Source organism: Callospermophilus lateralis, chromosome 2, assembly GCF_048772815.1.
Source record: "Callospermophilus lateralis isolate mCalLat2 chromosome 2, mCalLat2.hap1, whole genome shotgun sequence".
Taxonomy (NCBI): Eukaryota; Metazoa; Chordata; class Mammalia; order Rodentia; family Sciuridae; genus Callospermophilus; species Callospermophilus lateralis.
In genome coordinates this window covers 158,868,375-159,012,553 of record NC_135306.1, presented here as the reverse complement: position 1 = coordinate 159,012,553, position 144,179 = coordinate 158,868,375, and the positions used below count along the sequence as shown (strand labels likewise).

Sequence of the window (144,179 nt, the reverse complement as noted above, 5' to 3'; positions counted from 1 at the left end):
CACTGTTATGTATTATTATAATACACTAATAAAAATATGAAAAAAGACTACTTTCTGGTCATTGTTTTTTACCAATTTACTATGCTTTTTCTAAATGTAATGTGTTCATTATGCTTGGAGTTCCCTGTGTGCTTTAAATCTGGGGCTTTATCCTTGGTGAATTTTGTAAATTTTTCTTACATTATCTCTTTAGATACTGCTTTTTCACATTTTCTCTCCTATCCTTCCAGCATTATACACACACACACACACACACACACACACACTATATATATATATATATATATATATATATATATATATATGGAATTAAATATATATATGGAGTCCTAGAAAGATTATATATATTATAGATATATAAATATATATTATAATATATATTATGTTTATTATATATATTGTTAGACCCTTAAACTGTTTCATGTATGTCTTTTATGTTCATTTCTGTGTTCAGTCCTTTTGTCTGTCCATGTATCTGTCTCTCCATGTATGTGGATATTTTCTTTTGACCTGTTTTCTAATTCATTTCAGCTGCCATAAACCCATTCATCAATTTCTTTCTACTGTATTTTCCAGAGGTATGTTAGAATTCAGGTTTGGTTTGGTCAGAGTCTGATTCTGTTTCTCTGAGATATCCTAGACTCTTTGCTCCTCTCTGCATGGGATTTATCCTCAGGTTGGTTTCATTCATGGTAACAAGATGGAAGTAGGGACTACTCGTTCCCTTGATCACATCAAGCAGGAGAAACAGTGTTTTTGCTCCAATAGTCCAAGCAAGGTTCCTCTTGATTCTTCTGGCTTTGTCAACATACTAATTCATCTGATTAGGGCTCACTTCTGCAGCTGGAATTGGGGTCAGTTTTCCAAAGCACATATGTATCTTAGAGGAGAAATGAATACCTGAATGAGATGAATAAATGAATCTCTGCACTGTTAGGAAGAGATAAGGAGTGATGTAGAGTTAGTTGCAAGGCAACCAGAAAAATGTCTACCACACCCTCCAGTGAGCACAATGAACTTAAAGCCCTAAGTACCCTGGAGCCCATACAGCACAGATACTGTCAAGGTTACTGATGACTTTTGTCATGGATTTGTTTGGTTGGTACTCGGCACTGGCTTTCAAGTCTTTCTCATATACCTTTCTGCACATCAGAGCTTGCAAAATTTGAAAAACAAAAACAGCTCTTCTAGGCTCCCTGGATTTGATTTACTTTCTGCCAGTGAAATTTCGCACGTGGGGCTGGGGTTGTGGCTCAGCAGTAGGGCCCTCAAACCTAGCATGTGCAAGGCACTGGGTTTGATCCTCAGCACCACATTAAAAAAATAAATAATATAAAGGTATTGTGTCCAACTACAATCAAAGAAAAATATTTAAAAAACATAAGCAAGTGAGATTTGAGAAGTGGGGGTGAGGCACAGGTTATTTTCCAACTGCTTTTGGCTTTGTTTATTTATAAGAAAAGTTAAGGAGATGAGTCTGTTAATAGGTGCTGAGAAGCAGCTGCTGTGAGGTCAACTTCCTTGTCTTCATACTGGTAGGGTTAAGTAATGTGTCCAAGGTTACATGGATAGCAAGTGTCTGGATTCACAGTGCTCAGTGACTTCTTGAGTTCTGACCCTTGGCTGCTTTCAGTGGCTTCCCTGGTGGGTACAGTTCTGGTATCTTCTGGGAATCCTTCCAGAAGGCCTAGCCTAGAGCTCATCCCTCTAGTTCTTCCACTCATTTTTCAAGCTGTTTTCTCTACTATATGCCTATCTGCTGAAAATATCTAGAGCCATTTTGGTTTCCTGCACTGAGATCTTCCCACTAGCATAATGAAGGAGATACCCTTCTGGGATCTGGATAGAGCTAGCTTATCTCCAAAACTTCTTGGTTTCCTAGCTATTATCATACCATGGGTATAAATTAATAACCCTTTTCTCTCAATAAACGGGGCAAGTGCCTATTCTTTGACACAGCCATAGAATAGCCTGAGTGGAGGAACATGGCCCAGGCTGGGCTTGGCTTCTATGGGTCCTGCCTCCACCAGTGGGTGGGAGACAGAAATTCCTTTTTAAAAAATTATTTATTTTTTAGTTGTATTAGACACAATATCTTTATTTTATTTTTATGTGGTGCTGAGGATTGAACCCAGGGTCTTGCACATGCTAGGCAAGCGCTCTACCACTGAGTCACAACCACAGCCCCAGAAATTCCTTTTGTTATGTGGCTATTCTGTGCCAAAGCCTGCACTCAGAGCTTCACAAATATCATCTCAGTCACAATGCACTGCCACCCTGCAAACCATATATGATCGTCCTCAATGTACATATGGGGAAACTAAGACTCAGAGAAGTTAAAATGATCTGCCCAATATCCCCCAATCTCACCCACGTCCCACCCTGGTTTCTCTGCCTGAAATGGGAGGTTGCAGAACAAAAGCTAAAAGGCAAAAAAAAAAAAAAAAAAAAAAAAAAAAAACACAGTACGTGGGAATTAATTTTGAAAAGTGGGGGCGAGTCAGCTCCTTGATCTTAGGGATCAGCTTCCACACTGGAAAAGAGGGGAAGCTGGAGCCCGCAGTTACTTTATTTATATGGGGGGAACATCAAAGGTTTTTGATGGAATGTTCTTTACCAAATAAGGTAGAGGGTAGGCTTTCCAGTTCCCAATGGGTTACACCCAACTCTGGAGCTGTCCCACTAGTAGGGGAGGGCAGAGATCTCATGCACTGGGCAGCTGGGATCTTCCCAAGGGGAGACCTAAGTCCCCCTGGCTCAGTACTGAGTAAAGACCCTTCAAGTAGCTTCACAGGAGGCTTCCCACACCCCAGATAGTAAATGACAGAATCATAGTTAACATCCAGGTCTGTCTGAATGTTCAGCCTAGGCTCGTTTACATTTTTAAAATCTCCTCTCCTTTCCCAATTGTAAAGTTAATGCCAATTCATTGTAGAGGTGTTGGCATCCCTCCTTTGGTGTCACATAGCAAAATGGAAGCAGAGGCAACTTTTTCTACAAATGTATTTACATGATTGTAAAGTCCCTTCTACTTCTATCACATGCATTGCCCAGTTTTTTATATAAGATATATGAATTCTCTTTTCTTTTTCCCTGTACACTGGTATGAACAGTATTTCAGGGAGAAATAACTGACAAAGTGGCATTCCATTGCTATATTAACAAATGAAAGGGCATTGCCAGTTACCAGCAATAACATTGCAAAATGGATCAACAGATAATTACAAAGAATCACTGGTTACATCTTAACTTGACATCTTATTAATGGGCTCTCTGTGCTAATTTTAAAGGATTATGTCATTTCTATTATCAGTTATCTTATATGATGATTTTTACCATATAATCACACTGACCTCTGTGTGTGTGTGTGTGTGTGTGTTTTAGTTGCCTATTATCTTCCCACAGGCTGCAGGCAGTAGCTACCAGTGTTGCCACAAGAATTTAAAAGGTGTTATCTCTTGCTTATTTAGCCTAATTTGGTCCAGGAGGATAATTCACCATGGTCATGTCACACTCTGTGGCTGAACATGAATCATGAACAAATTGCTCATCGAAAAATTCCATGTGAGGAATATTGTGATTCTGGGTTCAATCTACAGTACCAAAAAACATAAAAATAAAAACAAACAAAAAACCCACTAAAATATATATCACAGTAAAAAAAAATGGTTGGGATCTGAACTTTATTCAATTCTAAGTTACTTTCATGGTCATGACAATGAAAACTACCTCTACTCCAGTTTTCCTCCTCCTCCTTCTTTTATGACAATATAGTCACATCGTCAACAGCCAAAAAATTCCATAGAGAGGGCTGAGGTTGTGGCTCAATGGTAGAGTGCTCGTGTAGCATGCATGGGGCACTGGGTTCAATCCTCAGTACTACATAAAAATAAAATAAAGATATTGTGTCCACCTAAAACTGAAAATAAATATTAAAAAATCCATAGAGAGAACTGATGAGTCTCCCTGCTATTTACTTATTTATTTTTTTGATACTGGGGATTGAACTCAGGGGCACTCTACCACTGAGCCACATCCCCAGCCCTATTTTGTATTTTATTTAGGGTCTCACTAAATTGCTTAGTGCCTTGCCATTGCGAGGCTGGCTTTGAACTTGCAATCCTCCTGTTTCAGCCTCCTGAGCCAGTAGAATTACAGGCATGTGCCACCATGCCTGGCCCTCCTTGCTATTTTTGACCCTCACCTACCCAGTTCCCATCCCTGCCAGTGGTAACTGTTTTCTTCATTCCTTATATATCTTTCTCCAGATTCTTTATGTATATACAGGCAAATGCAAATATAGATTCTTTTTTTTTCCTTCTTTACACAAAAGGTAGCAAAACATAAATATTTTTCTGTATTCTTCCATTCAAAAGTATATCTTGGTAATCTTTCCATATTAGAATACAGAGCCTCTCCATTCATTTTTACAGCTGCATATAATGTCCCGTTTTATGAATGTCATTTAATTTATATTTCTAGTTTCCTATTGATGGCCATTTGAGTTGTTTGTAATCTTTTTCTACTACAAACAATGCTTGGATGAATAACTTAGTAAACATGTCATTTTGCATGTGAATTTATGTGTAGAATAAGCTGTCAAAGAGGAGTTGTTGATTTTGAATGTTCCCAATACAAAGAAATGATACATACTCAAGTTGGATTTGCCAGTTTCTCTGATCTGATCACTATATGTTGTATACATGTATTGAAATATCACACTGTACTCTCTATGTACAATTATTGTGTGTCATGTTTTAAAAAGTAGAATTGTTGGGTTAAAAAATATACATAAAACACTTTTTTTGTTTGATACTGGGGATTGGATCCTGGTGTGCTTTACCACTGAGTTGCATACCCTGTCCCTTTTATTTTTTATTTTGAGACAGGGTTTCTCCAAGTTGTCCAGCCTGGTCTTGAACTTGTGATCCTCCTGTCTCAGCCTGGGATTTCAGGTGTATGCCACTGTGCTCAGCTATGTATAAGAATTAAACTAGATATCTTAAGACTTCTCTTTGTAGAATTTATGTCAATATAGGATCTCACCACCATTATTCCAAATAAATGTTTTCTTAGACTTGCCACAAGAATGTGTTCTCAAAATTTGGATTTTATTTATGAATTAAGTGAACATTTCTATCTCAGTGTTTTATTTTGTACCATATTCATTCTAAATTAAGTTAATAATATTTGCATATTTTTAAGATTCAGTTATATTTCTTGTCTATTCATTTTCTTTGCATATTCCCTATTGGGAATATTTTCTTTATTTACTGACTTCTAGTGACTTTTTATATATGAGGGAGATTACTCTTCTGACTATGATCAGATATGAAGGCATTTTCCCTAGTTTATTATTTATTCTTTGACTTGCAGTTTTCTAAACATGTAGAATATTTTTTTTTAATTTTTGTATAGTTGAACTTACTGATCTTTAATGGCTTCTGAATTTGGGATGGTAGAAAGCTTTTCTTGCTACAATTTTTTTTTAGTATGTTTTAGCTTTTCTTTTAAAGTTAATTCTTTATCCATTTGAAGAACCTGATGAGGCATGAAGAATGCTCTCAGCTTTATTTTTGTCTTGGTGGTAATCTATTTGTCCTGATACCATTTATTTAGTGGCCCATATTTTCTCCAATGACTTAAGAATTTGGTCTTGTAGCCATGTATGATTTTTTTTAAAGAATTTTAATATTTATTTTTTAGTTATCGGCAGACACAACATCTTTGTTTGTATGTGGTGCTGAGGATCAAACCCGGGCCGCACGCATGCCAGGCGAGCGGGCTACCGCTTGAGCCACATCCCCAGCCCAGCCATGTATGATTTTGAGACTATTTCTGGTTATGATATTCTACTCCATTCGTCTGTTTGTCTATTTATATGCCTGTATTTGTTTTTATTACCATGGCTTCATAATATCTTTTAATACCTAGGAGTGTTGATCCCCCAATAATGCTCTTCTTTTTCACATTTTTATTGCAATCATTTGCTCTTTTCTTTTTCTATATGTACTTTAAAATAAGTTTTTCTAGTAAAAACCCTCATTTTTTAATTTAGTGGGTCAAATTAAGACTTAAATTATGGAGAATCAACATCTTTTTAAAAAAATTTAATTTGTTTTAATTAGTTATACATGACATAGAATGCGCTTTGTTACATTATGTATAATGGACTATAATTTCTCATTCTTCTGGTTGTAAATGATGTAGAATCACACCAGTCATATAGTTATATATGTACATAGGATAATAATGTCTGATTCATTCTACTATCCTTCCTACCCCATTCCTCCTCCCCTCCCTTCATTACCCTCTACCTAATCTAAATAACTCTATTCTTTCCTAGCCCCACCCTCTCCCCTCCCCTTGTGAATTAGCATCCATATATCAGAGAAAACATCCAGCTTTTGTTTTGGGGGGGTTGGCTTATTTCACTTAGCATGATACTCTCCAGCTCCATGCATTTACCAGCAAATGTCATAATTTCATTCTTTTTAAAGTAATATTCCATAATATATATAAAAATTATATATATATCATTTTTTTCCATTCAAATATTGAAGGACACCTAGGTTGGTTCTTAGTTTAGCTATTGTGAATTGAGCTGCTATAAACATTGATGCAGCTGCGTCACTGTAATGTGCTGATTTTAAGTCCTTTGGGTATAAACCAAGAATCAGCATAGCTGGGTCAAATGGTTGTTCCATTCCAAGGTTTCTGAGGCATCTCTATACCACTTTCCATAATGGTCGCACCAATTTTTATTCCCACCGGCAATGTATGAGTGTACCTTTTCCCCCATATCCTTGCCAACATTTATTGATGTTTATATTCTTGATAATTGCCATTCTAACTGGAATGAGATGAAATCATAGAATAGTTTTGATTTGCATTTCTCTAATTGCTAAAGATGTTGAACATTTTTTGATATATTTATTGATCAATTGTATTTCTCCTTCTGTGAAGTGTCTGTTCAGTTCCTTATCCCATTTTTAAATTGGATTATTAGTTAAAAATTTTTTTATTTTTAAGTTATAGATGGATACAGTATCTTTATTTTGTTTGTTTATTTTTATGTGGTGCTGAGTATCAAACCCAGTACCTCATATGTGCGAGGCAAGTGCTCTGCCACTGAGCCACAACCCCAGCCCCTGGGTTATTAGTTTTCTGAGTTCTTTATACATCCTGGAGATTAATGATCTATCTGAGATGCATGTGGTAAAGATTTTATCCTTTTCTGCAGGCTTTTTCTTCACATTATTGATTGTTTCCTTTGCTGAGAAGATTTCTAATTTGAATCCATCCCATTTATTGATTCTTGATTTTTGCTTCTGGCACTTTAGAAGTCTTGTTAAGGAAGTCAAATCCTAAGCTGACATTGTGAAGATCTGGGACTATGAATAGGAAAAAAGAACTCAAACTATCACTATTTGCCAATGACATGATTTTATATTTAGAAAAGTCAAAAAAATTCTACCAGAAAACTTCTAAAACTCACAAATGAATTTAGCTAGTAAAGTAGCAGGTTATAAAATCAACACCCATAAATCAAACATGTTCCTATACATCAGTGATGAATCTACTGAAAGAGAAATTAGGAAAATTACTCCATCACAATAGCCTCAAAAAAACCACAACAAAACCCACACACAAACAAAAAAACTTGGCAATCAGTCTCACAAACGAGGTGAAAGACCTCTACAGTGAAAACTACAGAACTTAAATAAAGAAATAAAAGAAGACCTTAGAAGATGGGAAGACCTCCCATGCTCCTGGATAGGCAGAATTAATATTGTAAAAATGGCCGTACTACCATTTTTATACAAATTTAAAAATTGTGTTATACAAATTTAATGCAATTCTATTTAAAATCCCAATGACATTCTTTATAGAACTAGGAAAAGCAATCATGAAATTCATTTGGAAAAATAAAAATCCCAGAATAGCAAAGCAATCTTTAGCAAGAAGAGTGAAGCAGGAGGCATCACAATACCAGAACTTAAACTATACTACAGAGCCATAGTAACAAAAACAGCATGGTATTGGCACCAAAACAGACACGTAGACCAATGGTACAAAATAGAAGACCCAGAGTCAAATCCACATAAACACAGTTATCTCACACTAGACAAAGTCACCAAAAATACTGAAGAAAAGATAGTCTATTCAACAAATGGTGCTGGGAAAACTGGAAATCCATATGTAACAAAATGAAATTAAACCCCTGTCTCTCACCTTGCATGAAACTCAACTCAAAGTGGATCAAAGACTTAAGCACTAGACCAGAGACCCTGCACCTAATAGAAGAGAACTGACCTCTTTACGGTGTTTGAGTATTTCTATTTAGACAAGAGACATTTCCACTTGTTAAAGTTTTCTTTTGGGGTTGTGTTTAACAGTGTTTTAGAAAAGTTTCTTCACATAAGCCTTTATTATTTTTGCTAAATTTACTGAGTAACATTTAACTTTTTTGTTGCTACTATAAATAGGGTCTTCCCTTTGAACACATTTATACTGAAAAATCTTGATTTTTTTTAAATACTAATTTTGCTCTCTACCATTTTATTGTATTTCCTTCTAGCTGATAGTAGTTTTTTAGTTGATTTTCTTGGATTTTCCAGATATGCAATTAGATCCTGTGCAATCTTTTCTCCAATTTTTATACCTCTAAATCTATTTATTTATTTATTTATTTACTTACTTACTTACTTAGTTTTGGGTATCAGGGATTGAACCCAGGGGTGCTCCATCACTGAGCTACATTCCTAGGCTATTTTATTTTTTATTTTGAGACAGGGTTTTGCTAAGTTGTTAAGCCTGTCCTTGAACTTGTGGTCTTCCTGCCTCAACCTCTCAGGTTTCTGGGATTATAAGCATGCGCCACCACACTACGCCCTCTAATTTATTTTTTTCTAATTGATTTGACTAATAATATATCCATTAAGGTGTTGAACACTGTTTAAGTGATAATCTTTGTTTTATTCAAAGGCTAATGCAAATGCTTCTAGTGTTTCCTCTTAAGTTTGATGTTGGCTTTGGGTGGATGGATTTTTTTTTTTTTTCATGTTTAGGAAGTATCTCTCCCTATCTTCCTGAATTTTTTTAAAAATCAATAATTGTTTATTTCAAATGCCCTTTAGTGTTTATAGATGACTGAGTGATTTCCCTCCTCAAATCTATTTATTATGATGTCTTATGTAAATCGACTTCATAATATCAAATCATCCTTGTACCCTGAAATATGTCCCAATTAAATGATGCTGAATTCTGATTGCTAGCTTTTATTTAAGGTTTTTAATTGATGGTCATAAATAATATCAATATAATTTGGTTTTGTTTGTGTACAGTTTTATCAAATTTTGGTATCAATGGTATACCTTCATAGGAAGAATTTGAAGCTTTTTTCCCCCTATGCTCTGGAACAACTTTAAAGACACTTAAATTATCTACTTGTTAAAAGCTTCAGCATCTTTCCTCTGGAACTCTCCCGGCTTTCTGTTTTCTCAGCAGGGCAGGTAGCTAGCTCTTTGACAACTCTCCCTATTTCTTCCATACGAAGTGGTTTCCATTGTTTTTCTCTTCTAACACCAGTTTTTTTGTGTATGGCTCTTCTGCTATTTAGAAATCTTGGATTTTTCTTCTTGTCATTGCCTTTATAATTATAACTTCATATTTCCTTCATTCTTATGCATTAGGCAGTATCTGTGACTTCCGTAGAAAGAAAATAATGAAACTAGCTCATATATTACTACTTCATTTTTTAAAAAATATTTGTTAGTTGTAGATGGACACAATACTTTTATTTTATTTATTTATTTTTTAAATGTTGGCTGAGGATTGAACCCAGTGCGTCACATGTGCTAGGCAAGTGCTCCACCACCCAGCTACAACCCCAGCTTACTACATCATTTTTGGGAACCTGTATTTACTGACTATCTGCTATGTTCCTGACACCTGAGCCTGGGGAGTGCAGGCTTGGAACCAACATCACCAGCCTATAGGGACCTCAAAGCCAAGGTGGGGAGGCAGATAACACTGTGTGGTGGATGTTATGGTTCGGATAAGGGTGGTAAGCTCTGGGGACACAGAGAGAAGAACTTAACTCAGCCTGTGAGGCAGTTTGTTAAGAAAGACCTGGGAAAAGGACACTGGAGCAGGCCGCAAAGGATAAACAGTACCAGGCAGAGCATTTGAAGTAAAGGGATTCAAGATGTGGTGCTTTCAGAGACTGTTATGGTTCAAGAGGGCTGGAAATGGGATGTACCCAAAAGGAGATGGTATCTCCTGAGGCAAAAATCAGACAATTGTCAAATTATAAAGGTTGACTGCCATACTCATGAGTATGGCTGGCTTTGAGGGTGTACAACCTGTGTAGTCAGATGGATAGGACCCCATTCTTAGAAGAGTCCCAGAGTTAGTGCTATGCCCTGCTGCTGCCATCCTGAAATTCCTATTCATTTAATAAACGTACTTGTGTTTTATAAATGAAGTTTGGTGGTATGATAGAGCAGGCAACTATGTAGTGGAGATACACTGGATGACCATGCAGTCACACATAGGCATGTGCATAGGCCTTGGATGAATCCCCAGCAGGCAGGGCCCCAAGGCAGCCGGGCTGGGCCCTGGGCCCATACTGTCAGCTGAGATAGTGGCAGCAGCAGCAGTGGCCACAGAAAAAAAGGGAGTCTCTCCATGGGGACAGTGTCAAGACCCTCAGTGGGAACCTGGCTCACCTGTCTATCACCAGGCCCTGCCACAGTCTAACTGGGCACAAAATCACGAGCCACTCACAGCCTTGTAGATTCAAACAGCAATTTGTTATTCCCAAACTCACACCGCCACTCTACAAGTACGTTCTGGGGAAAATCCACACTTCCACTGGGCTCTGCATCCCAAAATACTCTCTGAATCTCGCGAGAACTCAACGGAAACTCAAGGAGTGGGCGGGCGCCTGAGGCAGCAGGATATGCCCTATTCCCAGCAGGAATCACCTTAAACCCCCATCCGCCCTAAACCCTGATCCACCCTAAACCCGGATCCGCCCTGGTCCTTGAGCAAGGTCACCTTTCATGCAATGTCATTGCAAATGACCTGGGTCTAAGGCAAGCCCATTTCCACAATGGAGAGTCCTCCCTCTAAGCAACATGGGGTAGGCTGACAAGGAAATTGCCATGTGTCATTCTTACTTAGCTATGGCTCTCAGCATCTCCCCCCTTCTGATTAATTAAAAAACAAGCAATGTGGCTTAGGGACCGTGCCTGGTAGGTTGTCCAATTCAACATATGGTTCTTACCCGTCATGGGATGAACTTACCTCTAGGTGTCAGCCTCCTGTTTTAGGTTGATACCACTGCAATTGGATCATACCCATCACTGACTATCGGTCCAGCATACAGCCATACTTGTGGATAGGCCTATGCACCAGTGGGGGCGGTGAGGTTCTTTGCCGCACCTCTGTTGGCCCCCAAATTTGGCCTTGGTGCCAGTGGGGGGGGTGAGGTTCTTTGCCTCACCTCTGTTGGCCCCCAAATTTTAGACCATCACTAGCAGAAGGGAGGAGGATACAGAAATGCCATGACATCAAGCCAATTGATGGCTCCTTTGGAAAAATTGCATCACTGGTGACACCATCAGCAAAGATATGCCAGCACTACCACAATTCGCTGCACCAAATGATAGTTCACAATGTATACAAGTGATACATCGTCCAGGCAAGTTCTGCAAACAGTTCAAAGCGGAGGAGTCTATCAATATGTCCATTTCTTCCCAAAGTAAATCAACTCCTTGATTGAGCATTACTTGTTGATTTATATTCATTGATGCATCAGTTTATACAGTTTATTGTGATAGCTCTCATAGAAGCTGTAGTTTGGTTTTATCTTTGTCTTCACCGGCACTGGGATGAAGATAGGAATTCTGGCAATGATGCTAAAGAGACATTATCCTGAAAAGAATTATTAAGTATAATGAAAAGGAAAGGTGAAAGTAAACAAACAGATCTGTTAACCTCTTTTAAAAACAATCCTTAACAGCTGTTTACCTAATTTAAATTAAACCATTTAAATCACGTGAATAAAAAAAAATTCGAATCCATTTTTTCATGAGCACTCCTCATATATGAAATATGGACATATGCACATACAGACATACAACACAAAACAGAAGTGTGCACACATAACATACAACACATAAGACAATAGTAAAGGCCTTGTAGCTTTACCTAGGTGAAATCTCCATTGCAATGTTTAAAAACTCCACAGTCAAAAAATAAAACTGATCAGAAAAACATTAACCTAGGTTTGTATGAGCTCAAAAATAAATAGAACTTTATGATGTGGAAAAAGGCAATAATAAAATAGATATTGATAAAAGCATCCTGGTTAATCACTGTCGCAGATGTAAGAATAGCCAAGCTGGAGCTCTGGATATCAGCTGTTATGGATTTGAGTCAAATCATCTTCTTTTTGGTCTGTAGAAATTGCTTTGGTTAGTCTCTCTGGAATCCAAATCGGCTGCTGTTCTCCCTGTGGAAACACACAAACAGAACCCCGACTCCAGACAATCACTGGGTCAGGACCTTTCCATTGTCCTGTCAGAATATCTTTCCAAAGTACCTTAGGCTTATGTACATTTTTTTGGATACATATGCCTTTCCACAGCACTAAGTCCTGATGAATCCAAATTTAAAAAGTTTAGAAAGGGTTATTTTAAGTTTATCTTTGGGGGATATATACCCCTTACCAATTCCCTCTTTTTGCTTTAATAAGTACATTTTAATCTTTTATTTTATCCAATATTTGACTTTAAACTTCTCTCTTTTTTCTTTTTCTATCTTGAATGTCTGTATCTAATAGTTGTCTTAGCCTTTTGTATTTTTTTCTGAAATACCTTATTTTGACACTTTTATCCATTTTTTATCTTGTTTCTATCTTCTAAGGTTTGTATATTTATATTTGCTTTTTTTCCTCCTATTTTTTTCTTCCTATTTTGTGGGTTTAAAATTCTTGTCTTTCTACATCTTCTCTATCTTCCTACATCTTTTCTATCTTTTTTTCACCTTCCTGTACTTCTGTCTTCAAAGTTTTTCACTTCAAATTTCTAATATTCTTTCTCCAAATTGCTTTTATCCTATTATCTTCCCATTTTCATGTTTTTTTTTTTCAAGTAATGCTTTTAAGATTAACTAGGCTTCCAATGGTGCAATCTTTCCTCCGTCATGAAGGTATCTCGACCACCTTCAATTTAACCTTTTAAAGCCTTCCAATTATCATCTATACTGTACTTTTAAATGTACTTTTTCACCACCTACAGCTTCACTTCTTTTAAACGAGGCTTAGATTCTGTTTAAATCACTTAATGTTAGTTTACATGGCTGCCCTTCAACTAAAGGCTCTTTTTTACTCCATTAAGAAGCTTTGTCTCAATCTGCCATGTACAAATAACTTTTTCTTCTTTCTTCCTTTCTCAAGCTTTTAAAGTAAGTCTAGTTTCCTCAAAATCTTTTTAAATGGCATTTTACAACTTTCCTCCATCATGAAGGCATCTTAACCACCTTCAATTTAACCTTTTAACACCTTTTGCAACTTACTTAGACATTTTACAACTTTTTACTTTATCACACAAAGATTATCTCATCTAAAAACATTTCTTTTTCTTCAGCTTTCATATTAAAACATATTTCCACATCTTGAATCTTTTTATATCTCTTTTGTAGCCATTAACCCTTTTTAAAAAATTTACATTGTGAAACAACCCTTATAAAATTTCTGAATTTAGATAAATTACTCTAAATATTTTCATTGTTTTATGGTACTATAATACTATTTGAGACTATGTTCTTAAGGAATGCATTATTTTCATGTTAGCCTTTTTTTTTTTAAAGAGAGAGTGAGAGAGGAGAGAGAGAGAGAGAATTTTTTTTTTTAAATATTTATTTTTTAGTTATCGGCGGACACAACATCTTTGTTTGTATGTGGTGCTGAGGATCGAACTCGGGCCGCACGCATGGCAGGCGAGCGCGCTACTGCTTGAGCCACATCCCCAGCCCCATGTACTATAATACTATAATTGAAACCCAACTGAAATTTCTTATACTCTTTGTATATAAATTACACCTGATAGAATCTTAACTCTTAGTAACCTTGTTTCAGCAAAGACACAGACACAAAGCAATATTAAACTTTTTTTTTCATTTACCAATTTATGAAAACACACATAATGTTTAAATATATTACCTTATGTAACTTAATAAGTAAAGAGTACTTGATTTTATATTTAGTGGTTGATATTTTAACACTTTAGCTTTGTAAATTAATCAGATGTCTGTAAAAACCAAGATCTTAGACAAATGTAGTAAACAGAACTAGCCATCTCTTTCTTGTTGAAGAAAAATCCTTCTACAGGATACCATGATGGTCCCATTGATATACTTAATAACTCGTCTTTAAAAAGCCATGGCTACATTTTTGTATTGTATCAACATATGTCCTAACTGTTCTTGGTCTTACTGGGGTGCTTCCTTCCTCTAACAATTTCTCTTCCTCGGGGGCGAACAACTTCAAACCTTGAGTCAACCATTTTCCCCAGTTTGCCTGAGAAAGTTCTAGGAACAGGCAACTTGAAATAAAAACAAAATAAATCAAAACAAGAACACATTATTTTTTGAAATGGTCACCCATTCTTTCGCTCTTCCTCAGGGGTGAGCAATTTCACTTACCTTCTCTTCAGATGTTCCCTGTACAGGCCACCAATTGCCGCAGTCTAGCTGGGCACAAAATCACAAGCCACTCACAGCCTTGTAGATTCAAACAGCAATTCTTTATTCCCGAACTCACACCGCCACTCTACAAGCACGTTCTGGGGAAAATCCACACTTCCACTGGGCTCTGCATCTCAAAATACTCTCTGAATCCCGCGAGAACTCAACGGGAACTCAAGGAGCGGGCGGGCGCCTGAGGAAGCAGGATACGCCCTATTCCCAGCAGGAATCACCTTAAACCTGGAACCGCCCTCACCGCCCTAAACCCCCGATCTGCCCTAAACCCTGATCCACCCTAAACCCAGATCTGCCCTGGTTTTTGAGCAAGGTCACCTTTCATGCGATGTCACTGCAAATGACCTGGGTCCAAGGCTAACCCATTTCCACAGTGGAGAGTCCTCCCTCTAAGCAACATGGGGTAGGCTGACAAGGAAATTGCCATGCGTCATTCTTACTTAGCTATGGCTCTCAGAAAGGCCCTGTTCCTATGATGCCTGCACAAATATTAACCCTCTGGTCTGAGAACTGAGACAGGAATTGCTGGCACTCGAGCAGTAAACCCTGTCAGTAAATTATTACAAAATAAAGCAAACACATGGACATTGTGATAAAGCATAGAGTGAAGTATTAGAATTCCTTGAAGAGTTTAGAATCCCTGGTGTTTAAAACTGCTGTAACATTGCAAAGCAAATATCTGTAGACATAGAAATAGAGTCAAATATAAAAATTATTGCACTAGATGGAAAACGACTCTATTTTCATATGAAGCTTCAGATTAACCAAATATTAACAAGGAAGACAATTTTAAAATTAATTTTTCCTTGTAGTTGAAGTTACAGCAATAATACATGAACAGTCATTCTAAATTATAGAGAAATCATGAAGGTACGTTCAGTTTCTTATTTTTGACCTTCACAGATTATAGGAACTGTCAAACATTGAAGTGACATGTATAAGTTTAGATTAAAATTTAAATTCAGACTTACACTAACCTAATTTATTTGAAGAATTACATCTTTTTATCTTTTTTTTTTTTTTTTTTGGTACTGGGGATTGAACCCAGGGGTGCTTTTCCACTGAGCTACATGCTACATCCCTAGTCCTTTTTATGTTGTTTTTAAATTTTGAGACAGGGTCTCACTGAGTTTCTTAGGGCCTCCCTAAGTTGCTGAGGTTGGCCTTGAACTTGGAATCCTCCTATCTCAGCCTCCTGAGCTGCTGGGATTACAGAAGTGTGTAACCACACCCCTGGCTAAATCTTTTTAGATAAGTTGTTTTATAAGAATCACCTGTTCTACACGTACTAAAATCTATATTTCAAAATAAATTTTCAAAAAATTTTTTCATTGTGATGTCTATAAATACTTCTAACAGATACATTATCAGTTGGGGACAGTGTGAAAAATCCTTCTGAAAATTAAAAAATTATCAGCCAGGTGCAGTGACACATAATTATACCCGTGACTTGGGAGTACGAGGCAAGAAGACTGCGAGTTTAAGATCAGCTTGGGCAACCTTTTTTTTTTTTTTTTTTTTTAAGTATTTTTTGTTTGTTTGTTTTGTTTTTTAGTTGTAGTTGGACCAATACCCTTATTTTATTTATTTTTTATGTGGTGCTAAGGATCAAACCCTGTGCATGCTAGGTGAGTGCTCTACCTCTGAGCCCCAGCTCCAGCCCCAGCCCCAGCTTGGGCAACTTAATGAGACCCTCAGCAGTTTAGCAAAACCAGATCTCAAAATAAAATTAAAGAGGGCTGGCTGGGGATGTAGCTCAGTGGTAGAGCACATGCCTAGCATGTGTAAGGTCCTGAGTTTACCAATACACCAAAAAAGTACAACCCAATACCATCCACACAAAAAATTATTTGTGCTCTTTCATTGCCAAAAATGACTCATGTCCCTTTGGTTATGTTGACTGAAATTGAAAATCCTAAAAATATAAATTTTGATGACCTAAAAATAATTTTGCACAAAAATGATAAACATTATGATCCTTGAAGATATAATATTAATATTCTTAGTAATTTCTATTATATAAAATAATGACAAAATATTATATTTTTGCCATTTGAAAGTTTACATTTTTACTCATGTTTTCTTATTATGTTTTACAAATAATAAAAAATTTTAAAGGAAAAATCTAGTTTCATACCTTTAATAGCACCTTTTGCAAGGCACTGTAATCCATGCTTGTAATCCCAGTGACTCGAAAGGTTAAAGTTGTAGGATTGTAAGTTTAAGGCCTGTGTGAACAATTTAGTGAGCTGCTGAGCAATTTAGCAAGACCCTGTCTCAAAATAAAAAGTAAAAAGGGCAAGGAATCTAGCTGGGTGCCCTGGCACTTGCCTGTAATCTTGGCGGCTCAGGAGGCGAGACAGGAAGATCTTGAATTTAAAGCCAGCTTCAGCAATGGCAAGGCACTAAGCAACTCAGTGAGACCCTGTCTCTAAATAAAATAAAAAAATAGGGCTGGGGATGTGGTTCAGTGGTTGAGTGCCCCTGAGTTCAATCCCTAGTACCCTCCACAAAAAGTGGGAAATATAGCTGGATTCCATGCCCAGTATCAAATCAACTAACAAAACTCAGCACCTTTTTTTTTTTTTAAATGCTTTTTGGTTAAGAGGACTTGCATTTTAATTTTCTACGGAACCCTGTAAATTACATAACTGGTGTTGCCTGTGAGATATGGTACATGTAATGTAGGGGAAGGAGCCATACAGGGTTTTAAACAGGAATTATCATATTTGAAGAGGTGTTAAGAATAAGTACTGTTATGTCGCACCCATTCTGCTAGACTTTAAGCTCCTTGAGGGCAGGGTTTGCCTCTAATTCATCTTTGTGTCTCCCAGAGCGCCTTGCATGATGGCTGGCACACATATGAGCTCTATAGAGCAGTGGTTTAAAAGGGGATCTGAAGCCAGACTTCTGGCACTACCACCTACTGGCAAATTACCCCTCTTTACTTCAGTTTCCCTTTCTGTAAAATAGGCATTGACTTCACAGAGTTTTTATGAGGATTGCATATGAAGTGCTTAGAACAGTGTCTGACATTTATTATTCACTCAAAGTTAATTATTATCACTTAAAAATAAATATTTGCTGGAAGTTTCTTTTTTCTTTCTTTCTTTTCTTTTCTTTTTTTTTTTTTTCAGCTCTGGGGATCAATCCCAGGGCCACGCTCATGATAAACAAGTGGTCTGACAATGAGCTATACCACCAACCCTGGATAAACAAAAGAAAATGTTGGTGCAGTTTTAGAACTATTGAAGAAATAAATGGAGTCTTAACTGTATGTCAAGAGAGCACCAAATCTATGCATCAGATAATCATTTATTATTTCAGGTGCTGAAAGGATTGGACCTTCCCAATGATCTTCCACCTTACTCAGTGGGTCACCTGCTACTCAGCAAAGTAACCTAATGGAAGTTTATATGAAACTGAATAGGAATTTTTTTGGGGGGGCTGTAGATAACAGAAAACTCATTCAAAATCCACCATGACACTTCACATATACTAGGGTGGCTATTATTTAAAAAGGAATATAATATGAGTTGGTAAGGATGTAGAAGAATAGGAAATATTGCTGGTGGGACTGTGAAATGGAACAGTTGCTAAGGTAAATAGTATAGCAGTTTCTCAAAAAATTATAAATAGAATTGCCATATGATCCAGCAATTTCACTTCTGGGCATATACTAAATAATTGAAAGCAGGGACATGAATAGATAATTGTACATTTACAGTCATTGCAGACCAACAGTAGAAGCAATCCCAGTGTCCATTGACAGATGAATGTGTAAAAAAATGTGGTATTTTTATATACATACAATGGAATATTATTCAGCTTTAAAAAGGAAGGAAATTGTGATACATATTATGACATGGATGAACCCTGAGGACATTATGCTAAGTGAAATAAGCCAATCACAAATACTGTATGATTCCATTCAGATGAGATACTTAGTCAAATTCATAAAAACAGAAAGTAGAATGGTAGATTCCAAGATCTGAGATGGGTGGCAGAATAAGAAATTATTGTTTAGCTGGGCATGGTAGCACACAGCTTTAATCCCAATGAATTAGGAGGCTGAGGCAGGAGGATCACAGTTCAAAATGAGCCTCAGCAACTTAGCAAGGTCCTAAGCAACTTAGTGAGACCCTATCTCAAAATAAAACACATAAAAGGGTAGGGGATGTGGCTTAGTGGTTAAGTGCCCCTGCGTTCAATCCCCAGTACACAAACACACACACACACACAAAAAAAAAAAAAAAAAAAGGAAGAGATGTGTGAGGATAAAATGACAAGCCACTAGTACAAGGACACGGTTTTATGTCCCTGGAGCATAGTACAGGTGAGGGAGTGGTAGGAGAGAAGACTGGAAAAACAGAATGGAATCAAATCATCAAGGTCTTTGCCTAGGCTGTTCTTGTTTCAAGTTATTGAGGTTAAACATACATACAATAAAGTACATTAAACATAAGGCAACATTCCAACAAATTTTTCATATGTATAATCAACTCATATAATCATCATGGAGATCAAGATCTAGAACATTTCCAGCATTCCAGAAATTTCCTTCATGCTTTTACCCAGAATATCCATCCCCAGAGGGAACTACTGTTCTGGCCTCTATCAATATTAATTAATTCTGCTTGCTCTTAAACTTCATAGAAGTGGAATTATACAAATGTACCCTTTTATATTTAGCTTCTTTTACTCACGTAATGACTGTGACATGCCTCTGTGTTGTTGCATATATCAGAGTTTGTTCATTTTCTTTTTCTCAAGTATTCCATTGAATAAATATCTCACAATTTGTTCATTTTCTCGTTGATGTGCATCTGGGTCATTTACAGTTCTGTGATGATAAATACAGTTATTATAAACCTTCCTATGCCTGTCTTTTGGTGAATGGATGCACTCTTTTCTTTTGGGCATAGACCTAGAAGTGGGCAGGCACATTCTTCTCCATAGATACTGCCCAACACTCTCAAGTAGCTATACTAAGGGAGTTTTTACTTTGGCCTGAGGAAGTCAGGAAGTTATATGATGAAATTTACATCTGCCAGGCACAGTGGCACATGCCTATAATCCCAGTCACTCTGGAGGCTGAGGCAGAAGGATTTCAAGTTTAAAGCCAGCCTCAGCAACTTAGTGAGACCCTGTCTCTAAATAAAAAATAAAAATGGCTGGGGATGTGGCGCAGAGATTAAGCACCTCTGGGTTCAATCCCAAGTATTAAAAAAAAAAAAAGAAGAAGAAAAGAAAAATAAATTTACATCTTACTCTCTCAGTCCCTGAATTAGATGTACTGAAAAGAGATGAGATTCTAGGGAGGGACACCTGTAGGGAATCACAAAGGAGGAACAATAGACCAGGTGAGGGATGATGAGGCCGAGTTTGGGCAAAGGGCATGGAGGAAGAGGATGGTTTAGAGAGATGGTAAGAAGGTAGAAATTATGATTGGAAGTGTGGGAAGAGAAAGATTGAAGTCCAGGATGACTGCCAGGCCTCTGACTTGGTTGCAGCAGAATGTTGGCACTCTTCCCTGAAAGAGAGGGCACCAAGAAAGAACTGGATTGAGGAAGAAGATGAGCTCTGTTTGGAACATGATTAATCAGAGGGACCTATAGGAAATCAAGGTAGTATCCAGTAGGCAGTAGAGGACACCACAGACTGGTGATTTATATTACGGAATCAAGGGAATGACTGAATCATCTAGAGCTTTTGGAAAGAGGATCCCAAGGTGATGATGAAGGCATTTCCTGAGAGGTGGGAGGAAAACCAGGAGTTTTCCTGCTGCGATGAAAACCTGAAGAGGGAGTGTTTCCACAAGGAGGAAGTAGTCAACCTCTCAGAGGCTGCTCAAGATGTCAGGAAAGACAGGCATTGAAAGGTATCCAGTGATACTGGGCTGGCTAGGCCTCCTGCCCCTTCAGGCCTGGTTCATGGCCTCTCAGCCTGCTGCGAGGGGACAGAGAATCAGCCTCAGTCCAGGGAAAGTGTTGTGGCCTTCTGAGAAGTTTTGTGGGGACTTCAGCTGGACAATAGAGGGCAGACAGCAGCTACCACAGGGGCTAACCAAGTCCCTCCTGACATTGAAAGCAGTGACATTTCCCCTATGGAAATTCCCTGTTGTAAACCATATTGACTTTAATCTCAAGTGTCAGAAGGTTGCCCAGGAGTCTGAGAGCTAACCAACTGAAAGCACATTTGTATGGAAGTCAGGGTAAACAAAAATAGGGTTCAGAACATTTTTTGAGATTCACACCAATGCTGAACTTTTCCAGGAAATATGACAAAAACTTCCCTCTTAGGCAGAGAAGCACTGGGGTTTATCATTATTAATTTGTATTCCAACTGATACTTAAACTTGGGGAAACAGAGAGGGAAAGAATAGCACATGTCCTTTTTCTTTGCCAGGCCCAAGGGGATTGGAGGAGGCTCCCTAGAGTTTAATAGGTAGCTTTATGTATTTATATGCTTTGACTGGAGCTAAAGAGCTCTGTGTCACACAATGGGCAGTTTCTAGTTGGATTTTAAAAGAAATAACTTTGATCATTTCAAAAGCAATGAAGCCTGATGCAGTGGAGAGAAAAGAAGGCGGTAATTTATGGCTACCATTAAGAACACAAAGACAAAGGCGGAGAGAACGTTTCACTAAGTGAAGATTTACAAATGTGTAAAAACCATCCTATGACTAGAAATAGCTGAATGTCTCTCTCAGCACCAAACACAAAAGGGGAGGGAGGGAGGAGCAGAAGACAGAAAAAGGGATGCAACCTGTCTGCCTTTGCTGCGAATGAAAAGGTCAATCTGAAAACAACTACAGAAAACTTATTTTCTCAAATTCTCCATCAAGCAGCAGCACTAGTAACACCTGAGGCAGGCTCAGCAGGGGCCCTGGGCAGCAGATAGAGGTGCTGAGGGTGCAGAGGGTGGGAGTTCAGGGTAGCAGATGTGCCCCCTCCCCCCAAAAAAAATTTGTGTTTGTGTGCATGACCTAAGTGGGGTTTTCTGTGACATTTGTTTTCTGTTCACCAAAGGAATTAACATGTGTGTTTTCATAGGAGAGAGTAGAATAAATGCTGGGCAGAGAAACTCAATGGAGAACACTCATATACCTAAGTATGGCATTTCTTGCATCTAGGACTTGTTACTGCGTTTGTTCCTGAAGTGATGCTTAGTGTACAGCTCCAACCATCTCATCTGTGCCTAGGGTGATGTAGGAAGACTTGGTGCCTGTGTTCCCTTGTAAGGACTGTTAAGCTTGGAGAACCGAATGGCAGGCTGGCCAGACCTGATGTTTATGAGTTTAGATGGTCATCAATGCCACCTGCATTCCAGGAAAAGTTGGAGCCGTTTATTTTTGTTGCTGGCCCACTCTTGATCTCTAGACACGTTTCCCTTCAAGAAAATAACATTACCTGGTTTGCAGTGAAAGGAACATTTTTTTTTTTTTTTTTTGCAGTGATTCTAAGTCCAGAAGTGTGTTTCTTTCTGTGACATCCTGACCCACAGTGGGACAAGTGTGCCGGTGCCTTCAAAGGGTTGTGGGATGGGAAATCAGAGGGTGTGGGTTGAGCAGCATGGAGAACGTTGCGGGTATGTGCAGGTGTCAACAGAGACGCTGCCACTCTCTCCATTTGCATTGCTGTTTTCTTGAGTGCTACTCACAGGGTCAAGAGTATGTGTAGCCCCAAGACGGCTTTGGAGTTTGGGAACCATACTGGACACTTTCGGGGTGCCCTGTAACCGAACTTTTCAGGCTAGTAAGACTCTTCGTCCTCACAAGAGGTAGTGGGTCAAGTTGTAGGACACTGAGAACCGGGGGAGCACCGACAAGGTTCTTGGAGCCCTGGAGCCAAGCGGGTGCGGTAGCAGCGGTTGGTGCCGGGGGCTGCGCGGGACCCGGGCACCGCCAGGCCCGCCCCGGCAGGCTGACAGCCGCCCTCGGGCCACCGCGGCCGCGCCCCCTCCGCCCGGGGCCGGGGAGGGGCGAGGGCGGGCGGGGAGGCACTGCCCCCCGCGCCGCCCGCCCCGGCCTGGGGAGGACCATGTGAAAATGAGGCCGGGGCTCGGGGAGCGGGCGGGGCCCGGCCGCGGGTGTCTGAGCGCGGCGGGCAGGGCGCCCGCACACACCTCCCGGAGCTGCCGCCGCCGCGCTCGCCGCCTGCGTTGCGTCGCCTTTGCCCGCAGCCGCCGCGCCTTCCATGGGGGCCGCGAGCCGCGGCCGTCCCGGGGCGGCCCGGACGCTGCTGCTGCTGCTGCCGCCGCTGCTATTGACGGCGACGGTCCCGCCGAGCCGGGGCCGCTCCACCGGGCAGCCAGAAGGTGAGTGTCCGTCCGCTAGGGTGCACCTGGCACAGCGCGGCGGCTCAGACGAGCAGGCGGGCGGTGGGAAGAGTGTCCTGGGAGCCCTATGGGGTCCTTCGAGCTGGCAGCGCGGGACCAGGGGCTTGGCGGCTGGAGTTCGCGTGGCCCTTGCTCTCCTGGGGCCCTCACCCGCTGACCAGGCCAAGGCGCCACTATCGCTTGGACTAGAGGCCCAGGGCCTGATTTCCCTGACCCAGCCTCGGACCCTGGGTTATTGACAGTTTACATCCCATAACCCAGGGACTCCCCCAAAAGTGCCTGCTGGTCAGATTGTAGCAGTTGAGCAGGGAGGAGAGTATTGGGGCCTCCAGGCCAGGTCCCCATTGTGTAGATGGGGAAACTGAGGGCCAAGCCTGGGGTACATCCACCAGGCCAGAGCAGCCTTTCCCTGTCTTTTTCTTTTGTATGGGAAGTTCTCCTAGTGGTCCTAGGGGTCAACTTGTATCTGCGGAGTGATCGCGGTTTGAAAACTTGGAAATGTCTTTAAGCAGCAACCAGCCTAGATTTTGGGCAGCCAGCGGTAAGAACTCTGGAAATTCTGCACTAACTGGACTTGTAATACTTTCAAAACTCTCGTTTTACATTAACATCCTGGAGAGGGGTCAACCCAGGAAATACTTTTGCGAAGGCCAGTTCCCAGGTGAAGAGCATGGGCAGGGGTGCGGGTGGGGCAGTTGGGCACTATACTGGGTTTGCTCCATCTGAGAGCTCTGGATAGTTTTTGCTCAGAGCCCAGGGTAAACCTCTGGGTGACAGACAACTGCTCTCCTTTCAGAGCTGTTTTGCCAATTTGGTTCTTCCCTCCGAAGGCATTTTACTGTTGTTTCCTTATGTGCCAGGCACTGTGCTGGCTTGATATCAAGGCCATGACTCAGTCAGGACATTGTCTAGTGAAGATGCAGCCAGGAAATAATGACAACCCTACATGATATGTGCTGTGAAAGGAGAGCACAGGATAGCATATAACTCCCCTATGGTGAGAGTCATGGCAGGCTTCTAGAAGGAGGTGAATCTGAACCAAGTCTTGAAGGCCAGTTGGTGATGGTGGAGTAATTCCAATTAGAGGAAACCAGATGGACCTAGCAATAGGAACCTGGACATGGTATGGCTCATCCCAGGGCTCCCAAGCACTTTCGGTTTTGAGGAGTCAAGAGGGGTGGGCTGGTGGAAGGTGATGTTAAAGAGGGCCAAGCCAGATCACACATGGCTTGGACACCAAATCAGGTACTTGCTGTGCTCTTTTACAGATGTGGATGAGTGTGCCCAAGGGCTAGATGACTGCCATACAGATGCCCTGTGTCAGAACACACCCACCTCTTACAAGTGCTCCTGCAAACCTGGCTACCAAGGGCAGGGCAGGCAGTGTGAAGGTAAGTGACTTGGGGACCATTGTAGGTGGGCTAGCAGGGCAACTTCCACCTCCTTACCTCTCATAGTGGACACTCATGTTGGTAAAAGTGCTGCCTCCATCTTGAATCACACCACCTGCTGTCTGAAATGTATTGCAGATCCTTAAAGCTTTGACTGTAAACATCAGGTCTTTCCCAGAGCTGATCATAGTTTTAACTGGCTTTGAAATGTCCTTTTGTTGAGCTTGTAGAAATGATAAGAGGTGTTTTAGTATCTTTTGGTCCCACTCAGCTATGCTCATGGGAGAGCTGTGCCTGCCAGAGCAGGGCTGATCCTGTCTCCCTGGCACAATATGCACCCCCTTACTGGAGATCGAGTGCTGGAATCTTGCCCTCTCCTGCTGGCTCTGGAGGCTCCGTCCTGTCCATGGCTTTGAGCTGTTTGGCATTGGGACCTGCCAAACTTTAGAGCTACACCTCATCTGAGCTGAAATTTCACCCTTGAAAGATGTGTGTAAAGGAATATTTTAACCATTAGTGCTCCAGATCTGGGAATGCAAAGTCCGGACTCTGCCCACTGGGGATTAGTTCAGTGTCATGAACTTTAAAGTTCAGAATTCGATGGAGACTGGGCACTCACAGGAGAAGGCTGTTCTTAGGGATGGAAATCATCATATAGTGGAGCTGGCAGCCTCTTCATGGATCTCTGGTCCAATCTATCACTCAAATGGGGACATCGAGGCTCAGGGGACTTGTGGCAATGATCACACAAGTCTGCTGGTGAAAAAAGGTCATGTCTCTACCCCAGTTCTGTCCCAGCTCCACCTCTCTCATATATTCACTCAGCTTGTTTCTGTCCCCCTTTGGTTGGGTAAGAAATCATACTATTTATTTATTTAGCAGCACTGGAGTTGGAACTCAGGGTCTATCTACCATAGAGCAACATTCCTAGTCATTTTATTTTTTTTTAAATTTTGAAGCAGGGTTTCTAAATTGTCCAAGCTGGCCTTCAACTTGCGATCCTATAGCCTTAGCCTCCTGCCTTCACCTCCTGATTAGCTGGGATTTCAGGCTTGCACTACTGAACCTGGCCAGAAATCCTACTATTTATATTACTTATAGTCTTCCTATGCAGGAAGAAGTTTAAAATTGATGAGGTGCATTGAATTCATTCCTGCAACTCCCTCCTGCCTCTGGACCCAATCCCTTCAGTCTGAGAGGTTTTATACTCTTTACAACTTGGGCTTAACCCTGGCAGGAACTGACCTGAATACTTGCAGGATCTAAACCTGCATAGTGAGTAGTCAAAGTCTCTGCTAAGCACTTTGAAAAATACCTCATTAGACAGGAGGAAAACTTTTAATACATACCTATTCTAGTGCCTTTTAATGACCTCGTGTTCAAACCCTAATGTTTCAAACCAATCTGTTTCATCTTGTGGCCTCTGAGTAATGAAGGTTCTTGGTGTTGGAACAGTGTGTAATATCTAGTACTGCCTGGTATGTGGTAAACACTCGTTCTTGTTCTTTTTTTTTTTTTTTTTGGTACTGAATTGGAACCAGGGAGGCTCTACCACTGAGCTACATCCCTAGTTCTTTTTTTTTTTTTTTTTAATTTTGAGACAGAATCTCACAATAAGTTGCACAGGCTAGACTTGAACTTGCAATCCTCCTTCCTCAGCCTCCTAAATAGCTAGGATTACAGGCATGCACCATCGTGCCTGGCACTAGTTTTTAAATAACTGTGCAAGATGAGCTCAATCATTGACACCTTGACACAAAGTATTTTCCAAAAATACACACCTGTGAATGAAATATCTAGGTACAGAATATTTAGATGATTAAAGAGGTGACTGTCAAGTGCATTTGTAGTGTTGTAGCAATGACTTAATCTCTCCCAGCCCCCACTTCCTGGTTTTACCTGATATAATGGGAAAATTTGGGGTTTGTGGTAGGTAAAGACACTCCTTGGGAAATCATTTGGGAAACTCTCTTTTATGCCAGAGGAGCGCAGATCTGAGTCAGGTTCACAGTCAGGGGTGGGGTTGGTGGTCCCTCTTAAAACCCTTGTGTTTCTGAAGCCAAGTTTGTATTTTCCCAGAGGCAGGCAGCCACAGCCATCTCTGACAGCCATCTCTGTCTCTGTCTCTCTCTTGCTCTGCCCTGTGTCTTGGGAGGTCAAAAGACTTCCAGAAACAAACATCTCTATGCCATTTCCTCCATATCACACCCTCTCTGTATTAAATATTCTAATTGCAGTATCAGAATTCACATGTTGCTTCTCTGCTTGGGGGAAACAAATTCACATTTTTACCATATGTATATAACATATACTCTAGTCACTGTATATTCTCCAGGGGCACAAAACTGTGTCATTGGTTTCTTTTAGATAAAATATGTCTTTAGTAAATGATGTCTCAAGTGACACCTGGCAAGAGTTTCCTTACTCTGAGCTCTTGTTTGACATATTACAAGTGAAATTGAATTGCTAGCAGAGTACAATAGAAAAGGCTACTATTTAGTTTAAAATAACTAATAATTGGCATTGTTGCTTTTATATATTTCGATTTGCTTTAAAATAATCTATGATTATTGTTATAAAAAATCAAAATGCAAAAATGTTGGGAAAATTAAAGCACTTCTCATCCCTTTACCCACAAGTAATCACTGTTAACAACAAATACATATTCTTTGTACTATCATGTTAAACTAAAATCTGAGGGCTGGGGTTGTGGCTCAGTGGTAGAGCTCACTTCACATGTGCGAGGCTCTGGATCGCCTCAGCACCACATAAAAATAAATAAATAAAACAAAGATATTGTGTAGAACTAAAAAATAAAATATTTTTTAAAAAAACCTAAAACCTGAAATTATTTGGTCTTTTGAATACTTGTAGTATTAATGTTGTGAGTCAGAATACCCCTGTTTAGTTTGGATTTCTTGCTCCAAGAGTTCAGAAATGGAACTTTTCTTTTAAGAAAGAAAAGGAGAGAAATAAAGATTGTAAGGATTCAAAGATGTAGATATTCAAAGGTATAACTCCTTTATCTGTGTTGCTTTGTTTACTAATTTTTTAGTCTCTGGGGCCCAACCCAAGGTATCATTTGTGCTGTGATTCTCACCAGCCTCACTGCTCATATAATTACTCTCACGAATGGGAACTGGGTTTGCCTGGTGTGACTGGAATTATCTTCCATAAAGTTTCTTCTACAATATATTAGAGGAATGGAAGTATGGGCCTGAAATAAGTAGTTTTTTAAATAATGTGATTCAGAAGTGGCTTTAGATAAGTGATTGAGCCACTGAGCTACATCCCTGGCCCTTTATATTTTTTATTTCGAGTGCAGAACAGTAAAGAATTCATCTATGTCCTTTGCTCATCTTACTCTGATTTTACTAGCTTACAAAACCAGAAAATTAACACGGGCATAATGTTATTCACTAAATTGTAAATGTTATTCGGATTTCACCAATTTCTCCCTGATATTATTTTTTTTCTGTTCCAGAATTGAATTCAAGGTCCCATATTATATTTAGCCGGTGCTTCTCTTTTGCCTCACCCTATCTGTAACACTTCTTCAGTCTTTCCTGGTGTTTCATGACATTGACATTCTTTTTTTTTTTTTTTTTTTTTGATGAATACTGCTGCTGGCTTTGTTTGTCTTATGTTTTCTCAAGATAAGAATTGATATAAGGGGCTGGGGTTGTAGCTCAGTGGTAGGGAGCTTGCCTAGCACATGTGAGGCACTGAGTTAGATCCTCAGCCACCACATAAAAATAAATAAATAAAGTTATAAAGAAAAAAAGAATTGATATAAGAGAATGTCTTGTGATTTCCAATGGTAAGATTGAGATTATTTATTTTGGGCAGTTCCACCATGGAAATGCTGTGTATTCTTTTCAGTGGATCACATCAGGGAGACAGATGTCATCATATTCCATTTCTAGCTTTTTTTAACCTTGGTCACCTGGTTAAGACAGTGTCTGCTGGGTTTCTCCACTTCAAAGTTACTACTGATTTCCCTTTATAATAGAAACATATTTGGGGAAGATACTTTGAGCCCAGGGTCAATATTGTTTCTTCTTAAATGTTTATCTAAGGATGTTGGGATCCAACTCTGGATCTTCCCTGCAACAATTATTACTGTGATATGTGCCTACATTTTTTTTGTACTTTCCTCATTCCTTATACATCTATTAATTGAGATTCTTCTTAAGAAAAAACTGCTTTTTCTTTCCTATTTATTTATGCATTTATTTATGTATGTACTTATACAACACTGTGGACTTATGGGAGTTGATTTTATTATATGTATAATAATTTATTTTTGGCTCAAATCATTCCAGCTTCAGCCATTGGGAGTTCCTTCCCATTGTTTCCTGTGTCATTTTGACATCTGTTTTTTGAGAAATTCCTGATTTTCTGGTATTTTAAGATGCTTGGGTTAAATCTTATTTTTTCTTATCTTCAACTCTGGAATCATCCACTTCTCTAATACAATCTGACCCCTTTAATTGGAAAATGGTACACTGACACTTTGGATTCCATATCAATATCAAAAATTCATTATTCCTCTTTAGTTGTTGTTGTTGTTGTTGTTGTTATTATTATTATTATTATTATTATTATTATTATTTTGGTACCAGGGATTGAACTCAGGGGCACCTAACCACTGAGCTACATCCCCAGCCTATTTTGTATTTTATTTAGAGACAGCGCCTCACTGAGTTGCTTAGTGCCTCACTTTTGTTGAGGCTGGTTTTGAACTCCCGATCCTCGTGCCTCTGCCTCCTGAGCTGTGGGGATTACAGGCATGTGCCACTGCATCCAGCTGCTCTTTGTTTATTTATAACTTCTTTCTCCAACAGTGAGAAGTCTGGCTCTCATTATCTGCAATGTGTTTACCTCTTTGTTTAATCCTAATATAGACACAAAGTATTTATAGAGTTACTGAGCCATAACCCTGTGAGTAAACCAGATTTACTAACTAGAATGTAGCATACAACTATTTTTTAATTTTAGCTTTAAGACATCCAGTTAGACATCCATTTCTTTTCTATTCCCATTCCTTTCAGTGTGGTACTTTTCTTTCCTATTTCTTTCCCGTATGTTTATGTTATTAATTTATAATACATTAGGCTCATTTGTTCCTTTTTGTGTTTCGTTTTTATCACCCTACCTCTCACCCCATCTCCTGGTTGATTGTATATATGTGTGTATACATCTATGTATAAGAATCATCATTATGGGGCTGGGGATGTGGCTCAAGCGGTAGCACGCTCGCCTGGCATGCGTGCGGCCTGGGTCGATCCTCAGCACCACATACAAACAAAGATGTTGTGTCCACCGAAAACTAAAAAATAAATATTAAAAAAAATTCTCTCTCTCTCTCTCACTCTCTCTTTAAAAAAAAATCATCATTATGGTTCTAAGAATCAAAGCTATACAAAAATGTGCCTCAGAGAAGTGTGGCTCCCTCCTTATTTCTGTTACCCTGTTCCTCTCTCTCCATCTTTCCACTCCTTTCCTCATTCCTTGTAGGTCACCGGTCTCTGTAGTTTCTGGTTTATGCTTTCTTTATTTCTTTTGGAAAAGTAAACAGATAAATTCATGTTTGTTTTTTTTTTAGCAACTTTACTGATGTATAACTTACCAATCATAACATCATCATTTGCCTTTTTTTTTTTTTTTTGGTAGTACTGAAGATTGAACTCAGGGGTGCTCTATTTCTAAGTTATACCATCAGCTCTTTTCTTTTTGGGGGGTGGTACCAGGAGTTGAACTCAGGGATACTTGAGCACTGAACCACATCCCTAGCCCTATTTTGTATTTTATTTAGAGACAGGGTCTCACTGAGTTGCTTAGTGCCTTGCTTTTCCTGTAGCTGGCTTTGAACTGGTGATCCTCCTGCCTCAGCCTCCCTAGCCACTGGGATTACAGGCATGCACCACCGTGCCTGACACCATCAGCTCTTTTTATTTTATTTTTAATTTTTTGGTACTGGGGAATAACTCAGTGGCACTTTATCACTAAGCTACATTCCCAGATCTTTTTATTTTTAATTTTGAGACAGGGTCTTGCTAAGTTGGTTAGGGCCTTGCTAAGTCATTGAGGATGACCTTGAACTTGGGATCTTCCTGCTTCAACCTTCCAAGTTGCTGAGATCACTGGTATGTACCACCTATACCTGGCTTTTTAATTTTATTTATTTATTTATTCTTTTGGTACTGGGTATTGAACTCAGGGGCACTCAACCACTGAACCACATCCCCAGCACTGTTTTGTATTTTATTTAGAGACAGGGTCTCAATGAGTTGCTTAATGTCTCTCTTTTGCTGAAGCCTCAGCAAAAAAGGCTGACTTTGAACTCTTGATCCTCCTGCCTCAGCCTCCTGAGCTGCTGGGATTACAGGTGTGTGCTACCGCACTCAGCTTTTTATTTTGTTTTTGAGACAGGTTCTCCCTAAGTTGCTGAGACTGGCCTTAAACTTGCAATCCTCTTGCCTCACCCCTCCAAATTGCTGGGATTATAGGTTAGTGTTACCATGCTTAGCTGATAGGAGAATTTTGAAGAGATTTTTATACATCTATGTTCATAGCATCATTTACAATAGCCAAAAGGTATAAACAATCAAAATGTTCACTTGACATTGGATGAATGGATAAGCAAAATGTGTTACATACATACAATAGAACTATTGTTCATCCTTACAAAAGAAGGAAATATAAACTAGGCAAAGTGGTGCACGGCTGCAATCCCAGCAACCTCATAATGTCCCCGTAATCCCTTGTCCTTACAAGTTCAAGGCCAGCCTCACCAATTTAGTGAGCCTCTGAGCAATTTAGTGAGATTCTTTCTCAAAATAAAAAAACTGAGGATGCAGCCCTGTGGTAGAGCAGGCCCTAGGTTCAGTTATTGGTATCAAAAAAATAAAATCTTGTCACATACTTCATTGGGTTAAACTTTGAGAACATTATACTAACTGAAATAAGTCAGTTATCAAGAGACAAATAGTTTGAATCTATGTATCTGAGATACTTAGAATAGTCCAAATCAAAAAGATTGAAAGTAGATGGTGATTGCCAGAGGCTGGGGTGGAGATTAGGAGTTAATTGTTTAATGGGTAAAAAATTTTAATTTTACAGGATGAAAAGATGTAATGGAGATGAATGGAGGTGATGATTGCACAACATTATGAATGATTTAATAATACTGAACCATACACTTAAAAAAAGGAAAAGAAACTACTAAACTGTTTTCCAAAGTGCCATTTTATGTTTTTATCAGCAATGTATGGCAAAAGGATCCCCATTTTTCCACATCTTTGTCAACATTATTGTCTGTCATTGTTATTATTCAAGTGAGTGTGAAATGGTAGTCTTTTTTTTTTTTTAAAGAGAGAGAGAGAATTTTTTAATATTTATTTATTTTTTTAGTTTTCGGCAGACACATCTTTGGTTTTTTTTTGTATGTGGTGCTGAGGATCGAACCTGGGCCTCACGCATGCCAGGCGAGCGAGCTACCGCTTGAGCCACATCCCCAGCCCCGTGTATTTTCCATTATTCATCACCATTTAATGAAAAGACTACGATTTCTCCCAATGAATGCCTTAACACTTTTGTCTAAAATCAAGTGACCATAAATCAAAGGTTTATTTCTGAATTCTCAGTTCTGTTCCATTGATCCATATGTCTCTTTATGCCTATACACACTGTCTTGGTTAAGTATAGCTTTGTGGTAAGTTAAATTTCCCCAAATGTGTTCTCTTCTTTCAAAATTGTTTTGACTCTTCTGAAACTTTTGCATTTTCAAAAAAATTTTAGGACAAGCTTGTCAAGTTCTACAAAAGCGTGCTAGAATTGTGTGTGTATGTGTGTTTTTTTATTGTCTTATTTTTTATGTGAAAACATACTACATATACTTTTTTGCATTTTGATTTTTTTCCACTAAATAGTGTATTCTAAAAATTACTTCAAGTCAGTTCATAGAAAACATCTTTACTTTTTTATAGCTGTATAATACTACCATCAAGTAGATTTACCATATTCAATAAACCTGTCTCCTGTATATGGACTTTTAGGTTGTTTTCAGTATTTCATAATTTCAAACAATGCTTCCATGAATAATTTGGTGTATTTTTTATTTTTCTGCTGTTGGGTGAATTCTGAGATGTGGGATGGCTAGCTACAAGTCATAGGTCAAAGACATAGCACCTGTTTGATTTACTTCTGTTTTATTCCTTAGACATTGATGAATGTGAAGATGAACTCAATGGAGGCTGTGTCCATGACTGTTTGAATATTCCAGGCAATTATCGCTGCACTTGTTTTGATGGCTTCATGTTGGCTCATGATGGTCATAATTGTCTTGGTAAGGAGAAACTTTAGAAATGGCAGTTCTCATATCCCCACCCCTTTCTTTCCTTTGGTGAAAACCTAGTTATTAAGACAAAAATGGGATCAGAGACTTGTGTTTTCCTGTCCCATGGAAATAGACTCCCCGCCGGGCATTATGTGGAACACATAGCTAACTCCAGCTAGCTACTAAGGAGGCTGAGGCAGAAGGTCTGTGAGTTAGAGACAGCCTGAGCAATTTAGTGAGACCCTGTCTCAAAATAAAAAATAAAAAGGTCTGGGAATGGTGTTCAGTGGTACAGCTTCCCTGGGTTCAATCCCCAGTACTGTCCCCTGCACTCTGCCCCCACCAAAAAAAATTCAGACTCCCTAAGAGAAAATCAGGTACATGATTTATCTATAACATAGACCCACCAGTCCAAGGAGATGGGTAGACATTGTCATTATTATTTACTGATTATCTATCATTGATTTGTCACCTTTAAGATCTTTGATTTTGTGTTGAAAAGATCCTGACTTATAGCCATTTCTTTAATGTTTTAAGTGTCATTATTCTGAAATTAGCCCTGAAGACTTTAATGTTGGCTTGGGTCACAGCCAGATAGACCCCCTTCTTTTTTTTTTTTTGAAAGAGAAAGAAAAATCAAACAGAAACTTTCCAGGAACATCCTCTTAGTAGTCCACAAAACAGAAACATCTGTTGGAGTTTCAGTCCTTGAATTAGAGACTGCAGAGTGTTGTTTACATCAATTCCTTATACCAGAAATAAAATGGAACTTAGAAATAGTGAGCAGTTGGATGGGGCTAAGTGCTGGAAAGTCTTTGGGGACTCAGCACACCTGCCAGGTAGGTGTTTGTGCTTTGCTTTTTGCGGGGTGGGGGGTACCAGGGATTGACTCAGGGGCACTCGAACACTGAGTCACATCTCCAGCCCTATTTTGAATTTTATTTAGAGATAGGGTCTCCCTGAGTTGCTTAGTGTCTCACTTTTGCTGCTTTGAACTCGAGATACTCTTACCTCAGGCTCCAGAGCCTCTGGGATTACAGGCATGCACCACCACGCCCAGCTGTGGTTTGCTTTTTTCTTTAATTTATTTTTTTAGTTGTAGTTTGACACAATACCTTTATTTTATATATTTATTTATTTATTTTTATGTGGTGCTGAGGATCGAACCCAGGGTCTTGCACATTTGAGGCAAGTGCTCTATCACTGAGCCACAACCCAACTCTGTGGTTTGCTTTTTAAGGCTGGCATTGTACAGGAGGTCATTATGGGAGACAAATGTACAGGAGGTCATTATGGGAGACAAATGGCATCAGGGTCCTTTGACACTGATGACCCTTCATGTGTTTGACCTTCTTATTTCTATAAAGTCAACCAAGAAGTAACTTGAGCCAGGCTCTGACTCTGGGAACAGCTATTTAGATGTCCCTTAGTGGTTTTTAGGGAATGGTCACTTGATCAAATGCTTTGAGATCAGCATTAAAGGGCCTAGGAAAGCTGGGTGTAGTGGCCCATGCCTGTAATCCCAGCACCTTGGGAAGCTGAAGCGGGAGGATCATGAGTTCAAAGCCAGCCTCGGCAATATAGTGAGACCCTAAGCAACTCAGAGAGACCCTATCTCTAAATAAAATATAAAAAAGGGATGAGGATATAGCTCAGTGGTTAAGTGCCTCTGGTTCTTCTTCAGTATCAAAAAAAAAAAAAAAAAAAAGAAAGAAAGAAAGAAAGAGGAAAAAAAGGCCTTAGGCAGAAGTTGTGTTTTGAGTGGTGAAGTTCTGCAGTCGGGTGGAGAGTATTTCCATTTGGGATGCAACCCAGATGTGACCTTTATCCCATTTCAGTATCTTCTGTAGCTCCATTCTCACTTAGATTCTGTCCTTTGCTATCTGTGCCCTATGGGAGAGGCCAGGCTTTGGGTGCTCAGCCTTGCAAGCCTGAAGTGTCAGTAAGATTTGATTGAAGACCAGGGAAGCAACCACCTCTCTGCAAACTTTCTAGGCAGTCAGTGTCAAAAAAGACACATTAAAGAGACAGTCCTGAGACAGGAATGAATTGCAATGAATTAAAAACTCTGAAAAGGGAAGTTCTTTTTCTGTTGGGAGGCTTACAGTGTGGGTTTTTTGTTTGCTTTGTTTTCCATTTTCAGCGGGGAGATTTCCCTTTGATTTGCCAACAGTGGCATTCTGAGGATTCATATCTGATGGCAGACCCAGTCATTATGGTTATGCCTTCGGGAAAATGTGAGCTTCCTAAGAGCAAAAAGCTGACCCATCCAAGGCTTCAGGACCTGGGCCAGGGCAGGTGGGATGGTTCTAAGTATAGGCCTGCTCAGAAATCCTGAGGCCTGGATTCTTGCTTTGCCTTGGCCAGTAACATAGTAGGGTATTTCATCAGGGTATCTCCATTTCTCCTCCTCGGGTCTCTTTTGTGAACTTGGTGACAAACATCTGCTTACAGAGAGACCCTGAACATCCACTGAGCATGTCTGCAGGGGCTAACGATTCTTTAAAAGGAAGGCATGAGAAGATGAAGTCCATTTGGAAGAGTGGGACCAGTATACATAGTGACTGCCCTTTCAGACCAGAAAGGGTCAGTGCAGTTTGTGGCAGGAAAAGAAGGTCAGGACCCAAACTCTTCAGGAATGGCAGGTTCCTGTGATGACCCCTTCCTTCTCATCAGCCCCCTAGCCATACATTAGCCACAAATGTATTAGCCAGAGTATAGAGTACTGGCACCAAACCCAGGGTGCTCTGAGATCCTGAAAGCCCATAAGCCTGAGAAATGAATGCAGCCCACCCTGCCTGAGTTCTGAGTTGATAGAGCGTCTTGGGAGCTCATCGTAGCCGTTTGGCTTCATAGCAGCAGTTCTCAGTCCTCGCTTCACTTGAAAAATCACCTTTAACCATTGCTATTGCCTTGGCCTCACCCAAACCCAGTTCTATGTGTGTCTCTGGAGGAGGAGTACAGCAATCTGGGTGCTAACATGCGGGCAAGGCTTAGAACCCCTGTCCCATAGTCTGGAGAAGCTCACAGGCCTGATGATATTTATTTGTGCATGTGAAAACACATCGTTGTGTTTATCTAATCATGGTGTGACACTCAATGACACAGTTCTGATTGCTTTGGAGAAAAGACAGTGGGTTAAATGTGAGGTAGGCACATTTAATCTTGGATGTGGTGCTGAGGGAAACAGTTCTCCTGCTCACCTTGAGTCCTCCATGTGGAACACCAAGGCCAGGTGTGTCTCAGCTTGGCTCATCCTCTGGAATGTGCTTCCTTCACCCTTTGGCATAGACAAGGGTGAGTTTGTTAGGCTTTAGGGGATGGCTCAAGTCCCATCAGTTTAGTCAGGCATCCGCTTCGTAGTGTGGGAGGACAGATGCCTGTAAGATCTGAGGCTTGAAACCAGATAACAGACATTTAAATGTGAATTTTCTGGTTACAGATATGCCCAGGAGCTAGTGATAGGCATATGAGGAATTAGACTGAAGAAAATAAACTGTTTCCCCCCCCCCGCCCCCCCGTATTGGAGCTCTTTCTGCAGCTCTTTTCATTTTTATTTTGACACAGGATTCTGCCTCCCTAGTAGCTAGGATTAAATTGCTTTCTAATCAGCCTTCTCCTAGAGTCTTTGTGGCATCTGAGACTCTTCTTGAAGTTTTTTCTTCTTTGGTTCTGATGCTCCTGTTTTGGACAGTTAACTACTACCTGCTGTGTTCCAGAGCTGAGTTAATTAAAACAAAAATCTCGTCCTCAAGGAGTTTGCAGTCTAGTGGCGATGGATAGGTAAAAGGTCTTAAAGATGCACCTGGGTAAATGTTTCAGTGAGGGGTGCACAGGGTGCTGTGGCCACAGTGGGAAGAAAGGCCTCTAAGCCTACCCTGGGTATGAATACAGGAGCAGGTTGGGGAGGCCTCCTTTCTCCCTGCATTCCTGGCCTTTCCTCTGAAGCTACTTGTCCCTCCTCTTACCTGCTTCTTGCCCTTGATGCTGTCCAGAATTCGACTGCTGCTGTCTCCTTTTTGCCTGTTTCTCTGCTTTCATATTCCTGCCCTTGGCTTTCTTGTGTACAGCCACTACTTTGTCTGGCAACCTCAAGTAAGTGGTTTCCAAGGCTGTACGGCCCTGGATTCTCTTTCCATTTACCCTCCAGGTTTCCCCCATCTGCTGGATCTAGACCTGATGTCACATGTCAGGCACATCCTCTCCCTGTCTAGGGATGAAGGGGGCAACTATGTCACTATCCCCATTTCAGTCCCCAGCACTGGTCTTGCCTATGTTTGTGTTCTAGAAGGCCCCAGCATCAACTTCCCATCCTCTAACAATGCCCCACTCACAGCCTGCAAGTCTTCCAGCCCTGTGGGCACCTTATTCACCCACAATAATCTACACCTGCCTTGCTAGCAAACCAAGGTCAGGCCCAGTTTGCTGTCTGTCCCAATTAGGACAGTACTGGCCATGGCTGCCCGGTGTGTGTGTGCAGGTGGATTCCCAGCTATCAGTTCTTTCCCTTCTCTGCATCTGACCCTCAATTGCTGCCTTATTTTTCCCAAAGTGCCCATCCCCGCCAGTGGTTCCCAACTGCCTTCCTTTGCCTGGTATTCAAAATCCTGCAGTGTGACCTCAATCTATCTTCCCAGCTGTATCTCCTGTGACTTCCTCCACATTCCCTGTGCTCCAGCCAAATCAAATGACTCACTGTATCTGAGTTATTCCATGCTTCCCAGCCTCTGGGCCAGGACTTACATTCGTTCTTCTGCCTGCAGTCTCTTTTCCTCCTAATTTATAATGCAAGGAATTCTAAGGCCCTCTTTTTATCAGTTTCTCCTTAAAAACTATGCTGATCCCACACGATCAGATGTGACCTGTCTTTCCTCTGTACCACCTTTTGCCTTATCTCAGATGTCTATTTGTCTTTCTTCCTCTCCTGAAGGACATGCTCCTAGAGGAAGAAATTTTATCTTACTCATCTAGCACCATGCTTTGGAAAGTGAAGGTGTTCAGTAAATGAACTGATTATCTAAGCAGAGATGAATAAATGAACTGATTTATTCATCAGCCAGGGTCCTGGCTAAGTGAGTCCCAGACACATGAGGCTGGGTAATCATCTGCAGTCCTGTTGTTTTGATTCTGAGAGCTTCTGTGATGCAGGGACAAGGAAAAAAGCCCTCATCTCTGCTTAGCAGGAGTCCTTGAGCTGCTGGGCTGGGTTGGGTATTTGAAACAGCCATAAAAGCAAAGGCAAATCCCTCCCTCCCTCCAGATGTGGATGAGTGCCTGGAGAACAATGGTGGCTGCCAGCACACCTGTGTCAACGTCATGGGGAGCTACGAGTGCCGCTGCAAGGAGGGCTTTTTCCTGAGTGACAATCAGCACACGTGCATTCACCGTTTAGAAGGTACCGCTGCCCTGTTGGGGTTGGGGAATGGTCACAGGGGAGGGTCCTCGCCCCCATGCGCACACAGTACTTCTGAGGGTAAGTGCAGCATATTGAAAGTCTGGATGCCTGGGATCAAGTCCAGACTGCAGCTGGGAAGCCATGGATAGTTATTTCCCCTTCGCTTTCCTTACCCAGAAAACTCAGTACAGACACTGGGGAAGCTCCAAGGTCTTCACAAACCCTCATCTCCTCTACTTCTAATCTTTAAATAGAGTGTATTTCAAACAAAACTAGATATCTCTGGAGAAATAAGATGGATGATCTACCAAGTTTTTCACAAGTGTGCTGAAAACCACAATACCAGTGCCAGCCTGCCCCTTGTTCTGGGTGGATTCAGAGGGGACTGTACCTTTCTATGCAGACTGGCCATGAATTGCCCTGCTTCAGCCCTAAACTAGTTTAGGTCATTCCCTGTCTTTTGCTTTTTTTTTTTTTTTTCCCTTTGACTGGGATCAAACCCAGGGCCTCATATATGCTTGGCAAGCACACTGCCACTGAGCTATATTTCCAGTTTTTTTTTAAATTTTACTTCACTAAGTTGTCCAAGCTGGCCTTGATCTTGAATCTTCCTTCCTCAGCCTCCCCAGTAGCTGGGATTATAGGCATGGGACATGCCCAGCATGTTTTGCATTTCTTTCTTTCTTTGTTTTTTGTTTTAATGGTTTGCATTTCTAACTCCAAGCCTCTAGGATTTTGAGAGGCAGGAGGATCCCTTTCTACATTGGGGCTTTATATGCTGCAGTTTCTTTATCCGGGGTCTCTATTATTCTTCCATAAATGTACAGGAAACCCATCTCTTCTGATGGCCTCACTTTCATTCATTCTCTTTGATTTGAATTTATACCTTTTTAAAAAAATTATTTATTTATTTATTTATTTATTTATTTATTTATTTATTTATTTATATTCCTGGTGGTGGAGTGTTGGGAGAGAGAAGCATTAAGGACATGTAGCCAATCAGTTATTTTTAACTAACTGTCGTCCTTTTAATTCTTCACTGCTCTTTTAAAAGAGCAACATTGTGGTGGCTGTATTTCTCTTGCAGTTACATCTGCCTGTTTTTTAAGGGAAGTGCCCTAAATATTAAACTATTAATTTCTTTTGGCATATTCTGCAAATTCACTCTCATAACTTAAGAGTGAGGTCATTTTAAGTTCTGTTTAATCACACATTTGAAGATTTATTGTTTATCATATTTTTGTTGACTTTTCAAGGGTTTCTTTGTGAAAGATGATTTTGACTCATTTTTCAAAGATGTAAACTCATACTTTATGCCTAATGAGAATACTAAGAAGAGTCCTCAGAGAAATCACCAGGGGCCAGTGACTTTGGTGATTGTGATCACTCCAATCTGCCTATTCTAGTGTTTGTGGTGGGGGAGTCACACTTGCTGACTCTAATTGTTTTTTTTTTTTTTTTAATGAAGTTTTATTTTTTTTAAAGAGAGAGTGAGAGAGGGAGGGAGAGAGAGAATTTTTTAATATTTATTTTTTAGTTATCGGCGGACACAACATCTTTGTTTGTATGTGGTGCTGAGGATCAAACCCGGGCCGCACGCATGCCAGGCGAGCGCGCTACCGCTTGAGCCACATCCCCAGCCCCGCTGACTCTAATTGTAACACAGAGTGTGGCTGTCAAGTGGGTTCTTGGTCTCATGAATTTGAAGAATGAAATCCACGGACACAAAGATGAGAGATAGGTGACAGGATTTATTACAGTAACAGAAAGAAATCAGAGCTTCCAAGGAGGGAGGGATCCCAAGAGAGGGATGCCAGTTGTCCAGGGGTTTGTATGGATCTATAGGTTTAAGGAAGTCAGCCTCCTGCCCAATCCTGGGTAAGGCTGTTTATGAGGCATTCATGAAGCTTTTAGTCCAATCAAAATATTGATCAGGCATTTTTCCTTCTTTGGAGAGTTTACGAACTCCAAGTCACATGACTTATTTAAAAATAACCTTTTTGCAAGTTTCTCAGCAAAAACCTGCAGCTGCTATTTGTACTTTGCTATCCGGGAAGTCACCCAGGGGCCCATTTCCCTAGCTAGACTTTTCTCTTCCTCCTGACTTTATAACCATGCAAATTACTTATCCTATGGTAGGTGTGGCCCTTGATAGAGTAGTAGTTGGGTTTTATTTTCCTGCCAGGTTCTCTGGTGTGCACTGAAGTCTTGTCCAAAGTAGGTAGAACTGGAGGTGGGGGTGAATTAAGTTGCCAGGGACAGAGAGTGATCCGAACCTCAGAGCAGCACCCTCATTGGTAGTTCAAAGCTGTTTCATGAAGTCATGCTGGCTCTTCTTCTGGTGGTTGGGACAGGAGGAAGGGACCTGTGGTGAAGCCATTCCTGGAAACCCTGCTATAAGTCCCACCACTCAGGGCAGCTTGTAGGGATTCAGATGGTCTCTCTCTCTCTCTTTTTTTTTTTTTTTTTTTAAGAGAGAGAATTTTTTAATATTTATTTATTTATTTTAGTTTTTTTCAGCGGACACAACATCTTTGTTTGTATGTGGTGCTGAGGATCGAACCCGGGCTGCACGCATGCCAGGCGTGCGCTACCGCTTGAGCCACATCCGCAGCCCTCAGATGGTCTCTTAACTTGTACTTCCTGGGCCCTGGCTCAACCTTTCTCTCCTTGCAAGCCCCTAGATTGAGTAGAGACAGAGGATCCTCATAACAGAAGTAAATACAAATGCAGTTCCTTCCTGCAAGCTGTTTTCTAAATTTCCTCCAATTCAGACATTCTTAGATCCCCCGAAGAGTATTTAAAATGAACATATTTGTCTGGAACTAAAACCAAAATCCAAGAATTTGGGTTGTGGTCTGGAAGTGCTCTCTGTGATTTTCTGTTGCGTTTCAACCTGATAACTTGGTAAATACACACCAGTGGGAGCCAGCTGATCACAGCAATTTGTGACCCCATCCAGCCTAGGGTCTTAGTTCTTTAAACTGAATAACCTCTGAACAATATTCCTGTAGGACCTCCTCCCTGGGCTCTTAGAAATTGTATTAAAACAGACTTAAAAACCCACAGTTGGTATTTTAAAGGCTGTCAAAGGAGGTAACACCAGCAGGTTAGTATTTTCCAGTGCTACTATTGTTTTTAATAATTGTTTACTAAGTACTCTTCAGTATAGGGGATCAAAACAGCTGATTCTGAGGGAAAGCTCAAGCTATTTATCTTTTTTTTTTTTTTTTTAATCCTTAGAGACCCTAAGCTCTGATAAAGAGACTGTGTGTTTTCACCCATGTAATGGGGGTAGGCTGGAGAGACACACATCACCCCTGCCTGCCATTGTTCCCATTCATGGGCGCTCAGGCTCTTAAAATGAGCATTCCTCTTTGGTTTTGTCTGCTCTGAGAACATTTAGATGGTGCAGGTAATGGGGAGCATTGGGGTGAGGAAGGCGCTGCTTTCTCAGTCCTGTATTATGTGATTTTTTTCGCCTCATTCTCAAGACGTGCTCTTATTTTATTATCTGTTCCTAGAAATATCCTTCATTGCCTGGGGAGCATCAAAACAGGGAATTTCTGGTGTTTCTTAACTGTCTCCCTTCTGGTGAATGAAGGGTCTCAGATATTCCTGAAGAGCTGGGACCCTCTTTGGGCCTCCTGATTTGTACCAGATCCATCTGCCTCCCCCAGCAGTGATTTTGTTTTGAGTCAGGGTACTATGAAAGGCTTGGGGGGTTGCCTCTTGAAAAATGGTCTAAGCCTCCATTACTTCTTGGTAACTGCCAATCTAGCTTGATATGATAGAATATCAGGGGGCAGCTTCTCTATGTACTGGATAGTGTCTGGCACCTAATCATTCTTATGAAATATTTTTTCTAAATGAACTGCTCAAAGACAGTAAAGATCACTTTGCAAACATCTTGACAGACCTGTAAATAAAGTGAAAAAGGCAAAAAAAAAAAAAAAAAAAAGCGAAGATGAAGGAAATATTCTCTTCAAGTGTTCTGCCACCTTTTCTTGGGCACTGTTACATTTACCCTCCAGTGTTCCTGGTGTGGTTATTTCAAGTGCTTCACTGACCCAAATACAAACTGCTTACTGGTCCTTCTCAGGAGGACAGGACACTGCTTCTTTTGGGAGACAGCTTTCACCTCCAGTACCATCTTGATACTGAGGAATGAATGACATCTTCAGAAATTACCAGCCAGAGCAGAGAGAACTATGCACCCATCCAGAAAATCTCTGTGTTACTTGACAGCAGTCCTTGCTTGGCAGGGGCAAATGAACCCCAGCAACATGCACAGATTGGGCACCAGGGTGCAGACCATTCAGAAATGTCAGATAAAAAGCAAGGTTGTTCTAGGAGAGACACAAGAGAGTAGAGGATGTCTTAAAGCTGTGCTGTCTTTTGGAATAGGAATGGTACCTGTTTATGTTGAAAAAGCTATTCTTATGACACATTGGTGGATGGAGGAGACTTGTGATTTCATTAGAGCCTATTGGCTAAGGTTTTAGAGACACAATAAGAAACAGTGTTAGATCCTAGAGATGTTGAATGAAACCTGTTGTACTTGTGTTTAAACAGTGCTACTTCTAATATTAGGAAGTGTCTTGTTAATAGAGAGCCAATGAGAACCAAGTCCCTACTTAGAGATATTTTAGAGTTGTATTGCATAGAGGCCAAGAAACAGCATATGAACAGGTCTTTAGTGCAGTACTCAAAGTTCCTTCAAAGTGATGGCAAATAGCAAGATCTCAATAAATTGGTTTCAAGATGAGGCAGGATCTGGTAACCCACACAGGTGTTTACTGTACTGTTTCTATGCTATCTAAATGATGCACAATAAGCCATCCAGGAACATAGCCACCTGTCCCCATTCCTACCATAATTAGTACAAGATTGGCTCTAATAGAAATTTGTAGTATACCTAAAAAATTGTACAGTAGCTAAAGGAAACCACATGTATGAGACTCTCTCTCTCTCTCTCTCCTTCTGTGTTCTCTTGTCATAGTGCCATTGTATGATGCTGTCTGTCAGAGGCTTATGATATGAAGTTGCAGAGGGCAGGGCCTAGGAACCAGCATAAAAGAGGTCCCTGGCAGGTGTCCATGTGATGATGCCAAAACGTAGTTGTCACCCTCACCTCCACACCTGTGGATGTGGTAGACGTGGAGAGGAGGGTTGACATTTTTTGAAAAAGATCTTCAAGAATATGTGAAAAAGTTGAGACTTTTACCATCTCACCACCCCATCTGCAAATTTGCTTAGAGAGATTCTCCTTTTCTCTTTCTGTTCTTGACCAATGAATGAATAAAGTTATGGCAGAGATAAAAGTTTGGGTCCTAGTTCCTGGGGTAAGCAGGCTCAGATACCACACCCAGAAGAGTATTCCAGGTTATTGAGGAGGGCTCCCACCTCTAAGAGAGTTGAGACATCATGTCTCTTGGGTGATTAAAAAAAATTGTGTTTCTGTTAATTTACCTAGCTTATTTTGAAATATTCTTTTAAAATGTGGAGCAGATAGAGACCCAGGAGGGCAGGTTTATGGCCTAGTTTCCTACCTCCCATTCCATCAGTCTCTTGGAGCTCCTCTGCAGAATCCTCAGGATCCTGACTACTACTGGATCACCTGCTGCATGCTGCTGTTTTGCAGAGGGCCTGAGCTGCATGAATAAGGATCATGGCTGTAGTCACATCTGCAAGGAGGCACCGAAGGGCAGTGTTGCCTGCGAGTGTAGGCCTGGTTTTGAGCTGGCCAAGAACCAGAGAGACTGCATTTGTAAGTATGGTCTGGAACTCAGCTGTATGAGGGACATCACACCCCAGAGGCTGCCTTCCATAGCTCAGCATGAATATCTCCTGGCACTGGGAAGGCAGTTGGCACAAGTGCTGTCCTCTATCCAGTGCTTGGTTCACTGCATGAGGGTAGTCTCTGTAGGAAAGGGGAATGCTATTTAATTAATTAACTAACTAACTAATTAATTAGTACTGGGGATTTAATCTAGGAGCACTTAATACTGAGCTACATCCCCAGCCCTTTTTATTTTTTTATTTTGAGACAGGTCTTGCTAAGTGACTCTGGGCCTTGTTAAGTTGCTGAGGCTTGCCTTGAACTTGCAGTCCTCCTGCTTCAGCATCCCAGGTCACTGGGGAATGCTATTTTAAAAAGAACTACTCAGAAGGAAATGAAATTGGGGAGTAAAGAGTGTGAATGTTGGGCTGGGGTTATAGCTCAGTGGTAGAGCGCTTACCTAGCACATGTTAGGTACTGAGTTCAATCCTCAGCACCATATAAAAATAAATAAATAAAATAAAGATATTGTGTCCATCTGCAACTGAAAAAAAAAAGAAAAGAAAGAAAGAGTGTGAATTCGGGGGGTCAGCTCTTCTTCTTCCCACAGTATAAAATAAAATTTTCTTATCTGGCAGTTACAGCTCCTGGCTACCTCATCCCTGCTTTCTTTATAAGTCTCATCTGCCTCTTTTTCCCAAACTCTAAACTCATTGCCTTTTGGGGGGGTGCCTCATCTTCTTTGATGCCTGTCAACCTTTTCAAGCCCTCCTCCAGTCCTAGTGTGGTGAACTTTGGTTCAATCTTCAACATCCCACCTAATTTCTAATAATGACAAAGAACACACCTACAGTTTTTGGAGCATTTATTATGTGTAAAGTCTTTTCTCAAGGTATTCCACATCAACAACAACAACAACAACAACAATTATTATTATTATTATTTTGGCAGTATTGGGGATATAACCTGGCTTGCTCTATCATTGAACTGTATCCCCAGCCCTTTTTATTTTTTATTTTGAGACAGGATCTTGCTAGGTTACCAGGCTGCCCTCAAACTTGTAATTCTCCTGCCTCAGTCTCCTGGGAGCTGGGATTGCGGATGTGTGCCTCCCCATTAATTTTTATAAGCATCACTCTATGACCTAAGTATTATTACTCCCAATTTTAGTTGAGAAAACTGTAGCGGAGATAAAGCAACAAGATCCCCTTGTGAGTAAGTGGGAAATTAGTTTCAAACTTAGGTCCTCCTGACTCTAAGGCTGTGCTCTTAACCTCCATACTTCAGTGCCTCAGAGAAGCCTTCCTAGTGGCAGCTGTTTTGTATTTTGGTTCCCATAGCACTTTGTTTCTTTCTCATAGTGTGTGACATTTTGGTTTGAATTGTGTTTTCAAATATCTGTCTCCCCAGTTATAAGCCATTCCAATCCAGGACTTTATCTCCCTTTTTGCTTTTCAGTCTTCTCTGGTGTCTACTGCAGGATGTATTAAATATGCACTGGTTTAACGAATAAGTGAATGGTGGTTGTACAAATGCAGACACAGCTGCTGCACAATGGTTGTGGTAGCAAAACCCCAATGGGTAACAGGAAACGAATGGCAATTAATGGTGTTCCTAACTACTGTTTATGCAGAGAGAATACTGCTACGGATAGTCATTTGCAGTGAGAAGACCTTAGTGGTTAAGAAATGAGGAGATGGGTTTACCTCAAAGCTTGCCAAACCATGGCTGGTGCCACCATCACCCTCAAATAACAGGCTTTGACAGACTCTTACAGCCTCCTAAAGTGAGGCTGTCTTTGAGGGCTTTCAGGGGCAGAGCAGAGACCACTTCTCCCTCCAAAGCTTCAAAGGAGGGCCCAGACCCCCCAAGACGCACCCATGGAATGAGACTCTCAGCATTTCAGTTTTCCAGGGGCCAATTGCTAGAGGTAGAGTACCTATTAACTTGTTTTTAAAATTTTTAAATGCTTTTAAGTTGTCACTGTTTAAAGATTCAATATTCTTTAACATTCAAATAATCAAACAAAAACATTTGGAGAATTAAAAAAAAAAAAAAAAGCAAGGTCCAGAATCCTACTATATAACTAGTTATTTTGATTTTTTCATATTCCTGTTTTGTTGTCATTCATATGCATAAACAATTTTCACATAGCTATAATCACAGAACAGCTGCTTTCTCACATCTCAAATATGTAATTAGTTCTTTTAAATTAGAAAAATTGCAAAGGCTGATGTAAAAATTCAAACACTCTAAAGTAATCTCCCTTTCCCATTTCCTTTGCCAGAGGTGACTCTGTTAATAGTTTGATGAGCAGATAGCCTGGTAGTTGACATTTTTAAATTATTTTTTGTCCTGTCATCAATGCGTTCATACACAGTCTTCATAATTATTGGTTAATGCTGCATTAACTATGTGCAAAGAGTCATCATCTCCTCTGATTATCTTCCATTTTAACAAATCCAGATGGAGTCTGAGAGTAATCCTAACATATATGTACAAATTAAATATTGTCAGTTTACTCCAGATATGAAGTGCTATGGCATTTCGCAAAGCCTCATACAGGCAAATTTCATTAGTTAGAGCAGAGCAATAGCCTAGAATCTCTTAGTATAATTCCTCCTAACTCTGCCATCTTCATCCTCCCATATGACTTTGTTCAAACTTATGTTTCAGCATTTATTTCTATGATTTGTTCTATGACTATCTGCTTAGGCAGCCATGGACAAGGCCTGAATGGGAATTCTCTCTTTTATGCACAGAGCCTGGCATGCACTAGGCCCTCAAATACTTGCAGAGTAAAAATCAGAGTTCCTCCAAAGCAAACAACCCTGGTTGTGGAAACCTCAGTGCTTTATGTATTGATGCATTTTGCTCTCAGTGACCTGTAACCATGGAAATGGTGGGTGTCAGCACTCCTGCGAAGACACGGCTGAAGGGCCCGAGTGTAGCTGCCATCCACAGTACAAGTTGCACACAGATGGGAGGAGCTGCCTTGGTGAGTGGTAGTCCCCACACTGGGTGAGAGTCTGCCCCAGCCTACCCACCGCTAACCTTCACCTTACCTTCATTGGAGTTTAGTGCTAGATGCAGGGTATTTCTGGTGCATCTGGCCCCAAACAGGCACTGCTGCTTCAATGGTGCAGTGGGAATGGTCTAGTTCTGGGCTGGAGGTCCCCCTCTCTCCCTGTGAGACATTGGAAAGCCCTTCCTCCTTCACCTGGAAAACACATCCCAAAGGGCCAGGACAACACAAAGTTACAGCTAGCTGTTTGTGATAATGCAGCAAGCTTTACAGTCAGCAGGAGCCAGGGATGCATATTTCTGGTGGGTTGTCTGTCCTTTGCTAGTTCTATTTTAGAGGTTTCCAGGATCAAGTTCTTTTTTGTTCTGAACTAAGGTTACTGGAGTGAGCTGAAGCTTGCATTCCCTAGTGTCTCTTTGGTCAGTGCAATATACTTCCAAAACCTTTTCTACATTTAACATTTATAAGGATCTGCGGCCATTTAACACACAGTGTTTCTCTCAGAGCCTCATTATAGCACATTTTTATTGAGTGAACAGAGTCACACATTTTACATTGTTCTTGTGTCTGGGATTTCAGCAGAAATAGTTGTTGAAGGAATGAATAATGTGACTCATTCAGCCTAAGAACTGTGGTCTTTTGCTTCTCTTGTAGAGCGAGAGGACACTGCCCTGGAGGTGACAGAGAACAATGCCACATCAGTGGCAGATGGGGATAAGCGTGTGAAACGGAGGCTGCTCATGGGTAGGCACCTTCTCTCCCCTCCCCTGGCCACTGCCATTGTCCCTTTTCCTCCCCAGCTCACTGCATCAGGCCTGAGGTTGGGGGCCACGTGCCCTCAACCAGCTGGACTAGGGTGAGCTGCAAAGCCGGGTGTGTCTGTTCTTCTCCCACTGCTGTTGCTTAGTCACCATCCAAGGTCAGGGGACTGTGGGAAGAGTGCTGGCCAATCCTTCAGAATAATCAAGTCAATGTCCTAGCATTGCCCCAACTAGCTGTGACACTTGGCAAACTGCCCTGAGACTCTGACTCTAGGTCTTTCTTTAAAATGGATGTAATAGAATCTACCTCTTAGGCTTATCAGGAAGCTCAGTTAAGATAATAATATGCAAAGGGGCCCAGAGTCCAGGGCCTGGGACTTAGTGGGTGGCCAGGGGATGCCAGTTCCCTGCCTTCTGAGTTGCTATAATGAGAGAGGCGCTTTGGACAGCCTCCAGCTTAGCATGGTTATTTGTCAGTTTTTGTGTCCACTGAGTCTTCCATTTCTGACTCAGCCAGTGTTAGTGGTAGGGGAGATGAATGGAGAAGAGTGGCACTTGGCTGTGGGATGTGGGATGGTTTGCCAGTAGGCCTGACAGTCGAGCTGGAGATGAAAGAGAAGTCGAGGCAGTGACTGTAGGGATGGGGACCAGACAGTTCCTTTGACATTATTCTGGGGAGTTTGGCTCTGTCTAAGCAAAACTGATCTTTTGACAGCTTCTGGATTATAATAGGTATGACAATGAACAGTCATCGGTTACCAAGCAGGTAACTTTTCTGCTCTTTAAAATTAATTTAAATTTGTCTTAAAATTAAAATAGTATACATTAATACTATAAAACCTTAATTATCACTTAGCTTATAATGAACTATATAATTTCCTTATCTCAGACCTTCTCATTTCCTCAGCCCTTTTTCCAGAGACCATAATTCTCAATTCTCTTAGTGTTTTCTTTTTGCTCATCCTTACCCAAGGTCTGAAAAAATGAAGTGTGCACTTTTTGCTATTTTTTTCTTTCTTTTCTTTTTCTTCTTCTTTTTTTTTTTTTTGTTGTAGTTGGATACAATACCTTTATTTTATTTATTTTTATGTGGTGCTGAGGAGCAAACCCAGGGCCTCACACTTGCTAGGCCAGTGCTCTCCCGCTGAGCCACAGCCCCAGCCCACTTTTTGCTATTTCTTGATGTGTCAGTTTCAGGTGTAGCTTTTGACTTCCTATTGTGGAAGATTAGGTTTTAGCCTTCTCTGCTTCCCCTCCTCCAGCACACTTGCACATCTATCCTCTCACCCATGCCCTTAATAGTGTTCTATCACAATTTAAGTCAATATTACGTGTTTATGTTATTGTGATGACCCATAGCTACATAGGATTTACCCTGAGTCACACAATGAGATATGGTTATATTTTCTTTGGTTAATTTTCTAAATACCTCCTTCCAATTCTTTGGCAAATCTCTTGCACAGCTTTCTAAAACCCTTTGCAGTGTGTTCACATACAGCAGGATGCTTCCCAACTGGGTTCCCTTCTCTGGCCAGCCTAGCCTGAGGCTTCCTTGCTCTAGGAGGCCCAGCTCCTGCCCACAGCTCCTCTCTCAGCAAGTCCTTTCCCAGCAGCCTAGGAATTCCCTCTGCTGCTCTGTTTTAGAGGATCCCAAGTCTTGTCCTTGTCAGTACAACAAATGAAATTTCACAGTATATCCCTCAACTGTGAATTTTCCCACATGCTGAGTACTTAGTAGGCCTCTTCAAGATGGGCATTCAGGTTCCTTGGTTCTGAGAAATTTTCTTCCATATTTTCTTTACTCTATTTTCTCTGTTCTTTGTCTCTGGAACTCCTACTGGTTGACTGCTTTAACTCCCAAATTGATCATTTACTTTTCTTCTCTTTTTCCTTCTTTGTATTTTTTTTCTACTTTCTAGAAATGTTTTTCACTTTTTTCTTTTAATCTTTCTACAGGATATATATATATTTTAAACTTCTGATTTCATATTTTAATTTTTCAGGAATTTTATTTGGTCTTTTGTTGTAGAAACTTATTTTCACTTCATGAATGCTTCTCTTATCTCTCTGAGGAAATGAGAAGATTTTAACTTCTCTTTTTCCTCCAAATTTCTTTTTCCCTGTTTGACTTGGTATATGTATTTCACATGTAGAGGCTTTCCTAAAATATGGGGTGTTTTTTGTTTGTTTGTTTGTTTTTGTTTTTTAACCTAGGGGGTTGAACCCAGAGGTACTTTACCACTGAGCTATATCCCCAGACCATTTTTAAAATTTTTTTAAAAATTTGAAACAGAGTGTGGCTTAGTTGCCCAGGCTAGTCTAGAAGTTGAGATTCTCCTGCCTCAACTTTCCAAGTCACTGGGATTACAGGTATATGACATTATGCCCAGCAGTCTAGTGATTCTTGACTGATTTTTTCACATTTAATTGTGAATCTAAAAAGCCAGTTGGAGGGGCTGGGGTTGTGGCTCATGGTGGAGTGCTTGCCTAGCACATGTGAGCTGCTGGGTTCGATCCTCAGCACCACATAAAAAATAAATGAATAAATAAAATAAAGGTATTGTGTCCAGCTACAACTAAAAAAATATTTATTTATTTATTTTATTTTTTAAAATATTTTTTTAAGAGAGAGAGAGAGAGAATTTTAATATTTCTTTTTTTTTAGTTTTTCGGCGGATACAACATCTTTATTTGTATGTGGTGCTGAGGATCGAACCCAGGCCGCACGCATGCCAGGCGAGCACGTACTGCTTGAGCCACATACCCAGCCCTAAAAAAATATTTTTAAAAAAGCCAATTGAATATTCTGTTGGCCAGTGGAATTCATGTTTAGGTGATTAGAAGTGACTTCACTGTTTCATTTAAAGATCCTCGAATACCAGTACTTATAAATCTTTTTACTTAGGCAGGTCAATTTAGCTAGACAGGATTCCTTCCATCTCCTGCCTAGAGAATATAAACTTAGCTGCCAGCCTTCTAGGAGCTGGTATGGGAGGCTGTGGGCTAAAGATCTCTCTTCTCAGGGAATAGACTTTTACCCGAGCCTTCCTCCCTTTCCTCCTCTGCTATTCCTGGCACTTCTCTGGTCCAGCTTCTCCAAAGCATAAACTCCTCTTGCTGTAGCCAGATTAGGAAAGAGGTAGTCACATGACTGTTCAGAATTAAGAAGGAGCTCTGGGGGTTTGTCTGCCTCTTATACAGACTCTCAATTATCCTTCTATTTTAACTCCATCTTCACCTCTGCTTCTAGAGTAACTTGACACCTCCAATTCCTCCAATTTGGACCATTCTTTGATTCTGTTATTCAAGTGAGCTTTGCTACTTATAGGTAGCCCTTCTGCAGATTCCTAGAATTTAGTTTTCTGTTGTGCCAGTTACTGTTGCTCCATTGACATGCCACTTCCAAATATTTGATATCTTTCATCTGTTGTCTCTTCTTCCTTTCTTGTCCTTAAGGATTTATACTATAAAAAATTGATTTACTCCCATTTTAGTGAGGTTTTTGAGAGGAAACAGAGAAAAATATATATGTTACAGATGTCATTTTAATTAGAACTCAGCTTGTTTCCCCAGGGTTTCAAATTCTGTAGTCATGGAATAAAATGATGTTCTCTGTGATTAGATGCCAACAATGGAATGAATGTCGAGTCTCACTTTCCTGTTACTTGGAATAACTGTTGTGAAATGCAGAACTAGCAGGCCCTTTGCTTATTGTTCCTCCTCTACATAGTTGCAATATAACTAATATGGCTTATTTTTCATTTACTTGACAATTTAAGTCATTAGTTTTAAAAATGGGATGGCTGGGGTAGGCAGTGCTTATTTACCCTCTCTTGCTGTGTCCATTACTAAGACTGAAAAAAGATTTGGGATTCAGAAAAGAACATTCCCCTTTGCACTGCACTCTTATCTCGCCTGCCAGAGGTGATCATTCTTAGCAGTTTGCTGGTTGTGGATCATCAGGAACTTTTTTTTTTTTTTTTTGTATTGGGTATTGAACTCAGGGACGTTTTTTACCAGTGAGTTAAATCCCCAGTTCCCTTTATTTTTTTTTAAATTTTTTTCTTGCCAAGTGTCTCCAGCTGGCCTTGAACTTGCAATCCTACCTCAGCCTCCTAGTTGCTGGGATTACAGGCACGTGCCACCGTACCCAGACATCAGGAATTGTTAATGACTTTAAGTCTACCTGGAGTGGGGAATGGTTCTGTAGGTTAGGAGACATCTTTACCCCTCTGGTCATCCTGACACTCTTCCTTCAGAAATATACCCCATTTAGATGGGTGGAAGCTGCACCTGCTTTCCCTCTATCTTAACTGCGGAGACTTAAGGTGTGACTAACCATTCCACCATGCTTTCTGGCTTTCACAAGCTTTGTCAAATATTAACAACCATATCAGCACTTCTTTGGGAAGCTAACTGCCTTTTCTACGTCCTTGTCAGAAACATGTGCTGTCAACAATGGAGGCTGTGATCGAACCTGCAAGGATACTTCAACAGGTGTTCACTGCAGTTGTCCAGTGGGATTCACTCTCCAGTTGGATGGGAAGACATGTAAAGGTAGTCCTTCACCTATGGGGGTGGAGGGTCTGGACACCCTCTTCTGGAGAGGGTCCCATACTGCTGATGTGTGCAATGGAACCAGTGCTTTCCCTCCATGACCTTCGAATGACTCCAGATTTGCTTATGATTCATATTGATGTAAGCTTTTCTTCTCTGGGCTAGTGGACGGTTATAATTGAGTAAGCTTAATTAAAATCAACTTAATTATACTAACTGTTGAGAAGGTCAGCCTCTGCAAGGATCAAATAATCCATTGCAGGCATGGCCTTAATAGAAAAAGTCAGTTCAAGGAAACATTCATTGGCAGGAGATAATATCAACCTATCATAAATAATAGCCTCAAGATTATTATGTAAATAACAGTCAAGATTATTATCCAGAGAACTTAATGAATAACTGTACCATTAACTTATACTGATGAAGACAGATTCCATTAACTTGCTAGTATTTCACAGACAAGAGTACAAAGGATTAGTTCTTTAGCATGATAAAAAATAGATATGAGATGAAACTGAGAACAGATAAGATTGAGTATCAGGAATCATTTAAAAACGTTGGGGCCATTTGATCATTGTGTAATTTGCCAAAACAAATGCTCTAGTCCCTTATAACTTTAATCATTAATCTAGAATAGAATGTTTACTAACGGGAGCTATATCTTATCTTGAGAGAGTACTACAAGCATGGAAATAGAATGGGGCATCACTACTCGTTCCCACTGTTTGTTTCCTTAATACTTGTTAAGGGCATCAGAAGTCAGTTTGAAAGACCCTGTCTTTCAAAACTGATTCAGCCAGACAAGAAAACATATAAGATTAAAAACATTAGCAAACATTTTTAAATGCTTTTCAGGGTCTATTTTTATTTCATAGAATAATGAGCACACACAATAGCACTTGGGGGATTTGTGGGAAGCAAGGCAATTTTGCTCTCTGATTTGCTGTTGCTTGTCTGTTACAGATATTGATGAGTGCCAGATCCGAAATGGAGGTTGTGATCACTTCTGCAAAAATACTGTGGGCAGTTTTGATTGTAGCTGCACAAAAGGATTTAAATTATTAACAGATGAGAAGTCTTGCCAAGGTATGTGCTGAAAATGTAGCGGTGCTTTGCAATGGTCCTCTGGTTGGAACAGAGAAGATGTTGCCCACCCCTCCGTCCCCCACCCCACATTTCCCAGTAGACACTGGCTCAACTGGTTTCCTGACAAGAGTCACTAATCCAACTTCTAACTTGGGCTTCACTTATATTTCATCTGTTAGGTAGAATAAAAGCAGGAATGTAGCTCACAGGTATATTTTGGAAATTAAGTTATTAATTATTAGAACATCTCAGCTGGGCATGGTGGCACACGCCTGTAATCCCAGCAGCTCTGGAGGCTGAGGCAGGAGAATCTCAGGTTCAAAGTCAGCCTCAGCAACTTGGCAAGGCTGTAAGCAACCTAGTGAGACCCTGTCTCAAAATAAAAAGTAAAAAGGACTGGGGATGTGGCTAAGTGGTTAAGCACCCTTGGATTCAATCCCTGGTATGAATAAAAATCAAAGAATCCACCTGATGTGACTACAGCAGTACTCACTGCTTGAAATGGAATGAAATGCAATGCAGACAGGGTTGCATCAGGGTGTTGAGATATGGATAATTTTTTTTTTAAGAATTATTTTCATGTTATTGACCTGATGACAAAAAAGGTTTTTAGCAAAAATCTGTAGAATTAGAGAACACACCTTCCTAGCCAAAAGATGGGTTTATAACCAAGACCATGAACCGGCTGGTCTCTTCCTATAGTTCTTGTTTGAATAACCAGCCTTTGATGCTTAGAAGAAGGTTAGAAATGGAGGGAGGGGGTTGTGTGGTAGAGACACTTGTTGGTTCTTAAGCAGTATTACAGACCCCTTTTCAAATACATCCTTCCCACATAAGGTGGACAGCAAGGAAACTTCCTTTGGCAGCAGTCATTGGTATTAATAATTGTTTTGGGTGGTGGGAAGCTGTCTTGGGGCATGTTATCATGAACAGTTTCAGATAAACAGGGCTGGGGATGTGGCTCAAGCGGTAGCACGCTCACCTGGTATGCGTACGGCCCGGGTTCGATCCTCAGCACCTCATACAAAGATGTTGTGTCCGCCGAAAACTAAAAAAAAATAATAAATATTAAAAAAAATTCCCTCACTCTCTCTCTCAAAAAAAATAGTTTCAGATAAGCACTTTTATGTCCTATTAATATACAGGAAAACTCTCAGAAAAGATCTGCTGTCATTTGTTCTTGCTGTGTTTCTGGGAATAAAGACTGCCTTATTTGGCTTGTTAGAAATCTCAGCATTAAATCAGAGTCAGGCCAGGTGTGGTGGCGCAGGTTTGTAATCCCAGCTTCTCAAGAGCCTGAGGCAAGAGGATTGCCAGGTTCAAGGACAGCCTCAATAATGTAGCAAGCCCATCTCAAAACAAAAAATAGAAAAGACTAGGACTGTAGCTCAGTGGTAAAGATCTGATTTCACTTTGTATAACAAAGTTGTAACATTATCTTTTTAAAAAACTGTATGGTGTGAATTAGGTTTTATTAATACATAATTTGCCGGGCAGTTCAAATATATTCTCCTTTAAATTCAGTGAGTTAGTGCTAGATGATCATTGTGTGATTTGACTTGGAAAGCAAATTTGCTGTTCCACATAATGTTTTATAATGTATAGACCAAGCAATACTGTTTAAGCTGTGTAAACACATTAAAAAGGAATTAGGAAAGTGATCTCATTATTTTTGGCAAAGAGAAAGCCTAGAGTGAGCTGCCAAAGTCAGCTACTGAACAAGTCCACTTTCTCAGTAACTGGCTGATATTAATAACAGATTTCATAGAATGGCATCAATTACTAGGGAAGAAACTGACTTTTTCTCATTTTTCACTGATCAATCTTACTAGAATAAATATTTGCACAGAACAAATTTGCTGGAGAAATTGCCAGGATTTCTGGGAAAAGCTAGGAATGAAGATATTTTGCAAGAATTTGCCCTTTTTTATTTCACTTTTTCATTCCTCCTGATCCATCCAAATGTTTGTTTTTTATTAATGTAGTTTCTTATGGCACATTCAGTGTTGAAAAAGTGGTGTAGCAATGGTCTAGTTAGCTTCCACCAAGTGCTGCACTCATCCTGGTTTATCCATTTGGAGACATAAGTTGTAACTTTAAAACCCTCTAAAGATTTGAGGGAGTGAAGCACTGAAATTCTAGTCTACAGGAAAGACGTGGGGGCCAGACCATGCAAGAAGAGATGATTAGAGAGACACATGCAGTTTCCTGAGGCTAGTGTGCATGACCCCATCCGTAGCCAAGGATGCATTCACACTGAACCAGGAAGATAGGGGACACATGGTGCTGGACTATGGGGGAGGAACAAAACCAAGGGACTGGTCAAGCAGATCCAGTTTAGAGTTTAACCACCTAATTTCCATGTCTGCCATAGAAAACTATTGAGGTTATTAATGTTGATACATTCTTTTAGTGCAGAGGGCTTTAAAACCCAGGATTAACTGGCTTTTTGGTTAATCTGAAGACTAATTCTGGGTAGATCAGAAAGAGAAGAGAACCAGATTTACTTCCAACACAAGGGTTTCCTTTGTTTATTTCACCATAGCTTATAAAGTTACTGGTGCTATTTTACCAATAGTAATATAACAATAATAATGTACAGCTAGTATCATTGTTTATAATATAGTTTACAAAAATCTTTTTTAGGTATGTTATTTCATGTGACTTCATTTACATAATTTTAATTACTTATCCCTGCAAATAAGTATAGGTGAAAGAGACAAATTAAACTTAAAAGGTATGTGCAGTTTGCAACAGAATTTGGAAATAAGGATCCTGGCAGTGAGCAGACCTATGGTGGGCTGCTCAATTCTTTCTTTGACACAAATGAGAGAGGAGGATGAATAGGAAATCTCCCCCACTGCCATGTGTTGTTTGGGTTCTTGCTCAGCAACTGGTGTTTATTATAAACCTCTCCCCTCATTTGTCAGAGCTGGTTTCATCAACCCTCTCCCTTTGGCAATTACAGATGTGGATGAGTGCTCTTTGGATAGGACCTGTGACCACAGCTGTATCAACCACCCTGGCACATTTGCTTGTGCTTGCAACAAAGGGTACACTCTCTATGGCTTCACCCACTGTGGAGGTGAGTGGACTGGTCCTCTAGGCTTGGGAGATGGGGTGAGGTTGGGCCTGAGGGTGGGGAGCAGGGTTCATTTCCAAGATTTATTTTCCTACAGTAGGGGTAAAAGGTACATCACAGTCCCTGCACAATTGCAACAGGTCCATCATCTTAAGGGAAGCATTTGCTGAAAGAGAACCTGTCCACATTTATCCTTTTAACATGTCTGATGTGAAGTGAGGCAGAGAGAGAAACTGAGCTCTTTCAGCCGTGGATTGATTCTTCCTTGACTTTATTGACTTGTGGTTGTATTCAGAGAATAGGAGGGTCTCTCAGGCGCTGAGACCCTGTCCACTGGAACTTCACATCAGACAGTAAAGTTGCAGTCCTCAGAGAGGCTTGGCAGGGCACCAACCAATTCCTGCTGTGCAAAGCACTGGCTGCAAAACCTTAGTCTGAGCCCCATAGTTAGATCTTTGAACTGCAAGTGGAATCATTGTATTTCTTTCTCCATTCTGTTCACATTTAGCAATGTAGTCTCATAACTTTGAAGTCAAGCAGGTTATAGTCTAAATCAGATTCAGCACCAACTGACTCCCATTCCATTCTCCTGGCCATCAGATTCACCTAGCAATCTTTGAGAACACAGATTCAGATTTCAAGGTGATTCTGAGAATCTGCAGGACTTGGGAACCACTGCCCTGAATACTTGCTGCCTAGTCTTTCTTTCCTGTGCTTAAGAAGAATGGATCATGTTGTGTCCTTTCTCCTCAACACATCCTTAACTTGCCTAACTGTATAGCTACTGAGTTTGCCAAGAAACACTAACAAAATGTACCCTAAATATGGAAGTGAATCTGGGGCCTCCTTCTGATGGGACTTAGTCTCGTGTTGACACGAGTCAGTGTATGCCACTTCTGTTTTCTGTACCTCAACTGAGGCAACAGTCAAATAGGAGTCTGAATTCTGACTCCCTTGATGTTCAACACAGAATATGATGGAGTTTTAAATTAGAAGCCTGTGGGGTGTCCAAGTTTGAACATCTGAAAGCAGAGTGTGGTCCCTTCTGAGGTTTCCTAACTGGGCAATGTTCAGTGAACAGAGGGACTTGAGACCTCCCCTAGTGAGGCCATGCCAAGGGGAAATTTGGGGCATGTGGTCAGTGGGTGCCAAGCTTGAAGGCAGTCAGCATCTTTCCTTTGTTTGGTGACTTTCAACCATGTGACATTGCTGCTGCTCCTTCCTCAAGGGAAGGATAGTGTCAGCCCATTCAGTGACATGCTACTGTGACAGGGGAGCATCTTGTTCCACAGACACCAACGAGTGCAGCATCAACAACGGAGGCTGTCAGCAGGTCTGTGCAAATACAGTGGGCAGCTATGAATGCCAGTGCCATCCCGGGTACAAGCTCCACTGGAATAAAAAGGACTGTGTGGGTAAGGGGCACCGGCCACAGAGCAGACATAGCCAGTGGGGCTCACTGCTGGCCCAGAGGTGGGAGGCTCTGCGTGCTCCATGTCCTCTGGACCCAGAGCACCCTGACCTTCTCCATAAGATTTTCTCCCCTTTGCAGCAGCAGCCAGTCTTTAAATAGTCCAAAAACAGGAGATACTTTTCAGGCTCTTTGGTGTTTCCTTCTGTGCTTCTGCGTAGGTTGGAACTTACTTCTGTTTCCTTGGTTGCTCTTCTGCATGAAAAAAATTGCACACCAGGGAAGGACTCCTTGACCTTGGTGGGAAGTGGGGCCTGTGTCTGTGTTCTGTGTGGGCATCAGCTTGACTTTCTTTACTTGGGGCCTTTGGTGCATGGGATTCAGCTATCCTTGTCACACTTAGAAATGTCCTTCTCTTCCTGTAAGTGTCTGTGTTTTGTCCTGTTTAGAAGTGAAGGGGTTCCTGTCCACTAGTGTGTCACCCCATGTGTCCCTGCATTGTGGGAAGAGTGGTGGAGGAGACAGGTGCTTCCTAAGATGTCACTCTGGCATTCACCTCTCTTCAGGTGAGTGGGTTTGGTCTCCAGGGGCAGATCCTTATACCAGGGCCAGGTCTTCCTGGCCTGTAGGTGCTGGAAGCCCTCAAAGGCCTTTCAGGTCCTTGACTATATACTTTTGACCACCAGAGGCCCATGCTTTCAGGCCCCATAGGCTGGGTGTTTTTCTAGTGATACAAATAAGAGTGGGGTGGGGGTGATTTTAGCTGCCATCAGGATAGCCCATAGTAACCTTGCTTATGCATTTGACAATTCACATTCTGTCTGTCAGGACTACAAGAGGCCTATTCTGTCACCTGCGGCTCTTCTTCTCTTCTCAGGAGCAAACAGCAAAAATCAAATGACTCTGCTTTTGGGGGTAATTACCAAATCTACGTATTTTCTTGGGGCTTGTGTTCAGTGGCCTTTATGCAAGGGTGCTGTTCGTGGGCATTGGATTTGTTTTTTTCTTTCTTAATCTGGAGGCTTGAGCATTTGTAGGATGTTCTTGTCTGCAGCCTTAGTGCCTCGAATCTGACTCACCCATGTACCAGATACTTATTGAACATTCACCGTGTACTCAGCGGCACTGTGTTCAACCATGGTGGGTCAACATATTGGACAGAGACCCACAGAGCTCTGGAACTAGGAAACTGAGGTCTCCCAAATTCCCTCTGTGTCTCAGAGGGCCTGCAAGAAATGTGCCTGGATACCTGGCATTAATGGAGATAGTCCTGGGCAGAACAGATGGAGCAAGGATTCTGTCCCCAAAAGGGCAAATCCTTTCCAGTTTGTCAAATGACTAAGAATGAGATCCAGAGTTTTCATTAGGCCTCATCTGCTCAGATGTATGCACATTTGTCACTCTGTCACAAGAACATCTGAATGAGGCCCATATGACATCTTGATGTCCATATTACCTTTATGGGTAAAGATAGATACCCAAACTGTGCAGTAATCAAATAGTTAAAATGTGCTGCCCACTAAATTATATGTATTAACTGATTTAATCTATATCACAATCCTCTGAGTCAATTTTATTAGTATCCTCATTAACCAGACAAGGCACTGAAGCTCAGATAGATAAAATTCCAGTAAGAAATAGAAGAACCAGGATTTGAACCTAGGCAATCTGAGTTCAGAATCTTAAGCACTACCATTCACTGCCATCCATCCATATATATATATATATATATATATATATATATATATATATATATATATAAAGTTGTCAATGGGCCTTTCTTTATTTATTTATACATGGTGCTGAGAATCAAAACCTTTTGGGGGTTGTACTTCTGAGCTTCTTCCATAAAGTAGTTGATGAAGCTCAGGAAAAACCTGTGAGTTTTTGCCTCACGCATGCTAGGCAAGCCCTCTACCACTGAGCCATTACTCCAGCCCCATTCACTGCCCTTTTTGTTGGATGTTTGGGACCCAGTCAGAGTGGACATCATGGTATGTTTCATCAAATTCCTCAGTGATGATTCCTTGGTGATTTACGCTACCCAAGGGTGGGAAAGCAAATAGCCAACAGCTACTCAGTTTTTACTGTGTAGCAGTCAGCCAGCTAAACAACTTCTTCTTTTTTTTCTTTTTTTTTTTGGCATTATTACACTTAATCCTTACAACAGCCCCGTAACGTAGGTACTTAAATGTGTCTATTTTACAGACGAAGAAACTGAGGCTTAGGGAGATTAAAAACATGCTCAATGTGTAATAGAATTGTGATACATTCTGCTGTCATGTATTTAAAAAATAAAAGCAATTAAAAAATAAATAAAAAACTTGCTCAAGTTCTTATCACAAGTCAAGGATTTAGAATCCGAATGTAGGTCGTGGATTCCAGAGCCTAATGTGTGGTGAAGACTGATTCTGGGACTGCCCCCAGAATTCTGCACAAAGCCCCTTATAGTGGGACCTGTGTTCCCTGCCAGGCTCTGGAAATCTAATAATGTCTGGTTTGGCAGCTGCCTCAGCCCTATCCTCTCAGGGCAGGCATACATGGGAGAGTCTTCCCTTCACTCTCTCCTTAGATGGTCTTATCCAGATTTGAGCCTGAGAAATTGAACTTCATTATCAGCAGGAACAAAATTGGCCTCATCTTTTTTTAAAAAAATTTTTCTATAGTTGTAGATGGACATCATGCCTTTATTTTATTTGTTTATTTTTTTATGCAGTGCTAAGGATCAAATCCTGTGCCTCACATGTGCTAGGCAAGCGCTCTGCCACTGAGCTACAGCCCCCACCCTGGCCTCATCTTTTATCTCACCGTGGAGGCTGATTTTGGCTCGCTCTTTGTTATATTTGAACATTGGATTCATTCATCTCTCCCCTGAGGGGATTAGTGTAACACCAAGGAAGCTCCAGGTGTCCCCAGTCCAGGGTAATGAGCATTCCATGATCCAAACCTTTCTTGGTCTCAGGTGAGAGAGGGGGCTCAGGGTGTGCCATGCAGTGGGACCCAGCCAATGGATAGCTCGCCAACATCCACCTGGTGTTTCCGTTCCTTTGCCTTTGAAGGTAACTTCTCTCACTTGTTTCTTTCTGAAGATGTCACCACCATCAGGACAAGTGTAACCTTTAAGTTAAATGAAGGCAAGTGTAGTTTGAAAAAGGCTGAGCTGTTTCCCGAGGGTCTGCGACCAGCACTACCAGGTATGGAACCAGATGGCTGGTGTGTTGGGAAAGGGGCCTGTGATGCCTGAGCCGGAGGTCTGAGGGGCAGACAGCTGCCCAGCTGACTCAAGCGCACTTCAGATGGGATTGAACTTCAGCATCTCCAGGGACTTTTGTCACCAGAGGGAGCAGAGCCTAGTTTAGCACCCCTATTCCCTTTTGGGATTGTACTTCTGAGCTTCCTCCATAGAGTAGTTGATGAAGCTCAGGAAAAACCTGTGAGTTCAAAGGAGTCAATAAGGGCTTAAGATGAATTAGCAATGTGTGTTTGCATTGGGTTAAATTTTCTGGATCTTAGAGTTTGCTTGAAGACCAAGCCAAAGAAATTTGAAAAAAAAAAAGGGTTGGCTTAGAAATGATAGCTTTGATGAACAAAGATGTAATATCCAGCATTCCTGCTGCTTTGTTTTTTGGAAACTGTGACTCCATTGGCTTCAACAGAACAAATACCATCTAAGTATAATTGGCCTTACTGAAACAAGCAACATCTCTCTCTTCTTTCTTCCTCAGCTCACATTTTCTGTATTATTTCAGAGAATACTTTTGGAGATAAAAAAAAATCAGGATTTATGTATTAAGAGGTTTCTTTCCCCAGTCTACCCTCAAAAAAAAAAAAATCACAAACATAAAGCTTACTCTAGTTACTTTGACTACCTGCTGGTAACTAACCAACATCAATTTTGGTACCTCTATTTTATGGGATATTAGGCAGCTGTTAACTATATGTATTAAAAGAATGTTTAATGGCAGGAAAATGTCCTTGTTATAATGCTAAGATGGAAAAGGGGACAGAAACATCTATATATCTAATACAATCTAAATTGTATGAAAAAGTGAAGTGGAAGGAAAACAGAAAGATCACTGTGTGAGTAATGGTTATATCTGGGTAGAGGATGACAAGTGATTTTAATTTTTTCTACATTTTTTATATGCTCCTTAGTGAGCATTCACACTTTTAACCAGAAGGAAGCATTATTGAAAAAATACTTATTTGGTCTGGAGTCTACTTAATGGATTATACCAATATGCTAATTTCTTAGTTTTGATAAATATGATGTTAGGGTAAGTAAGATGTTAGCAGGGTAAACTGAGTAGAGGTTATGTGGGAACTCTCAATACTATCTTAGCACTTTTCTAGGAATCTGAACTTCAAAATAAAAAGCTTTTAAAAAGTAGATATTCGAAAATTGAAAGGAAAAAGTTTCAAGATGAATATCTTTTTAGTTTACAATTTTAAGTTAACTTTATGAAAAGGTAAAACATCTTTTAGGGGAAAATATAGAGAAGAAATAAATTTATCTCTTTCTTTTGGCTCTCGATGAGCTGTTGTTTTGAATATACTTGTAATGTTAAAGAAGAATACAAAGATAATTCTTCAGTTCAATAAAATAACATTTTAAAATAGAGCCAAATTAATCATGTGGATATGTGGACCTGCTTGCTCTTTGATTCCGGTTAGCAATCATTAATCACCAGATTCACTGGAAGTCGCTGGGATGGGAGACTGCCAAAGTCAGGAACAGAGATATGCAAATCCTGGTGACATACAAAAATTCCACTGTCATCCTAGATGCCTTCATGATATTGTTTGGTTCTGTTGATTCTCTGTGCCATTTATTTTCCCTGGTTATTTAAACATGAGACATCAAGCTGGGTGTGGTGGCATATACCTGTGAACTCAGCAACTCAGGAGGCTGGGGCAGGGAGGATGGCAAGTTCCAGGCCAGCCAAAGCAGCAATAAGAAACAAAAAGGGCTGGGATGCAGCTCAATAGTAGAGCACCCCTCCTCCCCTGCCCTGGGGTTCAATCCCCAGTACCACAAAAAGAAAAAGAAAACAGAAAAAAAAAAAATGAGACATCACTGTTGATGTGCTTTCCAGCTCTCTCTTCTGGTTGGAATTATGTCAGGGTCAGTTTGCCTGAAAGCAGAAGTTGGTTTCTCTTCTGCTTCTGCACTCATTCCCTCTGCTGGGGCCTTCACAGTCCAGTTTTAAGAAAACCAACTGTAAAGCCAGGCATGGTGGCACCTACCTGTAATCCCAGGAATTCAGAAGATTGAGGCAGGAGGCTCACCAAGTTCGAAGCCAGCCTGGGCAATTTAGCAAGGCCCTAAGCAATTTAGCAAGACCCTGTGTCAAAAAGTAAAATGGACTGGGGATGTGGCTCAGTGGTTAAGCATCTCTGGTTCCATCCCCAGTACCAAAAAACAAAAACAACAACCACAAAAAACAACTATGAGAATGTGGGCACATCTCAGCAAACTATCAGCAGGGTTTTGATATGAAACGACCCCTGGTTCTCTTCCACTCATATGGCTGGCTAGTTGGACACACCCAGCATTTGTCCATGAAAAGAATTTTCAAGAGCTAGATTGTAAAGTTATATAGGAGGCGATACTGGCTCTTCAAGATGAAAATGTCATCATGCTCCAAGCTGGGGACTTTCAGCGACTCGCCATGTGGAGTTAATCACGTAGTCCCTGGAGAGTTGTTTTAATGAAATGTTTACTGAGCTTTAGCGAATGTTCAACTGAGTGCTTTGCCAGGATTTGGCTCCCGATAATTTTGTTTCTTCATACAGAGAAGCACAGCTCAGTAAAAGAGAGCTTTCGCTACGCAAACCTTACATGCAGCCCTGGCAAGCAAGTCCCAGGACCCCCTGGCCGATCAAGCACCCCTAAGGAAATGTTTATCACTGTTGAGTTTGAGCGTGAAACTTACCAAAAGGAGGTGACAGGTTGGTCTGAAAGCCGTCTGTGGTGCCAGGCTTCTCACAGCTTGCTCCTTCTTTCTTTACCTTTTACCTTTCATCATTCCTGGGGGGGAAAATAGTGCAAACACTGAAGTATCTCCTGTTTTATTTTCACCTCCAAACTACACAAATTGGTTTAGAACCTGATGATTTTCTCTGCTTCAAAAGACCCAAAGCTATTGTTTTGGTTAATAAATTTCTGTTTGAATTGAATGCTGCCCAGCCTGCTAGGTGCCTACCTCCAGGTCTCGCCCTTTCTGGTCCACAGGGAACTCAGGGTGTTGGTGGGCCCTGCAGTTGGTCTGGACATCCTCACACACTGCAGCCTGACTTCCCCCCATGTTGCTGTCCTTGTTTCTGCAGCTTCTTGTGATCTGAACTGTATTGTGAAGCGAACAGAGAAGCGGCTGCGGAAGGCCATCCGCACGCTCAGGAAGGCTGCCCACAGGGAGCAGTTTCACCTTCAGCTCTCAGGCATGGACCTTGATGTGACTAAAAAGTCTCCCAGAACATCCGAACAGCAGGCAGAGTCCTGTGGAGCGGGTCAGGGCCATGTAGAAAACCAATGCGGTGAGTAGCCCAGGACATGCTTGCCTACAGAACTGCATTGAGCTCTGTGAACACTAAAGATAACCAGTGGGGAGTCTGGGCCATCCTTCCTTCTCTGGGCTCATAGAACGTTCTGGAAGCCCTTTCTCATCTGGTACCTGTCATGCTGGTGCTGTCATGCCTAGGAGACCTGGGGCTCCCTGGGGGCTGAGTGTTGCTCACCTCTTTCCCTGGCACCATGTCTGGCTTGTGGTGGGGACTGAAGTCACTGTTGAACTGAGGGACAAAAAGAAAGAATCAGGATTTATAGGAAGGATTCTGCCCTTTAAATCCCCAAGGGATCTTCTTTGTGCTTTTTATTTTTATTTTTTAGAGCCCTGTTCCCTGGCTGGGGCAGGACTGGGGTGTGAGGCACCCCAGATCCTTTTTCATACTCCATTCTGTCATCACTTCCTGAAGGCACTTCTCTCTGGTTTGATTGCTCATAGAAGGGATCAAACTCCTGTCCATAGTCTTGTGCAGAGGCAAAGCTAGGGCCACCCTGCTGCCTTGTGAGAGTCCTGAGCTTCTGCACAAGGCTCCTAGGAGTGTCAGTTCTGTGGTATGTTGTTGTTCTGTTTATATGTTTGAGGATTAACTTTGACAAACTTTCAGTTCTTCTGATAAATCTAGCAAAAGGTTCCAGGGTGATCAGTTTTAAAATGTTTTTGTTGTCAGAGACTGTTCCAGCCAGTCTCCAGGGGAGACTACTTGAAAAGTCTTAAATAGGGAAAAATGGAGTCTCACTTTATTACGGCAATTTATTGAGTTCTATTAGCAAGCACAACACTGAGCCCTGTGTCTGCATCATCTCATTTAATCCTCATAGTAACCCTGCCAGGTTTAATAGGTGAACAGCCTAAAGCTCTTCTCTTGCTGAAGATCTCATTGATGGTCTAATTCTAAAGTCTGTGCTCTGGTTCTAAATAAGGTGGAGTTCAATAGCCAGCCCCCTCAAAGTAAATAGATATTTTTTCTGAAATTGTCAATAGGGGCTGGGGTTGTGGCTCAGCAGTAGAACACTTGCTTTGCACAGGCAAGGCCCTGGGTTCGATCCTCAGCACCACATAAAAATAAATATAAAAGGTATTGTGCCCAACTACAACTAAATATTTATTTATTTTAAAAAGTGTCAGTAGAATCATGAGGCCTGAGAACTGCAGCTTAGGTAAGATGTAATAAGTTAGGGTTTGTGAATAAGCAAAGCTGAGCCCAGCCAAGCTGTCAGCAACAGCACCACAGCTCCAATCTGTTCCTTTGCCAAAACTTGGTGAAAATCAAGTGTAACTGTCCACAAGGGGCTGGTTCCCAGAGACCCTCTGACTTTTACTCCAGCTGATTCTTTTAAGAAGAAAGCAGAAAAAGAAAGTAAATATAACCCATCTGGTTGATTTATTCTAATTTTAAATCCCAAGAGCTCCAGTTTCCATGCCAAAATAGTGGTGAAGGTTGGCTTTGCCACCCTACTTTTTAGGGTGAGTGAAGAAACTTGGGGTGGGCAAGCTGGGCCTCTTCTTGACCTCTCAGAACTAAACTGCACCCCTCTCCCCACTAACTCTCCTGTTGGGGTAAGCCTGTGGGCTCACCAGGGAGCCTTCATGGTCTGTTAAGAATGTAGGAAAACTATTATAAAGGGCAGGTGGACCAACTCTCCAGGGAGACCATTACTAATACTATCATGGGTATGGTATGCTTCTGGGAACTAAACCAAGGATAGGGGCAGGAGTTAACAGAGGCCTCATGATCATGGCAACCTGTAAAGGATGCTGTAGAGGGTTTTGTCTCTCTTGTGGTGTGTGAAGGTGCCCCTGAGATGCCACGCTAAATTTGGTGGTCATGCTAAATTTGGTTGTCACACTAAATTTGGTTGGATTTGTTCCTAAGAGAGACAGTGTGGCTTATCTCAAGCTCCCTCTAAAATTGGATGAATTTTGTAGCCTACATGAGATCATATCTTTGCCACCTTGTCAGAAAGCAACGTTGAAGATTCCATCGGCCCTACTTTCCCCCTCTTGCATAAGGAATTACTGACATTCCTTCTTTTCTTCTGTCTGCTAGAGGAAGGAATAGATACAAAGAAAGGTTGAATGTGTTAATTAGAAAAGATTTTTACCCAGCAGGTACATGGCTTTGTGTGTGTGTGTGTGTGTGTGTGTGTGTGTGTGTGTGTGTTCTGATCTCTCTCCTGAGGCTTGGCCTTCTGTGTAGCTGGCACTACTCCTTCTCTCTTATAAATCCACCAGTTCCATCAGAAGGCTTCAACTTATCTAACCCTGGTCACTTCCCAAAGACCTCACCTTTAAATGTCTCAGTTGGTTTAACTTTGCACTCTCTTAGTATGTCACAATGGAGATTAAATGTCAACATATGAACCCTTGGACAACATGTTCAAATGATGTTAAAGCCTCCCCAAAAGTGTTTTGAATGACCTGGGAGGAGAAATGGAATTATTGTTTATCTGTTAAGATATTTCAATTTAGTTTATTTATTTATTTTTATTTTATTTTAGTTTTTGATGGACCTTTATTTTTTATTTATTTATATGTGATGCTGAGAATCAAACCTGGTGCCTCACACATGCTAAGAAAACGCTCTACCACTGAGCCACACCCCAAGTCCCTTAATTTAGTTTGAATTTTAAAAGTGCTACATGTTCCAAGTGGTACAGAAATACATATAGTAAAGATGAAAGTTTTTCCCACAGCTGCCCATTCCCACTTCCCAGCATTGATCAGTGTTATAATTTGCTGTGTGTTTTTTCTCACTTGTTTTTATGTACATATGAAAATGAAATTTTATGCAGTCCTTCAATAAATATTTACTAAGCTCTTCCTGTGTGTCAGGTACCACTTTAGGTGCCAGAATCCAGCAATGAAAACTATAAGTAAAAATCTCAGCCCTCATGAAGTTTACAGTTCTGGAGGGGGAGACAGGCAGCCAACCCATGAACGAAGACATACAGCATGCAGCAGATGGTGACAAGGGTGCAGAGAGCAGGCTGGCTGGGGAGTGCAATAGAAGATACTCAGGCAAAGTGACGGGGTGAAAAGGAACACATTTTCCCCAAATGCTGATTGTGGTCAGTGAAGGCCTCATTGCAAAGTGTCGTTTGAGCAGAAATGCAAAGGATAGGATGAAGCAAGCTATGGGGACATGGAGAAGAGCAGAGTTCTGGGCAAAGAGAACAGCGAGTGAAGCACTCAGAGGAACTGGAGGGAAGCCCGGGGAGACGAGAGCAGAGGGAGGGAGGCAGAGCAATGATGTCAGAGCAGGAGCAGAGGCCTGGAGCTTGGCAGGGGCGGGGGGGGGGGGGGGGGGGGGACCAGAAATGAGTGAGGACTCCAACTCTGAATCTGAGGGAGGAAGGAAGCCAGTCAGAGGCTTTGTGTAGAGCAGTAACAGCGTTTTGACTGACATTTGGAAATAATAACTTTGGCTGCTGTGTAGAAAATGGGTTTATGTGTGAATAAACATATTTTAAAATATACCAATACAATTTGAATACTGCTACATGTTGTTTTTAACTATAGAATACATCACAGGCATCCTTCTGTGCCAGCGTGGAAGCTACATCATTTATTTTAATGGTTCCTAGTTTATATCTGTCTTAAGACAGCAGCATTTGTTAGCTCTGCTCCTATTGGTGGACACTAAACTTATTCTTTTTTTTTTACACAAACAGTGCTTCTGTGAATACCCTTTTTTGTACACATGTTGACATCCCTGAAGGACAGACTTGCAGAAGTACAATTGCCAGGTCAAAGAACATGCATATTTGGGGCTGAGGTTGTAGCTCAGTAGTAGAGCACTTGCCTATCTTGTGTGAGGCACTGGGTTTGATATGCAGCACCACATGAAAATAGATAAATAAAATAAAGGTATAAAAATTCCCCTATTAAAAAAATAATATGCATATTTAAAATAATAATAGATAATAACAATTATCTATTAATAATAATAGATAACTGCCAAGTTACCCTCCAAAAAAATACCAATGTGCTGTTCCCTCCAGTATTGTGTCTGAATGTGTATAAAAATAATAAAGTCATTTAAATTTGTTTTTCTTTGATTATTAGTAAGACTGAGCCTGCTGTCTTAGGTCTAGTCATTTGTATTTCTTTTTCTCAGAACATCCATAGTCTTTGTTTATTTTTTCCATTGACTTGTTTGTCTTTCCAATATCCTTTTAAAAAATAAAATTTTAAAGTCCCAAGTTTCATCAAAGGAAATAGCTTCTGACAAATTTGAAGACTTTCTTATTGTCATTTGAACATAGTAAAGTCTTTTATTAATTTGGTATTTGGGGACTTTGGAAGCAGCCCACTCTGCAAGTGACTTTTGTACCATCTGTGATCCATTTTAGTAAGATGGTGAAAAAGAAAAGAAAAGCAATTATATTCTACAAGGAACAAATTTCTTAAGCTCCATACAGGACTATATGAAGTCCTTCATGCCTAAAGAAAAATTAACAGTGATTTCGAGCATTACATCTCATGACATCAGCTAAAGGAAAAACTTTTTAAGAAATAGACTTGATAATAGGCCTATTTTTGTATTTGACTTCTTAAAACTTGCTGAGATTTTTAAGAGTATACAGGCAACTGGTAAACTGGGAAGTATTTTAGTGCCTGGGTTCTTGAGAGAATAGGAAAGTTCAATTCAGTTTTTATTAGCAGTAGCTTTCCTCTGCAGCAATTGAGAAAAGTTAATTCAGCTAGGACTTATTGAGGCTCTACTCCATTTGCTCAATGTGCTTGAGATGAAGCTGTGAGAACGTAACGAGCAAGAGGCCAGTTTGTATGAAGTTCACATGCCAACAGAGGAAGATGGAAATTATCTGGAGATAATTCCAGAAGTTTATGTGCTGTGAAGATAATAAAACTGAGAGGTTTGGAGGGATGGAAGGGATGCTGTCCATGGGGATGTGTGAGGAGATGGCATGCAAAGCTCTGAAAGGGATGGGGAGCTCCTTAGGTTAGGGAAGGACTAGTAGATGCAAAGGGCCTGAGGCAGGAATGAGCTGGGAATTTTATTCTTAGATTTTTCAAAATTGAGAAATCATTTGGAATCACACAGATAGAATTTTTTTTGTTTAAATTAAGGAAAAGAAAATCTATATTAGCAATATAGACCAATAATAGACCATAAATATTTAATAATATTTATCACAGACTTAGTAGGAATTTTTTAATTAGAAATATTTTAAAAACATAATTTAGTAAAATGTTGAGCACTTATAATGTGCTCAGTACTGTGCTAAGTACTTTACATATATTACCTCATGAAGGTTAGCATTTTACCCAACATCACCCAGCAATTAAGTGATAAAGGTAGGATTCTAACTCAGATCTGGCTCAAGAGCCTATATTCCTAACTCTGTCAAATTGAATACTCACCTCTCCTGAGTATACCCTATGCCCTAAGATTATCCCTCATACAATATGTTCAGATGAAACCCTCCATGGGCCAGCTCTGTGGTGGGAGCTAAGGAGACCTGGATAAATATGACACCATCCCTCAAGTTTCACTTAGCACCCGCAGCTAAGGATTAAAGAGACCTTCCCCCAAAAGAGAGAGCCTGAGTTCAGTTTTGAAGGATGCACTGGTTATATATAAATAGGGAGGCATTTTCAGGCAAAGGCACAGCCTTAGGAAATGAGGGAGAGTAAGCTGTGGGCACAAAGAAGAATAGACACATTGATGTTACTACCCGCAAGTGCCAGGTAGGATGTGGTGGGCAACTAGGCCAGGCGGAAGTCATGGGAGACCTTGGATGTGTTGGTAAGGAGACTCTGCTTTGTTTAGGTGATGTGATGCCCTTGGAGGATTTATTTAATCAGGAAATGTCCAGGTCACTTGTGTATTCCTGGAAGATCTTCTTGCTATATTGTAGGGAACAAGACTTACAGGCTTAAAGACTTTGGAAGGCACCACATTAAAGATATTGAGATCAAGAAGGTATAGAGAAAAGGCAGTGAGATAAAGGAACATTCAGGAGGAAAGCTGCCTTTGGTGATCACATGGATCAGGGGCAGCAGAGAGGAGAGTGTGGCTGAGTTCAGAGGTTTCTGACTTGGCCTCTGATCCTGCCACTCGCATCCCATATGTCTCTCATCCCACCCAGCCCTGTTTCATATGCAGGAGGCCTGGTTGGTTGAATGGTCAGATGAATGAGATCACTGGGGAAGAAATAATCAGAAGAGATTTATGGGAGAAGCAGAGAAAAACAGCCTCTTGAGAGAGCATAAGAAAGGATGAAAGCTCAGACACAGAAAAGGAAGCTAAAGACTGAACATGAGTCAAAGAAACTGAGAAATGCAGGGAGTCAAGACTGGGAGGTTTTGAGCCAGGGAGTAAAGCCATCAGGGAAACATCTTGGGAAGAGAATCTAATGGCGGGTGTAAAGGGCGGAGGCAGGAGGAACAGAAAGCAAGGAACTAGGTGGAAGGTCAGTGAGAGATGGGGAGGAGCTAGCCATGAGTGCCTGGGAATGGGGCGCGGGGGACTGGTTGGGGGCCACAAATGCAGGATGCTCCAGCTCAGTGATGGAGCAGTGAGGAGAGAAGGCAGGACTAGGTGTGGGTCTGAGCCTTGGTGACACGTAGAGGAGAGATGCCATTGATAAAAAGAGAAAACCCGGCAGGGCTCAGTGGCAGACACCTGTAACCCCAGCAGCTCGGGAGGCTGAGGCAGGAGGATCAGAAGTTCAAAGTCAGCCTCAGCAACTTAGCAAGACTCTGTCTCAAAATAAAAAAATAAAAGGGACTGGGAATGTTACTCAGTGGTCAATCACTGGTACCAAAGAGAGGGGTGGGGAGGGAAGTGGGGGAGGCAGAGAGGACAAACCCAGAGGCAGGGAAGAGTAGAGATGCTTTGTCCCTGGGAAAATAACTTCATCGCTTCATGTCCAGATCAGCCCTCCATCCTGCATCTGTGCACAAGCGCTCCAGTGTCCCTCCTGTTAAAGTGAGTGGTTGGCCCATGCTACCATATAAGGCCATCTCTTCCACTTGGGTACTGGAGCCCAATCCCTCTCAACTTCAGAAGCATGTTGCTGCCTTGTCCCCACTGCCCAGTCTCAGAGTTCTCCTTTTCTACTAGGTCATTTCCAATAGCACATAGACTGAAATCCTATCCCCAAATCAAACTGTCTGTTGACAGTATGCTTATCACCAGACCCAACCTCATTTCTTTGTCTTCCTATAGAACAATTTTTTTTTTTTTTGAGTAACAGGAACTGAACCCAGGGGCACTCAACCACTGAGCCACATCTCCAGCCCTATTTTTTAATTTTTATATTTTATTTAGAGACAGGGTCTCCCTGAGTTGCTTAGGGTCTTGCTAAAATTTCCGAGGCTGACTTTGATCAGCCTGGAGATCCTCCTGCCCCAGCTTCCTGAGCCATTGGGATTACAGGTGTGCGCCACCATGACCAGCCAGAACAAAACTCTTTGAAAAGAGTTGTACTACACTCCTTTACCTCCCACTTTTTCCTCAGTCTTGTTTTCATCGCAACCTTTACACTGAAACTACTTTTTCTAAGATTTCTAATGACCACCATGTTGCTAAATCTGCTTGCTAATTCCCTGCCCTCATTGCAGACAGGCTGTCTGACCCTCTTGATTCCTCCCTTTGCCTGGAATCTCTTTTCTGTGTGGACACCACATACTTCTGGCTCTCCTTACCTTACTGGCTGCTTCCTTTCCATGTTGGATGCTGGTTCCTCTCCTATTTCTGTTCTCTAAGCACCAGGTGTCCCAGGGCTCAGCGCCTGTTTCCTTCCTCTAGCTTCATGTTCTCCTAGCTGACCTCATCCAGTGCTGCAGCTTTAAATATCACCAAATGCTGGTGACTCCCAAAGTGCCCTCACCAGGCTTATTTCTATTTTTAATTATAGACTTCTCTATCCCAGAAGGATTGAACATTTTAGAACACACACTCTTAAATGAACTTTTACTTATTTATAAATTATACTTGCACTATTGGCTAATATATTTACTTACAATAAAATATAGAACAAGACGAAGATTAGACACAATTGAAAAATAACTGGCTAGTTTTTTAAGGTACACTCTATGATTTGGCAAGATTTGTTGCTGATAGTAGTATTCCTAAATCTATTTTTTTGTTCATTGCTAGTGCTTTGGGTGAACTCTTTTTTTAAAAAAATATTTTTTAATTTTTTAGTTGTAGTTGGGCGCAATACATTTATTTGTTTATTTATTTATTTATCTATCTATCTATTTATTTATTTAATGTGGTGCTGAGGATCGAACCCAGGGCCTTGCATGTTCTAGGTGAGTGCTGTACCACTGAGCCACAATCCAAGCCCTGAGGTGAACTCTTGTTTTATCTACTGAATTGTTACTGTCTGTATCTCATGATATGGTATGAGCAGGTGCTGAGGGTATAAGTGTCACCCCAGCACTTTCCTGTTGCCATGCATGCTTGCACAGTGGATATACCTTTGGTGCAGGTGATCCTTACAGAAATCTCTGGAGCTGCTTTTTATTATTTTGTGATGTTTACTTTAGTTGAAACTAGATAATGTAATCAATAAATCCAACCAGGCACAGTTACATTGTAATTCTTCTCAGTATATAGAAAGAAGTGAATCCATCAGTATCTTTGCCCCCTGCTCATCTCTCTTGGAGACTTTTCATCTTAACATGTGTCCTGTCCCAGGGAGACACCAGCTGAGCGAGGGGTCAGTCTCATACCACATACTTATCCAGTATGTGGAGTGCTTCTTATCTATTAAGTAAAAATTAACATGATTTGCTCTGAGGCCATTTTTCCCATTCTAGTGGATCATCTTGTAAAGCCCTGGGTGTAGTGTCCACCTCAGAGACGACCAGCTGGCCAGTGCCTTCTCAGTCTTAACACTCGGATGGCCAACAGGCATCTCTATCTCAATGTTTCCTCTTTCCTCCTTCCCAAATCAAACCTGTCTCTTTCTCCCCTCAGTAAATGACACCTCTGTTTATCCAGTTCTGAAACCAAAAACCTCAACATCTTTCTGACCTCTCTCCTCACCCAGTCCACTGGAACTTCTGTCAGCTTCAGATGCTATCCTGAATCTAGCTGTTTTATCCTTTTTTTTTTTTTTTTTAATTACTCTGTGGCAAATCACCTTCTTTCTTCCAGTCTGTCATCATAGTCTCTGAATATTCTTCCCTTTGTTTTCCCTCAGACTTTTCTATATGCAGCAGTCATAAGATGACTGAAAAACATAAATCAAGCTGGGTATGATGGTGCACATCTGGAATCCCAGTGACTTAGGAGGCTGAGGCAGGAGGATCTCAAGTTCAAGACCAGTCTCAGCAACTTAGTGAGACACTGACTCAAAATAAAAAATGAAAAGTGCTGGGAATGTAGATTAGTGGTAATGTGCCCCTGCATTCGATGGAAGGAGAAGGAGAAGGAGGAGAAGAAGGAGAAGAAGAAGAAGGAGAAGAGGAAGAGGAGGAGGAAGAGGAGGAGGAGGAGGAGGAAGAAGAAAAGGAAGAAGAAGAAGACATAAATTACATTGCACCGCATGGCTTCCCCATTCAGAACCTCCAGCACACATTGAGTAAGGCCTTATTGCCTTATTGTGGCCTTCAAGAACTTCAAGGGAATGATCTGGCCCTTGCTTGCTTTTTAAGACCTATCTATCTCCCATTACCTTGCTGCTTTCATGGTGTTCCTATGCCACAGGCCTCCACTCTTGGGTTATCCCACTGCAAGGCTGTTTCCCTCATTCCATTTTGGTCTCTGCCCAGAAAGGCCCGTCGTGGCCACTCTTCTGAATGATGCACATGGAAACTCCCTTCCCATCACTCTCTCTACCCTTTTTGCTTTCACTGCTTGGCATTCTACTGTATGTTCATTTAATTGCCTCTTTATTGTCTATTTTCTTCACAAGAATGAGGTCCCCGTTAAGGCAGGGTCTGTCATCTTCTCTGCTATATCTCCAGCTCCTGGAGTGGTACTCAGCACATTGAGTATTTATTAAATGAATGCGTGAATGAAAATTTATAGGAACAACAGATGAAATCCCAAGGAGACTTAACCACATGAAAAGAGAGAAAAGTGTAAATATTTGGATAAATATTTAAATCAAGGACACTCTAAAGGAAGTGAAATTTCAGGTCCAGTTAACTAGGCCTGAAGAGAGCCTGGTGTATACTTGGGAACCCAGCAAGGAAGGCATCAAGCTGGGCTCGTTTCTCTGCCCCATCTGTAAGAAGATTTTCAGATAGCAAACTTGAGTACATGCCAAGACTCTGAATAATGAGAAATCAGTCCCTCAGCCCAAGGAGTTGCTGTCCCCGTTATCCCAGGGCACTCATTTAAAGGGGGCTCAAGCCAGGATCCTGAGGCCACAGGACTCAGGATGGGGCACCATCACCTCTGAGCTGGGACAAAGCAGCAGCCCCAGGACACCCTGGGAATCCGTGTGGGCTGCTTGTGGCTCTCCTTCAGAAGTCAAAGCGTGATTTTTAAGAAAACAGTGAAATGCTGGAGAATGACCTCTTTTATTAGGTTCACCATCTTAGCCACAGAGAGACCATAGTGTTTGTCCATAGCCTGAAATACTCAAAGGCCACAGTACTGAAAAGAGGGCAGGCCTTTAGGTCTCTTTGTCGCCATTAATCCTCATCCCGCTGGTCTCTGCCTTTTGCATCAGAAAAGCTTTCTCGTATTCTTTTTTTTTTTTTTTTTAAGAGGGGGAAAAAACAGCTGTGTAGGATTTGAGAATGGGATTTTAATGGTCACTGAAGATCCACAAAAGCTCTGCTGTGATAGTGAAGTATTCTGGAGGCCATTGACGCCTTTGTCTGGGGCAGCAACACAAGCTGGCTGCTGAGGACAAGGAAGAAGCAACTGGGTGGTGTGATTAAGGCCAGATCTCCAGCACATTTGCAAAGAACTGTTTCCAGGCATCCCTTCCCAACATTCAGAGTCGATTTTTACTGTTTAACCATTTTTACCTTGTGAAAGAAACAAATCTATCTGGAAGCACTTGGCTTGAATTATTTCCGTGGATCTTTGTCTCTGGAAGGAAAATGGAAATTGTGTCTGACAACAGGAGGTTGTTCACGTGAAGCAGGCCTTTCACTGTAAGGAAAAGGAAGGTGCTCTCTTTTCCATAGGGTACCCCAGAGGGCATTTCTCTGCCCTTTGATCAGTTAAGAAATCACAACAGATGTGGAATATTGTGAGACCTCTCAAAATAAAGCCTTGAAAAGTCTTTGGGGAGGGGGCTACCAAGTCCCAAGGAGGTAGACACCTAGACCAGCAGGAGCCCATCCAGTGACTCAGTCAGTGAGAACCATGTCCCGGTTTAACCACAGGTGAAAGGGATCTGTTTTCTGCCACAGGAATCATGATGGAGCAGACTGCTGCTGGGGTTGTGGTCACCACGGGGGTCCATATGGGCTTCTCTAAATGAATGTGGCTAGGTTAGAGGGGTTCTGGAAAGCCTGTTTTATTTATTTTCTGCCAGTCTTTGTGACACTTTGGCTCATGAGAGCTGTGAAGAAGTTATTCTCTCCTTTACTGGCCCACTATAGACGCTAGGATAGTCCGGTGGGACACAGTATGGCATGCTGTGAATTCCTAGTACATAATTCAGCCTGACTTTTCATGGGACTTGGCTGAAAGCATTATCCAGTAGAGCATTTAGAAAATAACTCAGGAATTATAGACATGGATATGGCTCTGCTTTTGCCTTTTTTTTTTTTTTTTTTTTTTTTTTGCCAAAAAAGAGATAGATTCGTTGTTATTTTTTTAATTAAAAAAAAAAAAAAAGTGGTGTGCATGGTGGTGCATGCTTGTAATCCTAGCTGCTCAGGAAGCTGGAGCAGGAGGATTGCAAGTGTGAGACTAGCATCAGCAACTTGGTGAAATCCTGTCTCAACATAAAAAATAAAAAGGATTGGGGAGGTACTCAGTGGTTAGAGTACTTGCCCTGCAAGTACAAGGTCCTGGCTTCAATCCACAGTACTGAAAAAAATCATAAAATCATATAAAAATGATATATAAATATTATAAAAGAAAATCTACGCAATACAAAAAGCATTGAAATTTAATAGTAGGTGGACTTTGTTGATGGATTGCATTTAATTGTAGAAAAATTATTTAAAATATGGTATATTTTTGCTAACTGAGATCCAAAGCCTTTTTTTTTAAGATTATGGAATAAGTAATGAAAACATTTTTATGACTGATTATAGACAACTTTGCCAAGTTTAACCCTAACATGGCATGTGCAAATCGCTTTTGTAGGTTAGGATGAAAAGAGATTTTCCTTCTTATAGACATATAAGAGATATAATAACTAACTTTATTATGTGATTCCCCCCATTGCCACCATTTCTTGGCAGCTTGTTGAAAAGAGAGTGTGTTGTTCCAAACTCCAAATTCTCCTAAACCTTAGAGGATTTTTGACAAAGTTTTGAATTGTGTTTTAGTCTGCACTTTGGTTAAATAACCTTTTTCTCCCTTAAACTTGAAGCTCTTGATCTTCACAAATTAGGAGTGGGACCTTGACCAAATTATTTAACCTCCCTAAGTCTGTGTTTCTGTAAAATGGAGCTAATTATAACACTTTTAGGTTGTGTTGAGGGATAAATGAGATAATGTGTATAAAACTTTTGGTATGGTGTCAGATATATTCCAAGTACTAACAAGTATTAACTATTAGGCCACGTGTGGGGCTGGGGATGTGGCTCAAGCGGTAGCGCGCTCGCCTGGTATGCGTGCGGCCCGGTTCGATCCTCAGCACCACATGCAAAACAAAGATGTTGTGTCCGCCGATAACTAAAAAATGAATATTAAAATTCTCTCTCTCTCTCTCCCTCTCTCACTCTCTCTTAAAAAAAAAAAAAAAGAAAAGAAAAGAAAGGCCACGTGTGTGTGTGTGTGTGTATGTGTCTCACTAAGTTGCCCAGGTTGGCCTCAAACTTGTAATTCTCCTGCTTCAGACTTCTAAGGAGCTGGGATTACAGGCTCATGCAAACACACCCAGCTAGAAAGGCTTTTTTGATGGGTACAAGGATGATGTTTGACTAATATGTTAGGGAGCCAGATTTGGTACATTTCTTAACATCCATGCACTACAATAAGCTATAAAGCCTTAACTAAAAACATGAGAAATACAATCAGCAGCATAGGTTTTTTTTTTTTAAATTTCCATTTTCTTTCACAGATTTTATTTATTATTATTATTTATTTACCTAATTTGTTATACATGATGGCAGAATGCAATTCATTTCATATTACATATAGAGTACAATTTTTCAAGTCACTGATTGTGCACAAAGTATTTTCACACCATTTTGTCTTCATACATGTACTTAGGGTAATCTATGTAATTCCTACCCCCTTTCACCATTTTTTCCCCTCCCTCCCCTTTGCGCTATCTAAAGTTCTCCATTCCTACCATGCTTCCCTCCCATCGCCATTATGAGTCATCATCCTCATATCAAAGAAAACATTCAGCCTTTGGTTTTTTGGGATTGGCTTGCTTCACTTAGCATTATATTCTCCAACTTCATCCATTTACCTACAAATGCCATGATTTTATTCTCTTTCAATGCTGAGTAATGGATGGGCATCTAAGTTGGTTCCAAAATTTAGCTTTTGTGAATTGTACTTCTGTAATCATTGATATGGCTGTAGTATGCTATTTTTAAGTCCTTTGGGTATAAACTGATGAGTGGGATAGCTGGATCAAATAGTGGTTCCATTCCAAGTTTTCCAAGGAATCTCCATACTGCTTTCCAGATTGGCTGCACCAATTTGCAGCCCACCAGCAATATATGAGTGTGGTCTTTTCCCCCACATCCTCGCCAACACTTATTGTTGTTTGTATTCTTGATAGCTACCATTATGACTGGAGTGAGATTAAATCTTAGAGTAGTTTTGATTTGCATTTCTCTAATTGCTAGAGATGTTGAACATTTTTTCATATGTTTGTTGATTGATTGTATATCCTCTTCCAAGATGTGTCTGTTTAGTTCCCTGGACCATTTATTGATTGGGTTATTTGTTTTTTCTTTGGGGTATTAAAGTTTTTGAGTGCTTTATATATCCTAGAGATTAGTGCTCTATCTGATGTGCTTGTGGTAAAGATTTGCTCCCATTCTGTAGGCTCTCTATTCACCTCAATGATTGTTTCTTTTTCTGAGAAGAAGCTTTTGAGTTTGAATTCATATCATTTATGGTTTCATAAATGATATGGATTCTTGGTTTTAATTCTTGTGCTATAGGAGTCTTATTAAGAAAGTTGGGGCCTAATCTGACATGATAGAGACTTGGGCCTACCTTTTTTTCTATAGGCACAAGGTCTCTGGTTTAATTCCTAGGTCCTTGATCCACTTTGAGTTGAGGTTTGTGCATGGTGAGAGATAGAGGTTTAATTTCATTTTGTTACATATGGATTTCCAATTTTCCCAGTACCATTTGTTGAAGAGTCTATCTTTTTTCCAATGTAGATTTTTGGTGCCTTTGTCAAATATAAGATAACTATAGTTATATGGGTTAGACTCTGTGTCCTCTATTCTCTACCATTGGTCTACAGGTCTGTTTTGAAACCAATACCATGCTGTTTAGTTACTATTGCTCTGTAGTATAGTTTAAGGTCTAGAATAGTAATGCCACCAGCTTCACTCTTTTTACTAAGGATTGCTTTGACTATTCTGGGTCTCTTATTTTTCCAGATGAATTTCATGATTGCTTTTTCTATTTCTATAAGGAATGCCTTTGGGATTTTGATTGGGATTGCATTGAATCTATATAGTGCTTTTAGTAGTATGGTCATTTTGACAATATTAATTCTTCCTATCCAAGAACAAGGTAGATCTTTCCATCTTCTAAGGTCTTCCTTAATTTCTTTCTTTAGCGTGTTGTAGTTTTCATTGTAGAGGTCTTTCACCTATTTTGTTAAGTTTATTCCTAAGTATTTTAGTTTTTTTTTCTTTTTGAGGCTATTGTAAATGGGGTGGTTTTCCTAGTTTCCTTTTCAGCAGATTTGTCACTGATGTACAGAAATGCCTTTGATTTATGGGTGTTGATTTTATATCAAGCTACTTTGCTGAATTCATTTATTAGTTCTAGGAGATTTCTGATGGAATGTTTTGGGTCTTCTAGGTATAGAATCATATCGTCTGCAAATAGTGATAATTTGAGTTCTTCTTTTCCTATCTGTATCCCTTTAATTTCTTTAGTCTGTCTGATTACTCTGACTAGAGGCTCAAGAACTATGTTAAATAGAAGTGGTGGCAGAGGGCATCTCTGTCTTGTTCCAGTTTTTAGAGGGAATGCTTTTAATTTTTCTCCATTTAGAATGATTTTGGCCTGGGGCTTGGCATAGATAGCCTTTACAATGTTGAAGTATGTTTTTGTTATCCAAAGTTTTTCTAGCATTTTGTACATGAAGGGATGCTGTATTTTATTAAATGCTTTCTCAGTATCTATTGAGATGATCATATGATTTTTATATGTTATATTGGTGTACTCATTTACCTCTAAGAATTTTTTAATCTTCCTTGATGTCTTTTGCAACCCATTGTTCATTCAGTAGTATATTATTTAATCTCCAGGTGTTGGAGTAGCTTTTATTTTTTTATTTTATCATTGATTTCTAATGTAATTCCATTGTGGTCTAATAGAATGCAGGGTAGTATCTCTACTTTTTGTATTTACTAAGATTTGTTTTGTGGCATAACATATGATTTGTTTTAGAGAAGGATGCATGTGCTGCTGAGAAGAAAGTGTATTCACTCCTTGATGGATAATATACTGTATATATGTCAATTAAGTCTAAGTTATTGATTGTATTATTGAGTTCTGTAGTTTCTTTGTTTAGCTTTTGTTGAGAAGATCTATTTAGTGGTGAGGAGGTGTGTTAAGTCACCCAGAATTATTGTGTTGTGATCTATTTGACTCATAAACTTGACAAGAGTTTGATGAACGTAGGTGCTCCATTGTTTGGGCATAAATGTTTGTAACTGTTATGTCTTGTTGATGTTGTTCCCTTAAGCAGTATGAAGTGTCCATCTTTATCCCTATTCATTAACTTTGGCTTGAAGTCTACTTTATTTGATATGAGGATGGAAACCTCTGCTTACTTATTAGACCATGTGAATTATATATTTTATCCCAACCTTTCACCTTCAGTCTGTGGGTGTCCTTTCCTATGAGATGAGTCTCTTGAAGGCAGCATATTGTTGGGTCTTTTTTAAAAAAAAAATCCAATCTATCAGCCTATGTCTTTTGATTGGTGAGTTTAAGCCATTAACATTTAGGGTTATTATTGAGATATGATTTGTATTACTGGTCATTTTTGTTTATTTTTTGTATTTAGCTTGACTTGGTTTCTCTTTTGGTTGGCTTTTCTTTTATTGTAGTTCTTCCCTTTGCAGATTTTTATTGTTGTTTTTCATTTCCTCCTCATGGAATATTATGCCACGAATGTTCTGTAGTGCAGGTTTTCTTGCTGTAAATTCTTTTATCTTTTGTTTATCATGAAAGGTTTTTATTTCATCATCTAATTTGAAGCTTAATTTTGTTGGATATGATTCTCGGTTGGCATACATTATCTTTTAGAGCTTGGTATATGTTGTTCCAGGATCTCCTACCTTTGAGAGTCTGGGTTGCAAAATCTGCTGAGATCTGAATTGGTCTTCCCTTATAGGTAATCTGATTTTTCTCTCTTTCGGCCTTTAAAATTTATCCTTATTCTGTATGCTAGGCATTTTTATTATAATGTGTCTTGGTATAGATCTGTTGTAATTTTGTACATTTGGTATCCCATAGGCCTCTTATATTTGATTTTCCAATTCATTTTTTATGCTTGGGAAATTTTCAGATATTGTTTCATTGAAGAAATTGTACATTCCTTTGGTTTGAATCTCTGAACATTCCTCTATCCCAATAAATCTTTTGATGGGGTTGCCTACCTATCCCATAATTCTTGGATAATCTGTTCATGGTTTCTTACCATCTTCACTGTGAGGTCAACTTTATTTTCAAGATTGTATATTTTGTCTTCGTTGTCTGAGGTTCTGTTTTCCAAGTGGTCTAGTCTGTTGGTGATGCTATCTATTGAGTTTTTTAATTGGCTTATTGTTTCTTTCATCTCAAGGATTTCTGTTTAGTTGTTTTTTTTTTTTTTCAGTATGTCTGTCTCTTTCTTGAAGTAATCTCTTGCAACCTGTATTTGGTCTCTTATCTCTTTGTTGGTTTGATCCATGGTTGCCTGAATTTGTTCTCTTATCTCTTTGTTGGAGTGATTGATTTTTGCCTACATTTGGTCACTTGGGTTATTCTTTAATACCCAAATCATTTTAGTTATGTATATTCTGAACTCCTCCTCTGACATTTCACTTACTGCACTCACTACCTGTGGATTCTCTTGTTGTAGTGTCTTGGTTTGGGGCACTTTCCTCCCTTGTTTTTTCATGGTGTCTGTGTGACTTCCTCTCTTGCAGTGTAGATATGAAGTATTACAGCTTCTGCCCTATTGTCTTATAGTGTCCCTATAGGTTACCAATACCTCACTTTTAAGGAAGAGATCAATATTACAGCACTCAATGTACCCAACATATAGCTATATATCAGTTAGCTTCTATTTTTACATTTACAGTTTTGTCACTATAATTGGAAATGATGAGTTCAGTTATCTTCAACCATATAGTCAATAGATTTGCGTAATGGTTTACAGTTTCTGATGGTGGAAGTGGGGACTGGAGGGTTGGCTGAAGTGTTTATGAGGTAGGATGTGAGAATACAGAGATATGAGATTATATGACTAGTGAGAGGAAATCATAGGAAGTTGGCTGTTAGTAGGAGAAACAAAAGGTAGGCAACCCCATGCAAGACTCCCTGTTACCTCAGCAACAGGACAACTGTTAGCACCCCTAGTAGAGAAACCTCTGGTGCAGCCAGGCCACAGGGACCTTGGTGACATCTTACCAGGTCCTTATTTTTGTCCCTTGATAGAAGAGGTGATATCTCAGTTTCATGGTGGTGGCAGCCTCAGGCCTATGTGTATCCTGATGTTGTGTTGTGGAGACATGCTTTGGTCAATAAGGAACCCCAGCATGGGTTAGCTCTGCCTCTAGAACTCTGGGCCGCGGTGGTGTGAGGTAAGCATGCTCTACCTCCCCAGCAGCATAGTTTATGAGTTTCCTTGTTGGTTATTCTTCTAGGAAGGATTTACAAGAGTTTACTCTTTGGAATGAATTCATTTTAGTACAAATATGAAGTAGGCTATAAGACTCTAGGAATTACTGTCCACCCACCCAACCAAGGGAGAGCTTTTCAGAGCACAGCTTCTGATTATATTTCTCTTTTTTCAGTGGCTCCTTTTCCTGCAGAATAAAATCTAAATGCCTAGCATTTAGTAATGTTTGCAATCTACCTTTAATCTTCCTTTCTTCCTCTGCTCCCCCAATTAAAAAAAAAGGTTTTTTTGTGTGTGATACTAAATATTAAATCTAGGGATACTCTACCACTAAGCTACATCCCCAATCTTTTATATTTTTTATTTTGCAACAGGGTCCCACTAAGTTGCCCAGGCTGAACTTGAACTTGTAACCTTCCTGCCTCAGCCCCTGGAGTCAATGGGATTACAGGTCCTAGTGTGTACTACCATGCCTGGCTGATGCATGAATCTTTATGACTTGCTCACCTTTCTACCTGAGGAGATTCTATCTATCCTTCAAGACCCAACATAAATGAAATATCCTCTAGGAAGGCTTCCCAGATACCACCAGTCAGTATTAGTAATTCTCACCTCTGTTTTTTCTAGACCTAAGTTCAATGAGTGATTTTTGCCTTTATACTCTTCTGATAGCCCTGTGAAATAAGGAGATCCAAAATTTTTTTTATATCACTTCAACAACATCAACTGTCTCTGCTACAAAAATAATTAGGACCCTTGTTATTCCTGCCCCAAGGAGCTCATGGCCTTGTAAATGCCCCCAATGGGTGGTAGGGACCATGGTAGAGAGGCATGCATGGGAACCAGAGGCAGGGCCCACTGTGTTTGGGGGAATGTGTGGTCAACACCGTTTATTTACCTTCATCTCTAACACTCACGTTATCCTTCCTCAGCCTCTGTCCCTCACTGACCAGATTGTTTCCCCCTTTGGCTAGTCAGTTGCAGGGCTGGGACATATTATGATGGAGCACAAGAACGCTGCATTTTATGTCCAAATGGAACCTTCCAAAATGAGGAAGGACAGATCACTTGTCAACCATGCCCAAGACCAGAAAATCTTGGGTCCTTAAAGACCCCAGAAGCTTGGAATGTGTCTGAATGTGGAGGTAAGGATGCTGTCTGTCTCTTCTTACCCCTCCAGTCTCCAATGTCATTATCTAGACTAAGGCACAGTGGCATCTCAAGGATTTTGGATGACGAACACTGGACCTTAGGCTTCCTATGAGTAAGGACTATGTTGGGTTGGTTTGGTTCTCCAGTGCTTGGGTCAGAACCTGATGCTGTGCCAATGCTCACATGAGCAAGTGAATGAAGATGGCATAGAATACGCTGGTAGAAAAGTATCAATGTTGCAATTGTTTTCTTTATTAACCATAAATACATGTACCTGAGATCCAAGTAGTTCCAGTTCATAAGGAATGTTTGAAAGTGTTCAAGTGGAGAAGACTTTTTTTCCAACTTTGATCTCAAATTCAGAGATTTTTAAAAAAATGTTGTTGTTGTTGTTGTTGATGTACTTTTATTTTATTTGTGTATTTATATGCTGTGCTGTGAGTCTAACCCATTGCCTCACACATGCTAGGCAAGGGCTAAGCTATGACCCCAACCCTTAGGGTTTTTTGATTTAAAACAAATATATCCTTCTGGTTGTTTTGCTAAAACTGGAAGCTCCTTTCTGAAAAGTTTTAAATCATCTCTTACAAAATGTTAACGTTGAAGCCAAGCTTGGTTAGTTTCTGTGATCTACTCTCCCATTTATTTTATAATTAAACATCTTCCTTTTGTTAAATGGGAGGAGGGCTGGCTATATGGACCTGTGCAGGCTCCAGTGGAAGATGTGATCTGGATGGTGGTTTCTAACTGATAGACCCAGCAGAGTGCAGGGGCCCCTGTAATGCCTTGTGGTTCTCCATCCAGGACTCCCAGATACAGCATTAGTTCCCATCCAAATGACTCCAAACTCAACTATAGGGATGTTTCTTTTCTTTTCTTTCTTTTTTTCCTTCTTTTGGTACTAGGGTTTGAATTCAGGGGCACTCAGCCACTGAGCCACATCCCCAACCCTAGTTTGTATTTTATTTGAGATAGGGTCTCACAGAGTTGCTTAGTGCCTCATTGTTGCAGAGGCTGGATTTGACTCATGATCCTCCTATCTCAGCTTCCTGAAGTGCTGGGATTTTAGACGTGTGCCACCACTCCTCGCTACAGGGATGTTTCTGAGTTAAACATCAGATCCTTTAATTGAGTGTATGATCCCTCCCATATCTTTGATTTGTTGTGAAACTTCAGAACTAATTGCAAGGGTGATAAGAGGCAGCTTCTGGGCATCAGGTCATCCTTATATGTGACCTTATTAAGATATGGAGGGCTCCCCACCAAGCTAGGTATGGTGGTGCATGTCTGTAATCCCAGAAGCTCAGGAGGCTGAGGCAGGAGGATCACAAATTCAAAGCCAGCCTCAGCAACTTAGTGAGGCCCTAAGCAACTTAGCAAGACCTTATCTCAAAATTAAATATAGAAAGGCTGGGGATTGGGGCTGGGGATGTGGCTCAAGCGGTAGCGCGCTTGCCTGGCATGCGTGCAGCCCGGGTTCGATCCTCAGCACCACATACAAAAAAAACAAAGATGTTGTATCCGCCGATAACTAAAATAAAATAAATATTAAAAAAATTCTTTAAAAAAAAAAAAAGAAAGGCTGAGGATGAGGCTCAGTGGTTAAGCACTGACTTCCATCCCTGGTTCCAAAAGAAAAAAGATACATTTATAGCAATAAGAAAAGTATTATTAATAAAAATAGCTAACATTTATTGAATGCTTACCATTGCTAAGCATTATGCTAAATATATGATATGAATTATTCATGAGATGGTCCTATCACAGTGATTCTTCAAGTCACTGTGTCACTTCACACAGCCAAGAAGTGGAGGATTTGGAGTCAGGATCCAGGTCTGACAGCATCCAGACTCTTCCCTTGGTTGTGCATTTATTTATTTATTTATTTATTTACTTACTTACTTACTTTTTGGTGCTGAAGATTGAACCCAGGGCCTTGTGCATGCAAGGCAAGCACTCTACCAACTGAGTTATATCCCAAGCCCTTGCTGTACATTTTTAAAATGCTATTATATCTACAATTTATGGTTAAAAACAAAACCATTAAAATTAACAGAGGAGAAGTGATTAAGAATACAAGAGACAACAGATTTTTATAGCATCTTGCCAATGACAAACTTATTCCTGAGAAACATGTTCTTTAGGATTTTTTTTTTTTTTTGTGTGTGTGTGTGTGTGTGTGTGTGTGTGTTAATGACTGTGTTTCTTGTCTAACCTTGGGGAAAAAAAGAGAAATCATTGCTTAAAGTAAATGCCCTTGGGTCCCTCTGTCCATGTGGACTGGATAGTTTGGATTTAGTTGACTCATTGAGGTAGGAAAGGACACACCTCAATGCAAGGAGATTCTTCGAGTCACTGTGTCACTAAGATGTGATCCACTGGATGAGGGTGTAGTATTTCTGGGTCCAATTGCCATATTGATTCCAGAGTAAAGATATCTCCCTCTCTTTCCCTCTTTCTCTGGTGACTCCTGCTTGGGGTCCCTGGGCAGTGTGTAGGCCTAAGTCTGAGACATGCTCAGTCCTTTCCTATATTTTAAAAGCAGCTGCTGTTTGACTCTTGGTTCTCATCTTGTTGTGCAGCCCTGTGCGTAAACACCAGGCACTCACCAGTCACCTCCTTGGGGTGGCAGGGCAGGGCTGACTCTGCTTCTCTCACTCAGGTAGGCGCTGAGGTCAGCACAGGGTAACAGGCCTGACCAGAGTCAGATCTTATAGAAGAGAGGTGGGAATGGCCTGCCTAGGAACCTTCCTTATCTAGGGCTATTGATCCCCCCAGGTCTGTGCCAACCTGGAGAATATTCTGTGGATGGCTTTAAACCTTGCCAGCTCTGTGCCCTGGGCACATTCCAGCCTGAAGCTGGCCGAACTTCTTGCTTCCCCTGTGGAGGAGGGCTCCCCACCAAACATCTGGGAGCAACTTCCTTCCAGGACTGTGAAACCAGAGGTGAGTACTTGCTTTCCCCTAGAATTGAATTTCCTTTTTGAGTACCCTGGGAGTCTGGTGAAGGTTCCATTGAACCCAGCCCAGAGGTTCCCCGTGTGGTGCTAAGTAACCAAGGGTTCAGTCCCTGTGCAGGAAGTGCCAGAACTCCCTGGATGGGATCTCTCCACAGCCATCTTGGCTTCTTGGGACAGGGCTGACCAGGGATGGATCAGAGAGACATGAGTAGGTTTTGAACACGGGCTCCCTTGGTTCCATCCTCCAGCCCTCTTCCACCTCAGTGCCCTGGCCTAGAGCTCCCCTACCCCAGTACAAGTCCTATCCCTTCTCCAGAACCCCACTTCCACTGTCTCTTCCCAGTGGACCAAGCCTCAGTCCAGCCTCAGTCTATATCCTTGATACCCACAACCATTGTGCCTGAAGATGTCAGCTGCCACTGACTGCAAGAGCCACACACTCTCTGAAGACATGCACAGCTTGCTCCTTCATGTTTTCTCAGTGTCACGAGTCCTACCCAAACCCACTGTTTGAGTGTTCATTAGCCCCAGATTGATAGGAAAGCACTTCTTCATTTGGGCATAAAAACTTATTTCACAAACTTTGAAACCTTTCATGCAGCATTAATAAAAATACAGTCTTCTTGTTTTCATTTTCTTCACCCTTTCCTCATAGTTCAATGTTCACCTGGACATTTCTACAACACCACCACTCACCGATGTATTCGCTGCCCAGCGGGGACATACCAGCCCGAATTCGGAAAAAATAACTGTATTTCTTGTCCAGGAAACACTACAACGGACTTTGATGGCTCCACAAACATTACCCAGTGTAAAAGTAGGTCTCTCTCTAAGGCTTCTGTGGTCCTGATCAAGAGGGAAAGTGTCTGGGTCCAGCCTTGGAGAAGGATGGGGTAAAGTGGCCAGGGTTCCCAGGTTCATTCAGAACCTTGTCTGTTTTTAGCCCAGCTCACAGCTATGCAGATAAGTGCTGAGGGAAGGCAGGACTACAGTCTCCTCAGCTATTAAAATGGAGATAATAGCTTTGACCTGGAGGTACTCTCCTTGTTTTTGTATGTGAGGTGCTGGAGATTGAACCCTGACCCTTGTGCATGCTAAGCACACACTCTGCCACTAAGCTCCACCACAGCCCCTACTTACCTCTGCTGACCCTGGATGCTTCCCCAGGCACACTCACAGCTGGATTTGCCCTGATTCCCCCCAACCCAGGGCATAGTTTCAGTGGCCCAGCATGCACTGTTCAAGAGTGTGTTATGTGCCAGGCATCCTGCTGAATAAATCAGCTGGGCCAGCGCTGCTGGGAGCCAGGCTGTGTGTCTGCCGAGGAAGGAGCGACCCACTAGTCTGGAGAGATGAGGCAAGGTCTCTGGAGGGTATGGAAGGTTTTGATGGAGATAGTGGACAGAGCAGGAAAGAGCATCTTACTGAAGAGCCGCTGAAGAGAAGCACAGACCCAGGAAAGTGAAAGGCCTTTGGAAAGAGACCCCTGGGCCTGAGCACAGAAGAGTTGGCACACCAAGTGTGCCTAGCTAAGGAGCTTAACTTGTATTTTACAGCAATGAGGGGGCAAACATTTAAGGACTTGCTGCGTCAGGTTTTCCTCCTCCCCACCTCAATCATTACATAAAATTCTCTAGTAAAGGCCAAAAGTTAAGCTCAACTAATGTTGTATCTTTTTTAAATATATTTTTTTAGTTGTAGGTGGACACATACCTTTGTTTTATTTTTATGTGATGCTGAGGATTAAATCCAGTGCCTCACATGTGCCAGGAGAGCGTTCTACCACTGAGCTACAGCCCCAGCCCCTTAGTATTGTATCTTTAAGATAGCAATTGAGGGGAGCAAGGAGGACTCCCCAAAATAGAGTAATTTGGGATGGAGAAGGGCAGTGAAACATTTGAATTTTTGGGGTACCGAGGATTGAACTCAGGGGCACTCAGCCACCAGAGCCACATCCCCAGCCCTATTTTGTATTTTATTTAGAGACAGGGTCTCACTGAGTTGTTTAGCTCCTCACTTTTGCTGAGATTGGCTTTGAACTCACTATCCTCCCATCTCAGCCTCCCAAATCACTGGGATTACAAGTGTACACCACCCCACCCAGCTGAAGTTCTTTTAACATCGTTTATAAGCAGCCATCAAAGTTCCTCTTAAATACCTGCTGCCACAGGAAGCTCACTCTCTTTCATGATCTTCTAGCCTATTGGTAAATGAGACTTTGGCAAAGTTCACAGAGTTAGGAAATTCCTCCTTAAACCAACATAACTTTTTCCTTATCTTCCCACTCCCCGGCCTTTGTTGGCCCTTAGGACCATGTGACACAGTTCCTCAGGTAGCCCTTCAAGCCTGAAGGCTGTGTTTTTCCTAATAATGACAACTCTCTTTTATAATTAGAGAAGAAGAAAGTAATCAATCTCTCTCTCTCTCTCTCTCTCTCTCCCCCTCCCTCCCTCCCTCCCCTCCCCCCTTAGTACTGGAGATTGAACTACTGAGCTATATCCATAGCCCTTTTTATTTTTATTTTGACTCAGGGTTTTGCTACGTTACTGAGAACCTTACTAAGTGGCTGAGTCGGGCTTTGAACTTGTGATCCTCCTGCCTAATCCTCCCAAGTCATTGGAATTACAGATGTGTGCCACTGTGCTCAGCTCCCTTCAATATTGCTCAGATTTATCTGGCAATAGTAAACACTAACCTCTTTGAGGGCAAAGACTAGATTCCCTCTCAGTCCTGAACTCCCAGAGCTTTGGGTGACATGTGTTGGACTGTGGGGATTTGGTGAATAAAGACAGGGTAGGGGAGGGTGTACCTGTGCACATTAGTTAGCTCTTTGTCTTCCCTACTTAGAAATAAAATGTGGTTGTAACCAGAAAGAAAAGTGAAGAAATCTGTTTTATCTTCATCAATGGCCTCAGTCAAATGTTCTTTATTGAGCAATGAGCTCTGTTCTCCCTACTTGGACAGACGTAGAAGTTCTATTCCATGGGTTCTCCCTATACTTGGAGTTCTAAGCAAATATTTAAAGCTAAATTTGTTCTTTTGTTCATTAACAGCTGACCTTAGTATCTTTAGGCTAATGGGAAAATGGCACCACTCCGAGGGGTGGCCCCTTTGTGAGAGTTCACAATGACTCCCAAAGGGGGCCCTAAGTCTTATTCCCAAGATGACGCCATCTCTGTGCCCCTTCCTCCATATGGTAGGGATGTGGCAGTTCTCAAGCCAGGCTAGCAGGGGCCATGGGAGATGACTGTGTCGAACCCTTATAACTCATGGCATTTCCTTTTCCAGACAGAAGATGTGGCGGGGAGCTGGGAGATTTCACAGGATACATTGAATCCCCAAACTATCCAGGCAATTACCCAGCCAACACCGAGTGTACCTGGACCATCAACCCACCTCCCAAGCGCCGCATCTTAATTGTGGTCCCTGAGATCTTCCTACCCATAGAGGATGACTGTGGAGACTACCTGGTGATGCGGAAAACCTGTGCGTCTCACCCTCTGCTTCCCTCCCTTCCTAAGGCCAGCTGGGAAGCCTGAGGACCTGCTCCCCGGGCTTTAAATGTGAGGAGAAGGCTAGACTGTCACCCCCGTATTAGAACAGAGATGGAAGTTTATAGAGTTGCCAAGGAATGACACATAGACTAAGGGCTAGAGATGTAGCTCATTCATAGGGCATTTACCTAGCATGTGCTAGGCCCTGGGTTTAATCCCCAGTGCCAAATTAATAATATTAATAATAAATTTGACTAAAATACATACATCAAGGCCTTTTACTGAACCCCAGAGGCAGGGACCTTGCAGGTCATTCTTCCCCTCTGTACTCACTGGGATTTTTGGACCCTCTCCACTGGGACATGGAGAGGAAATGAGGCATGTGCAGTGCTGGCTCCAGACACTGCCTCACGCTGGAGAGCAACTCCTGACTTGGGGAGGGACCAAGGCATGATGCCAGAAGGGGCCCCTCCCTCTATCCTGACTCATGATCCAAGGTCCATAAGGGATGCCACCATCAACACAGCTTAGCAGCAGTTCTCTGAGTGGGCTTAATTCCAAATCCACCTCTTATTGGTACTATGATCTGGGCACTGCCATCTCCGTAATGATTAAAGCGGAGAAATAATAATAATAATAAAAATAAAATAATAATAATAAAATAATAACCCTGCTGTCTCACAGGGTTATTAGATGAACTAAATCTGTTAAGCACTTAGAAAAATAATGGCAAGCCAGGCACAGTACCACACACCAGTATTCCCTTCTACTCAGGAGGCTCATGTGGGGGGATTGCTTGAGCCCAGGAGTTCAAGACCAGCCTTGGCAACATAGTGAGACCTCATCTCAAAAAAATAAAACCCAAAACAAAAACAAAAAAAATCAGTAGAATAATAATAGCACATTGAGATACTATATAAATATTTCCTATCCTTATTAATGGTTACAATGTCTGATGTCAGGTGAAGATTTGAATCCCAACCTTATCACAGATGGGCTCTGTGGCTCTAGGTGCGTACTTACCTCTCTGTAAAAGAGTCAACAATTGTACCCACTTTTTGTGGTTTGCAGAGGATTAAATGAGAGAAAGTCCCTAAAATGGGTATTAGCACACTTCTGGGTCTTGAGAAGCATGCATCAAATGGGGGTGAGTGTTAGTAGATAATGGTAGCTGGGCTCTGAAATTCAAGGGCCCTCTCCCCACCTCTGCAGTGTGCCCAGCCACAGGCAGCTCAAGCCTAGCCTTCCCTGGAGGCTATTCTATTCCCAGTGCTTTACTGTTAGGATGAGTCAGCTAGACCTAAAGGGCTCTTCAACGTACCTTGTTTTATGGTTTGAGTGTTTGAAAAGATGAGGATTCTTTGTCTGCCCACTCAGTGACGTCTTAAATGACACCCTCTCCAATTTCACTCTGCAGCATCGTCCAATTCAGTGACAACCTATGAAACCTGCCAGACCTACGAACGCCCCATCGCCTTCACCTCCAGGTCAAAGAAGCTGTGGATTCAGTTTAAGTCCAATGAAGGGAACAGTGCCAGAGGGTTTCAGGTCCCATATGTGACGTATGACGGTAAGCACCGTGAAGCTCGGACAGTAGCACATGGCAGAGGCGTCTCTAGTTTGAACAGAATCAATTTCTGAGCCAGCTGGTGGATTGCTGACAAGCACACATGCTCCGAAAGGCAGCCATGGTGAGGGGAAAGAACATCGCTGACTCACAAGTGCCACATTTTAAGCGGGCATTTGGGGACACTGACTACAGGGATGAAAAGATGGTTTAGAAGATCAGCTTAGTGGATCATGGGCATTGAAGTCAGACAGCCCCGCTATTATCTCATCTGTGATTTTGTGTAACATCTCCAAGCCTTCCTTCCTTCCTTCTTTCCTCCTCCTCATCCTCTTCCTCCTCCTCCTCCTCCTTTTTTTGTTGCTAGGCATTGAATTGAATTCAAATGCATGTTAAACCCACACTGAACCACTGACCTACACTCCTAGTCAAGTCTCATTTTCTTAATGTTTGATGAGGATAATCATTAGATTTAATGTGAGAGTTCCTAAAGGACTTGGTGCAGTACCTGGCACACGTAATTGCTCAATAAATACTTCTTATGATTATGGCTTTTATTGTACAGAATTCTGAAGGAGGAAAAAAGGCCTGAGTTCTGGTTCTGGCTCTGCCACTGACTTTCTTTGTGACTATGCAAGTCAGATGATGCCTCTAGTTTCATTTTCTTCATTTTCAATGAAGGAGTGGTCCTCCTGAGCCCTGGGGCCCAACTCTCTGAGTAGGTTGATGAACATTTATGGAGCATAAAATGAATTATAACTTGTCCTAGAGGGCTTCATAGTCTAGAAGGGAAGAGTCATCTGTCCATTCATGAACATATTCATGCATCTACCCAACAGATATTTAATGAGCCTCTGCTAGGCTAGGAATTGGGCCAAGTACTGAAGACAATCTGGTTAGTGATATGAACACAAAACTGTATATATTGTCATAGATGCTTTAACAGGGCATATACACAGTACTGTGAGCACAGAAGGGGCAGCAGTTATTTTGCATGGATTTTTGGAAGGAACAGAATACAGTCTGAACAGATTTGGGTCATAATAAAATATAGGGGGCATAAATGGGGAGGAAGAATATTCAGGAAGAAGGAAAGGCCAGAGGATGGCACGTGTGGGGTCTGATTGGACCAGTGAGTGGGGAGCATGGAGCTTAACAGTGAAAGGAGATGAGGTGGGAAGGGCCTTGAAGGCCAAGTTTAGGAGAGTAGACTTAATCTTATAGGGAGCCATTGGAAGTTTTTAGGCAAAATGCAAAAACTAGATGTTTAGAAAAAATAGCATTCTCTGTCTCTCTTAAAAACACTTCACATAATTTATTTCCAACATATGACAACAGCTAGGATCATTATTTCTGTCCTGCAGTTGCCTAAAATAATGTCAAACACCCAAGACAAGGGCTTTTAGTATCTGACTCCTGGGGCAGACACAAATGCCTCCCATATGCCTCTGCTGAATGAGACAGAGAGCCTAGTCATCCACCTGGAAGCAGCTAATGGGCAACATGTCCTGTGGGAATTAGGAAGGAAGCAGAGCAGACGCAGGGGCTCCAGAATACATGTCGCCAAGGCTCACCCAGTTTAGTGTAGCTGTTCTCATCTCTGCCTTTGTTGACACAGAAAATATCTTGATTTTTTTTTATTAAGAAAAAGAGATGTAGCTTGAGCCAGGGCAAGTTATACATAGTCCTGGATAGGCCCATGAGAGTGTACCAGGCATGTGTCATAGCAGTAAAAGTGCCACTTTGTCCCTCCAGAAGCCCCTCAGGTCCTTATTCAGGTTTATATTTTAAAACTTGTATTTTTGTATCTGATTTCAAAGCCCAAAAGACTAGAAATCACAGTCAGAAGGTGTGGTTGGGGCTCCTGACTGCCACAGAAGGGAGAGGATTGCAGTCCTGGCAAACAGGTACTGAGCATTCCTGAGCACTAGATATGTCCTGAGGCACCTTTTAATGGTACAGTCCTCATAGTCACTCCATACGTGACACATTTGTTTCCTGGTTTTACAGATGAGGCCATTCAGGCTTAGAGATTTAAGTAACTGGCTTAAGGTCACAGTATGACAAAGACACAGAGCTGGGATTTACCTTTGTCTTTGGGACTCCAGAGCCTGGGTTCCCACTTGCAATGCTTCTCTGCTTTTCCTAAGGCCTGGAGTAAGGAAGGAGACACACTAGCTCTTAGAAGCAGAGGACATTTTTTTTTTTTTTTTAAAAACCAGCAGTTTAGAAGCATTTGGTGCAGTGGCAAACTGCTGTCTAGAATATTACAACCATTTACATTCCTAGGGGTCAACTCCCATCAAGGACAGGAGCCACTCCTCTGAGGTAGAGACATTGCAGCAAGGGGATTCAAGATTTAAAATTTAAAAAATAATAATAAAATAAAACTTGTACACTTGCTCATATTCAATATTCACTAACATAAAAGGAGAATGATACCACATTAGTAGAGTAGCAATGACGTTGTACATGTACCAAACTAGTAATTACATATAATATAGTGTTAATTTCCACTCACCATCTCTTGACTGAAAGGAACTTTTCAAGAGCTCCTCCCGAACAATTTCAATGATGTTCTCATAATTCGTGTGGCTTTGTAGCACATGATATGCATACAAAGAGGCATTTTTAATGTCTGGGATTTGAAAAAGATTGTGCTTTGCATATGCTTGATTTGAATTATGACTGTGGGAAAGAGACTAGACTGTAAAGGGGGAGAGCTTCATTTAGAGAAGGATTATCATGTGCACTGCATTTAATGTATGTCAGGACAAAAAATTATTAGTGGAAAAATGAACAGTGCTTTCTTTCTCTCTGGCCAGCCGAATTCTTTACCCTCAGCCCCAGTCAAATAAAGGAAAGATGAGTTTTGCTTATTTGATAAGAAGCTTGATTGTTTAATGCTAAACAAGGACAGAGGGAAAGGAGGTAGAGAGGGAAAGAAAAGCCTGGATGAGCTCCCCATGGAGTGCACACAGACAGAGAAGAGCAGAGCACCAAAGACTGAGCCCTGGAACCCTCCTGCAATAAAAGGCCAAGGAAAGGAGTGAGCAGCCAGTGAGGTAGGAGGAAAACCAAACAGCAAAGTATTCTGGAAGCCAAGAGAAGAATTTGATCAAGGTGGAGGTGTGACCAGCAAGTCACATGCTACTGATATGTCAAAGGTTGAAAGTTATTGCTGATCTCAACCAGCAGTTTTGGAGGAGTGATGGGGGACCAAAGATGATTGGACTGGGTTTAGGAGAAGAAGAAGAGAATTGGGTACTGTGAGTATTGACCATTCTTTTGAGGAGTTTTTCAGCAAAAAGAAGCAGAGAAGTGGGGTGGAAGCTGGAGGGAGAAATGAAGTCGAGGGAGGGATTTTTTTAAAGATCTGAGACGTAACTTCCTGTTTGTATGCTGATAAGAAAGATCAATAGAGGATTTTTATCATGTAGGAAAGAAGTCAGAGAATTACTGGCACAGATGCTCTTGATTTAGTGAGGGAAGATGGCACTGGAGTGCCAAGTGGAGGGATGGGCCTCAAGTGGACACAAAGAGGGCTCATCTGAGGGAAGGGAGGACAGGGAGACAGGGGCAGAGGTCTGTGGCCAGTGGAAGTGATGGAAATCTGTGCATGGGTGTTCTCTGATGATTGTCTTTTCAAGGTCAGTGTGGAAAGTGTTCTGAGATAGCCACAGAAGGGACGCTTCTCAGAACCTTATCAAAAATGAAAGAGCACATTTGGAGATAACTAAACCATAAGAATACAAAACATGTCCTTTATTCCAACAGAAGACTACCAAGAACTCATTGAAGATATTGTTCGAGATGGCAGGCTCTACGCATCTGAGAACCACCAGGAAATACTTAAGGTGAGTACTTGTCTCTAGTGGACGTGGTGTTTTTCACAGAAATCCCAAGTACAGTCTTGAAGTCTTTCCTGCTCCACCCTGCCACCTCTCAGACTCAGAGACTGCCCTTGACCAATGCTCAGTTTTATAACTTCCCCAGACATGATTTTTTTTAATTTATTTTTTTGGTGTAGATGGACACAACACAATGCCTTTATTTTATGTAGTTCTGAGGATCGAACCCAGGTCCCTCCCGTGCTAGACGAGCACTCTACCGCTGAGCCACAATCCCAGCCCCAAGACAGACATGATTTTTTTTTTAAAGAACAGGCTTCTATTTTCAGTGTTGTCAAGTGAAGTTGTATTTTTTAATTTGGAAATTTGTGAAGGGGCAGTTTTGAAGAAGACTTGCTTATAAATCCAAGATAGTGGTATATAGTATTTTCATATTAATTCCAAATAGTGGGGAACCTTTTTCTCCATATTTGTCCTTCATAAAGTCTACCAAATTTTGTATACTTATAAATAATTAGCAACAAACACTTGCTGTATCACCAACTGTGTAAGTATCCCCCAGCTCCCTATTTTATATTTCATCTAGTTGAGAAAAAAATCAGGGGTTTTTGTATATTAAATGTTCTTTATAAAATAATCCATATTTATTAGAGATAATTATAAAAAATGAAAACTGGAAAGATAAAAATCGGAAGAAACAATTTTCACAAAGTGTTTTTTAGTTAATCAAGCTACTGCTTAATACTGGGTCATTATAGTTTTGTTGGCAAAATGTCAGGATGTTTGAACAATTTGGCCCAGTAACAAAAATTCTGTTCTCTTTAGGATAAGAAACTGATCAAGGCTCTGTTTGATGTCCTGGCCCACCCCCAGAACTACTTCAAGTATACAGCCCAGGAGTCCAGAGAGATGTTTCCAAGATCTTTCATCCGATTGCTACGTTCCAAAGTTTCCAGGTTTTTGAGGCCTTACAAATGACTGCCCACATGCCACAAATGTTCGGCTGTGGGCTTGGTGGAGTGGAGCCGTCTGTCTGCCTTCCACATAGTCGGATATTGTCTTCAGTATCAGTGACTCATTAGAGTTAAATTTTTATAGATAATACAGATATTTTGGTAAACTGAACTTGAATTTTCTTTCCCAACATTGTGGAATGGCTTTGAGTAGCACTGACTTCTCACTGCTATGGGAAGTATGACCAGATGTCTCAGGTCCTGCAAGGGCTGGCTGAGCTAGACTTCAGTCAGTGCAGGTGAGACTCACCCTCCTTGGATCTCTCTCCTCCTCTGGAGTCTGTAGTAGTGAAAGGACACCACAGAAGGGCTTCTCTGTCTGAAACATCAGCTTTCTCCAGCCTGGGGCTCCCTAAGGCAGCCCTCCAAGCCCCTGTGCAGGCTCTGAGCAGGCAAAACAGGCAAGGAGGGAGGGAGGGCGCCATCCATCCACCCTGAGACCTGAAAGGACTCTGTTTTCCACAGCCTTCTCCAGCCTGTGTGAGATAAGTTTAATCTCAGGAGCTTGAGTTCTAAGCTGTGATCATTTTTAAAAAAAATACTGAAAGCCAAAAGAATTAGAAATAAACTAAAGCCCTTCTGGAGACTTAGTAGTGTATACATGTTGCCAGCTCCCCTCTCCTACCCTGCAGCAAATGCACACAGCTGGTTTTAGCACCTTTCCTTGTGCCCTCAGATATGGCTGAGCCCCGAATTAGGGCTTAGAGAGTTTGGGTGGATGCAGTCTCCTTGGTGGATGAGAATTCACTATCATCAAAAGGAGATTTCACCAACCCTGGTCAGTATAGCCGAGGGTCTTCTTTCCACCATGAGGCTTCCTCCCAGCAGGCACCTGAGGACCACGTGGGATATGGGGCCCAGCCTGTCATTTGTGCCTTCTGTCCTCACTCTCCAAGGGCAGAGTGGATTCTGCTCTGGGCAGTACTGTTCAGGATGCGCTCATTCTCTGATGGTAGCAGCACTTCTGGGAGCAGCTACACATTGGCCTCTGCATTTTTAATAGTATCACATTTTTAAACATTTAAATCCCAAGCCAGAGTCTCATTACAGTGGGTGAAAAAGAATCTTGTCAGATAAGCTGCCATTTCCTAACCGAAGAACTGAGTATACAGAGCCATAGTGTTTTGTTATTTCAGTGACAACTCTACACACAATTTTCTACACCAAAGTTCTAAAAACTGTGTAACAAGTTTTTCTTGAAGAAAACAAAGATGATTTCATTATTATTGAACATATTTTTTACCCCCATGTTGTTTTTTAAAAACCATTATAACATTGTTTTCTTTAGCCCTAATGAAGCTTCTTTATTTGGATGGGTCCTAAATCCCCACTCTCAGATTTCTCTTTAAAAATTTGAACATCTTCATTAAAAAAAATTATTAAAACAAGCACTTGCAATTTGTTTAACTGGAGCTTGGCCTATATTTCTGAGTCTAACTATAAGATGAGAAGTTAATGTAAATAACCTGAGTTGTGATGAGACCGGTGAGGAGACAAGATGGGCTGAGCTGTGCCATCCTGTCCAAGCATGTTAGTAACTTTGTGCTCATGCAAGTGTGATTCTCTGTTGTCAATTCCACAAGAAATCTGGGGGTGGGTATGCTCTAGGGGTTGGAAGGAGAATGCATAAACCTGGTTGCTGTGAAACATCCTCCAGGAACAGCCTCATGCACCAGAGCTGTGCTCCTGGGACAAGCATGAGCCCCTGGGCCCTCCTGAAGCTTTCTCTCTAGAACTATCAATCATCCTAAGAGACACTCCCTGTTGGAAGGCTGGCTGACTGTGGCTGCTGTTGCTCTCTACTAACTGAAGAAATATTTATCAAACATCCCCTCTGTGTCAGGTACTGTTCTAGGCCCTAGGGAAGCACTGTGATAAGAACTAGAGTCCCTGCACTTGTGGAGCTTACATTTTAGAGGGAAGAGACAGACAACAAACAACACAAAAACAATCTGCTGAGTGGTTAATGCAATGTTGAAAATTGAAGCAGGTTAATGTAACAGATGGGGTCTGAAAATGGCTTCTATGGGGAAATGGCACTTCAACTGAACGCTTTGGCAGGGAGGAATGAGCCTTGGGAAAATAGGGGAAGAGCATGCCTGATAGAGGGGCACCAAGTGCAGAGGCTGTGCAAAGATGAGGCTGTGTGTCTATCACAGTCTGGTGAGAAAGCCAAGATGAGGCTCAAGAACTGCACAGGGTCCAGATCACACTGGGCTGTGGCATCTTGAAGGAGAGATTTGGGTGTAATTCTAAATAGATTGTGAAGTTTCAAAGAGGATTAAGCAAAGGAGTGAGTTAATCTGTATGCTTTTAAAGGTAGTAGCACTAACTCCTGTATGGATGGATTTTAGGAAGCAAGTATAGAGGCAGAGAATAGATAAGAAGCTATCTCCAGAGACTCACCCCAGCAAAAGGTGAGGGTCTGATTTAGACTGATGGTAGTGGAAATAAAAAAGTAGAATTCTGGGCTCTATGACTGTTTTGCTGATAGAATATGGCAGAAGCAGCACTTGCAGTTTCCAGGCCTAGGACTTAAGACATTAGCAGTTTCTACTTCAATCCCTTGGGACATTTACATTTGGAACTCAGTCACTATGCTTCAAGGAAGCCTTAGCAGCCTGTGGAGAGAAACTTTGTCCCCATCCCTGCAGGCCAGGCAACAGCCAGCTAAGCTTGCCAGCAGCTTGAATGAGTCATCTTGGAAATGGACTCAGCCCCCAAGCGGAGCTGCCCCAGCTGATGCTTCTTGAGCAGTCTTTGTGGAACCACACACAGAAATTACAGATTAGTGAACAAAACTAATGACTATCATTGCTTTAAGTTACTAGGTCGGGGGTGATTTCTTATGCAGTAATAGGACATTTAGGAAATGGGAAGAGATTGAGAGTTCTGTTTTGACCATTCTAAGTTCAAGGTACCTATTAACTGTCCAAGTGGAGAGTTCAAATAGGCAAGAGGTTATAAGAGACCCCAGGAGAGCTCAGGTCTGGAATACAAAATTTAATGTCATAGAATAAAGGAAACATATGAGATTTTCCCTAAATTAAGATTAAAAATACAGTTGTGTTTCCCCCTAATCCCTTTCACTAGTCAACTACAATCCTGAAATATTAAATAGAGAATTCCAGAAGTAATTCATAAGTTTGGAATCAATTTTATTACAATATATTGTTATAGTTGCTCTACTTTATTATTAGGTATTATTGTTACTATGCTTAATTTACAAAGTATACTTTATCATAAGTATGCATGTATAGGAATGAACAGAGCATATATAGGGTTAGGTAATATCCACAGTCTCAGGCATCTGTGGAACATCTTGAAACATGTCACCCAAGGATAAGTGGGGATTACTGTATGTAGATGAAAAAGTCAGAGGAGCTCTGAATTCTGGGAGTACTCCCCCAGGTGGTCACAGGGACCAGAACTTTGAGGAGCTGCTTATCAAGTAAACAGAAAGAAGCCAAAGCTGAGCTTCCACCTTCCCTCCAAGTCGGCAAGTTTTGTGGGTATACTCCAAGTGGGGGCAGAATCTATACAAGTCCTTCCTTCCAGCTGTGGATACTATTCTTTAGCCATTTACTGAAGTGCTGCATCTATGGATTTGGCAACATTTCCCTTGAGTTTCCAATGCTAATGAAAGTGTGTTTGCCTTTTCACACTAACGGATGATTATCTTCACTTTGGAAAATTGCTTCCTCTGAATCATCCTCTGGGTTGTTAAGTGCGTCTGTAGGCACTCACTGGATTTAGGTTTGCAGGTGATTTAAAAATGTCATGTGGTAACTTGGGAAAGTTGGTGGCTGCACAGCACAAAGCAAAGACTCCCTTGCCCTCAGCAGACCCTTGCAGGAAGATGTATCAAGGCTGTTGCCTGCTGCTGAATGCAGCTGCTGGTGGACCTGTACACTGGGAAACCCAGGGATCCCATGCTAGACCCAGCTGCAATCTTCTTAACCCACAGGGAATGCCTTTTACTAAGGCTGTCTGCATCTCTTCTTCCTTCTTCACAGCAGAATGGGTTCTGAGAGCATTACCCAAGTCTACACATTTTTATCAGCATTCGAGAGGCAAATGGTTCAGCTGAGGCCTGAGAAAAGTGGTTCCTTATTAAGTGGAGGGAGCAGCCTGATCTACCAGCGGGGCAGGTCATCAGCAGTCTTAAAGCCAGACCCTGGGAGAAGGCGGGAGGGGGCCCATCCACAGGAAATTAGAGGCCTTGATGGGACTTTCTCTCTGTGACCACCTCCCACTCAGAAGCTCATGAGTCCAGCAGAGGGGTGACCTAATAGTGGTACACTGCCTCCTTCTTCTCAGGGCAGTCTTTATCAGCCTGCAAGAGACCATCCTCAGGGGACTCTTGGCCCTGCAAGGCTTCTCCTATGCTCTTAGACAGTGATTCAGCCATAAAGACATGCCTACATGACAGGGCTCTCTTTCCAGAGAAGACAGTAAGATCAAAATAGATTTAGAATATGAAACCACTCTAATAGGCAGGTTGCTCTCATTGAATAAAAGGGTTATGCAGTAACCTTTTTGCTTCACTCCAAATGATGACATTAACTCAAAATTGCTGGTTTTCAGATTATCTCATAAGGGTAATGCAACTATTGTCCTTTGTTACTAATCATTGTTATATGTTTGCTCATTTATTCATTTATATAACATATCTATTGAGGGCCTACTAAGTGCTAGGCATTGTAGGAGCTAGGGATATAGCAGCGAGCAAAATAAAGTCCCTGCCCCTGGGGAATTTAGATTCCAGCATGGGTCAAGGGGACGGACAATAAACAAGTGAACATATAAATGTTCATGTACTCATTCAAGTCAAATAGTGACAGTGCTATAAAGGAAGTAGGATTAAAGGATACACAGTGAGGAGAAGGGGGAGTGACTGTTTTAGGTAGGATGAGCTTATCACTGGTGTCACAAATCTAAGCCCTTTCCAGGACATCAGCTCCTCAACCTAAGCCTAGCAGCACAGACCCTGGCAATCTCCTTTACTCACCCAGCAAGAACTTGGCATTTCATGTCTCACCAGGCCCAACAAAGTGCCAAAGGGTGAACAAAAAAATTCCTAGAAAAGGCACCATCTAGTGGTTGTAAGATGGAGTTGACCTGTATTTCAGTTGCTCATCCCTTTGCCTGGGAGCTCAAATGTCCACATTTCAAGACAAAATGTTACCCAGCAGGGCCTTGAGGACCAGGGCTATCTTTCTGAGTGGTTACATATAGTTTGACACAGATTCTGGGGTGTATCTGTTTAGATCTTTCTGTTTCCTCTGCCTGGTTTAAAAACTAATGACCAAGAGGGAATTCATTGGTTTACATCATTTCAATTATACACACACACACACACACACACACACACACACACACACACACACCATGTTCATTCACTCGTTTTTATGGCCTAGGCACTAGAATGTGTGTGTGTGTGTGTGTGTGTGTGTGTGTGTGTACATATATAGCCAAGATGGGTGGGGGGAGAAGTTGAAAGAATGATGGAAAAAATTACCCCTAAATTGTAATCATATATAATGTTTGAGCATGTGTAGCTCCAGGAGCTACTACTATACCCCTCTGACCTGGATTGTTCTCTGCTTCTACATTCTTTCCTAGGACAGAAGGATAATTCTGAGGCATAGTTTGAAGTTTTCAGTCTTTTCCTATAAAGTGCAGGAGATACACAAGCCTACCTCAAACCTGACTTTTGATGCTGGCTTTGCTTCATTACATTAGTTTTGAGTTTGAAAAACATTAATAGTTGCTGGGAAGGAACTGGAACTGATGCCACGGGGTAGGACAGAGCCCAGTGGTGTATGACACAACCATGCACTGCAGAAGAGCACGGCCGCAAAGAGAAAAGCTTGTGGTGACCCTGGCCAGGACTGCTGTGCTGTGCTCACTGTCCACGGCCTTGTAGTGACCACAAATTCATAATCATCACAGGTGCCAGTGCAGCTGCATGTATGTTCACCTGGTCATGATATAAAACTGTGGACAAGGAGGCAAGATGGTGTGATGGTAGCCAAGCAAGAACATGTGCCCAGGACCCTGATATTAGTTCCAGGTGACTTGGCTGGAGCTGCTTTTAGCAGCTGCCTCAGGTAATTCAACTGAAGTGTTGAGCAATGTGGGTATAATTGTAAGAGGCTGGGTAAACCTTCACTCAGGGCTCCCTAAAAGGAACTGGGGTGACTTGATAGTTCACTCACCCAATATCACCCCTCCCGGGATTCTTAGTGTGCTTTTCTGAGAGTGCATTCTGCTCATCACAATGGAATGTTCCTTCTCTAAGATTTAGGTTCTATCATGCTCATTCTTTCCAAGACTCCCATTATCTCCTCTGCAATACCTGGATTCATATCCTAGTTCTGCCGCTTATTAGTTATATGACCCTGTACAAGTTACTTAACATCTCTGTGCCTCAGCTTCATCATATGGTAAATAAAGACATTGAACACTTACCAGCTATGGATATTGTGAGAATTAAATAAATTGATAAATGAAAAGCTCTTGAAACAATGTCTGGCATGTAGTAAGGGCTGAATAAATGTTAACTGTTATCATTATCATCACTAACTTCCGCTTCTTGACACTGGAGAAGTTCAACCCATGTACATTCCTTAAAGAGATCCATATTCTGTTGGTTTTTCCCATTCCACCAAAATAGCATGTCCTTTAGTTATAGGTTTTCTAGTTGTGCAACCCAGGGACAGAAGAGTGAGATCTGCAGCAGGAATGAAAGGCCACATGCCTGACTTGGGATCTTACACGAGACTTTCTGAAAACCTCCTGAACTGTAATGTGAAATGAACTCTTCTGGTCTCCTAAGACAGCTTCTGTAAGGACAGAATTCGCATTCTTTCTCTCTCTCTCTCTCTCTCTCTCTCTCTCTCTCTCTCTCTCTCACACACACACACACACACACACACACACTGTTCCATGTCCAACCCTCGCCTCATGTGCCTTCAGATACTATGTCGTGAGAAGAGCAAGACATCACCTGTGCCATACTCATGCAGAGGATGGTGATCCATCTCCTTGTAGAGTCCAAAGCTACACATTTGCTAGTGCTGCCTCTTCCAAAGTTGATGTTTCTGGCATGGCCAAGTCCAACTTCTCACTACAGGAAGGCCATTGCCTAGGGCTATAATGAAGACATTCACTTTAGCGGGATGCAAGTAATTTGCATGACCCACCATGGTCAGTGGGACAAAGCCTTTTTCTGAGACATGAAGACACAGGCCTGGCCAAGGTAGGTCTGACCACTGTGCAGCATGTGCTTGGGAGAGCACAGAACTCCAAGTGCAATATGTGATGTGAATTGCATCTTTATAAAATTCATGAATTGAAGGGGAGAAAAGCCAATAATCACACATTAGCAAGTTCAAGCAATACACTGATCTCATGATCAAGATTAGCATCTCTAATAAGGGACAGATGGATATCATGTGCCTCCAGATATGATATCTCTGAGAAGAATAAAATATTACCTATATCCTCTGAGAAGAATAAAATATTACCTATACCATACTCATGCTAAGGATGTACAACCTCAATCTAAATAAAAGAAAATATCAATAAACATAAAACAAGGAATGTTCTGTTTAAAAAAGAGGAGGATTTTTGTTTAAAAAACAAAAAAGGGGAGAGGAGTTAAAAACAAATAACTTATATATCAATGATTACACACATTTGTGCTTCACAAGACACCATTAATAAAAGAAAAAGGCAACCTACAATGTGGGGAGAAACTGCAAATAATTTCTCTCTCAAGGGACTCATTTCTAGAATATATAAAGAACCAATACAAATCAATAATAAAAAAGATAATCCAATTTAAAAATGAGCAAAGGATCTGAATAGATACTTCTCCAAAGAAGATAAACAAATGGCCAATAAAACCCTGAAAGATGCTCAGCAACATTAGCCATTAGGAAAAAATGCAAATCACAATGAGATGCCACCTCACTGCACTGGGAGGGCTGTCATCAAAATGATCAACAATAATAGCTGTCAGCTAGAATGTGGAGAATGTGAAGAGACCTTCATACTCTGCTACTGGAGAGGTAGGATGGTGCAATCACTTTGGAGAGCAGCCTGTTAGTTCCTCAAAGGGTTAAATATAGCGCTACCATATGGCCCAGCAATTCTATTCTAAGAGAAATAAAAATGTATGTGTACACTAGTATGGCAATATGTAAATCAATGGATGTGCAACTGATGTGATTCTGCAATCTGTATATGGGGTAAAAATGGGAGTTCATATCCCACTTGAATCAAAGTGTGAAATATGATATATCAAGAACTATGTAATGTTTTGAATAACCAACAATAAAAATTAATAAAAAAAATGTATGTGTACAAAAAGGCTTATACATGAAAATTGATAGCAGCATTAGTCAGAATGGCTAATAAGTAGAAATGGCTCAGATATCCAACAACTGATAAATGGCTAATAAAAATATGATATATCCATACAATGGAATATTATTTGGCCATAATGAAGTACAGATACATGCTAAAATATGAAATAACTTTGAAAATGTTATTCTAAGTAAAAGAAGCTGGTCACAAAAGGCCATACTTCTTTAAAGTTTTTATTGATGGGCTGGGGATGTGGCTCAAGTGGTAGCGCGCTCGCCTGGCATGCGTGTGGCCCGGGTTCGATCCTCAGTACCACATACAAACAAAGATGTTGTGTCCGCCGAAAACTAAGAAATAAATATTAAAAAAAAAGTTTTTATTGATGCATTATAATTACACATAATAGTGGGATTTGTTGTTACATATTTATACACACACAATAGAACAATATAATTTGGTCAATTTTATTCCCTAGTACCTCTACTAACTCTCCTTTCCTGCTCCCCACCCCTTTCCCTTCCTCTATTGTACTTGTTTTTTTCCCCACACTTTTTATTGGTGCATTATAGTTGTACATAATGCTGGGATTTATTGTTCACATGCACACAATATGATATAATTTGGTCAATATAATTCCCCAATATTTCCCCCTCTCTCTTCTCCTCCCACTTGCTGTTCCCTGTTTTCCATCTGTCTCTATTTCCTCTATGTATCTACTTTCAATTTTCCTGAGATACCTTACCTTTCTTTTCCTTTGTCTTCTCTATCTTCCATATGTGAGAGAAAACATACAACACTTGACCTTCTAAGTCTGGCTTATTCCACTTAACATAATGATATCAACTTCCATTATTTTCTTAAAAATGACATAATTTCATTCTTCGTTGTGGCTGAATAAAACTCTACTATGTATATATACCACATTTTCTTTATCCATTCATCTGTTGATGGAAACCTAGGCTGGTCCATAGTTTGGCTATTGTGAATTATACTGCTATAAACATGGGCATGCAAGTATCACTATAGTATGGTGACTTCAATTCTTTAGGATAAAGAATACTGAGAATTGGTATAGCTGGGTCATATGGTGGCTCCATGCCTAGTCAAAAAGACCATACATTGTATGATTTTGATTAAGTAAAATGTCCAGAATATGCAAATCCACAGTGACAGAAAATAGATTATAGATTATCTAGGGCTGGAGAACTTGGGAAAAAAATGAGAAGCGCCTGATAATGGGTTTGGAATTTCCTTTGGGGTGGTAAATGTTTTTAAAATTTGATTGTGGTGATGGTTGTGCGGATCTGTGAATATATTAAAAAACTATTGAGGGGCTGGAGTTGTAGCTCAGAGATAGAGTGGTTGCCTAGCATGTGTGAGGCACTGGGTTTGAACCTCAGCGCCACATAAAAATAAACAAATATAATAAAGGTATTGTGTCCATCTATAAAAAAAAATTGAGCTGTACACTTCAAGTGAATTATATAGTATGTGTGTTATATTACAAAAACCAGTCACTAAAAGGAGGGGATCATATTCTTCAAAATTGTCAGTGTCAAAAAGGACAAAATTTTGGAAATGTTCCAGATTAAGGAGGCTAAAAAGACATAATAGCCAAAACCTGACCCTAACCTGAATCCTGTTCTGGAGGAGTACATTATATATAACTTTATAATGGTCAACTGACAAAACCAGAACATAAATAGTAATTTAGATAAAAGTACTATATCAATGTACATACATGAAGCATATGTCTGTACTATGGTTATAGAAGAGAAAAATTCTTGATCTTAGGAAATACACAATGAAGTATTAGAGGGCAGGGATCACATTTTATCTTCGAATAGGTCAGAAAAAAACTGTGTGTGTGTGTGTGTGTGTGTGTGTATGGGGAAACAAATGATAAAGCAATGGAGTAAAATGTTAGTAACAGGTAATTTCGGTAAAAAAAATATAGGAATTCTTTGATCATGTTCGTGTTTGCAAATTGAAAGTTTGAAATTGTCTCCAAATAAAAGTTTTAAAATAGCCAGGAATATCTTTCCTATCTGGGCAGTGTAGAGATGTGTGAAAATAGGTCAGAGAGAATGGTATGTGTGTGTGTGTGTGTGTGTGTGTGTGTATGTGTGTGTGTGTGTGTGTGAGTGAGTGAATGTGTCTACATGCTTGGGAGTCCACGTATGTTCCACAGAGTGTGTCACCTCTCTACTGCATTTGCCCAGGCCCTGTGGCCTGCCCTGCAAGGGCCACTGACTATCACTGTCATACCCAAGCAGCATATTTAATCAGGAGAAGAAGGTGGAGTCCTCGGTGCTCCCAAGGTAGACAGTAGTTGTAGTGTAAGCTGCCCGGCTGGCTGTCCCACTCTGGTTGGTGCTGATTAGAGATGTGGAATGGAAGGTCAGGCCTAGGTTTTGTTGGATTCTCACAGGATTGCTGTCCTTACAGATCTCTTTTCTCCACCACCTCAGGAGGGCCCTATTTGTTTCCGGGTTCCCTATTTGTGTTGGGGAGGGGAAGAAAATAGGAACAGGACTTGGGTTAATGAGGACTCACTTTATTCTAGGCCCTTTATGGTTTACATAATATCTTTTTAAACTACACAGAGCCTTCAAGAACTGAGGCTGAGAGCTTTAGTTACTTAGCCAAGGTCCCACAGCAAGCAAGGGGCACAGCCAGACTCAAAGACAAGCCTAGAGTTCCCTTCCATACTTCTACCAGACACTCCTGCTCCAAATACTGAGCTTTTCCCTGCCTTTCTCTCCTCTTTGGCTATCCAATTTGAGGTCAAAATCCGTCCTCATCCCAGGAAATGAAACCAAATCAATGCTGACAGGAATGGATTCAAAAGAGTCCGCCAACTTTGGAAAACACCAGCAGGGCTGCCATCAGCCCTAGTTTTTGAGGCCACAGTGTTGCTTGGAACTCCTCTGAAGAAAGAAGACAAAAAAAATCTCTTATCTTTGCTTTAACCTGCCAAAGTAGACACAGTCTTCAGGGTTAGGTGCCAAGTCGTGGGCACCATACAGTCAGAGATCCTGGCACACATCTGGTACCTGCAGCAGACAACTGTGTGAAGAATCTTCCTTCCAAAGGAAATTATGAGGGTGGTGAGGACACCAGAGTGGGAATAGAGCTCTGTTCCTAGCAAGAAGGATGGGGGTGGTGAGAGAAGATGGCTCTGGGGAGCAGACATTCTAACTTTGAAGGTATGACAGGGGGTAACATGCATGGGTGGGCAGACAAAGAGGATGGTAAGGGGAGGACAGCCTCCCTTTTACCCTTTGCTCTTCTCCTCTATGTTTCTAGCCTCTCAGCCTCAGAACTCATTCTATGTCCCATTCTCAAAGGCCTGAAACCCTGTTAGTTGAAGACCTGATCCAAAAGAAGGGTGCTAGGGGAAGAGGTTGGAAACCTGAAGCTGTTGACAGCTGTTAGACAAGAAGAGCCTGCCTACTGGGACATCAATTCAGAAGAACAAAGAGCTAAAATGCAGTAAAAATGTCATTTGGGTCCTTAGATCCAGTCATGCCTGAAGCCCCTGCATTTTTTAATGAAGGGAACCAGAAATTTTGTATTTTTGCTTAAATTTCCAATTGGTTTACTATCACTTATAAGAATAACACGAAAAAGTCCTAACTGAAATAGCATTGGCTTTTCCAGTATGATTTTCAAGTACAGATTCTCTACAAGAGCCAAGGTAAGATGCAGAGAACTTTAGGATGGAGCTACCTGAAATGATAAGTCCAGAACCTAGAAACACTAGAGAAAGAAAGAGCTGGCCAGCCCCCCTCTCTTAGCCCCAGGGAGGCGAAAGACATTCAGGTTTGACTTGTGTGCCTAGAGCTCTACAGGGAGCCTCCAGGGGAGCATAGGCCAGACCCACCTCTGAGAGCATAGCAACCCACAAATTCTCCTGAGGTTGTCCCAAGCAATGATGGTAGCTACCTCCTGCCAAGCCTGTGCTATGTGCCTGATGGTGATATATATATATATATATATATATATATATATATATATATATATATATAGAGAGAGAGAGAGAGAGAGAGAGAGAGAGTATTTAATTTAATCCTCACAGCAATCTTGAGAGGTAGAGATGTTACTGGCATCATTTTATAGATGAGGAAGTAAATGCTCACAGTGGTGAAGTCACATAGCTAATAAGTGGCAGAGCAGGAATTAATATCTAACATACTGACTCCAAAACCTGTGCTTTTAACAAGTATATTACAGTCTTCCCAAGATGGGTTAATGCTGCAGGGGAATTTGGCTACATGGAGAATTAATAATAATCTTTTCTGTTGATGCATCTTTGGAGAGTTTACAAAGCACAACTGTATATGCAATCTCATTGCATCTTTTTTCCAGATATGGAAACTGAGGCCCAAGAGTAGGGAATGACTTGCTCAGTCATTTGGAGAAACCATTCAGAGGCAATCCTCCTCAAACTGAGCAGCCAGTTTGTATTTTGCAGAAACTCACAATGTGAGTGCAATGGGGTGCTGGCCTCACCACATCAACTCAGGCTTAAAGGCAGTGATGGTATCAATCTGGCCAATGAAAGTCTCTGAAAGGGAGGTGGGAGACCAACTCTTATTGTGGCCACATATCCAATTGCAGATCACAAATCCCACTACAGCAAAGAGCTCTGAATTCACAAAAAGATTCCCAGTCCCAGCAAGTCCCCATTTATTTTTCAGCAACACTTGATATGGCCAAATTCCAGTTCAACAAGAAAGATTCAGCTTCCTGGCATTCCCAGGGGGATCCAGCTATGAAAGGAGCCCCTTTCTTCTGCAGGGACATCCTCAGGAAAAAAAAATAGATTTCAGGACTGAGCTGAGCTGCCTCAGGGATTCCATCTCCTCCCCCAGAGCTTCTACCAGGTAGTTGTCTGGGCCCAAACCACAGAGGCCCTCACTATTGGTCCTGTCCTGAAGCTTTGCCAAGCCCAGAGGCACCTGTTCTAAATAGACAGGGCAAGGCCGTCTCGCCATTCCCTGGGCATCCTGTGCCTAGAGAAACGACCAGGTAGGGATCAGGCAATGGAACAGAAGAAGCCAGGGCAGCCACTGTTGTTCATCATTGGATGTGTACCAGGGGACTGGAAGGTGAGCAGGAATCCCACCCAGCTTCTCAAGATCCTGCCCTTTGCTTGTGGGGAAGAATAGAGGAGGAATCTACCTCTGGGGCTTCTCTGAAGGCAGGTGAGTGGCCTTCTGGATTTGTTTCCCCACAAGCAATTTGTGTTTTCAGAAACTAAGGCAAGTGTTGAAGGTAGATCAGAAGGAAAGAAGAAGTTCATTATGTCAAACCCAGCCCTTCCAGGTCTGGGAAGCCTGGCACATGTTCTAAGGGCAGTTCTAAGGGCAGCTCTGACATTTGCTTTCCTTGGGCACAACCTTAACTTTTTGCCATACTTATTCTAATATTTATTGAGAGGCTTTTATGAATTAGGGATTCAATGTTAAGCAAAATACAGACTCAGCCACCTTCTTGAGGTTTCTAATTAATGGAGGAGACAAATATTAATTAAAAATGAGTTCTCCTATACACACAGAATGAAATATCCAGTAGAAATACATACCTCATAATAAGGAGAATTTACCCTCTTGAAGGTCAGAGTCAGCTCTCTTAAAGAAATGATAAAAAAGCTGAAGTCTGGAAGTACAGACATTTATTTACTTTAGTAAATAAATAAATGGAGGTAGGAAGGGGTATTCCAAGCAGAGGGAAATTCAAAGGCAGGCAGTTTGGCAAGAGGGAAAATGACTCCTCTAAGAATTGGAATAAGTTCATCAATTAAAAGTGAAGAGTCCAAGGACAAGTGGGCAGACCACACAAGAATATGGGTCTTTATCTCCTGAGCAGTAGAATGTATTTTGAGGTGCTTTTCGCAGGGAGGTGAAATGATGGCACCTAAAATTTGAGACGATCACTCTGGGAGCACAGTGAACAATTTTTAAGAAAGGAACTAGGAAATATTCACAGGCCAGTTAGGTGGTCTCAGATGTTTCTCCATAAAGGGAAATACTATATTATTTTATAAGATGTTACCAGGATTCAATGAAATGCTGCATTTTGCTTATTTGTGTACCTGGCTCATGGTAAAGGTTCAATAAGTGTCGTTATTGTTACTTGAATTGTTGGTTCTCTTTAAAGTGCAGATCTTTCTGATTCAGCCTGTTCTTGTGAGATGGGGTGGAGAGAGTAGTTGTGTCGTGCAGGATGGTTTGTACCAAGTTACAACATCAAGTCCAGAACCCTGAATGCCTGAAGGTCCCCACAGAATACCTTGAAAGTATGAATGATTCAGAAGAAAAAGGGGTTTGTACAACCCATTTCCACAACGATGCAGGAGAGATGGGTGAAAGACATCGCAGCCTCGACCGTAAGCCCTAGAGTTTGCTGAGAAAAACAGGTGCTTTCTGTCGTGTCAAGAGCAGGTGTGGCGTTCCAATACATAATGCCCGGAGGCGGGACCTGGTCCACTTCCCAAACCTCAGCAAATCTTAAGGTTTGCAACAGGACCAGCTTCCCTGACTCGCGCTCTTGGATGCCTGGATCCAGGTAGAAGGTGCCAGGAGGAGGAGGGTCCTGGAAAGACCGATTCCAGCCCTCCCGCCCAGGCTGCCCCTTTTCTAGTCACGTGTCCCTGGAGGTGGAGATCGACTAGTAGTTAGAAAAATTCTGAGCTCTCTCAACTTCAGAGTGAGCCACCCTTCTTCCGTGCAGTGGGTGCGGGCTCAGGGCAAGGCACAGAGGTGCGAATCTGAGAAGCCGAGCTGCGGCGCGGGCGCCAGGACCTGGGACATGGCCCAACTGTCGGTGATCCCCGGGACGGCCACAGCGTGGACAGGTGAGCTGGCACCAGGGCGGCGGCTGGGTGAAAGAGGCTGCTGGAGCATTGGGCCCCACAGCCCATGACACTCCAGGGGATGCGAGGCACCCACACGGGAAGGGGGGCGGTCGGGGGAAGCGGCTGCAGTGGATCCTTGGCCAGCCCGCCGGTTCGCTCCTTGCTTAGTATTCCCGGTGGCTGGTAGAACCGAGGTGGGCGGAGAACCCAGGACCTCAAGGAGCCGAGCTCCGGGCGGGGTGACGTGCCAGCCCCGCCCGCCCCCCGCGCATTGGCTGCTTCCCATGACGTCATGCTCGGCTATAAAAGGCGGCGCGCTGTGCTTGCAGTGCTGGAGCAGCTCGAGGCTGAGGGCGCTGGGTGCCGGGAGCCGCGAGCCGCGGGGCCCCACGGCCGCGGGCGCCTCAGCAATGTTTTACTCAGGGCTCCTCACAGAGGGCGGCCGCAAGGAGACCGAAATGCGGGAGGCGGCGTCGCTTCGGCAGCAGCGCCGGATGAAACAGGCCGTGCAATTCATCCACAAGGACTCCGCTGACCTACTGCCCCTGGATGGCCTCAAGAAGCTGGGCTCGTCCAAGGACACCGTGAGTCCCCACTGCCGCGCCCGCCTTGGGATCCCCGCCGCCGCTCACGCCCCCGCCCTTGCAGCCAGGTCACCTCCGCGCGGCTGGGGGCATGACCGCTGCTGCTTTCACTGAGTCACCCGCAGGGCCCGCAGCTGTCAGCTGCTGGGCCGATGCTCGGTCAGGGGGATTCCAGCATTCCCTTGTGGACTCGGGTTTCTCTCAGGATTCCGTAGTACCTTTCCTAACCTGCGCTCGCTCTGGGGTTGCCACCTCTCTCTCTCGGCGCTCTCCTTTCGGTTAGAAGGAAGAGACCCTGCCGACCTACCCTTTTGCCTTCAGGTCTCCTCTCCCCTCGCATATTTAATACTGAATTTGGTCTTAGGATTCCAGCCTCTCGCAGCGTGGGCTTGCGCTGCCTCAGAGGCTGCGTGTCAGGTCCTATGACCCAGACAGAGTGACTCCTAATGGATGAGTGAAGGAAGAGTGGAAAGAGAGGTTTCTTGACAGTCACCATATCCAGATGACTTTTGGTTCACTCCATGCGTCCCTATGCAGAATCCACTTCTTCGTTTGGTTTTGGTCTTATCTACCTCTGACTTTCCATCCTGACTGGGGAGAAAGAAAAGGGGAAGGTTCCCTGAACCCCAGACATCTCTTGATCATTCGCACCTCTCCTCCACCCCACCCCCTCAAGGTGTAGGTGGAAGGAGGAAGCCAGGATGCTCCAACTCACTGTCCAGCTATTGTGTGTAATAGCTGGAGCTGGGGCTGGTGCAGTCGTTCGTTTCTGGAAGACTTGACATTAAGTAAAAGTGAGTGCAGGCCTGGAACCTGGGTTAAAAACCATGCTGTCCTTTATCTATAGAATGGGGATGGACGACTAAAGGTTACCAAAGGACTGTATCTGATTCTCATCCCTCAGTCACTGTAGTAATGAGGGGCCAAATTTATGTTTAACTTTGTAGTTTTATCTGGACTTGTACTAAATTCACAATAACTTTATTAATCTGGGAGTAATTTATAAAATATTAATTATGTCACTTTTATAACTGAAATAAGTGTTCTACATAATCTTTCTAGTATTTTTATATTTTGAATTTTTGAACTATTTAATTTTGATGTGGTTGTTGGCTACATGGTTCACTGAAATTGCCATTTCTGGCTCCATGATGGTAACAGAAGGCAGAGATTCTGCATCTACATTTTCTTTTTAAACAGTTCCAATGACACACCCATGCCAACCAATTTTCCCTCCCTGCCATTAGTGACTTATGTGCTGAGGGTACCTACTCCAGTCATCTGTTTTTAAAACATTTTTTTTTCTGCCTAAGCCACAAAATAGTTGATCTGATCATGCTAATGCAGAGTGAAGAGTGACATGTATTCCTGCAAAAGACATGACTCCCTTTTCCCTTCTCTCTCTTTAAAGCAGTCTAGATTCATTTAGCAGCCCATACTCAAGTCTTCACTTCTTCAGACCAAAACAGTCCTAGGTCCTGGAAGCTTCAGAAATCAGTAAAGAGGGAAATATTAGGAGGGGAATTAAAATGTGGACTTTTTCATATTGGATTTTAGATTTTGACATTTGATTGTCTTGGATTGTCAAGGACTCCCCACTCCCCAAGAACTACCACAGTCTCCTTCTTCCTAAGATTTGTTATACTACTTCATGCTATGTTAGAAGAATTCCATCTGCTTTTCTGACTCCAATCTGTCACATCGAGCCACCAGGAGCTGATGGCATAGAACATTGCAGTAGATGCAAGAGGAAGCATCCTCAAGAAGCAGGATGCTTGCCAAAGGTGTGACACACAGCAGTTGACTGTGAAGCTTTGAGCCATGGTTCACACTTTATGTACCCATTATCATGGAGTTAATTTCCTTCTCTCACTGTTCTCTCACCTTTAATGTGCAAGTTATTGCACAGAAGAGTGAGAACAGGTCATAGAAACCAAAGCAAACTGAGGTAAGATTTAGACAGCTATAAGACAGGGTGAGACAGCATGTTTTAACCTCTTTTGGGACTGATGTTGCAGTCTCAGTACAATCTTAGAAATATGTCTTATCATTTCACTTTATAAATAAATATGGCAGAACAGACCAGTGCAGACTCCATGTTCTCTTAGTAGAAGTAAAATTTGGAAAGTGTTAAAATTAGTTGATAATTCTTAAAAAAATCTCAATAAAAAGGGGATAAAAAGGGAGGGTGAAGGGGAAGAAGAAAAATTAGCTTTCACCAACTTGGGGTTTATGCAACGTGAAGATTGTGGTTTTTGTTTTTCCCCATATTAGTAACCTGTCTTTGAATTATGCTGTTGACTTTTTTGAATTATCTACCTCATACCATGTAATTTCTACAATATTCAGTGATACGTCAGCCCTCTTTGGCAGAAATGACCTATAGGCAAACAAAGTGGTCATGTTCTTTTAGGCCCAGGAAAGTGCCTTTGTCTGATTATTTTGTGTTTGGAAATGACTCCTACAAATTCTGCTATGGAAATTAATTTTATTTCATATGTCTGGCTCTCTTGTTTTGTTTATCCTTTCATTCTGTTGTTTATTTTGTATTAGATTAAGAACTAAAACCAAATATATAATATTATATTTGATTTTTTTTAACCTTGATGAAGCTGGAAAAAAGAATGTTTCCAGTCTTGGAGTCTTGCCTATTGTAATTTCTCTTGTTTTAGGTACCAGGTTCATAAAAGTTCTTCTCATTGTGCCAAAGGCTTTTTAGTTTTTAAAAAATGTCACTTATTGGGGGCTGGGGCTGCAACCCAGTGGTAGAGTGCTTGCCTTGCACATGTGAGGTACTGGGTTCGATCCTCAGCACCATGTAAAAATAAATAAATAAAGATATTATGTTCATCTACAACTAAAAAATATTTTTTAAAAAAAGTATGTCATGGATAATATGCTCCTTTTCCAATATATTATTATTGATCTATATGCTTTAAGCCACATCCTTGTCTGGTAGTAGAGAGTTTTTCTTTCCTACCTATTATTTCCTACCTATTCTGAAAATAGCCAAATGTTATAGTTATATTCATTACAGTTAGGAATGAAGGCCAGGGCAAAGATGAATGAAGGCCAGGGCAAACATTGAGACAAAGTAACCATGAAATACCTGATTAGAATCTCTCAATCAGAGTAGACTAGGGTAATGCCCTATAGTTTAGCCATCCATAATGCCACAAGTCTAGACTAGAGAACTTTGGAACCTTAGGAGAGAAGCATGAAATACCAGTACAACACCAGGATGCTTCAAACTGATGATTTCTAGAACTGTCATCAAATCCTGGTTATAACAAAAATTTGGACTGTGTTCAGCACAGTCTAGGTGATAGGACCACAAAGATGAAAATAGAAAGGTTTCTATCTATAAGAAGTTTGTAAGTTAGGATATGACACATTGGTTCATTTATCACAAAGATATTTATTGAGTACCTACTGCACATTAGGTGGTAATCTAGGCATTGGAGATATGATGGTAAACCAAAACAGAATTCCTGAAATTATGGAACTTATATTTTTCTGGGGAGAAGAGATGGAAAATAAAACCAAGTAAATATTTAACATATCAGGTAATAATCAGTATTGTGGAGAAAATAAATCTAGATTAGGGGAATAGAGAAGGTAATGGCCAGCGTGGATTTAAAACCTTTCTATTTCTTACAGGACAGTCTGGAAAGGCCTCTCTGATAAGATTACATTTGAAGATATGCAGAAAGAAATGAAAGATCAAAGTATCTTTGGAAAGAGTGATATAGGGAGAAGGAATAGCAAGTGCAAAGGCCTGGGCACCAGGGTACTTGATATGACTGAAGAATTGTAAGATGGCCAGTATGGCTAGAACAAAATGAGCAAAGGGGAGGGCTATAGGAGATAAAATCAGACATGCTGTGGGAGGCGAGATTACCAATGACCTTGTCAGCTAGTATGGAGGCTTTGGGGGCTTTTATCTGAGATGGGAGACCAGTGGAAGATTTTGAGCAGAGGGCTGACATGATATGATTTATTTTATAAAAAGATTACTCAAGCTATATGTGGATTAGACTATAGAAGGTATAGAAGCAGGGTGAATGATCAGGAGGCTATTATATAGTAATTCAGGTGAGAGATGGTGGTGCCTCAGAACATGTGGTAGCTGTGAAGGGGACAAAGTCATATTCTGGATATATTTTGAAGGCAGATTAATGGATTGAATGAAAAGTCTGAAAGAAAGAGTAGTCAAGGATGAACTCAAAGTTTTTGACTTAACATTTGGAATAACAGAGTTGTCATTTACTGAAACGGGTATGAAATCAGTGGGAGCAGGTGTGAGATAATGAATAAAAACCAGGATTTTGATTTTTGAATAAGTTTGGGCTCTTTAATAGTTATTCAAACATAGATTTTGAATAGACATCATGCAAAAAGGTAAATAGCACAACCAGGCAGACTTTGCTAATTGTCATGATGTTACAATAAATGCAAGAGAAGTAGGGGAAAAAGTCATCACTCTGGCCTGTGTGAGGACAGGAACAGAGACCAACATCTAATTACAGCTTCACCATTCCCTCTGAACAGCTGTCTGTGAGAGAAGGCTGCCTCCAGAGCATGCTCTGTAGAACCTCAGAATAAGAGGAATTTTATAGGTTATCTGCTTCAGTTTCTCACCCATTTGTGAATCCTTTCTGGAAAAATATAGTCTGATGTATAGCTGGGAAACCTCCATCTCAGACCAGTCCACAAGCAGATAAAAATCTGGAAAATGCTGTTTTCTTTGAAATAACATGTCTGCAGCCACATCAATGTTTATAGCAGCACAATTCACAATAACTAAACTGTGGAGCCAACATAGATGTCCTCCAGTAGATGAATGGATAAAATAAATGTGGCATATATACACAATGGAATTTTACTCAGCAATAAAAGAGAATAAAATCATGGTATTTGCAGGTAACTAGGTGGCGTTGGAGAAGATAATGCTAAGTGAAGTTAGCCAATCCCCAAAAACCAAATGCCGAATGTTTTCTCTGCTATAAGGAGGCTGACTCATAGTGGGGTAGGGAGGGGAAGCATGGGAGGAATAGATGAATTCTAGATGGGGCGGAGGGGTGGGAGGGAAAGGGAGGGGGCAAGGGATTAGCAAGGATGGTAGAATGTAATGGACATCATTATCCAAAGTACATGTATGAAGACACGAATTGGTGTCAACATACTTTTTATATGACCAGAGATATGAAAAGTTGTGCTGTATATGTGTAATAAGAATTGTAATGCAAAAAAAAAAAAAAAAGAAAAGAAAAGAAAAGAAATAACGTTTCTGTTGGGTCATGAGGCAGTGGCAGAGAAAACAGAACACAGAAGGCCCCAGGGCAATGTGACAACCTGCATTAGGCAGATTCATATTTATATCTACACACACGCGCACACACTCACACACACATTTATTTATTTATTTATTTTTAAGGATTTTTTTGTTTTGTTTTGTTTTTGTTTTTGTTTTTTGTGTATGTGTGTGATGCTGGGAATCAATCCCAAGGCCTTGTGCATACCAGGCAGACATTCTACTACTGAGCCACATCCCCAGCCCAAGGATTCTTTAAAGAAATTTTTTAGTTGTACTTGAACACAATACTTTTATTTTATTTGTTTTTATGTGATGCTGAGGATCAAACCCAGTGCCTCACATGTACAAGGCAAGTGCTCTACTACTGGGCTCTAGCCCCTCCCATGTGTCTTTAGGAACTGTAAATACAAGAATAATCTGTCTGTGTTTACATGGGACAGGATGGATTACGTATTATATATTCAGCTAGTAAGCAAAGAAAAGAAGGCAGAGATATTAGTGCCCTTTTCAATTTTTAAGGTTAGAGATAGATATATGTGTATTGGGTTTGAATCAGAGTCTATGTTGTCTATAGAATATGTATGAGGACTAAAATAGCATAGGATTTTCAGGCCCTTTTAGGGTAGAAAAAGTGAATGATATCCAGCTTCAACTTTAGGCTATGCATGAGAATTTAAAATACACATATATGCACACAAGTAACATTTGAATGTTTATATCTGACATGGTATTAAATGCTTTATATGGATAATTTCTCTTAATCCTCACAAGATTACTATGAGGTACTTAGTAACTTGAACTTTAAATCATATACTTTTAGACACTACTCAAAATCAGAGGTTGGAAAAATTTTTCTGTTAAGGACCAAATAACAGACATTCTCAACTATACAGGCCAAACTCTGTCTCAACTGTTTAACTCTGTTCTTGTTTGCAAAAGGAGACATGGACAGTAAATGAGTATTCCAATAAAACTTTATTTATAAAAACAGGCAGCAGGGGACATATTTGCTGACTCTAGTTGTAGGATTTGTTTTTTGTTTCTGTGGTACTTGGGATTGAACCCAAGGACACTCTACCTCTGAGCTACATCTCCAGCCCTTTTGGTTTTTTATTTTGAGACAGGGTCTCACTAAATTGCCAAGGCTGGCCTAGAACTTGCAATCCTCTAGCCTCAGTGTCCTGAGAAGCTGGAATTACAGGCATGCACGACCACACCTGGCTCTAGTTGTGGTTTTAATGCTATCTACAGACCTTGGATTTCTCCTCTGGGAATAAATGCTACAAAGAAAGTAGACTTCTATCATTTATTCTATTTTCCAGTCTGTTCTGTTCTGAGCACTACAGAAATGCATTAATTTCCCAGTCTTGAGGATGTACATGATATTGCTATTCACTATGGTGTATTCATATATGTACATGGGAAAGTTATATCAGATTCATTCCACTGTCTTTCCTATTCCTATCCCTCCATCCCTTCCCTTCATTCCCATTTGTTAATCCACTGAACTTCTATTCTTCCCATCCTCAAGACTGGGATCTTAATTAGAATAAAATGTACTCCATGTTTGAATAAATAGGTCAAAATAGACTCTACTATCATGCATAACTAAAAAGAACAACAACAACAACAACAACAAAGGATGAGTGATCTGGGACCAGTAATCAATACCTGTAGTCCCATCTACTTGTGAGGCCACTAAGGTGGGAGGATCACTTGAGTACATAAGTTCATGACCAGCCTGGGCAATACAGTGAGGCCTAAGCAACTCAGTGAGACCCTGTCTCTAAATAAAATATAAAATAGGGCTGGGGATGTGACTCAGTTGTTGAGTGCTCCTGAGTTCAATCCCTGGTACAAAGCCCCTCCCCGCACCTAAATACAGTGAGAATCCTAGTTCAAAAATAAAATCAATGGACATTGATGCCATTTACTAAAGTTGGCAGAAAGGAAGTAATCCAGAGTTTTGAAACTGATCAAGATTTGAATTTCAAACCTCTTTTATTACTGCTGAAGAAAGCAAGGCATAGAAAAAAGTAATGCTCAAGTAGCTTAGTTATTTACTTAAGGTAATATGGGATAAGTGGTAATTTGCTAAAAGTAGAAAGTCTTTGTGGAGGAATAATTTAGCAAATGAGACTGGGAAGGAGGATGAATGGTAGTTAGTAAAAGATTTTGAATGCTAAGTTGAAGATTTTTGTTCACTACAACTGGCAAGAGAACCACTGTGGAAGAGAGGGATCAGGAAAGTAATGTTTTAGGATTATAGATACTTAGATTTTGCAATAACCGTGGAAATGAAGAAGAATATGTGAGATGTTAAGGAGGCAGAATTTCACTCTCTGAGGTAGGGGATAATACAGGAAGTGCAAGTATTATGGGAAAGATCTGTGAGAAAAGTTAAGTTTGAAGTGCCTATGGAGTGTATATAGTAAAGGAGTTTTAAAAAGACATTTGGATCTATGGGTCTAAACTCAGAAAGGAAAGCTGGATTTGAATTAGAGTCATCATTTTAAAGCCAGTAATTTATGCAATGAAAGCAGATAAAATTGCCCTGAGAGGATATACAGACTGAGAGAGAAAAGGACCAAAGGGCAATGTGGAACACTGACATTTTAAAAATGAGCAGAGCTGGGCACAGTGGCACAGGCCTGTAATCCCAGTGGCTCAGGAGGCCAAAGCAGGACGATTGCAAGTTCAAAGCCAGCCTCAACAAAAAATGAGGTGCTGAGCAACTCAGTGAGACCCTGTCTCTGAACAAAATAGGGCTGGGGATGTGGCTCGTGGCCAAGTGCCCCTGAGTTCAATCCCTGGTCCTACCACCACCTTGCTGCTAAAATAAATAAATAAATAATGAGCAGAAGTGAAGGAATCAGTGAAAAAGACAGATACAGAATAAACAGACATTTGGTTTTAGAAGCCAGTGGAAGAGAGTTTCAAGAAAAATGGCATGTTGAGTTTATTACAGCATTTACCTGATGACAGAATGTGAAAGAAAGCTTAAGGTTCATAGTAGTTAAATAGTTAACTCAAGATTTGTTTATATAGTAAACCCAAATATCTATAGGGGGTGTGTTTTAGAATGAGAAAGTAGGACAGATGTGGAAATAGTTGCTAAGCTGATTATAGGATAATTTGGTATTTTACCTGTCTAAATTACAGTAGTGGGTGGGGGGAGCACATGCATGCACACACACCTCAGTTTTTTCATGACTGTCAGACACTGTTACTTATCTAGATTATTACCAATTTTTGGCCTACATGCTAAGTGAAATTAGCCAATCCTAAAAAACCAAAGGTCAAATGTTCTCTCTGGTATGTGGATGCTAACCCCAGGTCTGTTTCTATCTGCCTGACTCCTTTATAGAGAATAGAAAAACTAAATTCTCTCCCAAGGTCTCTTGCAGCTAGGAGTGGCCATGTGAGTTCTGACCAAGAAGATATAGGCAAAGAACTACTGAGGGAACTTCTGGGAGAGCTTTTATTCTGGTAAAAGGAATGGATGGCATTAGCATGGTCCCTTTCTCCTTCCTCATTTCTTAAATATGGATATAAACCTGAAGTCCCTATATCATAACCATGGGGAATGTTCAAGAGAATTACAAAGATGGTAAAACATCTGGTTAACAGCTCAAAAGCTGTTAATCTGATGAGTTAATGTCAATACCTTCAAATTTCTTGTTTTGTGAGAAAAATAGACCTGTATTTAAGCCACTGTAAACTGGCTTTTCTTGTGACTGAATTATTTCCTATTGTATGAGATATTTTTGTATTTTATTATTTATAAAATATGTGTATGCAAATTAAATTAAACTGCTGCTTGTGTTAAGGATCACCATATTTCTAAATGGTGATACTGTTACTTTTGATTTATTGCTTTTACTGTTATCTACTAATTTCATTAAAATGGATAAAGATTTTATTTTCTTATATTTTCCCATCATATCCTCTCTCTCCTATTATACTAATCTTCTGATAAAAAATTATTTTGGATCAAATCAGCATTTACTGCTTACATTATTATAACTATATTCACATTCACAGCTGAGTCAAATATACCATGATTTTTTATTACATAAAAATTTGTTTTTCTCAAAATTACTTTCTTTGTGTTTTTCTTTATTTAATTTTCAAAGTAAATTAAAATCTCTCCAAAAACCTTAAAACTATAGATGATCTAGCAAGTCCAATTTTTTTTTCTTGGAGACATCCTTCCTGAAGCTGCAATTTTCCCATTTCATTTTGGGCTAGTTGTTCTTTTTTTTCCCCCTATTTTTAAATTTTTTTAAATTTGTTGTAATTAGTTACACATGACAGTAGAATGCATTTTGACACATTGTATACAAATGGAGCACAACTTCTCATTCCTCTGGCTGTACATAGTGCTGAGTCACACCAGTAATCATACATGTATATAGGGTGATGTCTGTCTCATTCTGCCCTCCTTCCCATCTCCACAGCCCTACCCCTCCCCTTACTCCCCTCTGCACAATGCAAAGTTCCTTCATTCTTCCCGACATGCTCCCCCACTATGGATCAGCATTTGCTTATCAGAGAAAACATTCAACCTTTGGTTTTTTGGGATTGGCTTATTTCATTTAGCATGATATTCTCTAGTTCCATCCATTTACCTGCAAATGCCTTTATTTCATTCTTCTTTAAGACTGAATAATATGCTATTGTGTATATGTACCACATTTTCTTTATCCATTCATCTGTTGAAGGGCATATAGGTTGGTTCCATAGCTTAGCTATTGTGAATTGAGCTGCTATAAACATTGATGTGGCTGTGTCACTGTAGTATACTGATTTTAAGTCCTTTGGGTATAAACTGAGAAGTGGGATAATTGGGTCAAATGGTGGTTCCATTCCAAGTTTTCTGAGGAATCTCCATACTGCTTTCCACAATGGTTGGAAACCCACTAGCAATGTATGAGTGTACCTTTTCCCCCACATTCTTGCCAAGACTTATTGCTTATATTCTTGATAAATGCCACTCTGACTGGAGTAAAATGAAATCTTAGTTTTGATTTGCATTTCTCTAATTGCTAGAGATGATGAAGTGTCTGTTCATTTCCTTAGCCCATTTATTGATTGGGTTGTTTTTTTTTAATGGTAGGTTTTTTTGAGTTCTTTATGTATCCTGGAGATTAGTGCTGTATTTGAGGTGCGGGTGGTAAAGATTTTTCCCATTCTGTAGGCTTTCTCTTTGTGTTATTGTTTCCTTTGCTGAGAAGAAGCTTTTTAGTTTGAATCCATTCCATTTATTGATTCTTAATTTTACTTCTTGTGCTTTAGGAGTCTTATTTAGAAAGTCAGGACCTAAGCTGACATGATGAAGATTTGGGCCTACTTTTTCCAGACTCGCTGTTCTTAAAGCCTGATAGAAAACCTATTCCTTAGACTTTTCCTTCAATATAATTCTCAGATTTTCCTTTGTCATTTTTTTCTCTATTGGATTCTTTTTTTTGGGGGGGGGGTATGTTCCATTTGTTTCTCTTTGTTTCCCTCACTTTGGTGGAAGATATCTTTCAGTAGCTTCTTTAGGATGTAGGGGAAATAGTTCTCTAAGTCTTGATTGTTTGGCTAGTTGTAGAAATTATGTACTCTCAGATTCTTGAAGGCATTATTCCATTGTCCTTTAGCATCCATTGTTACTGCTCAGTAGTCCTGTACCATTCTGGTTCCTAAACCTTTGGATGTGGCTCATCTTTTTCTCTTTGGAAACTTTTGGAATCTTTGTCACCTATGATGTTCCATAGTGATGTGAAATCTTGATGTAGATCTTTTTTCTTTATTATGCTAGACTCCACATGAGCCCTTTCAATCTTTTTTTAATACTTTTTAGTTTTTGATGGACCTTTATTTTATTTATTTATATATTGTGCTGAGAATCGAACCCAGTGTGTCACACATGCTAGGCAAGCGCACTACCACTGAGCCACAATCTCAGCTCCCCCTTTCAATCTTTAAACTTATGTTCTTCAGTTCTGGCTTAGAACCTACACTAACTTTCAGCTGTTCTAGAAATCTGAAAACCTGTCCAAACAAACAATTAGGCTCAGTCTTTTGATTTACAGAAGAGTACACTTTTGGCATTATTCCCAGCTGTCTGAGTCAAATAGGAGTATTACATAGGCTTTAAACTAACCTATTTCCAATCCTAATCATACCCTATGACTATAGAAGTTCCAACTCCTCTAACTCCTAAACTTTTGCAGGGTTTTAGTTTGAGTGAGAAAACCATTTTCACAACTGGATACCAATAAATATAATAGCTCAAACATAATAGTTTATTTTTTCTTAAGTAACAGTGCAGTCAGTCATTGGCATCTATGTTATAGTATGATCCTATTTTATGCATGTTTGTATTTTTTAGAAGTATATACTTCTATATGTAATGATCATTATTTGTAGGAAGTGGAACTATGAAGGGGCTGAGAAGTTAAAGAGGCTTTCACCTTTAATCTTTTTTTTTTTTTTTTGTCTGTTTGTTTTGGTACTAAGGATTGAACCCAGGGGCATACTGCCACTGAGCTACATCCCCAAATCTTATATTTATTTATGTATTTATCTTTGAAACAGGGTCTTGCTAAGTTGCCTAGTGTCTCCCGAGTCACTGGGATTACAGGCAGGTTTCGCCATACCTGCCTTGCCTTTATTCTTATATTTTAATACTTTATTATTATTTAATATTTTATCATTATTATTATTATTAGGTACTGGGGATTGAACTCAAGGGTGCTCTGCCACTGAACTATATCCCCAGTCCTTTCTATTCTTTGAGACAGGTTCTCACCAAGTTTCTGAGGATCTTACTAAGTTGCCAAGGCTACCCTTGAACTTGCAGTTCTCCTGCCTCAGCCTCCTGAGTCTCTGGGATTACAGGCATGTGCCACTGCAGCCAACAGATGTATGAATATATTACACTGAGTAGGAGTTTGAACTTTTTTGGTAACTAACTAAAAAAGGAAAAGATAGAGGGGCAAAATGCACTGGAGAAGTAAAGTAAAATTAAGGCTGAAAATTGTCTACTGGATTCTAGATCATTACTGATATTGTGAGATCAGAAGTAATCTCAGTGAAGAAAATATAGTATATCACGAAATAGACTTAATGGTTTTGGCTTAAAAAATTATAGACAAGAGTGTGATTACAGATGAGGATGAGTTCAAGAGGCAGTATCTGGGGTTTTGGGTGAGTTTTTTCCTTAGTGTCTAGAAAATTTGAGATGTTCTTTAGCCTATGGAGGAAAGATCTAGGAGAAAGAAAGGAAAATACAGAAGATAATACAGAAGAGAATGACTTCAAGGAGGATAATTTCAGAACTTGCCTTACTTGCCTCATCTGTCCTTAGATTAGGTCCCACTGCAAGATTAAGAGTAAGGAAGTGAAGTATTCAGCAAGACCAGTGTAAGATTGACTGGGGTCGTAGTTTGGTGGTAGAGTGCTTGCCTAGCACATGTGAGGCACTGGGTTTGATCCTCAGCACTAAATAATAATAAAAATGAGCTCAATTCACAGTAGCTAAACTATGGAACCAATCTAGGTGTCCTTCAATAGATGAATGGATAAAGAAAATGTAGTATATATACTCAACGGAATATTACTCAGCTTTAAAGAAGAGTGAAATTATGGCATTTACCAGTAAATGGATGGAGTTGGAGAATATCATGCTAAGTGAAATCAGCCAATCCCAAAAAACTAAATGCCCAATATTTTCTCTAATATGAGGATGCTAACTCACAATAAGGCTGGGGGCTGGGCACTAAAGAAGAATAGTGTTCCCTTAGATTAGGTAGAGGGAAGTGAAGGGAGGGCAGGGAAGGGGATGTGGGGATAGGAAAGATAGTAGAATGAAACAGACATTATTACTTTATGTATATATGTGACTGCACGACCAATATGATTCCACAACATGTACACTCAGAAAAATGAGAAATTATATCCCATCTATGTATAATATAGCAAAGTACACAAATGCATTCTACTGTCATGTATAATTAATTAAAACAAATAAAAAATAATTTTAAAAAAAGTGGGACAGTCCCAAGCTTTAGGTAAAAGGTATTTGATTAGATGGCTTGTGAAACCCCTTCTAATCTTCAATTCTACAAATTCATTTTATCAAAGTTGGTCCTCCTAGGCATGAACTTGAAAGAAACAAACACCCTGCTTTAGAAGGCTTGAGCAGGGAATGCAGGCTATTAGTGAGAGAGAATAGAATGAAGAATTTACTTTTTTTTTTTTTTTGAGGAGCAAAGCATATTGCATCACAAAATTGGACAGAGTTAGCACTTCCTCTAGCCCCTTATGAAGCTAGGAAGCTCTCATTTTCTTTATAAGTGCTTTTCCCGCCTCTTTTCCCGGGGACACTAATTTAGAATCTGCTTTGCCAAGAACCAGTATATTTTAGGAATTCATTTCTTCACCTCACCAGGGTTATAGTGAGTCATGGATCTGACTCCATTCTTCCTTAGAAATCTGTAAGGTGGAAGATAATGAAGACCTCCAGTGCTACACCTGCCCTAGGAATATTTTAGGCTCTGGGCTTCTAAGGGTGGTTTATTCCCTTCCCCCCGGAATTGAAGAAGGAATGTGTTATATGTTAGATATCCCTTGAGGGATTTTTAAAATTTTTTTAGTTGTGGTTGGACATAATACCTTTATTTTATTTATTTATTTTTATGTGGTGCTGAGGGTCGAACCTAGCACCTTGAATATGCCAGGGCAACACTCCACCGCTGAGCCCCAGCCCCAGCCCCCCTTTAAGGGATTTTTAAGTGTATTATAAACTGAGCATAAGATGCCTGTGTATAGAAATTTCTCAGGTCAAGCGACTTCAAAAGATGTTCTTAGGGGGCCACTTGGAGTAGGAACAAAAGGGCCTGAATACATCTTCTGGAAAAACTCTCCCAAGCTCTATCAAAGATCAGACTTAAACATTCCTCATTCTGCTTTCTAATATTGGGTATCCTGGCACACACATAAGATCTAAATAAATTCCTGCTTCTTGGTTAGTGTCTGCCCCTCTTATGCCCCAACTTTTTGACCCATTGAAGAAAGGGGTTGGATAACAAAATGAGGCAAGAAAAGCCAGTGATTTGAGGTTATCAGTGAGGATGATTCTTATGGGTTCTGTGAGATTCCAACGTATGTCTGTTGAAAAGCTTGCTTAGCAAATGTGAATCCCTTTTCCACCCCATCCATCCCATGGAATCACACAAGAGCCATGTCACTAAAGCATTTGCAGACTAGGTGTATATAATAATACTAAAGGAGTAAAACGTAACATAAAAGTAAATAGCAAGGTACATTTCTTCAGCCTGTGGGAGTGAGCTCCCCTTTCTGTAAGGCACTGATTTACAGATTACTTATTCCAGAATAAGGTCACTTTCCCCTTAAAATGCCCTTACAAGGGAAAAAAAGGCAGGAGTCCACATCACCAGGGTTTTTCAACTCTGTTGAGCCATAGAGTAGTCATTGGCTTTATCCATATTTTCCAGTGTCCTACTTTACCTTTTCATTTATTCAGGGTAACCTGTTGAAAATTGGCTTATAGCACTTGCTGACAATGAGAAATCCCCACTTGAAGGAAGAATAAGGTTGCAAGGGTAGAGTTCAATCATGTGAGGTTCCTTCATTATTTTTGTGGTACTTTGGGAGTAGAAGGAGAAGGGGGAAGTGACCTGTCTCTAAGAAGTCTCTGTTTTCTATCCCTCAAGCAACCTCATAACATTCTGCAGAGGCGACTCATGGAAACCAACCTATCCAAGTTCCGAAGCAGTCGTGTACCTTGGGCCTCCAAGACCAACAAATTCAATCAAGCTAAGTCTGAGGGCCTAAAGAAGTCTGAGGATGATGATATGATTTTGGTTTCTTGTCAGGTAATGTTCAGAGAATAGCTTTTCTGGGCTCGAGGGCAGGATTTGGGGCCCTTTATGATCCCAATAAAATGTGCTTTCCTCCAAACCTTCTAGACTGTGGGTCTCATCGTGGAATTCATAAATGACTTTTAAAGGGGGCATTCTGGGAAACACTGGAAGTATATGCAATATTTTGTTTGCATGTTCATCTTTATGGGAAGTACCAAAACTTTCATCAGATTTATAAAGGGGTATGTGATTTTTAAAAAATACATATTTGGTATATAGAATTAAATATCCAAAGTCCTTTGAGATGTTTTGTCACCCTTGGATTCAGCAGGAAAAAGAGCCAATCAGAGCCAAATTTAACAGTGGGTAAAGATGGGATCCTACCAACCCATAATTGGGAGGATGCTATCCAACCCTGCCTCTCATTTGACATCTGCTGCTTCTCTACCTCTCCTTTTCTTATTGCTTCTCTGGCTTTTATTGAACAATATGTTTCCTTCCCACAGTGTGCTGGAAAGGATGTGAAAGCCTTGGTTGACACAGGCTGTCAATACAATATCATCTCCTCAGCCTGTGTAGACAGATTGGGGTAAGTAGCCACTTGTTCTGGGTGGAAATCAGTTGTGAATGCACTTTTTGCTTGAATCTATTTTGAGGTTAGACATCCACAGAAGTACAAAAAGAAATATACAAAAGTCAGATCTCAGCTGGAACCAGAGTTCTTATAGAGGAAACAAGGGGTACATTCTCAGGCATTTGGGAGAAGTCAGTGAGCCAGGAAGTCTTAGGCTTTCTGTTAGCTCCCACCTATTAAGTTCTGAGCAAAGACCTATAGACTCTGGAATGAGAACATGAGACTTCTGATTTACCATATCCCCTGCTCTGGTCCACCAGACAGTAAGTCAGAAGTAACTGTCCTATTGTTACTCCTGGTGAGTAAAAGCAGGGATATTGTTGGTCTTAACTTACTCAGGACCTGGAGAACACACTGCCTGAAGAAGCATTAGTTGGAACTAAGAATAGGCTGCTGTTGCTGCTGGGTCATGGCTGTCATAGGAGTGATTTCTTTTTCTTTTTTAAAGAGAGAGAGAATTTTAATATTTATTTTTTAATTTTCGGCAGACACAACATCTTTGTTTGTACATGGTGCTGAGGATCGAACCCAGGCCACAAGCATGCCAGGCGAGCACGCTACCGCTTGAGCCACATCCCCAGCCCCCCATAGGAGTGATTTCACTGGGAGTTTCTTAGTGCCTCTCCTCCCCATGAAGAACATGTAAAATCAGGTCCTACTGTTTCCCCTGCTGGGGAATGAGTGGGAGGAGGACACCTAGTATATCGAATGTCTTCAGTTCTCTTAACAGATAGAACTGGGCTCTCCCTCTTTTAGCCAGAGAAAACCATTCTGTATCTTGCCTACTTTTTACGCAAGCTCTACTTTTCTTTTCTTCTTTCTACTCTTTCCTTCAAAGTACCAGATGGGCCTTGAAGTCTAGCCCAGAATCAGTAAGATCAACCCAATAATCACTTTCCATATCTCTAGCCCTAAGTACAATAAATTATTCCCTAGCCCAAATCTCTGCAATGATACAATCATTGATATAGACATCGTGGTCCAGTTTGAGTTACATTCAAGACATCCATATTCTTAAGTAGGCTTTATATAGGGCTTCATTCTGTGTCTACTCTGTCTTTTATCCCTTGCAACCACTATGACGCTTTGAAGTTGACTATGTATTTTGTATATTGCTATGTAGTGTTGGTGATGGAGGAGTCTGGGACTCAAGTGCTCTTGTGGGATGAATCCTGAGGTCTTATGTGGTAAAGAGATATGGTGCAACATGATGGTTCCAGAACAACTAATAATGTTCTGTGTATAATTAGGCAGCAGACTGCTAAGATTCTCGAGAAATTAATAACCATCTGTAAAACTGCAGTTATTTTTCTTTTGGATAGGCTGTAACACCAAAAGACAGGATGTGGAGGAAAGCAGAAGTATTGGCACAGAAAGTCCATAATTAAGTATTTATCTACCAACCCATAATAGCTCGGGTGCTAGCTATTCCAATAGGCTTATATAACTATGTGAAACATTGGTGCTATTCTTTTCCTTCTTCTTGCCAGGTAATATTCAGAGAATAGCTTTTTTTTTTTTTAATAGAAAAGTCAAATTAATGAGAATTTTCTCTATAATATTCCTTGCTGATACCATTATTCAATGCATTTACTAAATACACACTTGCCCCCACTAACCTTATAGCCTGAGACAAACCTTCTAAAATTAGGATTAACCCACCTTCTTTGATATTTGTTACCCACAGACGAGTAAAAGGACATATTAACTAAACTGCTCACACATAGGTGGGGAAGTTAGGATGCAGAATAGGATACTCTTTGAATATGTCAACTTTCCTATTTCACCAATGCAGATAGTGACATAAATTTTTTGAAAATAGTAAACGAAATTTAGGGTTTTTTTATATTCCCATGGCATGTTTAGGACAAAATGCTGAAACACATGTAGGCTGGATAGTTCTTATTTTAGTAAATTAACTCCAGAAATCCCTAGAGAATTCCAATTGTGGATCAGAAGGTAGGCATTGCTGGATTCTATCAGTAACCTCTGCCAAGAGGATTCTGGTATCTTTCTTTCTGGTGCAGACTCAAAGAGCATGTCAGATCTCACAAGCATGAAGGAGAAAAGTTTTCTCTACCCCGACATCTCAAAGTGGTGGGCCAGATAGAGCACCTAGTGATCACAATGGGCTCCCTCTGCCTGGACTGCCCAGCAGCTGTGGTTGGTGAGTAAAATGGGGAACTGAACCTATGGGCCCTAATGTAAACCCTCATGAGAGCTTATGCCTGTAAATACTGACTTTCTCAAAATCCCAGTTTCTCATTTTTGTATGCTATAGACTTTGTTCCAGTTTTGTCCTCTAAAGTATTAGATGGACCCAAGCTAATTTAAGACATGCTAAAAATCAATCAGAAAAACAATTGTGGAACTCAGACTTAAAAATCATGGAGCAAGGAAACAAACATTTTTGTGTGCAGGTGAAACTATCCCAGGAGCTTTCCATTAATTAGTTAGTGGCACAAAACAAAATCCTCTCACTCCTTTTCCATAAATCCCTTAATAATTTCCCATCTACCTCCTACAATATTCCTCTCATGAATTCTCTACTAAATTATTCTTGTTTTTGACTACAGGTCTCTGTCTTTTAGAGTGAAAAAGACTTGCATTTGAATCTTGACTGCATCCTTTTTTTAATGAAAAACATAATCCAATTAATAACAGAAAAATACAAATTATCTTTGGGGAATATACCTTGCTCACAGACAACCATGTGCATAAGACACACATATATACAGCTCCTGAAATCCCTTGCTTTTTAACTATAGTGATCTGAGAAAATTACTTAATAATAGATGCTTAACAGATGTTCATTAGCTGGCTGGCCAGAAGGAATGAAGGATGAAATGAACCTAATGATGATCAAACTGTCTTCTAAGCCATCAAGGAAATGGCTGAATCTTATTATTTTTTGTTTCTTTTCTTTTCATTAGAGGACAATGAGAAAAACTTGTCTCTTGGTCTCCAAACTCTCCGATCCCTGAAGGTAGGATTGACTTCACTTTTCCTCTGATGTTTCCTCTTTGAGGCAGGGATCCTTTTGTATGGGGACCCTATTGTGGAGTTATTGAAAAGGGCTGGGGATGTAGCTTAGTGGTAAAGCAACCCTGGGTTCAATCCCCAATATCAAAACAATAAAGTGACCAGTGATTCTCCTTTGTTTTCAGTGTATCATAAATTTGGATAAGCACCGGCTGATCATGGGGAAGACAGACAGGGAAGAAATCCCTTTTGTGGAGACAGTTTCCTTGAATGAAGACAAGTAAGTGTTCAGATTGGCCAGGAAAAGTCAAACCCATTTGTCATGAGATGAGGGGATTCTCAGAGAGTATGTGGTTACATCCTGCCTTTAGCTTTCAATCATACCCCAAGCCCACCCCTTCCCACCCCCATAGTTCACCATCCCACAAAACTCTGTAGCCCATACTTCAGAATGAGCAGTGATAAAACCATACAAAGTGGGGGAAATGGGGAACTTTTAAACCAAAGTTTGATTTGCCTTCAGTCTTTTTTTAATTTGGTATCATTTTTCTGATGTTTCTTTCTCATTTCAGCACTTCAGAAGCATAACTACAGACTATAGCATATCTGCACGTGTGCACACACACCAGGTTGACAGATTGAGAAAACTGGGTTTGAACCAAATGCTGTAGCAACTTGCTGTGGACCAAGTCCTTCCCTCCAATAGATGCTCCAGGGACTCCTTCCCACTCACACCTTTATAGACTACTGTCTGTGCTTAGAGATCTTGTCTGGTTACAGCCATTGTTTTCTACTTCTTTGATCACTTAATTTATAGACTCTTTTTGACACTGCCAGGTTTCCCTTGTGGCCTATTTCTCTGCTTCTTCCAAGAAATTAATTAGTTAAGTGTAGGGCTGCCAGGTTGTATTTCTTCATAGATACACTTGCTTTTCCTATAGCTAAATGTGTAACAAACAGGAACCAGACTCTTATCTCCTTTCAGAGATATAGGAAACCTATGTATTGGAATTAGAATCCCTTCTAATTAATTGATTTATCAAGTATGAATTGATCATAAAGAGCCCAGATAAGTAATCTAGTCCAAACCTTTATTTAAAGGTCCAGAGAGGCCAGTGAATTATCTAAACTTATATTTAAAGTCAGTGACAGAAGGGATCTAAAATTCAAACCTGATTTCTAAGCTAAAGCTCCTGTGCTGACTCATTTGTTTTCAAGCCTTAACGGAAAGCAAGGAGGTATGTGTAAAAAACCAAAAAGGCAGGGTAGGGAGATTTGTGCTTGGAGATGTATAACCCAGGAGGAACTGGGTCTCCTTCTTTGCTAGGTGCCAAGCCCACTAATAGTTCCCTCCCCTAAACTGTTACATGTAGGCCCTTATCTCAGTGCCTGAAGACTGAAGGTACAAAATGAAATAGTCTTTCACTGAAAACTTCTTGAACAGGAGGAAGGGGAAGAAACCACAGATGGAGGAATATTAATCCCTCTCTTAAGATATAATTGAAGGCTTCAGTGAATAATAGGGGCATCACTGAGACATTGAGTGTCCCCAAGATCCAGTCAATATTTTTGCCTGCTTGACAAAGTAGTTGGAAATTGGGGTAAGGAAAGGAAATTAAAAAAAATTCTGAGCAGGGCCAGAATAGAAGGGAGCAGACTAAGTAGAATCAATTGGTAGGGAGGACTACTGGGGGAAACCTTTCTAGGATGGTGGTAAGGAGTAAAACTGACAGGCAGGGAATTGAAATTTGGGGAAGTCCCAGCTCTGTCTTCTTACAAACAAAGAAGTAGAGCACTGGGTGGTGTTAAGAACAACCCTTTTATAACTGCTCAGTATTCCCTGACCCCTATCAAAGAGTTGGGGATATCATGAGGGTAGGGGTTGGAACTTTTTTGTTAGGGTGTCAGCTTAGGCATAAACATACCTACAATGGAATCCCCCCTTCAGTTTAGTCATATAAGTGGTGTTTGGACAAGCAGGAAAAATAGCCAGCTGTAAGTATCACTTTAAGATATTCCCAAGTCCACCCTTGGTTCACAGCAGTAGTTCACGTGGTGTTTAATGGATCCCACTTTGAACCTTGCCAACTACCACCAACTATTTTGTCTAGTGTTTAGTTCCTGCCACTATCAAACATTTTTTTGGAACCTGAATATTTTTGCCCTCACAGAAGCTCCCTAAAGATTAAGAACTTGGTGACCCCCATTTGAATAATTAGGCAATCATTGGTCATTGTCACTGGGTCATTCCCTAGGCCTCTTTCCTATCAGCCTCTACAAAGGAAGCTGGATAGACATCTCTGCATAGCCATAGTGGAGCAGACTAGGCTACATCTGAAGCTCAGTATGTGAACCAAGGATTGCCAACTTCAGTCTGTCCTTCAGCTACACCCATTCCCTTACCTAGGAGATATTTGCTCCTTCCCACACTCCTCTCCTACCTATCATGTGATGCTTTGTCCTGTGTCTTATCCTAGGATAGAGCTGAAATATTTAACTCCTTGTTTTCCTATATTAAAGTTTAACTCCAAGCCTTGAGGCATATTTCAGGCTCTTTCTGGTTTATCCTTATTGAATTCCCTTTAGACCAAGTAAGCCAGGAATTCTCAGATTCTGCAAAGATGCAAGTGATTCTGGTTCTTAGTTTAGGACCACATAGCATTAGGGGGATGATTACATGGCGTTTAATGATCCTCTGGTCTCTGAAAATCAGGAAGCAATTTTCTTGATGGAGACACCTAAAAATGCCTAAAGGCAATTAGGGTAAGTCTTAAAATTCATTAATTTTCTTTAAATGCTCCAAGTGGATTACTCTGATAGCTTTTATCTCTCTGTGGTTCATAAGGGAGCACTGTCTACATTGGAGGGGGCTATCAAGATAAGGTGAGGTCAGTTCTTCCCAGAGTCTTAGAAAATTCAGATGTCTCTGAGGGAGTGGGAGAGGAATGGCTACCTACATCATAGTTCTGAGGATAGGCAGGAGCAAGAAGTACCAGAATTATCTCATTCCTTATTAGATGACCACCACAAATATAGGATGTTTAAGAATATTTTTGTCATTTGATATTTCTATGCCTGACTCTTTTGAGGAATGAATATTTTCTGACTTTTCTATTGCTTTGTCCTGCACAGACCCCACCTGGTATGATTTTTTATTCCTTAGCTCAGAGTGGATTACCTGGTATGTTAGCTGCCCTCACTCTCATATAATAGAAATCTTTCTAGGCTGGGCACATGGAGATGAACTGGATTCCTCCCTCCTGATGCCAGGCCTCTCTGCATTGGCACTTTATCTGCTCAGTGTTTCTGGCTGTGTTGAGTTTATTTGTGAGACTGTTGAAACAATAAAGTGAAATCTTCCCTCTTTGTGCTTGTCTCACAGTCTCTGTGTTAGAGCCCTAACCAGTAAGGTGAGGGAGCCCAGGCACAGCCTGATTACATCAGTGTTTCTCTCTTAGGGCCTTCTGAACACAAGTCTTTGTGGGTTTTGGTTCCTCCATTGCTACTAGTCCTTCAGCTCCCTCTTACTGGCTATATGTCTTTAGGCAAATTGGAGAGTCTCACTGAGCTTGGTTTTGTAGTCCATAAAATATACATAATAATAGTACTTACTCATAGCGTTATATGAAATAATCCATGTAAAGTGGTCATGCAAAAATTTATAAAGAGTAATCTTTTATGGTGGACCAATCAGCAGTGAAGGAGAGACTACTTCTAGAAAAAAATATTAATCCAAACAGGAGAGGTTAGGGAAGGAAAATGACTGAATGAATCTTAATATATTATCAAAGTCAATGTCAAATGGCATTCCAAATAAATGCATTTTATATATTATGGAAACTTAACTCTTAAGTGTTAATATCTTTAATCTTTATAAATAGAGTGGTTAAATAGTCAACTAGTAACATGATTTAACTATGAAACCAGATGCTCCAGTGTTGACATACTCAAAACCTGCCAGTTGCCTTGAATAAGAAGTTTGATTTAGTAGAGATACTTGTATTTGATAGGGGAGAGACTTGGAGGGTAGAGGGAGTGGGTACATATAACCTTCTGTACTATAAGCATAAATAATAGGAATCTAACTCTACTTTGATCTGATCTGGGGATTCTGTTATGAAATGCTGGACTCCTTGTTACCCTGGATGATCTTTACCTGGGGCTGTGGATTTTATACTGAGAGTTGCTATACTGATTCTTATCTTACTTATTCTGGAGATAGATAAAGGTATGAGAACTGATTGATGCTAGGGTTGACCTTGTGAGGAACCAATTACCATATTAAAGTCCTACAGAAACGGTCCCCCATATCTAAGCTCATACTAATTTCTCTGTTGTATAAGGAATAACTGGGGAATAGAAAATATACTATAATAAAGAGGTTTCATTATGGCAAATTTGAGCACAAGGTCTATGAAAGGGACCTATTCTAAGGCCTGACCAAATGGAGGATCCAGCTGTGAATGACCCATAAGGAATAGTTCAATATCAGCAGGTAAGTCATGAGGTGAAGAGTAGACAATCATATTTCCTTAGTCCATTCTCCTAAATCAGGAGCTAGCCAACTTTTTCTGTAAAAGTACAGATAAATATATTTGGCTCTTTGGGTCAGTCCTTTGCAACTACTCAGTGCTATCACTATGACATGAAAACAACCATAGGCATATTCAAATGAATAAAATTTGAATTTTATACAATTGTTACATATTACAGTATAATGTCATCTTTAGATTTTTCTTAGCCACTTCAAAGTATAAAAATTATCCTTAGTTTGCAAACTGTATGAAAACCAAATTTGGCTATAGGTTATGATTTGCTGTGCTATGTCCTAAATTATTTCATATCTTCTTTTCCTTCTCAAATTCCAATACCTTCTTCCCCATTCTATTTCACTCATGAAGTAATCAGAACACTCACCACTTCACCACATCTATTCTCTTCCCAGCATCTGTATGCATATATTAGCTTTTACTTCTGTTACTGTAACCATAGAATAATACTAGATCTGTATAACTTATTGTCTGCTCCCACACAGAGAGCCTTTGTCTGTTTTGTTCACTCATGTTCACCCAGTATCCAAAATAGTGTTTAGCACAAAATTGCTTATCAAATATTTGAGTTAACACTGGCTACCAGACCAAGTCAGAGGTTTAAGTAGTTTTTCTCCAGTTACTTACCTCCCTTTCCAAGAGTAAGTTGGAGATCTCTTGATCACCCTAAGTGGAACTTTTCAAATTTCTATTCTATTCTGTCATTTGGTTGTAACTGATTAGATTGATTTAAAAAACTACCAATGTGTTTTTGAAAAATACTGCCATGTCTTATGCAGGAGGCTGAGGCAAGAGGATGGCAAGTTTAAGGCCAACCTGGGCAATTTAGTGAGACTCTCTCAAAAAATGAAAAGGACTGGGGATGTAGCTCAGTGGTAGAACACCCCTGATTCAATCCCCGATACAGGGAGGAAAATGAAAAATACTGCAGTACCTCCTTCTAATTGCAAGCCCTTATTGTGTACACAGAGCTTTGCATCAGCTTTCTAATGCCTTATTCTTATATAAGAATAGACAGCCAGTGATCTCGACATTTAAGAAAAGCTCTCAACTCAAAAGACAGAAACAAAGACTGAAAAACTCACATAGACAATTAAAGAAGCAAAAGAAAATATTAAAAATATTCTCAGAGAAATAAGATATTACATCCCCAAGTAGAACAGAATGCTATTTAAAGTCACAGGGAAAGATAGGCATGGTACAGAATGCCTGTAATCCTAGTATCTTCAAAGGGTGAGTCAGGAGGATCATGAGTTCAAAGCCAGCCTCAGCAATGTCGAGGCACTAAGCAACTCAGTGAGATCCTGCCTCTAAATAAAATACAAAATAAGGCTGGGGATGTGGCTCAGTGGCCAAATGCCCCTGAGTTCAATCCCTGCTAAACACCCCCCACCCAGCCCAAAAGTTGCAGAGAAGTGGACAAGAAAGTGCTGCCCTGGAAGATATTATGCTAAGTGAAATAAGCCAGGCACAGAAAGACAAATACTATATGACCCACTTACGTATAGAATATAAAACAATCAAATTCATAGAATGAGAATAGAAAGGTGGCTACCAGAGGCTGGGGGTTAAAGGAAATAGGGAGATGTTGGTCAAGGGTACAGTAAACAGAAGGAATAAGTTTTTTGAGATATGGCAACTATAGCTAATAATATTGTATTCTGAAACTGCCAAGTAAATTTCAAATTTTCTCACCACACACAAAAAAACCTATTTTTTGTGCATTTGAGATGTTGGATATGGTAATCTTGGTAAATAATTCCACATTGTATACACAGATTGTGACATCATTTTGTACCCCATAAATACGTAAAATCTGTTGATTTGTAAGAAAATGTTTAAAAATTAAAAGGAAATTAGACAAAGTACTTTAGTATATTTAAAATATGATAATAGAAATTTAAAAATTAGGGGCTGGGGATGTGCTCAAGTGGTAGCGCGCTTGCCTGGCATGCGTGCGGCCCGGGTTCAATCCTCAGCACCACATACAAACAAAGATGTTGTGTCCGCCGAAAAATGAAAAAAAAAATATAAATATTAAAAAAAATTCTCTCTCTCTCTCTTTAAAAAAAAAAAAAAAGAAAGAAATTTAAAAATTAGGGCTGGGGATGTGGCTCAAGCGGTAGCGCGCTTCGCCTGGCATGCATGCAGCCCAGGTTCAATCCTCAGCACCACATACAAAGATGTTGTGTCCACTGAAAACTAAAAAAAATATTAAAATTCAAAAAAAATTAAAAATTAAAAAGAAGAGTTGGAAGGTAAAAAAATGGGGAAGACAGAGTAAAAGTTTCCTAGAACAAAAGCTGTGCAGTAGGTGTAGAGAATAACCAGTCTGGAATGGAGGATTACAGACTCCAGGAAGGTTGACTCCAATTTAAGAAATGAATGGATAAAGGTTGAATGTGTAGTTCAAAAGTTGAGCGCTTTTGGGCTGGGGATGCGGCTCAAGCGGTAGCGCGCTCGCCTGGCATGCATGCAGCCCGGGTTCGATCCTCAGCACCACATACAAACAAAGATGTTGTGTCCGCCAAATACTAAAAAATAAATATTAAAAAAAAAAAGCACCAAAAAAAAAAAGTTGAGCATTTGCCTAGCATGCTCAAGGCCTTGAGTTCAATGTCCAGCACCTCAAAATAAATAAATGAACAGACTATTTGATTTGTTTGAATGTTTTCAGAGACTTTGGGATAGATTAATTATAGATACTTGAATGTCAGGTACCTAAGAAAGTTTGAATGGAGTAGTAGGCAATGGCTAACGTCAAAGAAAGGAAATATAATCATATACCTTTGCTGATAAGATTAATTATAAATAATGTGTACATTTTTGTAATAAAATAATGGTTATTTGCCTAAATAGGGTAATATAGATACATTGAGGGGTAGAGGATGCAGAAACAATATGTATTTATAAGAAGGTTATAGAGGGGGCTGGGGTTATGGCTCAGCAACAGAGCACTCGCCTAGTGCTCTACTGTGAAGAGAGTGAAGCCCTGGGTTCAATATGAAGCCTTGAATGTGAAGGCCTGGCTTCAATCCTCAGCACCACATAAAAATAAATAAATAAAGGTATTGTGTCCAACTACAACTAAAAAGTAAATATTTTAAAAAGAGAAAAAAGAAGAAGGTTATAGAGGGGCTGGGGCTGTAGCTCAGTGGTAGAGCACTTTCCTAGCATATATGAGGTACTGGGTTCGATTCTCAGCACCACATAAAAATAAACAAATAAAATAAGGCATTCTATCTATCTACAACTACAAAAAAATTTTTTTTTAAAGGTTAGAGTATAAACTCATTGCCTATAGCAAGAAATAAAATGATGGCCCAAATTGAAAAATTAATAACTAGTGGGCTGGGGATATGGCTCAAGCAGTAGCGTGCTCGCCTGGCATGCGCGGGGTGCTAGGTTCGATCCTCAGCACCACATAAAAAAAATAAAGATGTTGTATCCTCCGAAAACTAAAAAATATTAAAAAATTCTCTCTTTAAAAAAAGAAAAAAAGAAATAGTTATATAAAAATAACCAGTATAAGCATGCTATTTAGAAATATGAAAATAAATCCGACAGATGACCAAAAGATTAAAAATATATTATCTCTAGGGTGTAGAAATTAAGAGTGTAGAAGGCTGACAGGACTTGGTGTTTTTCCTTGTAAGACCAGTGATCCTATTTGATTTTTTTAAATGTAATATGTTGATAAAAATGAATATGATTAATGTAGTATTTATTTGAAAATATTAGTAGTAAAGAATGAGGGACAGTTCTCATAAGTATTGTAAGACACTGGAAAACCAAAATTGATTTAGTTCCCCTCTTAAACTACAAAATATCTTGTGGCCTGAGTGCCTGCCTAGCATGTGTGAGGCATTGAGTTTGATTCTCAGCACTACATGAAAATAAATATTAATATGGTGATTACGTGAATTAAAAAAAAAATATCTTGCTACTCTGGTACCGACCATATAAACTGTGTTGCTTTGTTATTTCAAGGGCCCAACTAACTTGTTGGCAGTGGTAGCACCAAGACTTCTAGAACCAGAGATAATATTATGGTCCCATTCATTGTTATTATAGTAGGCATGAGCAAGTGATCACATAGTGTTGCATACTAAAATGGCTGTACAGACAACCAAGGGCAGAAAACCTCAGTAAAGGGGGCTGAGAAGGAGAAAATATCCTGACATAAGAAGGCTCATCTAGGACATTCCCAGGGTATGCTAAGAAATAGCTGGAAGGACTTTTGTGTGTGTGTGTGCACAACCTTCTGTATCTACTGGAAGCACAAAGGAAATCATCATCATTGATGCTGTGTAAGATTCTATTTGTTCTCCTGGACTGCTGTAGCTTGGTCAAGTGCTGAATAAATCAGAGACGATGGGGTGGAGGAATAAGAAAGAAGGGGTCATGCAGAGAGTTCCAATTAATCACTGAAGGGGAATAGATAGGGAGCTACAGATAACTGGCATAGTCTTGGTCCCAGATACATTTGTCCCAGATACATATACTGTCACTTCTTCCTAATCTTCTGACTCCCTCACTTAAATTCAGAAAAGGTTCCTCTTCTGTATCTAACCATCCCCCACCAGGGGATTTTTCAGGCCTCATGGAGAAGAGGACCCAGACTAGGTGGAAGGGTACACCTGAATTGCATCACTCAAGAGGAATAGAGTAGGAAATCTAGTTACAAGAAAGCAAAGAAAAGAGCAGGGAGAAGAGTGGTTAGTCCAGCCTCACTTTTAGAAAGAACAACTCCAAAGTGATTCAGGTTCTAGGAAGACCATAGGTCAGAAATCTTTCTTCTCCACTGCCTACTATGGTGCCCACGATCCAGATGCCACACCTCAGTCTCTTACAGTCAGAAACAAATCAAGCAAGGATTCAAGTAGGTGCCTGGTATTTTTCTTTGAAGCCAATTAGAAGAGCTTATTTCATTCCCTTTTCTCCTTTACCTGGTTCACACATTTATTGCTGTTTGCTCCAAGAGTTCACAATATTTTGGACAAGGTGAGGGTTATAAGGGGAGATAGGAAAGCATAATTTTATCATAATGGGGTAAATCAGGAAAGATATTTATATCAACACAGAAGAGAATACATTTGTCAAGGAAAGCTTTCTGCCCTAGAAGACCCCTGACCTAAAGGAAAGTTACTGAATTATAAGCAGGGCAGAAAGAGGAACCAACCCTTCCACTTCTGATGAGTCACTTGAAATTACATTCATTTTTTGCCAAACATGTACTTCTCTCAAACCCTCAGCTCTACCTTTCCCTCCCTGATACTCTTCTACTTACATCAGCCTGAATCTTCAGTCAGCCTGTAATCAGGCAGCAATCTTATAGTCATACTCCACTAATGGCAGCCACATTGTATATTCTAGAACAGGGCTGCCTAAAAAAATATAAAAATTTTAGTAGCCACATTTAAGAAGTAAAAAAGTGAAATTAATAGTATATTTTATTTAATCCACTATATCCAAAACATTTAAATTTTACTTTTTTTTCCTTTGGTACTGGAGATTGAACTCGGGGGCACTCAACCATTGAGCCACATCCCCAGCCCTATTTTGTATTTTATTTAGAGACAGGGTCTGAGTTGCTTAGTGCTTCACCATTGCTGAAGCTGGCTTTGAACTTGCAATCCTTCTGCCTCAGCCTCCAGAGCCACTGGGATTACAGCTGTGCCTAGCAAATTTAGTCAATATTTTAAAATTAGATATTTTACATTTTTTGTATGCTATATCTTTGAAACCAGTGTATGTTTGACATTTTTAGTATAGCTCAATTCAGACTTGCCACATTTCAAATGCTCAGTGCAACTCTAAATGCTGTCTTGGACAGGGCAGCTGTCCAGATTGAGAGTATTTGATGTTTCTCCACTAAAAAGATGGAAGCCAGATGGGCATGGTGGAGAGAAGCCTGGGCAACATAAGAAACCCCCATCTCAAACACACACACACACAACAGATGAAGCCCCTCAGATGCAGGCAGTAAGGTATATTTCCTGTAAACCTCTGTACCCCTATCAAGGCCTTGAAAACAATTTTTAAGGAAGAAGTCTTATGAAGTTTCAGCAAAGAGTGAGCACTCCATTTTTTAGATACCAGTCCTAGACAACCCTAAACTGATGCCAAATTTGCAGCTAAATCAGCTTTTAGCAATCAGATCCACAGTGCCTCACCATTACATCTAACCCAGACTGTCTCCAGGTTTTCTCTGGCCAGCAAAACACCCACTGCAAAGACTTGAGAGTTCACCAGTGTGACAGTATCTTCACAGGAAATTGGTAAGAAAGCAACTAGCCCAGCTGATCTGGCTCTGATTGGGGTTTGGTGTCTTTTGCCATTTGGGACCCAAAATGGCTAAATACATGTGGTGCAGTAACTGAAAGCTTGTGTTGGAGTCTGGCCTAGAAGCAACAAGAATCACATGGGAGGAAAATATTCAGAAAATTTTACCTGTTGAAACATTTTCACAAACTAGAAAGGACCACTTTTTTAAAAATTTGTTCTAATTAGTTATACATGACAATAGAATGTATTTTAACACATTGTACACAAATGGAGCACAACTTCTCACTCCTCTGGCTATACATGGTGCAGAGTCACACCAGTAGTGTAATCATATGTATATATAGGGTAATAATGTCTGTCTCTTTCTACCGTCCTTCCCATCCCCACAGCCCCAACCCTCCTCTCACTCCCCTCTGCACAATCCAAAGTTGCTTCATTCTTCCCTACCCATCCCATGGATCATCATCCACTTACCAGAGAAAACATTCAGCCTTTGTTTTGGGGGGGGATTGGCTTATTTCACTTAGCATGATATTCTCTAATGAAAGGACCACTTTTAAAATCTATTTAGAGAAAAAAAAAGGGGGGGGGTATCACGGGAGTAGATTTTGAAATTCATAGTTCAATTTCCTTAGGATGAACAAATAAACAAAGACCCAGAAAAGGGAAGTGATTTGCCCAATGTCATTCAGCAAATCCTTCATTCCTTCCACTACCTCCTCAGTCTCCATTAACTGAAAAATATTTTTAAATATTTATTTTTTAGAAGTAGTTGGACACAATACCTTTGTTTTATTTTTATGTGGTTCTAAGGATTGAATCCAGGGCCTCTCGCACGTGCTAAACGATCGCTCTACCGATGAGCCACAATTCCAGCCCCCTGAAAAATATTTTAATGGGAGACACTGTGCCACCTCTAGGGTGCTTCTAAAATATCTGCTGAGGATGATGTGCCCTGAGGAACTGGGTCAGCACTATCCCATCTCGGACTTAGCGGTCAGATGCCTAGGATAGGCAAGTTCTCACCGGTGCGCAGCGCCCGGATTCCCCACCTCCTTGGAATCCTGGGCGGAGGATGCTGCTGCCCAGCCCAGCCCTGCCGCTGTGACCCACTTCCTAAATGCAGGCTGGAACAAGGCGGTCAGCCAGAAGCGAGGCCACACCCACTAGAGCAGCTAACAAAGGCTGTTAGAAATCTGGCAGGCAGTGGTGTCCCGGAGGCTCCCGGGAGGCAGGTTAGTACCCGAAGTGCAGGAGACGACTCCTTAACATTCCGACTGGGGTGGGCTTCCGGAAAAAGAATGCTCGGCCCAGACCCAGCCTGGTTTCCGCGCTTGGCACCCGGCAGGCCGCGCCAGCCAGAATGAGCCTCTGCCCCAGCAATTCCTGGAGCTTCGGCTCACCCCGGCCTCCCCTGGATGGCAACGAAGGCTCCGACCCCGCACCCCCTCAGACACTGGAGCTTAATGGGGTCTCCCTGAGTAAAAGAACTTTCCAGCGCACCGGCAGCTCGACCAGCCCCCGCTGCTTCTGCTCCCAGGAAGATGTCCGAGCGCCCAGACTGCAACCCCAGCGCGAACCCTTTCCGTCCGGGGACAGAGCGTTGGCCCACCCCGCGTAGAGTTCGTACAGCCTCCGGGCCTTTCCGCACAGGGAACAGTTTCCGGGGCGGATGCATTTTACAGCTGACCCGGCGCGGCTGATGACGTGAAGTCCCAGACGGAAGTGCGGGCGGAGGATCCCGAGCCGGATTCCGTGCCGGATTCCCAGCCGGGAGTAGGTCTCCGGCCTCCGGGCTGCCGGCTGGCTGGGCGGCGGTGATGGCGACTCTATGGGGAGGTCTCCTTCGACTTGGTTCCATGCTCAGTCTGTCCTGCCTGGCGCTCTCAGTACTGCTGCTGGTACAGCTGACAGACGCCGCCAAGGTGAGTCCCGCCCAGCCTTTGCTCCTGACAGGAGCTCCTCCCCTACTTCTGGCCTTGCGGAAACTGGGTCTGCCTA

General features: G+C 40.9%; 3 protein-coding genes across 5 annotated transcripts in view; all 3 read left to right on the top strand.

Moving 5' to 3' along the window:
* The first annotated feature begins 22,812 nt into the window (after positions 1 to 22,812).
* Scube2 (signal peptide, CUB domain and EGF like domain containing 2) lies at positions 22,813 to 97,951 on the top strand. Of its 3 annotated transcripts, XM_076844204.2 has the most exons (23): positions 22,813 to 23,091; positions 24,381 to 24,503; positions 32,728 to 32,853; positions 38,105 to 38,239; positions 43,884 to 44,009; positions 46,903 to 47,019; positions 47,701 to 47,790; positions 52,248 to 52,364; positions 53,328 to 53,450; positions 56,419 to 56,535; positions 57,825 to 57,947; positions 58,393 to 58,509; positions 58,772 to 58,858; positions 61,033 to 61,137; positions 63,740 to 63,895; positions 64,274 to 64,480; positions 83,648 to 83,818; positions 86,604 to 86,771; positions 87,441 to 87,602; positions 90,074 to 90,271; positions 91,697 to 91,849; positions 95,624 to 95,703; positions 96,523 to 97,951. In XM_076844204.2, the coding sequence occupies exons 1-23, from the start codon at positions 22,971 to 22,973 to the stop codon at positions 96,673 to 96,675; spliced, it is 3,075 nt and encodes a 1,024-aa protein (XP_076700319.2). In that variant the 5' UTR covers positions 22,813 to 22,970; the 3' UTR covers positions 96,676 to 97,951. The 3 variants fall into 3 exon arrangements, with proteins under 3 accessions (XP_076700319.2, XP_076700320.2, XP_076700321.2); XM_076844205.2 differs by lacking the exon at positions 83,648 to 83,818; XM_076844206.2 differs by lacking the exons at positions 95,624 to 95,703; positions 96,523 to 97,951 and having other exon boundaries at positions 90,074 to 90,348; positions 91,697 to 91,761.
* A 14,356-nt stretch (positions 97,952 to 112,307) lies between these two features.
* Positions 112,308 to 134,706, top strand: Nrip3 (nuclear receptor interacting protein 3). The gene is made up of 7 exons (XM_076844203.2): positions 112,308 to 112,532; positions 127,575 to 127,736; positions 128,231 to 128,313; positions 130,386 to 130,525; positions 131,292 to 131,344; positions 131,526 to 131,620; positions 131,913 to 134,706. The coding sequence occupies exons 1-7, from the start codon at positions 112,359 to 112,361 to the stop codon at positions 131,926 to 131,928; spliced, it is 723 nt and encodes a 240-aa protein (XP_076700318.1). The 5' UTR covers positions 112,308 to 112,358; the 3' UTR covers positions 131,929 to 134,706.
* Positions 134,707 to 143,891: 9,185 nt separating this feature from the next.
* Positions 143,892 to 144,179, top strand: part of Tmem9b (TMEM9 domain family member B) — a 14,070-nt gene continuing 13,782 nt past the window's right edge. Inside the window, exon 1 of the mRNA XM_076846847.1 lies at positions 143,892 to 144,103. Coding sequence (XP_076702962.1) covers positions 143,999 to 144,103 — 105 coding nt within the window. The 5' untranslated portion in view covers positions 143,892 to 143,998. The remainder of the gene's footprint in view (positions 144,104 to 144,179) is intronic.

Coding starts and splice junctions, on each gene's coding strand:
- Scube2 (XM_076844204.2), top strand. CDS start 22,971: ATGGGGGCCGCGAGCCGCGGCCGTCCCGGGGCGGCCCGGACGCTGCTG. Junction 53,451..56,418: donor AGATGAGAAGTCTTGCCAAG/GTATGTGCTGAA, acceptor TGGCAATTACAG/ATGTGGATGAGTGCTCTTTG. Junction 87,603..90,073: donor AAACATTACCCAGTGTAAAA/GTAGGTCTCTCT, acceptor TTCCTTTTCCAG/ACAGAAGATGTGGCGGGGAG.
- Nrip3 (XM_076844203.2), top strand. CDS start 112,359: ATGTTTTACTCAGGGCTCCTCACAGAGGGCGGCCGCAAGGAGACCGAA. Junction 112,533..127,574: donor TGGGCTCGTCCAAGGACACC/GTGAGTCCCCAC, acceptor CTATCCCTCAAG/CAACCTCATAACATTCTGCA. Junction 130,526..131,291: donor CTGCCCAGCAGCTGTGGTTG/GTGAGTAAAATG, acceptor TCTTTTCATTAG/AGGACAATGAGAAAAACTTG.